The sequence below is a fragment of the Bombina bombina genome, chromosome 1, assembly GCF_027579735.1.
Source record: "Bombina bombina isolate aBomBom1 chromosome 1, aBomBom1.pri, whole genome shotgun sequence".
In the NCBI taxonomy this organism is placed as follows: Eukaryota; Metazoa; Chordata; class Amphibia; order Anura; family Bombinatoridae; genus Bombina; species Bombina bombina.
In genome coordinates, this window is record NC_069499.1 from 590,234,556 (window position 1) to 590,378,734 (window position 144,179).

The 144,179-nt window shown below is 39.2% G+C and overlaps 1 protein-coding gene across 4 annotated transcripts; it reads left to right on the forward strand.

Moving 5' to 3' along the window:
- The first annotated feature begins 40,100 nt into the window (after positions 1 to 40,100).
- SH3BP4 (SH3 domain binding protein 4) lies at positions 40,101 to 115,331 on the forward strand. Of its 4 annotated transcripts, none has more exons than XM_053698871.1 (5): positions 40,101 to 40,191; positions 73,907 to 74,083; positions 93,372 to 95,722; positions 105,842 to 106,030; positions 113,999 to 115,331. In XM_053698871.1, the coding sequence occupies exons 2-5, from the start codon at positions 73,966 to 73,968 to the stop codon at positions 114,221 to 114,223; spliced, it is 2,883 nt and encodes a 960-aa protein (XP_053554846.1). In that variant the 5' UTR covers positions 40,101 to 40,191; positions 73,907 to 73,965; the 3' UTR covers positions 114,224 to 115,331. The 4 variants fall into 4 exon arrangements, with proteins under 4 accessions (XP_053554846.1, XP_053554849.1, XP_053554845.1 ...); XM_053698870.1 differs by lacking the exon at positions 40,101 to 40,191 and adding an exon at positions 40,275 to 40,359; XM_053698872.1 differs by lacking the exon at positions 40,101 to 40,191 and adding an exon at positions 48,002 to 48,036.
- Positions 115,332 to 144,179: the final 28,848 nt, after the last annotated feature.

Here is a 144,179-nt window from a genome sequence, read left to right on the forward strand (position 1 = left end):
CAACGTGCTAATAATTTTATTTGTGATGCCATCTTTGATATCATTAGGGTTGATGTCAGGTATATGTCTCTAGCTATTTTAGCTAGAAGAGCTTTATGCTGATATGTCTTCTAAGTCAACTTTGCTTTCCCTTTCTTTCCAGGGTAATAAATTATTTGGTTCACAGTTGGATTCTATTATTTCAACTGTTACTGGGGGGAAAGGAACTTTTTTACCACAGGATAAAAAATCTAAAGGTAAATTTAGGTCTAATAATCGTTTTCGTTCCTTTCGTCACAATAAGGAACAAAAGCCTGATCCTTCCCCTACAGGAGCTGTATCAGTTTGGAAACCATCTCCAGTCTGGAATAAATCCAAGCCTTTTAGAAAGCCAAAGCCAGCTCCCAAGTCAACATGAAGGTGCGGCCCTCATTCCAGCCCAGCTGGTAGGGGGCAGATTAAGGTTTTTCAAAGAAATTTGGATCAATTCGATTCACAATCTTTGGATTCAGAACATTGTTTCAGAAGGGTACAGAATAGGCTTCAAGATAAGGCCTCCTGCAAGAAGATTTTTTCTTTCCCGTGTCCCAGTAAATCCAGTGAAGGCTCAAGCATTTCTGAAATGTGTTTCAGATCTAGAGTTGGCTGGAGTAATTATGCCAGTTCCAGTTCTGGAACAAGGGCTGGGGTTTTACTCAAATCTCTTTATTGTACCAAAGAAGGAGAATTCCTTCAGACCAGTTCTGGATTTAAAAATATTGAATCATTATGTAAGGATACCAACATTCAAAATGGTAACTATAAGGACTATTCTGCCTTTTGTTCAGCAAGGGCATTATATGTCCACAATAGATTTACAGGATGCATATCTGCATATTCCGATTCATCCAGATCACTATCAGTTTCTGAGATTCTCTTTCCTAGGCAAGCATTACCAGTTTGTGGCTCTGCCATTTGGCCTAGCAACAGCTCCAAGGATTTTTACAAAGGTTCTAGGAGCCCTTCTGTCTGTAATCAGAGAACAGGGTATTGTGGTATTTCCTTATTTGGATGATATCTTGGTACTTGCTCAGTCTTCACATTTAGCAGAATCTCATACGAATCGACTTGTATCGTTTCTTCAAGAACATGGTTGGAGGATCAATTTACCAAAGAGTTCATTGATTCCTCAGACAAGGGTAACCCCTTTTTAGGTTTCCAGATAGATTCAGTGTCCATGACTCTGTCTCTGACAGACAAGAGACGTCTAAAATTGGTTTCAGCTTGTCGAAACCTTCAGTCTCAATCATTCCCTTCGGTAGCCTTATGCATGGAAATTCTAGGTATTATGACTGCTGCATCGGACGCGATCCCCTTTGCTCGTTTTCACATGCGACCTCTTCAGCTTTGTATGCTGAACCAGTGGTGCAGGGATTATACAAAGATATCTCAATTAATATATTTAAAACCGATTGTACGACACTCTCTGACGTGGTGGACAAACCACCATCGTTTAGTTCAGGGGGCTTCTTTTGTTCTTCCAACCTGGACTGTGATTTCAACAGATGCAAGTCTGACAGGTTGGGGAGCTGTTTGGGGGTCTCTGACAGCACAAGGGGTTTGGGAATCTCAGGAGGTGAGACTACCGATCAATATTTTGGAACTCCGTGCAATTTTCAGAGCTCTTCAGTCATGGCCTCTTCTAAAGAGAGAGTCGTTCATTTGTTTTCAGACAGAAAATGTCACGACTGTGGCATATGTCAATCATCAAGGAGGGACTCACAGTCCTCTGGCTATGAAAGAAGTATCTCGAATATTGGTATGGGCGGAATCCAGCTCATGTCTAATTTCTGCGGTCCATATCCCAGGTATAGACAATTGGGAAGCGGATTATCTCAGTCGCCAAACGTTACATCCGGGCGAATGGTCTCTTCACCCAGAGGTATTTCTTCAGATTGTTCAAATGTGGGGACTTCCAGAAATAGATCTGATGGCTTCTCATCTAAACAAGAAACTTCCCAGGTATCTGTCCAGATCCAGGGATCCTCAGGCGGAGGCAGTGGATGCATTGTCACTTCCTTGGAAGTATCATCCTGCCTATATCTTTCCGCCTCTAGTTCTTCTTCCAAGAGTAATTTCCAAGATTCTAAAGGAGTGCTCGTTTGTTCTGCTGGTGGCTCCAGCATGGCCTCACAGGTTTTGGTATGCGGATCTTGTCCGGATGGCCACTTGCCAACCGTGGACTCTTCCGTTAAGACCAGACCTTCTATCGCAAGGTCCTTTTTTCCATCAGGATCTCAAATCCTTAAATTTGAAGGTATGGAGATTGAACGCTTGTTTCTCAGTCATAGAGGTTTCTCTGACTCTGTGATTAATACTATGTTACAGGCTCGTAAATCTGTATCTAGGAAGATATATTATCGAGTCTGGAAGATTTACATTTCTTGGTGTCTTTCTCATCATTTTTCTTGGCATTCTTTTAGAATTCCTAGAATTTTACAGTTTCTTCAGGATGGTTTGGATAAAGGTTTGTCTGCAAGTTCCTTGAAAGGACAAATTTCTGCTCTTTCTGTTCTTTTTCACAGAAAGATTGCTAGTCTTCCTGATATTCATTGTTTTGTACAAGCTTTGGTTCGTATAAAACCTGTTATTAAGTCAATTTCTCCTCCTTGGAGTTTGAATTTGGTTCTGGGGGCTCTTCAAGCTCCTCTGTTTGAACCTATGCATTCGCTGGACATTAAATTACTTTCTTGGAAAGTTTTGTTTCTTTTGGCCATCTCTTCTGCTAGAAGAGTTTCTGAATTATCTGCTCTTTCTTGTGAGTCTCCTTTTCTGATTTTTCATCAGGATAAGGCGGTGTTGCGAACTTCTTTTAAATTTTTACCTAAGGTTGTGAATTCTAACAACATTAGTAGAGAAATTGTGGTTCCTTCATTGTGTCCTAATCCTAAGAATTCTAAGGAAAGATTGTTGCATTCTTTGGATGTAGTTAGAGCTTTGAAATATTATGTTGAAGCTACTAAAAATTTCCGAAAGACTTCTAGTCTATTTGTTATCTTTTCCGGTTCTAGGAAAGGTCAGAAGGCCTCTGCCATTTCTTTGGCGTCTTGGTTAAAGTCTTTGATTCATCATGCTTATGTCGAGTCGGGTAAAACTCCGCCTCAAAGGATTACAGCTCATTCTACTAGGTCAGTTTCTACTTCCTGGGCGTTTAGGAATGAAGCTTCGGTTGATCAGATTTGCAAAGCAGCAACGTGGTCTTCTTTGCATACTTTCACTAAATTCTACCATTTTTATGTGTTTTCTTCTTCTGAAGCAGTTTTTGGTAGAAAAGTACTTCAGGCAGCTGTTTCAGTTTGATTCTTCTGCTTATAATTTCAGTTTTTTTCATTATAAGATTTAAACTTTATTTTGGGTGTGGATTATTTTCAGCGGAATTGGCTGTCTTTATTTTATCCCTCCCTCTCTAGTGACTCTTGCGTGGAAGATCCACATCTTGGGTATTCATTATCCCATACGTTACTAGCTCATGGACTCTTGCTAATTACATGAAAGAAAACATAATTTATGTAAGAACTTACCTGATAAATTCATTTCTTTCATATTAGCAAGAGTCCATGAGGCCCACCCTTTTTTGTGGTGGTTATGATTTTTTTGTATAAAGCACAATTATTCCAATTCCTTATTTTTTATGCTTTCGCACTTTTGTCTTATCACCCCACTTCTTGGCTATGCGTTAAACTGATTTGTGGGTGTGGTGAGGGGTGTATTTATAGGCATTTTGAGGTTTGGGAAACTTTGCCCCTCCTGGTAGGAATGTATATCCCATACGTCACTAGCTCATGGACTCTTGCTAATATGAAAGAAAGGAATTTATCAGGTAAGTTCTTATATAAATTATGTTATTTTGATTTATATTAGTAATTTGAAGGTAACGTCATGTGACCTTCAACCTTAAATATTTCATAATAAACATTGAAATGTTATGTGATGATTTGTCATCGAATGGCCACCAAAAAAGTCCTTTCTATTTCACAGCTATTTTACTTCCCAAGGGTGTGATGGTTGATTTTAATACAATTTCCACTTTGTAATGACTTTCTTTATAATTTTTGTTATTATTTTTTTTTATATCTTGATTTAGCCTAAACAAGCTTGCTCAAGCATTTGTATTAGTGTATACAATTTTTTTTTCAATCGTTTATAATTAAAAAGTGCACCTTAATCATAATTTTACAATTGCAAACACATATTTACACGTTACACAAAAAGTTTCTGTTGTAAGCATTGTCGCACATTAGTTATAGTTCGAGTTAAGCCACAAATATTTTTATTAGTTAGTGGGAGTTTTGGAGACTGTTATCCAAAATTATTGTCTTAATTTTTAATAAAAAAAAAACTTTGAATTACAACTATGAATAATATTTTTGGGCACTAAGATCAAATATTAGTGCTACAAACAAATATAGATTTAACAATCAGCCAGCTGCTACCATACACAAAAAAATACAGTTAATCTCTAGGACAGTGTTGTCATTCTGGAAGTCCGCTCCTCATAAGAAAAAAATACAATAATATTAATGCTTTGCACAGAGGCACAAACAAGTGAGTGACTTTTAAATTTACCACTTAATCCATATTCCATCATTTATTTCCATTTATTAATAAAATATTCTCTGTTTCTTTCTTCTTTTTTTTTTTGAATTTCTATTTTATTGTTGTTAAACCATTTGGGATACAGAAAGGAAGAAAAGGGTATTTACATATCAATAACATATTTGGGGTATCGATACACAATATACACCATCATATGTGGTTTAAGAAATAAGCCAGCAAGACAAACAGAAAAATAAGAAGAAAAAAATACATATCCTAAACAATCCTTTTTAGCTTCTTATTTCAATTAACAAAACTTTCTGGGGTTTTTTATTTCTTTTCTTTTTCCCTTTTTTGTTTTGTTTTTCCCCAAATGGTTAACTTTCCTATCTAAGTTAGAACACAAGAAGAGAAAGAGAGAGAACCCCCCCCCCCAAAAAAAACCTATATAATTAAAGGTAATTCATTCCTCACAATAGCATTTAGGACATATTCCGTAGATCTAAACGGATATATTATTTTCTTCTGCACTTCTATTGGTTGAAAAAGAATAAAAATCTCCCATTTTTTAAAGAAACTTACAACTTCCTTATCTTTATCGTGATCTATCAGACTTTGCTCCATCATCATTTGTTGAAATATCTGCTTATTAAGTTCAATTATTGATAGTAGTAGTAGATGGCGCTGGTCTATTGAGTGATTTTCTCTAGTAAAAAAGGCTTGATGCATATATTGAAGCCAATTAATATGGGTGCAGTATACTCACTCCATAAGATGAATCTTTACAGCTGAAAGGGAACGTAGCGTCAGATGGCAAGAGTCCACAGGTTCCTGGAGTCAAATACTGAATTTTCAGGTTTATCCAAAAGTGGACTATAAATGAATAGAGACCCAAATGACAAAAGTATCCAGTGTATAATTGAAAAAAATGTAGTAACTTACTCCATAAATAAGGAGATTCCAGCTCAGCACAGCAAAACAAGATCTTGACAATCTTTCAACAAAGGATAAAAGGTTTTATTTGCTCAACGCGTTTCAACGTATTACACGTCTTTATCAAGAGCATACATTAAAACAAGTAAAACAGGTAAGTAAAACCAAGTATATGGATCCACATTGGTTAATACAGCAAAAATCTTATCAAGATAAGTGTAATGTGAAATAAACTCACAACATTTAGTATCAATACAAGTACAACAAAAATAGGATATTTTATGTACAAATAAAGTGATACTACAAAATTACAAGTATTATTCTTCCTTTGTGTGACTATTATTATACCCTATCCCAATTACAATATAAAATTGGGATAAAGATCTCCTCTTGACAACTTATGACTATTTTCAGCCTACTAATCACAAGGTCTCAGAATATTATAAAACTAGGTTTTAACATAGCGGAGTATCCATACATTATAACTCTATGATCAAATATACGTTCAACTTTTGAACAATAGCACTTCAATACAATAAACAGAAGATCTTTATTATGATGTTGCATAAGCATTATACACTTCCACTACAATAAATTGACACAATATAGGGGTTGATATTGCATATTAGTCTGGGATACCTCTCTAATATTATAACCCGGCACTCAGACATACCTATATTTTGTGCCTGATATTGTGACATAGATCTTCTCTACCTGTTATTGAACTCTCACAGAGGAATTTACATAGCGGTCTTAGACGTAGCATCCCGCCTTTACACTTTCTTATCATTATTTCTGATATATCAAAGGCTCATTGATTATTTAGGAATAGGCCTCCAAATTCTTTGGTTGTTTTTAATTGAGTGTTTATTTTAAATATTTGGAATAAAAGTTATATTTTAACATTCCCAATTTCTCCACCATTAGTCCAGGCTTAGAGTGCTATACGTGCAGTCTTCAGTGAGGACTCGTCCTCTCTTTTTTGTTTCATATATATACTTATCTTCTACTTTTATTAAATGAATAATATTTGATTTTTTCTCTGACTTTGCGATTTTAGCTCTCTGTTTCTTTCTAATATTTTTAAGAGAATACTAAAGAAAAACTGTGGACTTAACTTTGAGGGAGAAGGAGACAGACCTTAAAAAAGAGGATGCTACAAGGAGTTCATGGGTAAGTATCAATACATGTGTACTTCAAAATAATTTTTATAAAACAGGCATGGAGTGCTGCTCCTATATGTCTAAAGAAGGTTTTAATTTAACTTTCAATTGAAACCTCTGTAAAATAATAAGTATCAGAGCTAGTAATTGTGAGACATAAAATTAAGTATTATATTAAACTTCAATCTATGTTTCATGTGATGGAACATTGTGTTGATGTTGTAGATAAATTGCATCCAAAATGGATTCATGCATGTGATCTATTACCTGGCGCTGTTCTTTGTTGACACAGGCTAATGCCCTGTCTATGTGTCGATGTAAATCCTTTCTCAAAAACCTATACAGGCCAGGTAGTGAAATATATATATAAAATCTTGTCAACAGCCCATAATAGGCATTTAAATGTGATGGTCGATTTTTTATATTTTAAAAAATTGAAGTGACATTACAGAAAAAAGGATGCAAAGGCCACAGCGTCTAAAATTCAGGTATTGGTGAGGTAGGGAAAGACAAAAAAGGGGCCTTGGGAGGGAAAGAGAAGAAAGGTGACATGAGGAAAAAGGTTATAGGGGAACAACAAATGTAGGGGCATAGGGGAGTGAGGGGAACACAAAAGAAGGGCCATGGTGAGGTAGAAGGATGATATATATATAATAACTAGTATTTATATAGCGCCTTTCTCACAGTGGGACTCAAACTCTTGAAGCGCTCTCAAAATTAACCAAATCAGCAGGTGAATAGTTATAGTTGTTATTATTAATAAATGTAATGGTACTCATTTGAGCGACATCAGAAGGATTAAGGGCTGAGTTGGCCCTGCTGGGATTTGAACCTTTGTATCTTTGAACAGGCTTTTGTAGTCAGGGCATTTTGCCAATTGAGCTACCTCACCGGCCTTATATAAAATGTGATTTTGATTCTGTCATATACAACTATGCCAGATGCATTCATATTCCATCTTTCACATACACAATTCACATACACAAGAAATGTATGTGGATGATGGAAGATGAGTTATGACATATGTGTATGTAACTATGTATGCTGCCTAGAATGCAACTCCTGTCATACATGATTTTTGCCTTACAGATATGGGTCTTTCTTTATTTGTTTTAAAAAAAAAAAAAAATAGTAAATTGTAATACCTAAAGGATAAATCGATTGTCTTGTCTTCCACTTTATTCCCTTGTATTTATTTTTTTATTTCCACACCCATGCAAAGTAATCAAAGTAATCGTATATTTAATTTTACTCACCAGCTCTCTTTTGCCTGACAGATTTGTCTCTCCTACTTGAGCTACGGACACCAGTGACAACAGACTCTTGAAGAAGTTGAAACGCACACTCTTTGATGTGGAGTGCATCATTGACAATTTCCTTTACCATCGCCCTGCAATCATAATACCTATAAATCAAATAAAAACATATTTTTGGTTAGAAAATAATAATAAAAAAACATTGAAAAACTATAATGACGTTATTTGAAAATAAGGATTTCTTACATTCTGCATCTGATACATCAAAAGAATACCAGCGGAGCTATTGGAAATGACTGACAGTGCCTGACCTTTACCCCGGATCATTAGAGTTGTCAAAAAGTTATAGAGATGGATAGATTAATAGAAATATATATATATATATATATATATATATATATATATATATATATATATATATATATATATATATATATATATATATATATATATATATATATATATATATATATATATGGAAAAAGAGAGCAAATCTTGGGAGTTCAGTGCAACTGAATACAAATAAATAACAATTTAGGAAAAAATATATATGTATATATATATGAAAAATTAGGTACGGTAGAGGTTCAGATTCTGAATATGAATATAGATATTAAAGAAAATTCATGGAAAAAAGTTCAAGACAACAATCTTTGATATATTCCAAGTAGATGCTAAAGTCAGTTACGACATATAGTAAGTAGAAGGATGTCTCCTTACTGGAATCTACCTCAATCTTGTGACACAACCTCTGATGAAGAAATCCAACTGAGAAACTGAGGACCAGAGAATAACGCCTGAAGTACCATACTCCGGAGAGACACTTAGTCTCAAGCTTCAATCACTCTGAAAGTTTCCACAAGATAAAGACCATACACAAGTTTGCAGAGAAGGACTCTAGGACAACTCATTTCCAGGACTACAACTCTAATACACTCCTACCAGTTCACCTAAGAAAGGACAGCCAACACTCCTTACATGACCATCACTTACCTCATAAGACTGAGGTAGATTCCAGTAAGGAGACATCCTTCTACTTACTATATGTCGTAACTGACTTTAGCATCTACTTGGAATATATCAAAGATTGTTGTCTTGAACTTTTTTCCATGAATTTTCTTTAATATCTATATTCATATTTTGAACATTTATCAGAATCTGAACCTCTACCGTACCTAATTTTTCACATATATATATATATATATATATACATATATATTTTTTCCTAAATTGTTATTTATTTGTATTCAGTTGCGCTGAACTCCCAAGATTTGCTCTCTTTTTCCATATTTCACCTACTGTGCTAGGGGTACACATAATCATTGGTTCATGCTGCACAATACCAGTTACTAGATATCTTCACCAACAGATCTCTATACATACAAACATAACCTAGATATCTATATTAAATTACATAAAAATATAGATAAGATCCTATAGAGCGCTGGTCACTCCTTTTATTTTTCATATATATATATATATATATATATATATATATATATATATATATATATATATATATAAATTCACAGGTTATAATTGTTGTTTTATATGCATGTAAAATTTAGGTATGTAACAAATAAATATGGGGTTTTTTTTAAAGTTAGTACAGTGTTTGCTTATCTGGTATACATTGAAATGGACTATAAAGTCAAAATAAAGTTTTATGATTCTGAATCAGATAGATCAGATAATTGGAAATGTAAAGGGGACATGAAAAGAAAACCAAATATTTTTCATGATTCAGATAGAGGATATCATTTTCAAAAAAATTTGAATTTACTTCGATTTTCTAATTTATTTCATTCTCTTGGTATCATTTATTGAAGGAGCAACAATGCACGAATGGTTTCTAACAAAACACCTGGGTGAGCCAATCAAAATTGAAATATATGTATATGCAGCCACAATCAACAGTGAGAAAATAGCTTCTCTGCTGCTCCAAAGCTTGCCTAGAAAAACATTTCAACAATGATAACAAGAGAAGGAAGATAATGAAATAATATAAGTTATTTTGAAAGTTATTTAATTAAAATTGAATTATCTATATGAATCGTGGAAGAAACATATTGGTTCATGTCCTTTTAAGTATATACATTTAATAATTTACTTCATTTATATAAATGTACAGTCTTTTTATGTAATAACTTCCTGAGGATGTGCAGAAGCTCACAGGGTATACATATAGGGCATATTTATCAAGGTCTGGTGGACCTGATCCGACACTGCGGATCACGTCCGATAGACCTCGCTGAATACGGCCAGCAATACGCTCGCCGTATTCAGTATTGCACCAGCAGCTCACAAGAGCTGCTGGTGCAACGCCGCACCCTGCAGACTCACGGCCAATAGGCCGCCAGCAGGGGGTGTCAATCAACCCGATTGTACTAGATCAGGTTGTATTGTTGGATGTGTGTCCGCCTGCTCAGAGCAGGCGGACAGGTTATGGAGCAGCGGTCTTCGTGACCGCTGCTTCATAACTGTTGTTTCTGGCGAGCCTGCAGGCTCACCAGAAACACGGGGCATCAAGCTCCATTCGGAGCTTGATACAACATATGCCCCATAGTCTGTGATTGGATGATATCTGTCACATATACAGGGGACCATAAACAAAAAATTGGTATAAAAATAATTATATACATTTTAATGAAGTGTTAGAATTGCATTGTATTTTTTATTAGCTATAGCTACTTCTTAATTATGTTATTTATTAAACTGCATGAGCGGTCCTTTAACAATAAGATATTTATATTATAAGGACAGGTATGTTTGGCTGATGCAGTCATGCGCATACTAGAGAGTGAGACTGACTGCAGCATGAGAAAAACATACCTGGATTTAAAAAATATTACAACCAACGCTGAATGTGCAGTGGAGAGTAGAGGAAACTGCGCGATTAAAGCATGAGGACGGCGCTGCTCAAAGTGAATGTGATAATATACATAAATTGAAAAGTATAAAAAAAATTATAAATGAATATTTAAAGGCACACTGAAACCAATTTTTTTCTTTCACGATTCAGGTAGAGCATGCAATTTTAATAAAATTTAAAATTTATTACTATTATTTTTTTTTCTTCAGTCTCCTTGGAGCTTGATTTGAAAAAGAAGTAATGTAAAGCTTACGAAATGGAACAATTTTTGGTTCAGCATCTTGGATAGCGATTGCTGATTGGTGGCAACATTTAGCCAAAAATCATCAAGCACTACCCAGGTACTGACCCAAGGATGGGCTGGCTCATAGGCTTACATTCATTCTTTTTCAAATAAAGATAGTTGCCAAGGGGTTAATTTATCAAGCTCCATACGGGGCTTCATGTCCCTGAGGCTCGCCGGAAAAGTTATGAAGCAGCTGTCGGCATTTATCGATGTGCGGCGGACATGATACGCTACATCGTATCATGTCCCCTCGCACATTAATACATTGACCCCCAAGAGAACACAGAAAATTTGATAATAGGAGTAAATTAGAAAGTTAATAAAAAAACATTGATGCTCTATCGGAATCATGAAAGAAATAATTTGTGTTCAGTGACCCTTTACGTTTGAATCTGACTTTGTGCCCCATAAAGTTGATTAAAGTTTATCCCTTTATTTATAAATCATGAGAAGACAAATATATATAATCCAAAAAATGAATATATTTGGTCTTGCTTGGGCAAAGTTTCCATCTTTAATTCTGTAAATATTATAAAAAAGGCCTTAAATGGATAATAAACAGTAAACACAAACATTTTATTACAAGATAGAGATGAAAATTTAAACAATTATATTATTTAATATTAAGTCATTATTTCTTCATTCACATGGAATCTTTATTTGAAAGCAAGAATGAGCATTTGTTAGGTTCAGAACCTGGGTTGCACTGCTTATTGGTTTGTTAAATGCTGCCACCAGCTTGCCAGGGTACTAAAACAAAAATGGGCAGGCTCTGTCCTGTCCTTACCTTATCAACCTACAATTTCAAATAAAGATAACAAGTGAAAAAAGAAAAATTAATAATAATAAGAGTAATTTAGAAAGTTGATTAAAAAATAAATGCTCTAGCAGAATCATGAAATACATTTTCAGAGTTTACTATCCCTTTAAGCTTGACTTACATTCCTACTTTTTCAAATAAAGATGACAATGAATAATAATATTAATTGAATTTATTTCTTTAGTTTACACATTTTGGGCTGTGTAGTATGTACACACAGGCTAACACACACTAGAGTTAGTTTTTTACTATAGAAGAAAATTGTTTTTGAAACTTACCGGTGCTTGACACAGGCAGCTGTCCGGTCCACTGCTCCAACTGCAAAGACAGCATCACTAAGGACGAAGCACTGGAGGAAAACAAGATGTGCCGGACTTTCAGCACAGCAGACACAAGGGACAAATTTTCCTCTGGCGTAAACATTGGCCCTCTATGCCTTGGTGAAGTGGCACGCTGCAGTCCAGCAGCACTAGAGTCCGACTCCTCAGAGGTTGTAAGTGGCCTCCTCCTCTTAAATAGTTTTTTGGCACTGGTGTGCTTTTTTACTCCACCATGCCTCTCCTTGTCCCTACCTACCCTCTCCCTAGTACCAAGGTCCCTCTCCCTATGTACAGGGTGCCTATGACGAATCCTATGCCTATCCCTACCTCTATCACTATCCCTATTATTATTACTACTCTCCCTAGCTCCACGGTCCCTATCCCTACGTCCACTCTCTCTAATATCACTACCTCTACTCTCCCTAGTACTAACTACACTGTCCCTATCTCTACTGTCCCTATCACCTCCATGAACACTCCCAATTTCTCTAACAGACATTCTCTCTCCAATATCAAACTGCTCTCTTCAACTCACAAAAATGATAAAGAATCAGATATTAGTTACATGGGTGTGGCTATAGTGTGCAGGAGTGATGCAAGCATAATTGTCAACCAGGCTGCCTGAATGGTTGCACAGTGCACACTGCACAGTCTAAATAATTATAAATATAATGATAAGTGTTTAAATGACATATTAAATTTATTTATTATTAATATATTACAGTCATTTAAAAGTGGAATACAATACATTTCATTTATGAATAATATTGAAATGATTAAATAATATCTAATTGATTTGAAAAAAGAAATCGAATGTATCCGAAATAATCGAACCGAATCGTTTACGAAATAATAATTGAACGGGAAAAAAACGGTCATAAATTACTATTCAGCCCGAAATTAAATTCGGTCCGAAATTACGAATCGGTCAGAAATTACGAATTGGTTCAAAATTACGAATCGGTCCGAAATTTGAATCGCGGTTTCGAATGAATCGGAACGAACAAATTAACTAAATTATGAACGGAACCGAAACGAATAAAGTACGCATATCTAATTAATTCGACCGTATTGAACTGAAAAAAAAAAACTAAACAAAACGAATTTTTCGAGCGCGCACATGTCTACTATTTTCCAGAGTCACTGGGTCCTAGTGCCAGTACCATTTTTATATTATTGTTGTAACTACATATCTGATCATCACTTATTTCCTGATACTATGCACAAATGCCAAAACGAGGTAAGCCTACTAATATCCCGGCAAATTTTAAACCTATTTCATTGTTATACGCAGACCTTAAATTGTAAATTATTACCCTCACTAATAGAGTATGACCAGGTGGGATTTGTACCAAAAAGGGAAGCTAAGGATAACATAAGTAAACATAAGTAAAGTCATTACTTTATTAGACTATATTAAACATATCAAAATTCCTGCAGTTTTTTTATCTACTGATGCCAAAAAGGCTTTTGATAGACTAGACTGGACATTTTTAAAATCCATATTAATTAAATTTGGCTTTCCATCTAAATTTATCTCTCAAATTTGTCCCTATACTCCAACCCATCAGCAAAAATACCGATCAACAGCACCTTGTCAAACGCCTTAGAAATTCGTAACTGTACGAGACAGGGTTGCCCTTTATCCCCCCTTCTATTTGTTCTATCACTTGAACCATTAGCAGTTAAGATATGCAACAATCCTAAAATATTAGGAATCAATATTCAAGACCAATTGCACAAACTCGCAATGTTTGCATATGATGTTCTGTTCTCTCCCCTGGAATCCTTGATGGCGGTGCAGACAGAGTTTCAGGAGTATAGTACAGTATCTAATTTTTTAATAAACCCTACAAAATCAGAACAATATCCCCTCAATTTCACACCAGAAAATCTCAATATAATTCAACTAAATTGTCTCTTTAAAATAAACTCAAAAGCCCTGAAATATTTAGGAATTGATCTGACTTCCAACCTAGAAGAACTCCATAGATTAAACTATGGAAAACTCTTAACTGAGTTCCAATATCTAACTTCTAGGTGGTTACCTAAAATAATATTTCCTGGCTAGGAAGAATAGCAGTTACTAAAATTACATTATTGCCTAAGGCTCTATACATTATGCAAGTTCTTCCTAACTAGGATCTCTACAGATATACAAAAACTACAATCGGTAATAAATGCATACATATGGCAAAGGAAATATCCTAGACTATTGAAAAACACAATTTATGCTCCTAAGGAAAAAGACGGTTTGGGGGTTCCCAATTTGAGTTGGTATAAACATGCAATTTCATTGAGTAAGGTGGTGGACTGGTGTAGGCAGGGTAAGCACTCATATAAGAAAGTAGTACTACTGGATTTCCAGCTTTTAAACATCCCACATTTGGGGGGAATCTGTTGGGCACCTTCAACACTCACACTGAATAGAAGTACACCTTACCCCATTTTGGATATATATTAGAAACAAACTCCCAAAAATCTCCTCTCCTTACTACCCATTAATTACTTTGCTCATGAACAGAGACTGGAAACTCATGGAATCCCCATGCACTATCCACTTCATGTACATTTCACAACCTAATCCCTATATATTATTTAGTTGACAAACGCAAACTCCTCACAAGGGAAAACACCCAGGAAATAGGTTATACACATTTTACCTCTTGGTTTAATTATCAACAGGCGCGTCACTATATTTTAACTCACAAGAACCTTTATCAAGTTTTGAGACATTGTGTGCTAACTATAACTTTGAAAAAGGAACAGTGTCTCTTCTTTACAAACACCTTATACAGTCATTTCTTCCACCAAGGCCTACACATGTTCACAAATGGAAATTAGAGCTTAATTGACAGATAACACCCAAGCAATGTTATTATTTTAAAACAGGGAAATTAAACATATATCACAACATAATTTTCCTATGGGAACAATACAAATACGCAAAAGTAACTTAAAATGAAAATCCGATATTTAGCCCTCTTAATCAAGTTACTATTTATCATACTTCAATAGCTCTAGGGAATCTCCTGTCTTAACCTACATTTCTAGATAAATGGCAGACATGACCTTAGATCACAAAGATATCGTGTTTTTTAAATATAATCATATCCTTAGGCTACATTTTTTGTTTATGTTTGTCAAGGTATTTGAAATATTATTAAATAATATATAGAGGTATATTTGTCTTTTTTGATAGATCTGTGGATATAAACATGGTCTGTAGGACAAAGGATTAGATCTTCCCCACTCCAATTGCACAGGAGACATTCTTGGCTGAAAGGAGAACAGAGGATTATCTCTGGGAGATCTCACACACTCAATATGTTAAATTATGCAATTGTATAATTTAGCAAGGAACTAAAATATAACATAGTTTCAGGATACAGGCAAATATATGGAGACGAAATGTCTGAATTACCCTTTTGGAACTGATCAAAATCATGGAGAGACAGCTTTTATACACATAGGTGTTAATCATCCTTAAACATCAAATACACATCTGCACTACTAGCTAAACAGGAAATATGCTGCATTAAGACTTTTACAACTACTCGTGGATTGACCCCATGTGGTGAGTATGAGACAAAAAGTCTGGCAACTGAAGTTACTGAAAAGTTAGAATGTTAGGATAATACAGTGAAGGCCCATGACTTACATTATGATTTCAAAACAACTGTATATATATTTAATGGATATGAGATGTATATATATATATATATATATATATATATATGTGTATATATATATGTGTATGTTTTGAAAGCATGAATATCTTAGCCTCTGTGTGTTTAAGAACATGAATAGATGTTTATGGACCTGAAGAGAAGTGATTATTAACATTTATTTTTATTTCAGATCTACATAGACAGGATTCACTTGGAATACAGTACAATACTGAATTAAAAATAAGCTATTATTCACATATAAATGCCAGGATACCGATAACATTGTAATGCATTTTAAACTAATAATTAGCAGTATTAAATTACCTAAATAAAATAAAATGTTAATAATATAACATATTTGGTATCAGAATAATCAGAAAAAAATAACCTAATATTAACCATCTGTAATTGGGGTTATATATGATTAATGCAGAGAGTGTGATCTGATTAAATAACCATTTTATGAAAGAATTTTTTTTTTTAACTTGCTTAAAAATGTTAGAGATGGTCTTGTTGTATTTGTTTGTTTGTACGTCTGCTGCCACCTGGTGTTATGTTGCGAGAACTACAGCCAGAAGGTTCTCTCTGGCTGTTAAAAATGAAATTTCCAAGGGCCAATCCGATTTAGACTTCCCAGATAACCAATGGGAAGGTCAGCTCCCGCAGGGCCACCCACAATTTACCAGTGATGGGAAAACCAAATAAAAAGTGAATGCAATGGAGAGAAAGGGACAGATTTTCTGCTGAAGCTAAAACTTGTAACTGGTTCCTGCTGGACGCGAGATACCACTTTACTTGAGCAAAGCTAATCTACCTTCTTCTCATTGATTGCGATATACACTTATTGGTGATCTGAGGTAAAATAATTCCTACCAAGAAATATTGGATATCGACTGCTTTTTACTTTGGTAACGTATTCAAGGTTTTGTAAGATAAGTTATATGCATAGTCAATTTGTATTTAATAGATTTAAAGAAACAGTGTGTTTTAGTTAGCATTTCACAGCCTATATATATATTGTTTAAATCTGCGTCTGATTGGCTAAGTAACTCATCTATACAAGTTCTGGTATTGTCAGTTAATTTTGTATTAGGATAAATTGCAATTAAATAGCAGAATATATATTATCCTATTGTTTTATAAACACTGTTTAGAATTGTATTGCTTGGATGTTAAAGGTTTTTAGTCCCATTGTGTTAAATAAATAAAAGGCTAAATTGTGAAGGTATATTTTTCTGGGTTTTGTAAGAAGGATAGCATATCTTAAGAGTTGGTTTAAACGCATATACATTTTGTTTCATTTCCTTTTATTGCAAATATACTTCAATATGTTTATGGATATTAACTAAATAAAAGAATTCAGATATTTATATTAATTGTATGGTCTAGTAGGTGCATGGTTGATAAGGGTTTCTACTTCTTTGTATTGTGTTTATAACCCTGCCATAAACTTATATATATTATTTGGATAGCACTACTAAGATTTTCATAAATATACTGACATAATAATTGGAGGCATTGCATGAGATTTAATAATATCCATCATAATTGATATAATATATTTGTAAGTAAATAGAAATTATTATAAAAGAGAAAAAAAAAAAAAATTCATATTTCGATATTTATATTTTGAAGATATAATTTTTTTTGAAAAGTTGAAATATTAATTTTCATATTTCGAGATTGATATTAATATCTTGAAATATTATTAAAGATTAATTTTTGAAAGATTAATAAAAATATAAATTTTTCATATTTAAAAATTAATCAAAAATATTAATTTTTCATATTTTCAAAGTTAATCAAAAATATAAATTTTTCATATTTCGAAATATTAATTTTTCATATTTCAAAATTAATAATATTTTTTTTTTTTTTTTAAATATAAATTTTTTTTCTTCTCTCTTTTTATTGGCAAAAATTGTATTAGCGTTTTAGTTAAATAAATACTAAACCAATACAATAATGTCTGTAGCCAGAAGTGACTCATTTAATTCTATACATAGCAATGAAATTGGTCCCATAACCATACCTATTACTAAAGGTCAGGTCCTTAAGAAAGATATCTTAAGTTACCTTAAAGGGAAGTTTAATATTGCGGGTGAATTAAATGATTTTATGGATATGCTTGAAACTAGGGCTAAAAATATTACCGTTAATAATAATATGTGGAATGAAGAGAATGAATTCTTCCAGGAATTATTAATGATTAATCAATGCAAAGATCCCAAAAAGAGAGAAGAACTAATACTAAAATCTTGGCCCCTTTTAATATGCATAATTGACGAAATGTCGTTTTGTGTCACAGACAAACGATTGCAAATACAGGAGCTAGAAAATAGTATTCGTTCCTCGCGCAGACGCGAAGAGGGTTTAAAAATAGCCAAAAATAAAATGGATGAATTTGCCCAAAACCTAGCCACCTTAGATAAGCACAATATGGACTTAATCGCGCAGATACAAGATTTAAATAAACAGCTTGCGCAAAGCCAGAGAGAATTAAGCGATTTAAAAAGGTCATATCGCCATAATGAAAACCCCTATATTAGCAATGAGAATAATACAGATAATGCTAACTCCTTTAGCGAACGCGTCAGGGACGAGGTACGAAAATATATAGAACAACATAGACAAATGACCCCTAACGGGTCAGAAGTAGATTTCCCAAATAGACAATCCCCTCAGGATGTAAATCCAGAGGACAGCTGTAGCGCAGCTGATGCGGGGGAGGGAAACTCTAACAGAGAGTCCCAAAATAAGTCTGATAAAGTCTATGATTCCCATAAAATAATCACCTTCGTACAACGCGCAGTACCTATATTCTCCAATAAGGGAACAACATCTGTAATTGATCATTTACAGGCTTTTGAAAATGCGTTAGCTATAATGAATGTTACAAGTGAGAAATTGAAAATTGAATTTCTGCCTTGGGTATTTGACAGTAAGCATCACAAATTCTTTGTTTCACTAAAGGATATGAATATTCATTCCTGGAATGGGGTAAAACAACAATGCAGAAAAGAATTCGGGCAATATCGCACTAAAACTGCCGCGAAAATAGCGGTATATGGTTTAAAGTGTCGTGCAAATCAGAGTCCAATCGAATTCCTTTCTGTATTGAAAAATGCGTACAGTATGGCTGAAGATAATCCCAGATTTGATGGCTCAGAATTTGTAAATTTATTTTTTGAAGCATTGCCTACACCCATCAAAATCAACTTAGCTAGAGATTTTGATGAGGACTGCTCATTGGAATGGCTGATCAAAGAGAGTATGAAGTTATACTCTATTCAGCAGTCCAGTGAGCAGGGGGTTAAAAAGGAGTCAAACCCCAAAATTGTGGCAGAAACTAAGGTGTCACCTAGCCCCCTCAATTTGGAGTCTAACAAGAGGACTTATGCAGAGGTGGCCAGTCAAAACAGGCCATCTCCACAGAGGTTTAATTCTGCCCCTCCCCCTACACAGGTTGAGGCGCAGGGAGACTATAACCAAAGTGGGGGACATAATCAGGTGAATAATTACTCACAAAGAGAATACTCACCAAATAATTGGTATCCGCGCAAGGGTAAATACAATAGACGGCGAAGATATTCTCAGGGTAACCAGACACCCCAGGTATATAATGCTCCCCAAAGTACTAACGCTGAACCCCAGGGGCAACCACGCCAGAATAGAAATAGTGGCCCTGATTCTGAGGGAACCCAATGGTCCAGGAATCAGTACAATGGGGCACCAAGAGATAGGCCCAGGGGTAGAGGTAACTTGTACAATCAGGTAGATATGCTGTTTACCCAATTAAATCGGTTGAGCGAACAAATCGCTAATATGAGTCAAAAATCTACGGCTCAGCAACCGAACAATACTTTTTTAGGGGTACAGCCAGTGGTCAGCAGTGGACCACAGGCACAGTCATAAATACTGCAGTATCACCTGAAGGGGAGGGGAGAGATATACAAAATGTAGTAATAAATATCAATGATACTAATCATGTTATCTCCCCACAGACCGGAAACGGACAAATTAGCTGTGACAATGAGCGACATCAGCCGGGAAAAATTAACCAAACTTTTCCCTTGCAGCTCTCTCTTAACCTTATCTCCACAGATGCAGTACACAAGAACCCAGCTGACCTTGTCATAGGGGAAACAGGTAGGTATGACATTTCCTCTGCATCGAATGACACAGCGGATCCAGGTAAAACGTGGCGAAGCCCACAGATGTACAAGAATGCAAATTTTATGTGTGAAATGATAGAAACTGCAGGAAGATATTATGTACTAGTTGAGCTGCAAGATTCAGTCTCCAACCCTATCAGGGGATTAATTGACACTGGGTCACAGGCAACTATCTTATCCCACAGATACTACACACAGCTAAATGAGCTAACACCCCACAAACCTAAAATAAAAGAATTTGACGGTTCTCTGATAGGTGTTGGGGGTGATTCCCTAAAAGTCTACGGTATTGCCTGGTTAAAATTTAAATTGGGGAACAGGGTCATAAGACACCCTGTCATTATAGTGGATCTGCCAACTGATCGTTTAATTATTGGTAGTGATCTCCTGAAGCGATTAAGCACCATAATTGATTGCATAAATAATGTAATTTGGTCGCAAGTTAAACGGCCTATCAATTATGAAAAATCTGGTACATCTCGCACCCGACACAGCTGTCACGTGCGTGGTGGAAGAGAAACCAGATGCTGTGGAGATTCATTTCAGGAATAACTCTACACCTGAAATCACTATTCTACAAATAGATGATCAGACTCCTTTTAGTGGCTCTGATGGTAATACTTTTAAAATATCGCCTGGAAAGATAGCGAATATCTCCCTAGATGGCGATATATTAACCATATCACTCCACAAGGGGGATCCTAAAATCCCTAAAGGGGGAGACCATGCTCAATACCTCACAGGGATTGAGAGAGTTAAAGAGGATCTATTTATCCCTATACAAGTGCATGACCTTGGTAAAACCAAGTATGCTAAAATAAATTTAAAACAGGAAGCTAGCTATATAAGCGAAGGTTTATTAGCGCAAATAGCTGAACCTAAAGTGATTAAATATCTTTCTCCCCAAGACCACTGTGTCAACGGCCTGGATGACAGGTCTGAAAGCTATAACATCACAGCTAAGTGCTTATTATCTATCTCTATTGGTAATAAGTCAGTGAAGCACCTGTTTTTAGTTTTAAATACTCCCCATAATCAAATATACATTGGCAATGATATCTTACATAGATATGCCATACAAATAGATTTGATTAATTCTTGCCTCTGGAGCAGGTTAAAGGGGGACCCTGAAGTATTTCAGGATGAAAATGCAGCCCTGAAATCAAACCAGCAATTGCCATATGCTGTGAATATGCAGGTATCTAGCGATGTTATAATTCCTGCTGGGGCTGATAAATTTCTGTTACCCTTACAGGTAAAGAGAGGTCAGAAATTAAAAACTTCTGAAACACTGATTTGCCTCTCCCATAGAATACAAAATCTGGGTGTCACAGTAACCTACACTCCTATGGTGAATATTGGAACTGTTCCAATAAATATTATTGTGCATAACATGACCCCACAGGATATAACATTATCCAAGGGAACTACCATAGGATATGCACTGGAATCAAGTTATTACACTTTTGGATTCCAGAATAATGTAATTGGGCTAATACCTGAAGGATACCTAACTGAAGAACAATTAATAGAACAATCCTTTGCATCTATGCCAGAGGGTCTATTTAATATTCAGTCTATTTATCCCTTCAGCTCAGAGGAAGGCATCTGTAAAATTGAAGAAGCCTCTCTAGTGTTTGATCAGCCAATCAAACAGCAAGATTACCCCAATACCCAGAGTCATGGGAGCAATGTAAATTATAATCAAGGGGATCTCACCTCTAGACTGGAAGAAGCCTATGAAATAGGACAGCCTGAAATCTTTCCAGGATTTCAGCAAATAGTCGAAGAGCAAATATCCTTAGCTAATGGCTGTTCCAGCGATGATGAACGCCAACAGCTGCGAGAACTCCTGATGGAGTACAAGGATATTTTTGCTAAGGATTCTTATGACTGTGGTACTACAGACTTGCACATTGCAAGAATACAAACAGATCCCGATGCACCACCTGTATTTGTCAAACAATACAGACTTCCCTTAGCCTCATATGATTCTCTTGCAGAGATCATAAGGAATTTGGAAGAAAGAGGTATTATCAGACAGGTGCACAGCTCTTATAATAATCCTATTCTAGGTGTCCTTAAGCCCAATGGACAATGGCGTTTGTGTGCTGACTTAAGACAGCTAAACAAACGAGTATACATGTCTGGCTGGCCTGTACCATACATTGACCAGTGTCTAGCACAAATGCAGGGATCCAAAATATTCACTGCCATTGATTGTGCACAGGGATATTGGACCATAAAGGTACATGAAGAGGACCAATATAAGCTAGCATTCTCCTTCCAAAAGGTTCAGTATGCATTCCAGAGACTTCCATTTGGATACATAAATTCTGGACATGAATTTGCTGTATTCATGCATAAGGCTATGCCTGACGCACTGGAAAGGGGGACCTTATCTTATGTTGATGATGTTTTAATCAAAAGCACAGACTTTGAAAAACACATTGCAGAGCTTAAACACGTCCTCAGCCAACTTAAAAGGGCAGGTGTCAAATTATCCCTGCAAAAAGCTCAATGGTGCCGCACTCGTGTAAACTTCTTGGGACATGAAGTTACCTCTGATGGATTAAATCCCCAGAAGAAAAAGGTGGAAGCTATAGTGAATTCTAAAAACCCAACTAACTTAAAGGAATTGAGATCATTCCTGGATATGACGAATTATTCTCGCAAATTCATTGATAATTATGCGGAATTAGCTAAACCACTACTACTTCTTCTAAAGAAGGATGTGAAATGGCACTGGAGTGAGTCTCAAGAGACAGCCATCAGAGAGCTGAAGAGAAAACTCACTCAAGCACCTTGCTTAGCGTACCCTGAAGGTGGTAAACCTTTCTACTTAGAAACAGGGTACACAGATATAAGCATGAGTGCTGTGTTATACCAAAAGCATGATAATTTGAACAAAGCCATTGCTTATGCGAGCAAAAATCTATCCCCAGTAGAAATAAAGTTTAACGATTGCGAAAAAGCCCTCTTATCTACTGTATGGGCTCTACAAAATTTCCGCAGCTATATACAGGGCGAGAAAATTATTGTAGAAACGGCCCACCAGCCTTTGCTATATTTGCAAAGTGAGAGAATAAGAGATGGGAATTTGTCTAATAGCCGCATAACAGCGTGGACTCTTTCCTTGCAAGGCTGGCCATTAGAAATTCGCTACAAGCAGAATAAAAAGAATCCAGTCGCACAAGGGCTCGCTGAGCTCCACGACTGTACTGCTAGAGATCCTGGGGAAGAATTATCAGAAGATGATTTTCTGGAGGAACAATTGCTTTCCCCATATAAAATGTACAATGAGGACCATTGTCAAACATTACCTTGGGTGTATGTTGATGGTTGTTCTTACCACGCCACTATTGATAGTGAGCGCAGATTAGTCGCTGGCATTGGTATAACTGGGGCAAATGGATTCCCAAATATATCTATAGGTTTCAATATTGGACCAAGATCCAGTCAGGTTGCAGAACTAACTGCTGTTTTCAAAACCGTTGAAATGGCTATTGAACATGGTATTCATGAATTTGTGATCATAACTGACTCAAATTATGTGCGTGACAGTTTTGTTGAATACCTGCCAACTTGGAAAAGAAATGGCATGCAGAAAAGCAATAACAAACCAGTCAAGCATGGCAAGTTGTTCTGCGAGATTGATAATCTGGTAGTATCCAATGATTTAACCATACACTGGAAAAAGACCAAGGGTCATTCCAGAGTTTTAGGTCCTGATAAGGAAGGCAATGACCTTGCGGATTCATTAGCCAAACAAGGAGCCATAACTGGAGAACTCCTTAATATTGACCACTTAATGGGTGCAATTCAGGTAGAAGCCATTACCAGAAACCAGGCAAAACAACAGAGTGAGCCTAACTTGGTACAATGGAGTCAGGATTCTCCTAGTGAGGACCTGATCACTAGTCAAAAAGAAGACCCCATTGTAGGCATCTTCTATAAACACATAGAAGATCCTGAAAGCAACCCCATCTCAAAAGATGATTGTATTGGCAAAGAAGATCTGAGAATCTTAATAAAATCTAAATCACAATTCAAATTACAGGATGGTTTGTTAATTAGAACCTCCAAAACTGGCATCCAGCAGTGGGTAGTACCCACCAAGTTCAGAGGTCTAATGCTTCAACATGCCCATGATGCTCCCACATCTGGTCATCGTGGTGCCAAACTCACGTATGAAATATTACGTGATTATGCTTTTTGGCCACACATGTTGAAAGATGTTCAAACCTACTGTCAAGGGTGTTTAATCTGCCCACAGTTCCAACCCACTGCACCAACACATAGAGCGCCATTGCAGAAAAGGGGGATGGTAATGCCATGGTCAGATATACAAATTGATTTTATTGGTCCGGTAACAAGGTCATCAAGAGGTAACAAATACATGTTAACCGTGACATGCCTGTTCACTAAATGGGTAGAGTGCATTAGTGCACCTAACAATAGTGCTGAAACATGTGCAGCATTGCTCATCAACCATATATTTTCCAGATTTGGTCTGCCCCAAAGAATCGAGTCAGATCGGGGGACCCACTTCACTAGCGAAGTGATGACAAAAATGTGGAAAATACTAGGGGTTAAAAGAAAGCTCCATATTGCTTATAGAGCTGCCTCAAGTGGTGGTGTAGAGCGTTACAACCAGTCTATTGTTAAAATCCTCAAAAAGTTTGTGAGTGAAACAGGTAAAGACTGGGATGTAAAACTACCTCTAATCTTAATGGCATTAAGAGCAACTCCAAGTAGTGCTACCAAAATGTCACCTTTTGAACTGATGACTGGTAGAAGAATGGTTCTACCTCAGCATCTGCTGTACCGTACATCAGACCAAAACTTGATAAATGCTGCCAATACACATCAATATGTGGAAAACCTAAGAAAGCACCTGCAATATGCCTTTGCATTTGCTCAAAGGAATTTAGAAAGAGCCGCAACTGCCACTAAAACCTATTATGATCTCAAAACGTCCAAAAAGGAATATGAAATAAACGATAAAGTTTATCTTTATAACTTTGGAAGAGATCAGGTTAGGGAGAAGAAATTTCTTCCCTCATGGAAAGGTCCTTTCGTCCTTACTGACAAAATATCTCCAGTGGCCTATAAAATACGGATCCCCAAAAATGAAAGTTTCATAGATAAATGGGTCCATATCAATCAATTGCGAGCGTGTCATCCCAGGTCCCAACTACAAGTCATAGAGGGAGAATGAAGTGTCATATCCCCAAATGAACTAAAGACATACTGTAGTTTAAAGATGCCTAACTGATAAACATGAAGGCTCGAAATTGACAGACTATCTACATAGAAGACTGTCCATGATGTGTACGGTCAACATCCTCACCAAATACCACTAACTTTGATCCAATTCAAATACATGTGTCCTACATGTTTTTGAATTGGAAAGGGGGATTTATGTCAAGGTATTTGAAATATTATTAAATAATATATAGAGGTATATTTGTCTTTTTTGATAGATCTGTGGATATAAACATGGTCTGTAGGACAAAGGATTAGATCTTCCCCACTCCAATTGCACAGGAGACATTCTTGGCTGAAAGGAGAACAGAGGATTATCTCTGGGAGATCTCACACACTCAATATGTTAAATTATGCAATTGTATAATTTAGCAAGGAACTAAAATATAACATAGTTTCAGGATACAGGCAAATATATGGAGACGAAATGTCTGAATTACCCTTTTGGAACTGATCAAAATCATGGAGAGACAGCTTTTATACACATAGGTGTTAATCATCCTTAAACATCAAATACACATCTGCACTACTAGCTAAACAGGAAATATGCTGCATTAAGACTTTTACAACTACTCGTGGATTGACCCCATGTGGTGAGTATGAGACAAAAAGTCTGGCAACTGAAGTTACTGAAAAGTTAGAATGTTAGGATAATACAGTGAAGGCCCATGACTTACATTATGATTTCAAAACAACTGTATATATATTTAATGGATATGAGATGTATATATATATATATATAAATATATATATATATATATATATATATATATATATATATATGTGTATATATATGTGTATGTTTTGAAAGCATGAATATCTTAGCCTCTGTGTGTTTAAGAACATGAATAGATGTTTATGGACCTGAAGAGAAGTGATTATTAACATTTATTTTTATTTCAGATCTACATAGACAGGATTCACTTGGAATACAGTACAATACTGAATTAAAAATAAGCTATTATTCACATATAAATGCCAGGATACCGATAACATTGTAATGCATTTTAAACTAATAATTAGCAGTATTAAATTACCTAAATAAAATAAAATGTTAATAATATAACATATTTGGTATCAGAATAATCAGAAAAAAATAACCTAATATTAACCATCTGTAATTGGGGTTATATATGATTAATGCAGAGAGTGTGATCTGATTAAATAACCATTTTATGAAAGAAATTTTTTTTTTAACTTGCTTAAAAATGTTAGAGATGGTCTTGTTGTATTTGTTTGTTTGTACGTCTGCTGCCACCTGGTGTTATGTTGCGAGAACTACAGCCAGAAGGTTCTCTCTGGCTGTTAAAAATGAAATTTCCAAGGGCCAATCCGATTTAGACTTCCCAGATAACCAATGGGAAGGTCAGCTCCCGCAGGGCCACCCACAATTTACCAGTGATGGGAAAACCAAATAAAAAGTGAATGCAATGGAGAGAAAGGGACAGATTTTCTGCTGAAGCTAAAACTTGTAACTGGTTCCTGCTGGACGCGAGATACCACTTTACTTGAGCAAAGCTAATCTACCTTCTTCTCATTGATTGCGATATACACTTATTGGTGATCTGAGGTAAAATAATTCCTACCAAGAAATATTGGATATCGACTGCTTTTTACTTTGGTAACGTATTCAAGGTTTTGTAAGATAAGTTATATGCATAGTCAATTTGTATTTAATAGATTTAAAGAAACAGTGTGTTTTAGTTAGCATTTCACAGCCTATATATATATTGTTTAAATCTGCGTCTGATTGGCTAAGTAACTCATCTATACAAGTTCTGGTATTGTCAGTTAATTTTGTATTAGGATAAATTGCAATTAAATAGCAGAATATATATTATCCTATTGTTTTATAAACACTGTTTAGAATTGTATTGCTTGGATGTTAAAGGTTTTTAGTCCCATTGTGTTAAATAAATAAAAGGCTAAATTGTGAAGGTATATTTTTCTGGGTTTTGTAAGAAGGATAGCATATCTTAAGAGTTGGTTTAAACGCATATACATTTTGTTTCATTTCCTTTTATTGCAAATATACTTCAATATGTTTATGGATATTAACTAAATAAAAGAATTCAGATATTTATATTAATTGTATGGTCTAGTAGGTGCATGGTTGATAAGGGTTTCTACTTCTTTGTATTGTGTTTATAACCCTGCCATAAACTTATATATATTATTTGGATAGCACTACTAAGATTTTCATAAATATACTGACATGTTCAAATTACCTCTACTACCCTAGTTAACTCCTTACCCCTTCCCACACCTACATATATCATCCACTTTTGAATGTTGATGATTAATGATGTAAGCAACACTGGAAATTATTTATACAGTGTTACAAACGTATGTGACTAATATAAATATCATAAATACTATGGTTAACATTGTACTCATGCGTGGAGAAGAGACTGTTACACGGACTAAGGACACTCTGAAAACAAAAAAGAAGTTTGAGAGACTTATTGAGGAAAATGTGTTCTAAGATTGCACAATGTGGGCCCTACACACTTCTCTTGGAATACACTATTGTATGTTTTAAAATTTGTTCAAGAAAGAAATAATAAATAATAATAAAAGCAGATAATTCAAATCTTTTTTAAAAAAAATAAAAAATTCCAGCGTCTAATATCAAATGTTCATAGTTCTCTTGACATCCTCAGTTGAAAATGTAACGTAGCTTCTTTCTAGGAGAACATACTGAGGTAAGCTCAGGAGCAAATGTAATATTAGTTCATGATTTGCAATTAAGAATTTAACATAACATAGTATTGAGGTTATTCTTGCCTCCCACTAGCCAAGGGTGCTGTTGTAATCTATCTTTAACTACATTCCAGTGCTGCTGTGTTTGCACATGTGCAGCAACTATGCTTCAGATACCTGCAGTGTAACTTTGGTTCCTAAATGGCGTCACCTATTATTAGAGGAAGGGGCATGAAATGTATAGAGGAAGGGGCATGAAATGTATTTAGTGTTTAGTGTCCCTTTAATGGGACATTAAACACTTTGAGATGGTAATATAAAATTATAAATTGTATATATAAAAAAAAAAACAATACAATATACTTTCACTGTTATATTCCACACAGCCTTTGGCTGCACACTGTAGTGACCTATTTATAACTGTCCCTAATTGGCCACAGCAGCGAAAGTAACCTACCAACTAATGAAACTTTAAAAAATGCATCTATATGTTATTCTAAGACTAATCTTTTCTTTGAATGCATTCTATCTAGCATTTTATTTTGTTCGTTTGCGCTCGTTAGGCTTACAACTGGTATTACGGGTTGAAAGGAAACGCAATTGCTTGAGAACAATCGCAATTTACACTAGAATGATTACCGCAATCTCAGAACTGTTTTTCTAAATTAAAAAGTCTATGGGGCCGATTTATTAAGCAGCGGATGCTGCTTATTCCGCGTGAGCCAGAAACAGAAATTAAGAAGCAGCGGTCTTAAGACCGCTACTCCTTAACTTGTCCGCCACCTCTTAGGTGGCGGACTGCAATCATCCCGATCAGATACGATCAGGATGATTGACACCCCCTGCTTGTGGCCGATTGGCTGCAAATGTGCAGGGGGCAGCATTGCACAACCATTTCACCAGAAATGCTTGTGCAATGTTAAATGCCGACAGCGTATGCTATAAATCATGTCCGCCTGGGGTATGATAAATCTTCCCCTATATATGTGTACAGATGTATTTATTTATTTATATGTGTATTGGTTCCCTTTGCAGTTAAGTAGATGCAAACATGTAAAAGCATATTTATGCAAAATTCATATTTCCATATCGGGTATGCACATATTAGAATATGCATTCGGGTATGCACATATTAGAATATGTGATCGGGTATGCACATATTAGAATATGCAATCGTGTTTTGCTCGTGAGTCGGGTGTTTTTTTAGAACTTTTTTTTCCCCATTGACTTGTATGGTGGAATAGGTTATCATTTGCTCAACAGTCTAATTGCGCTACTACAAGTAAGCTGTTTGCGCTCCACTTGTAATCTGGCCCAAAATGCTTAAAGTAAACTAAGTAAAAAATATACATATAAATTCAGAACTAGTAGAGAATCTAAATTAGGTTACAAAGTAACAATAGTGACTGGGTCCTGGGACAATACAGATTCCTCTAGTTTTTTTTTAGTGAATTTGATGGGAGTGCATCTTCTGAAATCCTACTCACCTTTAAAAGCTATAACTATACACCTCTAGTACAATGTATAAATTATATTTTTTATATAATATATCACTGTTACATTTTGCTGTAAACAATGGCAGTATGGAATATGATTATGGTAAAGTAACTACAGTATCCAGTGAAGAAAAAACAGGCAGTCACTCCAAAGTATTTTGAAATCCAAACGTCTTTACTTCATAGGCAGCAGTACAAAACAGAGCAAAATTTCGGGGCTTACACCTCAGGCTCAATACAAATGAACAAATGTTATGACCTTAAATAACTATTGACCACGCCCCCTCCCCTCCTTCTCTAACATCATAGACAACCACCTGCTAGCAGGTATGTTATACTAACAGGAAAAAATACATCAAAATCACTACACCCAGTGTATCTATGAAACAGACTAAAAGACAATCACTTATCAGATAATCTTTTAACTGAAAAAATGTCAAACCTAGCTGTAAACCTTTAGATTCCTTATTTTTTTGTTATAATTTTTTTATATTTTTTGTTTTTATATGTTTCTCTATTTTTAATATATACATTCACCTAGATTACGAGTTTTGCGGTAAGCTTAAAAAGCAGCGTTAGCCAGTCCTAACGCTGCTTTTTAACGCCCGCTGGTATTACGAGTCTTGCAGGTACAGGTTTACCGCTCACTTTTTTGGCCAGACTTGGCAATACCGCAAATCCACTTACGTAAATTGCGTATCCTCTTTTTTCAATGGGACTTGCATAGCGCCGGTATTATGAGTCTGCCAAAAAGTGAGTGGTAGACCCTCTCCTGTCAAGACTTGTACCGCATTTTAAAGTCAGTAGTTAAGAGTTTTACACTACAAAGCCATAGCATGAAACTCTTAACTAAAGTGCTAAAAAGTACACAAACACCCATAAACTATATATTAACCCCTAAACTGAGGCACTCCCACATCGCAAACACTAAAAGAAAATTTTTAACCCCTAATCTGCCGAACTAATTACACCTAATCTAATAGTCCTATTAAAATAAAAAGCCCCCCCCCCCAAATAAAAAAAAAACCCTAGCCTAAACTAAACTACCAATAGCCCTTAAAAGGGCCTTTTGCGGGGCATTTCCCCAAAGTAATCAGCTCTTTTACCTGTAAAAAAAATACAAACAACCCCCCAACAGTAAAACCCACCACCCACACAACCAACCCCCCAAATAAAACCCTAACTAAAAAACCTAAGCTCCCCATTGCCATGAAAAGGGCATTTGGATGGGCATTGCCCTTAAAAGGGCAGTTAGCTCTTTTGCCGCCCAAACCCTAATCTAAAAAATAAAACACACCCAATACACCCTTAAAAAAACCTAATACTAACCCCCTGAAGATCGACTTACCGGGAAACGTCTTCATTCAAGCCGGACGAAGTGGTCCTCCAGACGGGCAGAAGTCTTCATCCAAGCCGGGCAGAAGTGGTCCTCCAGACGGGCAGAAGTCTTCATCCAGACAGCATCTTCTATCTTCATCCATCCGGCGCGGAGCGGGTCCATCTTCAAGACATCCGACGCGGAGCATCCTCTTCATCCGATGACTAAAACAGAATGAAGGCACCTTTAAGTGACGTCATCCAAGATGGCGTCCCTTAGATTCCGATTGGCTGATAGAATTCTATCAGCCAATCAGAATGAAGGTAGAAAAAAATACTATTGGCTGATGCAATCAGCCAATAGGATTGAAGTTCAATCCTATTGGCTGATCCAATCAGCCAATAGAATGCGAGCTCAATCCTAGGTGTAGACATAAAATGTGTTTCCCCATAGAAATCAATGGGGCTGCATTAAGGAGTTTTACGCTGCTTTTTTTTTTCAGGTGTTAGACTTTTTTTCAGCCGGCTCTCCCCGTTGATTCCTATGGGGAAATCGTGCACGAGCACGTTACACCAGCTCACCGCTGACTTAAGCAGCGCTGGTATTGGAGTGCGCTTATGAACAAAATTTTGCTCAACGCTCACTTCTTGTCTTTTAATGTTGGGTTTCTGAAAACTTGTAATACCAGCGCTGTAGGTAAGTGAGCGGTGAGAGAAAACTGCTCGTTAGCACTGCACAGCCTGTAATGCAAAACTGGTAATCTGGGCCAATGTTAATTAATCTTTACTATGTATTTATATCTCAGTTTTGCTAACCCTTATACTCTTTTTAAAGAATTTAAATACCCCCAAATGTCCTAATTATTCACCAATAACTGCTATCATTTCTATATATTCATGGTATTATCGTTTAAAAAAACCCAACAATATTATTATAATAATATAGCTAAATTATATTCCCTATTCAGGCCCTTAGGATGCATAGTATTCAACCTATGCATCCACATGGCCTCCTTTCTAAGTAGCATCCTACCCCTGTCAAAGCCAATATTACCCCTAGGAACATGATCCAAAATCATGAATGGTAATTGATTAACCTGATGTCCCTTCTCATCAAAATGAGAGGGAACCGGTAAATGTCTCATCTTAGGGTTTCTAATAGTCGACTTATGTTGAGTCATGCGATCTTTTATTGTCTGGGAAGTCTCCCCTATATATAATAAGCCACACAGGCATTTGAGTGCATAAATTACATGTCGACTGACATGTGTAGTGTCCCCTAATATGATATTTCTTTCCAGAAAAGGGGTGACTAATAAAATTACCCTTAATGATGCTGTTACAGTGGGAGCAATTCAAACATGGGAATGTCCCATTTTCCACAGGTCTAAAGACTCTTTGTTTAGATTTAGAGGGCATCATCTTAGCCCTTAATAACTGCCTACCAAGTGAATTACCCTTTCTAAATGCTGAAAATGGAGGTTGTTGAAATTCCTCAATTTCTGGCTTAGAATGACCTAACATAAGCCAGTGTTTACAAATAATCTTATGTAATTTCACACTAGTACAGTTAAAATTAGAGAGTTTTCTCTTGTGGATCAAGATGAATAGACTCTAATTCCTCTGAGGAATAATCTCTTTCTTGAAACCTATTGCACATCTCATTTAAGCGCCTATGACAGGTAAATGGATTGGAGACTATTCTCTTTACCCTCAAGAGCTGTGACTTGGGCACACTCTTAAATACTCTAGGGGGATGATTACCCTGATGGAACAGAAGGGTATTTTTGTCAGTAGGTTTTCTATAGATATCTGTATCAAAGTGATCATCAACACGCATAACCACCGTGTCAAGAAACTCAATATGGCTCTGATGGTACTTAGTTGTGAACTGGACAGCTGATACCTTATCCTGTATCCTCTTATGGAATGCCACAATGGATTCCATGTTGCCCCGCCACACAATAAATAGATCATCAATATAATGCCACCACGCCAAACAGTTATGCAATTCAGGATCAGTATAAACCACTTGATTCCTCTAATCTGTTCTTATAAAGGCAAGCATAGGCGGGAGCAACATTAGAACCCATTGAGGTACCCGTAGCTGCAGAAAAAAACTTGTTATCAAAAGGCAAAATAATTATGAGTTAAAACTAATTCTAGTAACCCCATGAAGAAATGTATCTGTTCTTCAGAATATTTGTCTGATTTGGTTAAGGCCATCTATGCCCTATTCAAGTCATCCATATGAGGAATGATGGTGTATAAACTACAAACATCCCATGTAGCAAGAATGATATTCTCAGGCAAATCAGACACATTTTTTAATGTATACAAAAAGTCACTAGTGTCCTTACGATAAGACCTGCCCTGACAAATAGTGTTAGATTTTTTTTCCAGGAATTTGGAAATGGGACTAAACAGAGAGTCTATGGAAGCCACTATGGGCCTACCAGGAGGATTAAAAAAATCCTTATGGACTTTAGGTAAAACATAAAAATTGGGAGTTTTTGGTCTCTGTAAATATAAATAATCAAACATTTTCTCTGATATTATACCCAATACTAATGCTTTACCTCCCTAACCCTAGACATAAATCTGGGAAGAGGATCAACATCAAATTCCTGATAAACCTCTGTGTCAGTGAGTTGCCTATAAATCTCAATTTTATATTTCGAGATATTGACTGCTTTAATAATGATATCAGAATTCTGTTTCAATTTATTAAGGGCTAGGTTTTCAGCAGATGTTGAGTTATACTTTAAACACTGACTATCATGTTTATTCACTAACATATCAAACTCCCTATTAACAACATTGATAAATGTATTAACAGCATGGGAGTGAAAGAACTCTTGTTATATAAACCAAAGTCAGCTGGATTAAGACCATCAGTCCCAGCCATTACCAGTCCCGTTATCAAATTTATCAGAAGCACCAAAGTAGGCTTTTAACGTGATAGATCTATATAAACGGTGCAAATCTAATTCCAATTGGAATGTGTCTGTCTGTTCAACAAGGCAGAACGAAAAGCCCTTAGATAGCAAGGAAAGTTCAGCAGCTGTAAGCTTATAACTTGAGATGTTAATGACATTTTCATTACCTATTTCGCCATGCGGTGTGTGCACCTTTGCAGGGCCGGACCTTGGTCCCCTTCCGCGCTTGCGGCTTCATCGCCTCCTTTGTTTGGTGTGGGGCTGTTGTCCCCCGATAATGCGGATAAGGAACTAGCCTCTGTGGAGGCCACATCGACAGAAGGTTTCTTACCCTGGTAAGACTTCCATGGTTTAGCCCTGGTCTGGCTTTGGTAGTGTCAGGGTTTTTTCCCTGTTTTGTTTGCCATGTGCTGCTGGCAGCCATTTTACTCACCTCTCTTGCTGTCTGGTGCATACTGTGTGATGCTGCTCATTTCCTGCACTTCCTTAAATGGCCAGACTGGTGTACATCATCCGTGTGAGACAGGAATTGTGATGTCATCACTTATTTAATGGGCCTCTGTTCAGTATGCTTTGCCCTTGCGTTGCCTCAGACCTGTTTGTGAGAGCTCCTGTGTATTACCTGGCTGTCAGATGTCTTTCCTGGTTCCTGATCCTTGGCTTGTTCCTGACTCGGCTCGTCTGACTACCAGCTCTGGTTTTGATTCCTGGCTTGTTATTTGACTTGTGGACTTTTTATTATTTTTTGCTATTAATAAAGGTGTGATTATTTTTGCACTTCTCGTCTCAGTCTGATTCCTGGCACCCTGACATTACGCAAGGGCCATGAATCCTGATGGTGCTAATAATCCACCTTTACCTGCCATCATTTCCAGGATGGATGAACAGGATCACCGCTTGGATCAATTTGCACTAGCCCTGCAAACCCTGCTGACTCGCACTGCACATTTGGACCAAAGTGTCCCGCAAGTTATGGCTGCTCCTGTTTCCGCTGCTGCATCTAGTCCTACCAGGAGCATGTCCGGTTCTGCACCTCTACCTCAGCATTATGGAGGCGATCCTAATCAGTGCAGAGGGTTTTTGAACCAGGTGGGCATTTACTTTGAGATGTTACCTCAGGCATATCCCTCTGACAGAGCTAAGGTGGAATTTCTCATCTCGTTACTCTCTGACACAGCTCTTGCCTGGGCTAATCACTTGTGGGAGACTAATAGACCTGTGATTTCAAATTACCCTGAATTTGTGGCCTCCATTCGAAGGGTATTTGATGTTCCGGCTCGCTCCTCCTCTGCTGCTAAACGACTCATATCCATTCAGCAAGGTACAAGATCTGTTGCTCAGTATGCCATTGAGTTCCGTACGCTTGCCGCAGAGGTAAGTTGGAACAATGAAGCCCTTGTTGCTGCCTTCTTTCATGGCCTCTCTGATGTGATTAAAGACGAAGTTGCTGCCAGAGATTTACCAGAAGGCAATTGGTGGCAATCTCGAGGCATTGGTGTCTTTTTTTATTCTAATTGACATCAGACTAAGCGAGAGGCCCTCTTTCAAGGAGCGCTTGCGGAAGCCTCCTGTTCCGTTGTCTCCTACGTGTTCGTTCCCACCCATGCCTCCCTCTCCTCCCATGCCTCCTGGTCCCGAGTCACCAGGTACTGCTGAGCCGATGCAGTTGGGATTCACGTGTCTCTCCATGGCGGAGAGGGCCTTTAGGAGGAGGGAGGGGCTCTGCCTCTATTGTGGGTTACAGGGCCACCTTTTGAAGTCTTGTCCTATACGCCTGGGAAACGCTCACACCTAAGGTCCCCGGAACTGCTAAAGAAGAAACCTTTGGTCACGGTTGTCCTTTCCTGGGTGGACTCCTCCATAGTCACCCAGGCTCTTGTTGACTCCAGTTCTGTGGGCTATTTCATTGACAGTGCTTTTGTATCAAAGCACTCCATTCCTGTTTTGCATCGGTCTGTTCCACTTGCTATTGAGGCCATTGATGGCAGGCCCCTTCAGCCCGCACTCGTTACTCATGAAACTGCTCAGTTATCCATGGCTGTTGGGGCTCTCCATTTTGAAACCCTCCAGTTCCAGGTGATAAACTCTCTGCATTTTCCGGTTGTTCTGGGTATCCCTGGTTCCAAAACCACAATCCCAGTCTCGACTGGCGCAGGTCTGAAATTTTGTCGTGGTCTCCGCAATGTATTTCCACTTGTCTTCAGAAACCAGTTAAAGTCTTGTGCACTTCTTCGGTATCTCAATTGCCAGAAGAGTACAGAGAGGTCATAGACATTTTTGACAAGGTGCGTGCCGGTACATTGCCTCTTCACCGGTCTTACGATTGTGCCATAGACCTGCAACCCGGAGCCATTCCTCCTCGGGCCGGGTTTACCCTCTGTCTGTTGCGGAGAATTGTGCAATGGAGGAGTATGTTGCCGATGCTCTGTCACGGGGGATCATCCGCAAATCCTGCTCTCCTGCAGGGGCTGGCTTCTTCTTTGTGAAGAAAAAGGGTGGCGAGTTAAGACCATGCATCGATTATAGGGGTCTTAATCATCTTACCATTAAGAATGCTTACCCTATTCCGCTCATTACGGAACTCTTTGACCGCCTCAAGGGAGCTACGGTCTTTACTAAACTTGATTTGAGAGGAGTGTACAATCTCATTAGGATCAAGGAGGGACACAAATGGGAAACAGCATTTAACACCAGGAGCGGGCATTATGAGTATCTTGTAATGCCCTTTGGCCTATGTAATGCTCCTGCTGTTTTCCAGGAATTTATTAATGATGTCCTATGAGATATGTTGCAACAGTGTGTTGTGGTGTACTTAGATGATATCCTCATACACTCACCCACACTTGAGGTTCATCGTTCGATGTTACACGGGTTCTTCAGAGACTACGTAAGAACGGCCTGTTTTGTAAACTCGAGAAATGTGAGTTCCATTAGACTCAAGTAACCTTTCTAGGTTACGTTATCTCCGTTGCAGGGTTCTCCATGGATCCTGACAAGTTATCTGCAGTTCTGCAGTGGCCTCGCCCAGTTGGTCTTCGGTCTATTCAACATTTTTTGGGGTTCGCCAATTACTATAGAAAGTTTATTAAAAACTTTTCTTCCTTGGTCAAACCTATCACAGACATGACCTGTAAAGAGAATGATCCACTCCATTGGTCACCTACTGCCATTAAGGCCTTTTGATAGTCTTAAGACTGCCTTTGCTGCTGCTCCAGTTTTGGCTCATCCTAACCCTGTCCTGACTTTCATTCTTGAGGTTGATGCGTCTGAGACTGGTGTAGGTGCCCTCTTGTATCAACGTCCTACGCCTGACGGTTCCTTGCATCCGTGTGGTTTCTTCTCTAAGAAATTGTCTCCAGCGAAGTGCAATTATGAAATTGGCGACAGGGAATTACTGGCCATAATTTTGGCACTCAAGGAATGGAAGCATCTTCTCGAGGGTACTAGCGTGCCAGTGTTCATTCTTACTGACCACAAGAATTTAACTTATCTATCTGAAGCAAAACGTTTGTCGCCCGACAGGCCAGATGGGTGCTTTTTTTTTCTCTGTTTAATTATGTGTTCTCCTACCTGCCTGGTAGTAAGAATGTTAGGGCTGATGCCCTCTCTCGACAATTTTCCCCTCTGTCCAAGGAGGAGTCTGTACCTACTCCATTTAAACCTCCTGACCATATTTTGGCTACCATACGTACTAATTTGACTTCTCCCTTGGGGGAGGAGATCCTGGCTGCACAAACAAATACATACATACATAGGCTTGCTAACATATACATACATACACACACATGCGTTTGCTCACATATACATACACATACATGTGCTTGCTCACATATACATACATACGCATGCGCTTGCTCACATATACATACATATACACACACATGCGCTTGCTCGCATATACATACATATACACACACATGCGCTTGCTCACATATACATACATACACACATGCACTTGCTCACATATACATACATGCGCTAGCTCACATATACATACATGTGCTTATACATACACACGTGCTTGCTCACATATACATACATGCACTTGAACACATATACATACATACACACGCATGCACTTTCTCACATCTACATACACACACATGTGCTTGCGCACATATACATACCACACACACATGCGCTTGCTCACATATACATACATATACACACATGTGCTTGCTCACATATACATACACACGCATGCGCTTGCTCACATATACATACATATACATACACATGTACTTGCTCAGGTGCTTGATCACATATACATACACACATGAGTTTGCTCACATATACATATACACGCATGCGCTTGCTCACATATACATACCTTGAAACGTGTAGCAGAAAAGGTTTTTGTATTGCTTTTAATACATTATTTTTTAATAAATCGTATCTCAAATCTTGGGATATTTTAATTCAACATTATTTGGTACGTGAGCCTTTTTTGAGGGAATCGTTTACTCTGGTGGATTGTGGATCCTGCTGGTGTACTCTGGTGAACTCTGATATACCAGCCTGCACAAGTTGCACTGCATTATAGTGTGCGGCCTATGTGAGTATTAATCTATAGTGGGTTTCTATCTTTGGGTTCCAGAATACTTTAGTGACCATCTGCACTATTGGAGTCTTTCTGCTCCCTTTCCCTGTATTCTTTCCCTGCACTCCAGATTTGAGGTCTTTCGAATCCTGTGGGAGCTAGCTGGTGGGCTCTGATCAATCCAGCCTGCGTGAATATCACTGCAGTATAGTGTGGTCCTTTTGTGAGTACCCACTTACAGTTCAGGATTCCAGGCCTGTACAGGACCAGCTCAAACACCTACATAAAAAAAGTTATTTCTTGATAATCTTATTCTATTATAGAGAACTAGAATTCCTTTTATTCCCAAAATAACGAGTAAAAATGTCAAACGTATACTATAACAGTTACCCCTACAAGCAACGCAGTACCCTTTTGGTTTTTAACACACACGCGTTACTCAAAGTCAAAGATACGCATCTCTTATATGCACTATAGTAATAATGCCTCACGATAGGCCACTAGTAAAATAAATCATCAGAAGATACCCCTACTCTGTAGTTTTTGACCAATCAAATTCTTAGAAAGATTATGTACTGCTAAGCATTCCAATTTAACATACTAGACCTACCCAACAAGGGCTCAGCATCTCGATTCCATTGTGCCTGCACATATCATGCTTTCACTACTAACTAAACACTAACAACCAATGGGAACCTTGCACCTTTGAGCCCTTGCAAAGCGGGCTGGCAACCCTGTACAGCACCTCACAATCTATATAGAGTGTGCTCCAAAGCTTTTAGCTTCAGTTGTGTGTGCTGTGAGCACCAGCAGTGAAGTATTCAGGGGAAGTGGAACTGCTGTTGTAGCTCTACGCAACTAATCAGTGTCTAAAACAGATAAATCTATCAACTTCCCACGAGCACCGCTAACATGCACGGGGCTCCGACGGTTTTCCCAGCGACATTTCCGGGGACAGTCTCCTCAATCCGGGGACTGTCCCCTAAAATCGGGGCCGTCTGGTCACCCTATAGTACACCATATTGTAAATTCATAGGAGTATATTCCATTTAAGTTAATATAAATAAAGTGTTTATTTCAAATAAATCTTTTGATAAGCTTTTCAACTGGAATAGAATACACCTATGGACGGACATCCATAGGCATTTTTACATGGGGGCAAAATAAATATAAACTGACAATAACTTTGTTTAAATAGAAAAATACTAAAAGAGAGACATTTCAGGGGGCAAGTGCTTCTACTCCAGACATCATGAATATACTCCCAAAGTCTGGGTGAGCTAAGAAGTGAATAGCTATAGTGAATATTTTCTAGGATTTATGAAGCTCATCTATAAGACGTCCATAAGCAATTTCTGCAGACACTTTTATAGTGTGGTGTTCAACGTTGGTACAAAGCTACAGTGCAGAGCACCAGTTGCACACACGGCGGTCATGTTTATTTAACCCTCTCTAGTAGCTCACAGCTGTTCAGCCATCTCTTGCTTTTACCTGTTTTTCCTTTAGACGAAAACATATTTGTCAGTCTCTCAACTGTTGCACCACTTAACTATGCAACATTTCCCACAGCTGCTGTAAATAAGTGGTTCTTTCAAAGACTATCTTGAGAGTCAGCCGTATTTAGCGTTAGACCCTCCATAACACGGTGGGTTAATTCCGCTTCCCAGCCAGGCTAGGTTTATGCCTAGCAATCCTGTGGTTAATTCTATAAAACTCCACCCCCGACAGGCTCACTCAGGGTTAATCACTTAAGGCCCCGCCCCTCCCCCTAGCTTTGTGTTTCAGACCAACAAGTGAGAAGAGCTCGAGAGGGACTGGAGGTAACGGGAAGGGACAGCGGAATTACGTGGAGAAGCGAGTGGCTCAGGGGGATGTAGGGTAAGCACCAACCTGAGGGGAGGCTGCACACTTTAATTAAAGGAAATAGATGATTGGAACGGAAATGTTTATAAAGGAGGGAGCGACGATCCCACTGTGTGTGGTGAGCTGACCCCAGTTCAGTTTTTCGAAGGGGAAAGGGTGTGTTACGGGACTCCAATGCTTATGGTGGGTAATGCCTGGGAGCGGAGTTTCCCCTGTACTCACTGTAACGGGCTGGTAGAAGATATAGGGTTCGTTATTACAAATATAAGTCAATATTACAGAGATAACTTGACCTTGTTCTTTAGAATTAGATTGTTGTAACCTTGGAATAATATTATTACGTGGCATAAACCAGTAACAATTGGAGTTACTTTTGGAGTTCAGTGTTATTGGGCTGTATTGAGTCTTTCTATTTTATTTAGGGTTAAAACAGGGAATTATTTTTGTGGCTCTGTATGATAGGAGTGACTTTTTTGAGATCTATATAGAAATTTGCTAATCTTGGAGCCCGTGTTGCAAACAGCCAAAGATGAGTTCACATTATGGCTGGTGGTGTCTTCTCAGCATCAGTATGGAAGTGACCATGGCCTTTAAAAGGGTTTTTATTCTCATGTTAAAATGTGTTATACATTATTTTTGTTAACCCTATTCTGCTTTACTGAATACACCTACTGTTTTCAGTCAGTGTTCTGCAGTTTTGTTCCCCTCCACTAGAACTGTTGTGGTCCTTATCAGTCAACTAACATAAATATTAAAGTATGCGATTGTTTGACTTCGTTTTAAATGGATATGAAACCCAAATGTTTTCTTTCATGATTCAGATAGAGCATGCCATTTTAAGCAACTTTCTAATTTTCTCCTATTATCATCATTTTTTTCCCTTTGATCTCTTGGTATCTTTATTTGAAAAAGCAGGAATGTAATTTTAGGATCCAGCCCTCTTTTGGTTCAGCACCCTGAGTACTGCTTGCTGATTGGTGGCACCATTTTTAAAAAAACTTGGGTTTCATATCTCTTTAAATTAAACAGCTTTAATAAATCTTTACCTTCACAATTTTACCTGCTCTTATTAACTAATCTTACACAATATCCAACCCCTTTGTCTATAGCTTTTATTTTTTATAAAATAATATGAAATGGTGGTTTTGACAGTAGTGTCTTGTATTGTAGGTAAAAAGCATGTGTTTGTGTAGGGAATATGTTTTAATATTTTAATATAGATTGTGGCTGAATTATCAGGAACTGTGCACATATACAAACATGTCTATGAATGTTATTGCATGTATATTACATCTTCTAATATGTGTATATAAAAATAACGTACACTTAATTGTATAGTCCATTCAAACAGTACTTCCTTTACAATTTTCAGAATACAAACACAAAGGGCAGAACCACATTTTAACATAACCATACAGAACAATGTAAACAAATGGAGTGCCCATCACAAAGTAATTTATTAAAAAAAATAAAAAAGTAGAGAAGGCTACAACACGATAATGGATTAGGTGCTTCTGATTGATACAAGTGCCATATAATATGGTTTGACTAAATCTATAAATAATAGAATAAAAAATGACGTGCAAGACCCGCAACGTTGCTCGTCTGGATGTAGTCTGTAATGAAATGGTATTCCAGTAACAAGCAACCAAAATTACTCAAAAGAACAGAAAACCATACTTGCTGTTCCACTGACAAAGTGTTTAAATCCATTCTGTGGAATAGATTGGGGAATGGAAGTGGACAGACAATACAGGTATTTATGTGTAAAGATGCCAAAAAACAGCTGAATTTGCCATGTACTAATGCTGAAGGTGTATAACATTTAGGGGTCGATTTATCAAAGGCTTTGCAAGCCTTTCGCCCCCCCCCCCCCCCCTGACTGTAGGTCGTATTTAACAAGCAGCGGTCATCAGGCTGCTTTCCTAACCTTTCACCACCTCTGAGGTGGCAAACTTCTGTCTCCCCGGTCTTGTCCGACGGAGGAGATTGACAGCTCCTGCCCGCGCATGATTGGCAGGGGGCGGGTTTTGCACAACCAACATAGTTATATTAATATACTGTACTTTTAACCTCTATTATTACCTTGTATCTAAGTCTCTGTAGACTGCCCCCTTATTTCATGGCTATTTACAGGCTTACATTTTAGCCAGTTAGTGCCGGTTTCTGCACAACTCCTCAGGAGTGAGCACAATGTTATCTGTATGGCACACATGAATTAAGTGTCTTGCTGTGAAAAGCTAATAAAAAATGCATGAGATAAGAGGCAGTCTTTAGTGTCTTAGAAACAGGCAGAAATTTAGAGGTCTAAACATTATAAAGTATATAAATATAACAATGTTGGTTGTGCAATCTGGGGAATGGAAAGTAAGTTATCTATCCATTTTAGAAAATAAATATTTTGGAGAAGACTGTCCCTTTTAACTATAACATAACAGTAACTCTTTACAGTATTCTTCCATTATTTATTTACCCCCTTTTCCTGTAATCTATCTCTGAATCCCCCCACCAATCCTTAAATTTGAAGTGCAGGGCTAGGCTGTAGTGTGCAAGACATCTGTCCCTAAAGGGACAGTCTACTCCAGAATTATTGTTTAAAAAGATAGTTAATTCCCTTTATTACCCATTCCCCAGTTTAACATAACCAACACTGTTAAATTAATACACTTTTTACCTCTGTGATTACCTTGTATCTAAACCTCTGCAGACTGCCTCTTTATTTTAGTTTTTAGCCATTCAACAATTCAGAGGAAGACAGCACCTCACTCCAAGTTATGGGGCATGGAAAAGGGCTAGCCAGACCCCAGCATCATAGTCTATTTTCAAGAAGATTTCCAGCCTCCAAATGGTAAATAAAAAAACCTTTATTTATACAGGGTCCATAATGCAGCAACAACGTTTCAAACCAGCATTTTGTTCTTACTATGTCTAAGAACCAATTGCTGGTTTGAAACGTTGTTGCTGCATTATGGACCCTGTATAAATAAGTTCATATTATCCATTCAGTGCTGACTCCTAGGTAACTCCACGTGTGAGCACAATGTTATCTATATGGCACACATGAACTAACACCCTCTATCTATGAAAAACTATCAAAATGACCTGAGATAACAGGCGGACTTCAAGGGCTTAGAAATTGGCATATGAGCCTACTTAGGGTTTAGCTTTCAGCAAAGAATACCAAGAGAACAAAGCAAATTTGATTATACAAGTAAATTGGAAAGTTGTTTAAAATTGCATGCCCTGTCTGAATCATGAAAGTTTAATTTTGACTAGACTGTCCTTTTTTAACAGTCGTTAGCAGTGGTAAGATAGGGACAATGAAAACAATTGCAGAAATTAATTTATTTAGAACATTTTCATACTGTGCCTTAAAGTTCATGTATTTTATATCTGAAGAGATGTAACTGTACTTTGTTTTTTTTAAACAAGATCTTTATGTCAAAGATATTAAGGGCATTGCTATTATTAAAATCCTGAATGCTTTGACCACTTAACTGTAGTGGCAATAGGAAAAGCTTATGGAATATATTATGGGTCTCTGCTGTCTCCAGGTGGATTTATTTATTAGGTATTTGTAGAGCGCTAACAGGTTCTGCAGCGCTATGAACATAGATGGTATATAAAAACAATTACAGGGATCAAATGGGTAGAGGGTCCTGCCGACAGTTGCACTGTTGTAGTCGGCTCTTATGAAGGTGGACTACAAACAGCTGGGCTCATAGGCTTACATGCTATGGGGTTTTAAGGGGATAGCAGTGGAGATAGGAAAGTTAGTGTAGGTTGTATGCATCCCTGAATAGTAGTCTTCAGGGATCCTTCAGACCCTCCATGAGTGTCCAGGGATCACAAATACCTAATCTATTAAGGGAGTGTTTCTCAACTGCAGTCCTCAAGTACCCCCTAACGGGCCTGGGGCGCGATCCGATATACGGCGTAGGTTTCGGCGCAAGCGAGGGAACCCGCGCCGCCCGTAATTTCACCTTGCACATCGGGGTATTACATATACCCTGCCGGCAGTTCCTAAAGTGCCGTAAGTCGGATAAACTAGCGATGTCCGGAAATAAGCGTAAGTACAAAGTTCTGGAGTCGCCAGTGACTTACGGCACTTTAGAAACTGCCTGCGCCTAAGAAAACTAACTAAAATATGAAATCTCCCGTAACTGTCTAACACGCCTCCCAAAAATAAGCCGATGCGTATACCCCTATATCCGCAATCCCCCCTCTCCTAATAATAAATGTTTTAACCCCTAGACTGACAACCCCCCACAACAAGCCTAATTATTAACCCCTAAACCGCCATAGCCCACACCGCAATAAACCTATCCTAGTAGTATTAACCCCTAAACCACCGTAGCACATATAGCCTATTAAATCTATTAACCCCTAATCTGTCGCCGCCACTATAATAGTTATTAACCCCTAAACCTAAGTCTAACCATAAAACCCCCCTAACTTAATTATTATTTAAATAATATTACTATTATTAACTAAAGTATTCCTTTTTAAAACTAAATACTGTACTTACCTATAAAATAAACCCTAAGATAGCTACAATATAATTAATAATTACATTGTAGCTATTTTAGGATTTATTTTTATTTTACAGACAACTTTGTATTTATTTTAACTAGGTACAATAGCTATTAAATAGTTAATAACTATTTAATAGCTACCTAGTTAAAATAATTACAAAATTACCTGTAAAATAAATCCTAACCTAAGTTACAAATACACCTAACACTACACTATCATTCAATTAAGTAAATTAACTACAATTAGCTCAAATTAAATACAATGAACTAAAATAAACTTAAGTACAAAAAATAAAAAAAATTACAAGAAGTTTAAACTAATTACACCTAATCTAAGCCCCCTAATAAAATAAAAAAGCCCCCCAAAATAATAAAATGCCCTACCCTATACTATATTACAAATAGCCCTTAAAAGGGCCTTTTGCGGGGCATTGCCCCAAAGTAATCAGCTCTTTTACCTATAAAAAAAAATAAATAGACAATACCCCCCCCAACATTACCACCCACACACCCCTACTCTAAAACCCACCCAATTCCCCCCTTAATAAAACCTAACACTACCCCCTTGAAGATCACCCTACCTTGAGCCGTCTTCACCCAGCAGGGCAGAAGTCTTCATCCGATGGGGCAGAAGAGGACATCCAGATCGGCAGAAGTCTTCATCCTGTCCGGTCAGAAGAGGACATCCGGACCGGCAGAAGGCTTCATCCAAGTGGCATCTTCTATCTTCTTCCATCTGACGAGGAGTGACTCCATCTTGAAGACATCCGGCGCGGAGCATCCTTCCAGCACGGCGGACTAACGACAAATGACGGTTCCTTTAAATGACGTAATCCAAGATGGCGTCCCTTGAATTCCGATTGGCTGATAGGATTCTATCAGCCAATCGGAATTAAGGTAGGAAAAATCTGATTGGCTGATTGGATCAGCCAATAGAATGCGAGGTCAATTCTATTGGCTGATCCAATCAGCCAATCGGATTGAACTTCAATCCGATTGGCTGATTAAATCAACCAATCAGATTTTTTCCTACCTTAATTCCGATTGGCTGATAGAATCCTATCAACCAATCGGAATTCGAGGGACGCCATCTTGGATGACGTCATTTAAAGGAACCATCGTTAGTCCGTCGTGCTGGAAGAATGCTCCGCGCCGGATGTCTTCAAGATGGAGTCGCTCCATGTCGGATGGAAGAAGATAGAAGATGCCGCTTGGATGAAGCCTTCTGCCGGTCTGGATGTTTTTTCTGCCCCATCGGATGAAGCCTTCTGCCCGGATTGGATGACCAATTGTGCCCGGCTGGGTGAAGACGGCTCAAGGTAGGGTGATCTTCAAGGGGGTAGTGTTACGTTTTATTAAGGGGGGATTGTGTGGGTTTTAGAGTAGGGGTGTGTGGGTGGTGGGTTGTAATGTTGGGGGGGTATTGTCGTTTTTTTTTTTTTACAGGTAAAAGAGCTGATTACTTTGGGGCAATGCCCTGCAAAAGGCCCTTTTAAGGGCTATTTGTAATTTAGTATAGGGTAGGGCATTTTATTATTTTGAGGGGCTTTTTTGTTTTCTTAGGGGGCTTAGATTAGGTGTAATTAGTTTAAACTTCTTGTAATTTTTTTTTTTTTTTATACTTTAGTTTAATTTAGTTAATTGTATTTAATTTTAGCTAATTGTAGTTAATTAATTTAATTAATTGAATTATAGTGTAGTGTTAGGTGTATTTGTAACTTAGGTTAGGATTTATTTTACAGGTAATTTTGTAATTATTTTAACTAGGTAGCTATTAAATAGTTATTAACTATTTAATGGCTATTGTACCTAGTTAAAACAAATACAAAGTTGCCTGTAAAATAAAAATAAATCCTAAAATAGCTACGATGTAAATATTAATTATATTGTAGCTATCTTAGGGTTTATTTTATAGGTAAGTATTTAATTTTAAATAGGAATACTTTAGTTAATAGTAATATTATTTAGATTTATTTAAATAATTAAGTTAGGGGGTGTTAGGGTTAGACTTAGGTTTAGGGGTTAAAAACTTTATTATAGTGGCGGCGACGTTGGCGGCAGATTAGGGGTTAATAGATTTAATAGGCTATGTGGTCTATGGTGGTTTAGGGGTTAATAGAATAGGTTTATTGCGGTTTGGGCTACGGCGGTTTAGGGGTTAATAATAGAATAGGTCTTTTGCGGTGTGGGCTACGGCAGTTTAGGGGTTAATAATAGAATAGGTTTATTGCGGTGTGGGCTATGGCGGTTTAGGGGTTAATACACTATTAGTTATTGCGGTGGGGGTTTGCGGTTGACAGGTAGATAGACATTGCGCATGTGTTAGGTGTTTTTTTTGCAGGCATTTTAGGGAGTTACGGTACTCCCATACTCGGCGCAAGGCCTGCTACGGCGGCATTTTATGGCGAGGTGAAAATGGAGTAAGATTTCTCCATTTTCGCCACGTAAGGCCTTGTGCTGGATATTGGATACCGACTTACGACGCGGTCCCATGTTAGCTTATGGGAGAAAAAATTGCGAGCAACGGGTGAAATATACGTGCCGCATTTAGATGCAGCGCTGTATATAGGATACCAAAAATGCGCAAAAACCGGCGTCGCCGGTTTTTGCGGGTGATGCTGCATATCGGATCGGGCCCCACGTTTTTATTATAGCTGAACCAGTGCACAGGTGAAGTAATCAGCTGATCGGTAACCATGGTTACTAACTTGCTCTCACACAGTTGATTATTTCACCTGTGCACTTTTTCAGCTATAAGAACCTAGCCTGTTGGGGGTACTTGAGGACTGTGGCTGAGAAACAATGTATTAAGGTAGCAATTGCACACTTACTTAGCCTCTGTGGCTGTATTTTAAATCTTAAAGGGACAGTTCACTGTAAAATTAATTTTCCCTGAATGTGTTCCCCATGACTTGTTATACCAGCTGCAGCGTATACATTTATGAGAAATTGCTCATTTATGTTTTTTTGCAAAATAAATAGCTGTATTTGCTCTTTGAAACCACAGCCCATCAAAATGAGCTTGCTGCCAGATAACATCTATAGTTCTCTTATCATTTTAAATGCTTGTTTTTTTTTTTTTTTTTTATCTCTGTCTGTACAATACTTAGGGCTTGATAGTCAAAACCTCACCGGCATGGAGAAAAATTGCACAAAATCTTTGGGATTTTTTTAAACCTTCTATTGTAATGTAGTAGTCTATGTTTCACATAAAGAACACTACAAAGCAACACAAACATTTACCAAAATTAAAATTTGTGTTTCTAATTTTTTTTTTAAGGACCTCGCCATACCGAAGAGACTTATTCAAAACCTCGCCGCTCAGGTGAGATGTTTTAAGATCGGGCCCTTAGAAAGAACAATTGAAAATTAACATTTTAGAGCTCTACCCCTTCCACCTCCCACTGTGAGTGTAATTTCTTCTGCTGGCTGTGTTTACATAATTTCTCAATAGCCTATACAGGCTAAATCGGCTATTTCAAATGCCAATATAAAGGCTAAGGAGCTATTTGTAAACAATTTAATACACTCCAGCAGGTAACTTGCATAATTGGGAACATATTAAAGGGACAATCAACACCAGAATTTTTGTTTAAAAAGATAGTTAATCCCTTTATTACCCATTCCCCAGTTTTGCATAACCAACACTGTTATATTAATACACTTTTTACCTCTGTGATTAACTTGTATCTAATCTATCTTCTGACAGCCCCCTAATCACATGACATATTTTTTTTTTTTTGAATAATTGTTTTTATTAAAGACAAATGCACAGTACAATGTCAGCATATAAGCATAACAGCATGGCATAAGCAGGACCAGATATAAATCACAGATTACAGTTCAATATTCACAAAAATTCGCTAACTGTTGGTCTATAAAACATTTTAAGCAAAGAAAATATAACAAACACTTATTCAAGAAAGACAGTAGACCCCAAGTCATTAATATCTTATGGGAATAAGACCCTAAGTCTGAGAGAAGGAATCTGAAATCCAGGGTTCCCAAGGATTATATACATTAAGCCTCTATAGCTTGGAGTCAAGTGACAGGGGGCTTACTAGTCAGAGAAATAAGGTAGGGGTGTAGGGCTATCTTTAGCCCCAATCAAGGGAATCTAGTATAAAGTGGGCAGACATGAAAAAAAATCTCTGCCCATAGGTTGGTTTTCAGAGAATCTACAGATTCTATTATATGCATTTCAGCATCTCCCTCAGAGAGAAAATACGGAGGGAAGCATGATTGGATAAAGACTGAATGGAAGACACAATTTAAAGAGGAGAGAGGGAGTAGGGAAGGTAGGGATTTAGGGGGGAGAGAAAAGAAGAGAAAAAAAAAAGGGGGGGGGGGCGCGAAAAACCACATCTCACAGAAATAAGAAATCATGATTCACTAGAATAAGGTCCCAGCAATCAGGCATTGAGGTTGAAATGTTATCTCCAGCTACGTATCTTTCCATGGTCGCAAAGTGATTCACCAAATCACAGACCTCATCTAGACTTGGAGGCTCAACCTGTTTCCAGGCTCGGGCTATACACAGCTTGGTAGCCGCCAGGACATAGACTAGAAGTCTCTTGGAACATAAAGAGATAGATCTCGGGAAGATATGCAGCAAAGCCAACTGGGGAGTCAAGTGTATGTTTGAATTGATAGACCCAAGCAGCATTTCAACTTCCCTCCACAATGGACTCACCTTTGGGCATGACCACCAAATATGAAGGTCTGAGCCCACCAGATCAGTTTCTCCAGCACTTCGTGGTATTGGTATTGTACATCTTTGCTAATCTTACTGGGACTCTGTGCCATTTCAATAAATCACATGACATTTTATTTATTATCTATTGACTTTCATTTTATCGAATTAGTGCAGTGTCTGCCACAAGCCACGGGGCGTGATCAAAATGTTATTATTATTATTATTCTTTATTTATAAAAGTGACGATTCCGCAGTGCTGCCCATGGGTACAAGGATAACAGTACAATGGAGAAATAATACGATAAGACAAAATTTTACAGACAAAAACAGGGGGAATTGAGGGCCCTATTCCCGTGTGAACTTTCAATCTATATGGCTGACATGAACTAGCTCTCCCCTGCTGTTAAAAGCATGTGACAAGAGGTGGCCTTCAAGGGCTTAGAAATTCATATGAGCCTTCCTAGGTTTAGCTTTCAACTAAGAAAACCAAAGAACTAAGCAAAATTGGTGATAAAAGTAAATTTAGAAAGTTGTTTAAAATTACATGCCCTATTTGAAACAAGAGTTGTTGGTTTTTTGGGGTTTTTTTTTGGACTAGACTGTCCCTTTTTAAAAGAAGAGTTTTTGGTAAACTGTCCCTTTTTAAGCTTGCGTGACATGTCACTGGCCACCAATAGATTTCTGTGAGTTTTCTTCATTAAAGGGACATTATACACCAATTTTCATTTAACTGCATGTAATAGACACTACTTTAAAGAATAGTATACCCAGATACTGATCTAAAAATCCAGTATAAAACGGTTTAAAAACTTAATTAGAAGCTCCCAGTTTAGCTCTGTTAAAAAGGTTAGCTGGAACACCCACTGGAAGTGGTTCTTTAGCAAAAAAGCAGACACTCCACTCCCTTCCTCTGCATATGAAAAGACTACACAAACAGGAGCAAGCTGGAGTAGGTATAAATTAGTATTTTCTTAAAACTTTGGGGCGTGGTTAGGAGTCTGAAAATCAGTGCAATGTTATTTAAAAATAAGCAAAACTATATAAAAAAAAAAGCTGTATAGGCTATATAAATGGATCATCTACAAAACATTTATGCAAAGAAAAATCTAGTGTATAATGTCCCTTTTAACTATTGACTTTATATTCTATGGACAGTTTGTGTACTTCCCGCTAGCTTTAAAGTGAATGTAAATTTAGATGATAAAGAGCCCGGTTTTTAAAAATCAGATTTAAAAATAGGAGCGCGTGCAATTTCTGTCCGAGGACTGGATTCTGATTTGCTTATCAGTTGAAGAAGAAGGCAGCTACGTAATAGTGGGGGGAGTTCGGCATCCATATTTACCTGGTATTAGAGTAGTTAGCGCCGCTGATTAGGACAGAAGCAAGGCGGCAAGGGAGGAGGGGTATAGTGTAGGCAGACCTCCGTTTTTTTTATTTACAATATCAAAACATGTTACAGTAAGTGTTGAATGTCCCTTTAACAAATAACAACAACAACATTTGTTTTCATAACGGGAAGAAAAAAAAAGGATTTATATATTTAAAATGTTCTCTCATATAGACTTTAACCTCTTAAGGACATATGACAGAATTTTTCCGTCATAAAACAATTGAGCAAACTGAAAGCTGTGTCCTTAAAGGGTTAAAAAGGTATAGGTGACTAGTATGTCCCTTTAATCCCCAGATAATTATTTTATATTGGAAGCAATAGTACACAAAAAAGTGAGGGGAAAAATAGTATGGCCATTTTAAGACGCTAAAGCATTCAAAGCTTTTTATTGGTCTAGTAACGACAACAGTTGATTCTCACAGGATAAGATCTTATTTTTATCTCAAGAAATCCATACAATAAAAAGAGACAATTTTTAAATGGCTTGATGTGCAGATTAAAAAGTTTATTGAACGAAAAAAAGTTATTAAAAGGACAGTAAAGTCAAAATTTAAAACTTTCTTGATTCAGATAGAGCATGCAATTTTAAACAAAATGTCTAGTTTACTTCTGTTATCAAATGTGCTTTTTTCTCTTGGTATCTTTTATTGAAGAGTAAAACTAAGTAGGCTCATAAGATTAGTTTTATTTAGTGCTCTATGGCAGCATTGTTTTGCAACATTATTTGTAGCTTTGTTATACAATGTTGCAAAACTCTGCTGCCATAGATTACTAAAGACAAGTGCACACTCCTGAGCTCTTATGAGCCTTCCTAGTTTTACTCTTCAATGAAAGATACCAAGAGAACAAGCCAAAATGTGATAAAATTTGCATGCTCTATGGATTATTAAAGTGAATGTAAATTTTGATGCTAAATTGCCCGTTTTTTAAAAATCGGATTAAAAACAGGGGCACTTTAATTCATCAAAATTTACATTTCACTTGTGTTGTGAACAAATACTTACCTTTTAATCTTGACAGCCGCTGCATCACTTCCCTTGCCGGATTAAAATGTAAGTATTTGAAGAAAACAAGTGAAATGTCAATTTTGATGAATTAAAGTGCCCTTGTTTTAATAGGATTATTAAAAAAAACTGGGCACTGATTCATCAGAATTGACCTTCACTTTAAATACATATCATGGGTGGTGCCATTATATTATGGAACTTCGCTTACACTGCAGCACTGGTTTTAAAACCTGTCTTCAAGCCTCCCCAACTGGCCAGATTTTCAGTATAACTCTGGGTGAGAGCAGGTAAAATAACCATGTTTACTAATTGGCTGATTATTTCACCTGAGGACAGGTTTGAAAACAATGTACTACAGCTATCTGAAGGAGAGTTGCTGCACACGTGCAAACATGTCAGCACTGGAATGTAGTGAAATATTCCAACATGGCGTCACCCATAACTAGAGGGAGGTAGAGAATTACCTCATTACTATGCTTATAAAATCTATTTAGTGTTAAATGTCCCTGCACTATCAGGGGAAATAACACACACATCAACGGGCACCATCACATGGAACTGCTTCTATTTTGTCTTCCTTCCCCTTGGTGAGCCATGCCAGAAGATATATGTACTGGCACAGCCTTCCTGTACAAATATGGTAGCAGTTTTCCAGTACAACAATGTAGCAGCTTTCTTGGAAACCATGCTACCACTAGGGGTGGGCGAATGTGCTAAAAGTGCTATTTGCTTGGTATAACCGACTAGTCCTGTCTCCTGTGAACATTCGTTTTAAACAATCGAATTTTGAAAAGAATGAAAATCCATTATAATTCGGTAATCAAATGTTATTTATGGTTTTGTATGTTACTTTCATTTTCGAATGTTCATAATTGGATTGAATATCCACATTTGAAATTTCTAATGTAACATTTTGATTTAAAAAATACTATTCAGATGTTCAATAGTTCATGTGGTAGAGAATTTAGTAAATTGATACATAATAGATAGAAACATTCACATTGATATATTTATATTTTGAATGTTGCATAATTCAAATATTACATTTAAAGAAAAACTACAAATATATCCATTTTTTTTTTAATTGGAATATTACATAGTTGGAATCAAATTATTAGAACAAACTATTACATTTAAATAGAACATTAGAAATACTATTACATTAAACAAATGTTAGAATGTTGTATAAACATTCGAAATTCGAAGCAAATGAACTAATGTGTTAAAATGTGTTTCATTTTTTCAAATGCTGCAAAGCATTTGCCCATCCCTAGCCATCACTATAAAGGCAACTTCATATACTTTCCATATATTGTGATCCCTCTTTTGCCCTGTATGCCCTATGGTCAGTGCAGGCCTGGGGGGGGGGGAGGTAGGAATCCTAACACCAACTATAATCCAGTAAGTATTGTAAATTGTTATCTAGTGAGTTCTCCACTGTTTGTCACCTTAAAATTTCTGTCTTTGGGGACATAAAAAAAAAATGCAGATCCATTTTGGAGTTAAGGAAGAGGCACATCATACATTTTCAATATAAATAAATATATTGAAGCTAGTAGTGAAATTATTTCAGCCTAAACACCTTAGCTCAAGGGATTTTTCCAGCTCTCTGTGTTATGTGGCAATTTGTATTCCTGAAATGCTCTTGACCTGTGTACATACATGCAATGTGAGCAGGTGTTTTTTTAACCATGCAGCTGCTGAAAGTCTGCTATCCGCTGCTCCCATCAATGTGTAAAGAACATGTTACAGCATAAACTAAAATGCAAGGTTGTCTCCTAATAACTATAGACAGCCCTTTAGAATGATCTTCAGGATATATCTGAATGTGCTAAACTGTATCACTAATTCACAAATATTGTCCTGTTCCCTTTTTTTATACAAGATGCATATTTGCTTTACCCCTTCTTGTTTGTCAAGATCTAGATGTCACTCTCCTTGATCCACTGAAGCCTCTGCCCCGTTATTCACAGTGCAACGTGCCCTCTCCCATTTTTATGTGCTGAGGCCTCTCTGCTTGCATTTCCCCTTTATTATTTATATAGCAAAGCTTTGGTATCCTTATCTTTTGGTGTGACATCTCTGCACTCTCAACTCTTGTGCATCTGCTCTTTCTTCCCTCTCTCTCTCCCCCTCTCTCTCTCTTTCTCTCTCTTTCTTCCCAATCATCAGCTGCAACTTCATGCACTCTTCCCTTTAGATCAAAGCGCCTTGCTGATTTATCGTGGCATTTCTAGCTTTCCCCACTTTTTCCAATAAGGCACCTATTCAATTTTCCCAAACACTCATTGGCCGGGGTGTCTCTGATCCGATCACATCTGTGTCACTGCAACTTCTAGGCTTCCTGATGAGATTTCTTTGCTTTCGTTCCTATCTTAGTATTAAATCCCCCCTCCATGTATAATACATCTTGAAACTAGACAGTGTTCTTAGTCCTTTAGCTTGCTCATTGCTATGGCATTTCCTCCCTGTTTCCCTCCCCCCTCAGGAACTTTCCTCAGACTTGATAAAGTATGCGTATCTTTTCTGTATGTATTTGCATAGGTATATATGTAGCTGATTTTAATAAAAAAGAATATAGGATATGCTTAAGGGATTCAGTGCAGAGAAAGTGGCCTTTTAAACTTCCTTTTTAAAAATAAATAAATCATGGAAGGATATTTTTGTTTTTCATTTTTTTATCTCTTCACATTTATCTTCACCAAATTGATGCACCTGGTCTATGGTTTTATGTCTTGGACCAGAGAATGAACATAATATCGCTTGGTTGGCATTTCATGAATAACTTACCTTTTCTGGCACCACCATGCAGGCACCACATTTTTAATGTGTGTGTATTTAATAGGCATATCCTGTATACATATCCTTTGTCACATATAAATATATGTATAATGAATAGCAAAAAAGGATGAAAGTATTTTGTAATAACCAAAATACAAAGTCTATTAAAGAAATATCCATCTATATGCTTACAAAAACAAAAGATGGATCATTCTGTTAACCTCATCGATTTTTAAGTATTTAATCAAAACGGTTATACAGTCTTTACGGCTTATTTTTTGACTAGTTAGTGTGGAAAGGAAAGCAGGAAAAACCATATTAATGGTAAAACCTTTGGCATCATGGTTTACACTAAAGTCACAATTAAACGTTCTCCATTCAGGTAGAACATGAAATTTAAAAAAACTAAAACTTTCTAATTTAATTCCATTATCAAAATGTGCACAATCTTTTTATATGCACACTTTAAGGCATCAACTTCTACTCTGCATGTGTAAGGGTTTACAATATATGTGTATGCGTTTTCTGAGTGGCTGATGCCTGTCACATGATACAGGGGGAAATGGAAGTAACTTTGAAATTTGTCAGAAAAAAAAGTCTACTGCTCATTTGAAATTCAGAATAATTATGTGTCTTCATTATATTATGCACTTGTTGATTATGCCATTCTACTCTATTTAATTGTCCTTTTTAACTCTTGTCTGTAAGATTGTCTCTGTTTTTTACTGAATTTCGGATATAGCAACTCTTGTGTGTTTGTGTTGTAGTCCTAGTGGTTTAGAAAAGGCTACTTTCCCTTTTGGTGAAAGGATTAAGGCCATTGGCTGGTATCCCAGTTCCTCCAGCACTCTCAGCTTCTGAAATAATTAACTCTTCCGTTTCCTAGCATGGGTTTACTGTTTGCTTAATGGTCATGTGTTTTAGAGGCTGTTGCACAACTCCTTAAAGGGACAGTCAACACCAGAATTTTTGTTGTTTAAAAAGATAGGTAATCCCTTTATTATCCATTTCCCAGTTTTGCATAACAAACACTGTTTATATTAATATACTTTTTACCTCTGTGATTAACTTGTATCTAAGCATCTTCTGACAGCCCCCTGATCACATGACTTTTTATTTATTATCTATTGATTTTCATTTTAGCCAATTAGTGCAGTGTCTGCCACAAGCCACAGGCGTAATCACAATGTTATCTATATGGCTCACATGAACTAGGTCTCCCGTTGTGAAAAGCAAATAAAAAAAGCATGTGATAAAAGGCGGCCTTCAAGGGCTTAGAAATTAACATATTAGCCTTCCTAGGTTTATCTTTCAACTAAGAATACCAAGAAAAGCAAGCAAGATTTTATTTTTTTGGACTTGACTGTCCCTTTAAATCATGAAACGTAAATGCAGGTTTTGGAGTACCTATGTGTGTTTTAATACAGTGTGTGTGGGAATTAAATAGAAAAAAGATAGGGAATAAAGGGGTTAAAGTTCACAATTGTTAGCAAGGCTTGTGTGCAATACCTATATACAAGTTCAACAGTACAGGTAGCCCTCAGTTTATGCCGGGGTTAAGTTCCAGAAGGAATGGTTGTAAATCGAAACCGTTGTAAATTGAAACCCAGTTTATAATGTAAGTCAATGGGAAGTGAGGGAGATAGGTTCCAGGCCCCTCTCAAAATTGTCACAAGTAACATCTAATACATTTATTTTTAAAGCTTTGAAATGAAGACTTTAAATGCTAAACAGCATTATAAACCTAATAAAATAATCACACAACACAGAATATATAATTAAAAGGACACTGAGCCCCAAAATTTTCTTTTGTGATTCAGATTGAGTATGCAATTTTAAGCAACTTTCTAAATTACTCCTATTATCAATTTTTCTTCGTTCTCTTGCTATCTTTATATGAAAAAGAAGGCATCTAAGCTTTTTTTTTTCTTGGTTCAGCACTCTGGAGAGCAGTTTTTGATTGGTGGATGAATTTATCCACCAATCAGCAAGGACAACCTTGGTTGTTCACCAAAAATGGGCCGGCATCTAAACTTACATTCTTGCATTTCAAATAAAGATACCAAGAGAATAAATAACATTTGATAATAGGAGTAAATTAGAAAGTTGCTTAAAATTTCATGCTCTATCTGAATCGCAAAAGAAAAAATTTGGGTTCAGTGTCCCTTTTAAACTGTTAAATGAACAAAAACATTTGCTAAACAGCATTATAAACCTAATAAAATAATCACACAACACAGACTTCACTTGCATTTTTCTGCAAACAGTTCTTTCTATGCATTCCAATCTGGACCGATTTATAGACAGGAAGATCTTGTTCCTTTGAAATCTGCTCGATAGCTCATATCTGGTTAAACTGATTAATTTTAGCTTGCTTGGCTTTGCTGAAAAACAAGCGGCCAGCTCCACCTACTGGCTATTTTAATAAATGCACTGCTTCTCAATGCTTTTCAATAGCAGTCACATGACTGGAAAAAAAAGATTGTTATTCTGAAACAGTGTAAATTGAACCGTTGTAAAACGAGGGCCACCTGTATTGTGGTTTTCTGTGTAATACACTAGCCAGGCACATATTCATCTCCTCACCATGAAAGCAGGAGCTACACATGTGGAGGGCCTTATACCATATATACCACTTTATATAGATATAGATAGCAGGATACATTTACCTGTATGGTAAAGGGAAAGCTCCATTTGTAATGTTAGGTTTGAGGCTTCTTGTGTGTAGTTGGTTGTTTTTTATCACTCGTGCACTTTGTGAGATACCATGGGAAGTGTTATCACAAATCTATTGAAAAAAAATCTCCTTACTTTCTTCTATAGAATTCTATATTAAACATGGGCAGCTATGTACCATTTTGCTGTAGAAGTCCACCCCCCCAAATAATAATGTAACATGGTACCCATGTTCTCAGTCTTATCAGACATTACAAATGAAATGGGCACAGGGTTTTTACCCTGATAGTTTGGGGCTGGACTGACCATACTCGTCGGGATCAGACTGATATTTCAGGAAAGTTTTTTTTTTTTTTTTTTTTTTTTTTTTTTTTTTTTTTTCTTCCCCCTGTGAAAAGCACAACTGGGCTAATAGAGGCTGTTCCTGGGTGGTAACTCGTCGTAGAACAAGCTACTGAGCTGTTCATTCCTGGTAGAGCACTTCTCTCTTTGTATGTATGTTCTATCTCATAAACAAAATCTGTTCTGCCACTAACAAAGTAGAACATCTTTTTTTCTATTTCCCTTTTTTTAAAAAAAAAGTTATTTGCATAAGTTTCTGTATGAATGTTGTTTTAGAAGATGTGCATCTATCTTACTTAAATATGACTCCATGGATAACCCCTGTTAAAATGATTCAAGTAGTAGCTGGGTTCAAACTGTGAAACCAAATGGTTTGCGGATAGTAGCTTTGTACAGTAGTGTGCCAGCATATGCTGTAATTGCTACACCCAAAGGCAACGTTGGAAAAATAATAGTTCTTTAAAATAAACACTGGCTACTGTCCTGTTGCTGCACTGTCATTTAAGATTTTGGAATCGATTAAACGGCCATACTAGTTGAAAATGACATGTTCTAATTAGATTGTGTCATTTTATGACTATCAACCCTGCACTACTGTATGTTTAACTCTCACAAAAGGGGTTAAACACACAAGTGTCGCTTGAGACCTGCAGAGCTCTGCCGGTCCCTAGCAGAAACAGCCGATGATCCAGTCAACGGAGCTAATTGCGCATCTGAGTCGTGCGACTAGCACTGCAGATTGAATTGGTGTCTGTTTCAACTTGGCACCCTCAGTGCTCCGCGGGTCCTGAGCAGCACTTCTTTGTGTTTAAACCTGTTTAAGTTAAAACGCACATTAGTGTTAGGTCGATAGTCTTAAAATACATGATTTTATTTTATGGCCCTTTAAATATACATTATGTCATGAAAGGAGCCTGATATAAAATGACAATATGAGTGTGTGCATGCATGTGCCCCTCCCCCTACCAAGGGATTAAGTAGGTATGTGTATGGTCGCAGGTAACATGCTTCAAAGATAGATATTGATATATATCTATATAATATCTAAAAAATAAAAAAAAAATCTCACTACAGGAAACAAAAATGTGTAATGCATTTTAAGATGTCCCCTTAAAGGTACAGTCAACACCAAAATTGTTGTTGTTTAAGATAGATAATTGATTTACTACCCATTCCCCAGCTTTGCACAACCAACATTGTTATATTTATATACTTTATAACGTTTAAACCTCTAAATTTCTGCCTTTTTCTAAGCCACTACAGACAGCCTCTTATCGCATGTTTATTTGGTTTTCACAACAGGAGACTGCTAGTTCATGTGGGCCATACAGATAACATTGTGCTCACGGCTGTAAAGTTGTGCACAACACTGCACTAATTGGCTAAAATGCAAGTCAATAGCTAATAGTCATGTAATCAGGGGGCTGTCAGAAGAATGGGCTTAGATACAAGGTAATTACAGAGGTAAAAAGTATATTTATATAACTGTGTTGGTTGTGCAAAACTGGGGAATGGGTAATAAAGGGATTATCTATCTTTTTAAACAATAACACTTTTGGAGTTGACTGTCCTTTTTAAGATACTACATTTTTCTTTTAAAACCTGTATCTTAACAGGACATCTTAAAATGCCATAGACTTTATTTTTTTTTGTTTTCTGGAGTGAGAAAAATAAATGTTATCTTTTGATGCATGTTACCAGCCACCCATAGCTGTAGGACATCTGCTTACCAGCCTCTCTATAATACTATAATAAATGGTAATATGCTTATTAATGATGGATAACAAAAATAAATAATATAGAGAGAGAGATACACACGCACGTGTATATATATGTATGTGTGTATATATATATATATATATATATATATATATATATGTATAAAATCACACATACACCTTTCTAATATCCATCTAATAGCAATATAATAAAAAAAATACTTGTGTAACCTGTTAGCATCTGTCACTTTTTTTTTTAATCCACAAATCCTGTATTGAGATGTGCGGACTGAAGTGGGTAATGCTTCACATTTAACTCACTGAGTGCTGAAGCCTTCAGGTCACACTGACACTGTATAAAAAGCTTACAATAGAGCAGACTTGGATCTCACCAAGCACAGTTTCCCAGGAGACCCCTGGGGGGAGGGTAGAGGGACATGTTACACCTATCCCAGTCTGCTTGAACTAATGAGTATTTATAGCTCTGAGCTATTGTGTGAGTATAAACAGGAAAGGAACTGATCCTACAGTACTGAGAAGAGGCCAAGATACTGAAATGAGCGGAGGAGAACTGGGGCAGGCACAGAGAAACTGGTGAATAGCCATGGTTAGTTTGGTAGACAAACTCTGGGAAGCAGTCCTGGAGTTAAACAGGCAACTATGGAAAAATATGAAGCCTTAAAGAGTTTGCTTGAGAAAAACACATGTTTTCAGACCAAAGTGGTCTTTTTTTTTTTTTTAAACTTATGCATTTGTCAGATAGGACACTCATGGCCTGGAATAGTTTACCAACCTATGGCTGGCACCAGACCGCTTGTCCTTAGTTGTACAACATGCAACCCCCGAACACTGATTCCTGTAAATCTCCTCCTCCCCAGTGTTAGTGTGCTGTGTAAAATAAGAGGTTGTGTAAGTTGCCCCAGGTCTGTAACCTTATAGCTGTACTCTAAGCCTGTTCTAGCTAGGTGCCCTTTCATTTGCCACCTCTGTTGTGACTGACATGTAACCCAATCCAGCCTTGATCATTTGTAATGAGGGTTACCCTAATGTTTTCTGTGGAATGTCATCAAAACTCTAAAGGGTTGTTCTACTCAAAAATGGCTGTCTGTTCTACCCAAGAGATTAAAAGGCTATGATGGTTGAAAAATTAAATGCTCTAGTTCATTAGAAAAGGACCACTAAATACAGTAGATTTTGCATAATAAAAAGACAATGCAATAGCACTTAGTATGAACTGACAAATTTCAGTTATGTCAGTTTCCACTCCGCTGTATCATGTGACTGCCATCAGCCAATCACAAATGCATATACGTATATTCTGCAAATTCTTACACATGCTCAGTAGGAGCTGGTGACTCAAAGTGTAAATCTAAAACGACTGCACATTTTGTTAATGGAAGTAAATTGGAAAGTTGTTTCAAATTGTTGCTCTATCTGAATCATGAAGTTTTAATTTTGAGTTCAGTGTGCTTTTTAAGACTATATTGTCAGAACACTACTTTGTGCTAAACCCTTGCAAATGGGTTAACCACACAGTAGAAGTACTGCCTGAGGCCCCCCACTGCTGGTCCTGAGCAGAACATGCTGCTGATCGGTTCAGCAGCGCTGTTTGCACAACTCGGGTGACTGTTTCTGTTCAAGACAGTGCTCTGCGGGTCCCAAGTGTCAGTTCTGTGTGTAACTCCTTTGCGGGGATTAAACACACAGTAGGGTAGTTTTTTTTTGTTTTTTTACTGTTTATTGCCCTTAATTTGAAAATGTTACTTTTTTTTTTTATCGTTGTCCTTGTGCAGAATTTTTTTTATTTTTTTTATTTTCTTTAAGCGTCATTCATATCAGCAACTGATCGAGATGGTATTTCCTGTTAGATTGACTAAGTTTTAACTGCTGCTCTTTATATATAAAGTTTTTTGTTTTTCTTCCTATGTCTTTAGTATTGTGCCATTTTAGATCTGTCATTGTGCAGCAGTTTGTCACAACAATCTTAGAATTAAAGGTACTGCCTCATTCTTGGATTTTGGAGAATGATTTTGTACTTTATATAAAGTTTGGATTGTAAACCATTTTTTTTTTCTTTCATGATTCAGACAGAGCATACAATGCTAATTTCTCCAACATTGGTGTGTCCGGTCCACGGCGTCATCCTTACTTGTGGGAATATCTCTTCCCCAACAGGAAATGGCAAAGAGTCCCAGCAAAAGCTGGCCATATAGTCCCTCCTAGGCTCCGCCCACCCCAGTCATTCTCTTTGCCGTCGCACAGGCAACATCTCCACGGAGATGGTTAAGAGTATGTGGTGTTTTAGTTGTAGTTTTTTTTTTATTCTACTATCAAGAGTTTGTTATTTTAAAATAGTGCTGGTATGTACTATTTACTCTGAAACAGAAAAAGATCAAGAATCTGTTTGTGAGAGGAAGATGATTTTAGCAGATAGTAACTAAAATCGGGTGCTGTTTCCACATAGGACTGTTGAGATGAAGTAACTTCAGTTGGGGGAAACAGTTAGCAGACTTTCTGCTTAAGGTATGACTAGCCATATTTCTAACAAGACTGTGTAATGCTGGAAGGCTGTCATTTCCCCTCATGGGGACCGGTAAGCCATTTTCTTAGTCTCAAACAGAATAAAGGGCTTAATATGGGCTATAAAACTGGTAGACACTTTTATGGGCAATATCGATTGCTTTATTTTTTGTGCATTTTATACATGTTTATGCTTGTAATTCACACTTATAAGCTTGGGGAACGTTTTTTAACGTCAGGCACTGTGTTAGACACCTTTCCAGTCAGGAAGGGCCTTCCCAGTTGTAGGCTGAGCCTCATTTTCGAGCCATTACTGCGCAGTTACTTTTGAGAGCAGACATGCAGATGCATGTGTGAGGATCCCAAAGTAGTTGGAAAACTTCCTAAAAGGCTTCATTTGGTATCGTATTCCCCTCTGGGTTTGGTAAAGTCGCAGCAAAGGCTGTAGCTGGGACTGTAGAGGGGTTAAAACTGTAACCAGCTCCGGTTTCTTTAATTTAAGGGTTAAAGCTTTGAAAATTGGTGTGCAATACCTTGAATGCTTTAAGACACTGTGGTGAAAATTTGGTAATTTTTTAACAATTCCTTCATACTTTTTCACATATTCAGTAATAAAGTGTGCACTGTTTAAAATTTAAAGTGACAGTAACGTTTTGTTTAAAACGTTTTTTTTTTGTACTTTATTGACAAGTTTAAGCCTGTTTAACATGTCTGCACCTTCAGATAAGCTATGTTCTATATGTATGAAAGCCAATGTGTCTCCCCCTTCAAAATTGTGTGATAATTGTGCCATAGCGTCCAAACAAAGTAAGGACAGTACTGCCACAGATAATGAAATTGCCCAAGATGATTCCTCAGATGAAGGGAGTAGACATGGTTCTACATCATCTCCTTCTGTGTCTACACCAGTTTTGCCCACGCAGGAGGCCCCTAGTACTTCTAGCGCGCCAATGCTTATTACTATGCAACAATTGACGGCAGTAATGGATAACTCCATAGCAAATATTTTATCCAAAATGCCTGCATATCAGAGAAAGCGCGATTGCTCTGTTTTAAACACTGAAGAGCAGGAGGGCGCTGATGATAATTGCTCTGTCATACCCTCACACCAATCTGAAGGGGCCATGAGGGAGGTTTTGTCAGATGGGGAAATTTCAGATTCAGGAAAAATTTCTCAACAGGCTGAACCTGATGTTGTGACATTTAAATTTAAATTAGAGCATCTCCGCGCACTGCTTAAGGAGGTGTTATCTACTCTGGATGATTGTGACAACCTGGTCATCCCAGAAAAATTATGCAAGATGGACAAGTTCCTAGAGGTTCCGGTGCACCCCGACGCTTTTCCTATACCCAAGCGTGTGGCGGACATAGTGAATAAGGAGTGGGAGAAGCCCGGCATACCTTTTGTCCCCCCTCCTATATTTAAGAAATTATTTCCTATGGTCGACCCCAGAAAGGACTTATGGCAGACAGTCCCTAAGGTCGAGGGGGCAGTTTCTACTCTAAACAAGCGCACTACTATTCCTATCGAGGATAATTGTGCTTTCAAAGATCCTATGGATAAAAAATTGGAGGGTTTGCTTAAAAAGATTTTTGTACAGCAAGGTTACCTTCTGCAACCCATTTCGTGCATTGTTCCTGTCACTACAGCAGCGTGGTTCTGGTTCGAGGAACTAGAAAAGTCGCTCAGTAGAGAGACTCCATATGAGGAGGTTATGGACAGAGTTCACGCACTTAAGTTGGCTAATTCTTTTATTTTAGAAGCCGCTTTGCAATTAGCTACATTAGCGGCGAAAAATTCAGGGTTTGCAATTGTGGCGTGCAGAGCGCTTTGGCTAAAGTCTTGGTCAGCGGATGTATCATCCAAGACAAAATTGCTTAATATCCCCTTCAAGGGTAAAACTCTCTTTGGGCCAGAATTGAAAGAGATTATCTCAGACATCACTGGGGGAAAGGGCCACGCCCTCCCACAAGATAGGCTTTTCAAAGCCAAGAATAAGTCTAATTTTCGTTCCTTTCGTAATTTCAGGAACGGACCGGCCTCTAATTCTGCATCCTCTAAGCAAGAGGGTAATGCTTCACAGACCAAACCAGCCTGGAAACCGATGCAAGGCTGGAACAAGGGTAAGCAGGCCAAGAAGCCTGCTGCTAACAAAACAGCATGAAGGAGTAGCCCCCGATCCGGGACCGGATCTAGTGGGGGGCAGACTCTCTCTCTCTCTCACTCTCACTCTCACTCTCACTCTCACTCTCACTCTCACTCTCACTCTCACTCTCACTCTCACTCTCACTCTCAATCTCACTCTCACTCTCACTCTCACTCTCACTCTCACTCTCACTCTCACTCTCACTCTCACTCTCACTCTCACTCTCACTCTCACTCTCACTCTCACTCTCACTCTCACTCTCACTCTCACTCTCTCTCTCACACTCACTCACTCACTCACTCACTCTCTCTCACTCTCACTCACTCTCTCTCACTCTCTCTCTCTCTCTCCTCAGGCTTGGGCAAGAGATGTTCAGGATCCCTGGACGCTAGAAATAGTTTCTCAGGGTTATCTTCTGGAATTCAAGGAACTACCCCCAAGGGGAAGGTTTCACATCTCTCACTTATCCTCAAACCAAATAAAGAGACAGGCATTCTTACATTGTGTAGAAGACCTGTTAAAGATGGGAGTGATACACCCAGTTCCAATGGCGGAACAAGGAATGGGATTTTACTCAAATCTGTTCGTAGTTCCCAAAAAAGAGGGAACCTTCAGACCAATTCTGGATTTAAAAATGCTAAACAAATTTCTCAGAGTACCATCGTTCAAAATGGAAACCATTCGAACGATTCTACCTACAATCCAGGAAGGTCAATTTATGACTACCGTGGATCTAAAGGATGCGTACCTACATATTCCTATCCACAAAGAACATCATCAGTTCCTAAGGTTCGCATTTCTGGACAAACATTACCAGTTTGTGGCCCTCCCATTCGGGTTAGCCACTGCTCCAAGGATTTTCACAAAGGTACTCGGGTCCCTTCTAGCGGTTCTAAGACCGAGGGGCATTGCAGTAGTACCATACTTGGACAACATTCTAATACAAGCGTCGTCCCTTTCAAAGGCAAAGGCTCATACAGACATCGTTCTGGCCTTTCTCAGATCTCATGGATGGAAGGTGAACATAGAAAAAAGTTCTCTGTCTCCGTCGACAAGAGTTCCCTTCTTGGGAACAATAATAGATTCTTTAGAAATTTAGGATTTTTCTGACAGATGTCAGAAAGTCAAAACTTCTAAGCGCTTGTCAAGTTCTTCATTCTGTTCCACGTCCTTCCATAGCTCAGTGCATGGAAGTAGTAGGGTTGATGGTTGCAGCAATGGACATAGTTCCTTTTGCGCAAATTCATCTAAGACCATTACAACTGTGCATACTGAAACAGTGGAATGGGGACTATACAGACTTGTCTCCAGTGATTCAAGTAGATCAGAAGACCAGAGATTCACTCCGTTGGTGGCTAACCCTGGACCACCTATCCCAGGGAATGGGCTTCCGCAGACCAGAGTGGGTCATCGTCACGACCGACGCCAGTCTAGTGGGCTGGGGCGCGGTCTGGGAATCCCTGAAAGCTCAGGGACTATGGTCTCGGGAAGAGTCTCTTCTCCCGATAAACATTCTGGAACTAAGAGCGATATTCAATGCTCTCGGGGCTTGGCCTCAGCTAGCAAAGGCCAGATTCATAAGATTCCAATCAGACAACATGACGACTGTTGCTTATATCAATCATCAGGGGGGAACAAGGAGTTCCCTGGCGATGAAAGAAGTGACCAAAATAATACAATGGGCGGAGGATGTGGAAAACTGGGAAGTGGATTACTTGAGTCGTCAGACATTCAATCCGGGGGAGTGGGAACTCCACCCGGAGATCTTTGCCCAGTTGACGCAATTATGGGGCATTCCAGATATGGATCTGATGGCGTCTCGTCAGAACTTCAAGGTTCCTTGCTACAGGTCCAGATCCAGGGATCCCAAGGCGACTCTAGTGGATGCACTAGTAGCGCCTTGGACCTTCAACCTAGCTTATGTGTTTCCACCGTTTCCTCTCATTCCCAGGCTGGTAGCCAGGATCAAGCAGGAGAGGGCCTCGGTGATCTTGATAGCTCCTGCGTGGCCACGCAGGACTTGGTATGCTGACCTGGTGAATATGTCATCGGCTCCACCATGGAAGCTACCTTTTGAGACAGGACCTTCTTGTACAGGGTCCATTCGAACATCCAAATCTGGTCTCCCTCCAGCTGACGGCTTGGAGATTGAACGCTTGATTCTATCAAAGCGTGGGTTTTCAGATTCTGTGATAGATACTCTGGTTCAAGCCAGAAAACCGGTAACTAGAAAAATTTACCATAAAATATGGAAAAGATATATCTGCTGGTGTGAATCCAAGGGATTCCCATGGAATAAGATAAAAATTCCTAAGATCCTTTCCTTTCTACAAGAAGGTTTGGATAAAGGATTATCTGCAAGTTCTCTAAAGGGACAGATTTCTGCTTTATCTGTCTTACTACACAAGATGTTCAAGCATTTGTTCAGGCTCTGGTTAGGATCAAGCCTGTTTACAGACCTTTGACTCCTCCCTGGAGTTTAAATCTAGTTCTTTCAGTTCTTCAAGGGGTTCCGTTTGAACCTTTACATTCCATAGATATTAAGTTGTTATCTTGGAAAGTTTTGTTTTTGGTTGCTATTTCTTCTGCTAGAAGAGTTTCTGAGTTATCTGCTTTGCAGTGTTCTCCACCCTATCTGGTGTTCCATGCAGATAAGGTGGTTTTGCGTACTAAGCCTGGTTTTCTTCCAAAGATTGTTTCTAACAAAAATATTAACCAGGAGATAGTTGTACCTTCTTTGTGTCCGAATCCAGTTTCAAAGAAGGAACGTTTGTTGCACAATTTGGACGTAGTCCGTGCTCTAAAATTCTATTTAGAAGCTACAAAGGATTTCAGACAAACATCTTCTCTGTTTGTCGTCTATTCTGGTAAGAGGAGAGGTCAAAAAGCGACTTCTACCTCTCTTTCCTTTTGGCTTAAAAGAATCATCCGATTGGCTTACAAGACTGCCGGACGGCAGCCCCCTGAAAGAATCACAGCTCACTCTACTAGGGCTGTGGCTTCCACATGGGCCTTCAAGAATGAGGCTTCTGTTGATCAGATATGTAAGGCAGCGACTTGGTCTTCACTGCACACTTTTGCCAAATTTTACAAATTTGATACTTTTGCTTCTTCGGAGGCTATTTTTGGGAGAAAGGTTTTGCAAGCCGTGGTGCCTTCTGTTTAGGTAACATGATTTGCTCCCTCCCTTCATCCGTGTCCTAAAGCTTTGGTATTGGTTCCCACAAGTAAGGATGACGCCGTGGACCGGACACACCAATGTTGGAGAAAACAGAATTTATGCTTACCTGATAAATTACTTTCTCCAACGGTGTGTCCGGTCCACGGCCCGCCCTGGTTTTTTAATCAGGTTTGATGAATTATTTTCTCTAACTACAGTCACCACGGCACCCTATAGTTTCTCCTGTTTTTTTCCTCCTGTCCGTCGGTCGAATGACTGGGGTGGGCGGAGCCTAGGAGGGACTATATGGCCAGCTTTTGCTGGGACTCTGCCATTTCCTGTTGGGGAAGAGAGATTCCCACAAGTAAGGATGACGCCGTGGACCGGACACACCGTTGGAGAAAGTAATTTATCAGGTAAGCATAAATTCTGTTTTTCTTTGTATCCTTTGTTATGGGAGCAGCAATGCACTTCTGGGAGCTAGCTGCTCCCGAGCCTACCTAGGTATGCTTTTCAGGAAACCACAAAGCAAATTAGAAAATAAGTGAATTGAAAAGTTGTTTAAAATGAAATGCTCTATCTGAATCATAAGAGAGAAATGTTGGTTTTCGTATCTCTTTAGTAGTATAAAATTGATTTACGTTACAGTGGCATTTCTTTAAATTGTATTTATTGCAGCATTTTATTATATTTAGTGTTTTAAAGGACCATTCAACTCAACATTTCACATCACATAACATGTTTAGTTACTGAAGTGAAACATTTATTGCAATATACATTCATTATTTATTTTCTGCTTCTTTTTGCTGTAAAATACATGTGAAATCTCTACTTGTTCAACTTTTCTCCCTACTTTTTGATACATTGCCTGTCAGTTTATCCTCCATCTTATCTGTATTAATTTGCTCTCTTAAAGGGACAGTATACACTAATTTCCATATAACTGCATGTAATAGACAATTCTATAAAGAAGAATTTGCACAGTTAGTGATCTTAAAATCCAATATAAAACCTTTAAAAAAAAAAAAAAAAAAAAAAAACTTAGAACAACCCAGTTTAACACTATTGATGAGTTTAGTCTGGGACACCCACTGAACCATACATTGTCATAAAAACAGTCCCATATGGGCTATATAAATGGATCTACAAAGCATTTATGTAAAGAAAAAAATTAGTGTACAATGTCCCTTTATCAGTTTTGCATCAACAAGTTAAGAAAAGCATTCTTTGCAATAGCAGTGGGCATACTAGGTAGTTTAGGTTTAAATAACGTGTATGTGCTTTTTGTTTTTTATTATTATTATTATTATTATTATTATTATTATTATTATTATTATTATATTGCTATTAGATAGAAAATAGACAGGGGTGTGTGTGTGTAGTACCCTTACTAAGCTGAACAGTGCTAAACCACCTTAAAAGGACAGTGTACACCAATTTTTATATAACTGCATGTAATAGACACTGCTATAAAGAAGAATATGCACAGATACTGATCTAAAAATTCAGTATAAAACCATTTAAAAACTTACTTAGAAAGTCAGTTTTGCACAGTTGATGTGGTTAGGCTGGGACACACACTGAAAAGGGCTAGGAAAGCAGGAAGAGCTGACACTCCCCCACATATGGAAAGACAGATTACACAGATGAGCAAACAGGATTCTGTAGACTTGGGTCTACATCTGATTCTTTGGGGCTTGGTTAGGAGTCTGAAATTCAGCACAATATTATATAAAGAATAAAGCAAAACTCTACTGAACATTTTATGCAAAGAAAAATCTAGTGTACAATGTCCCATTAAGGGAAGTAAAGAGGACAGGCTACCCCAAGTCTTTCTTTAACTGAACACGTCTAAACAATTCATGTTGTATATTAGTTTGTGATTGGTTAAAGGGACAGTATACAGCAATTTTTCATTTAACTGCATGTAGTAGACACTACTATAAAGAATAATCTGCACAGATGCTGATCTAAAAATTATAGTATAAAATTGTTTAAAAACTTACTTAGAAGCTCCCAGTTTAGCACTATTGAAAAGGATATCTGGAACACCCACTGCAAGTGGTTCTGTAGCAAACAAAGCAGACGCTCCACCCCCTTCCTCGGCATATGAAAATACTCTTTACACAAACAGGAGCAAGCTGGAGTAGGTATAAATCAGTATTCTCCTAAAACTTTGGGGCTTGGTTAGGAGTCTGAAAATCAGCGCAATTAACTATACATAAAAAAAAAAAAGCTATATAAATCTTTCATGTACAAAACGTTTATGCAAAGAAAAATCAAGTGTATAATGTCCCTTTAAACAATGGTTCTTTTGTTCTGAGGGACAGGGAGATTAGTGAAAAGAAAAAATACAAAGCAATATAGGCATTTGATAAAATGTCCCTTTAAGTCAACTGGAAATCCTACTGATTTTGTCGGTTTAGTAGATGGCATGGTAAATAAATTCATATGAATCATTTTAAAAATGTAGTAAAAGAAAATACAGGAGAGAATAGGGTAGCATTGAAAATAGGAGCCTGTGATTGATGAAAATGTAGCTGCAAGGATGAAAGGTTTAAGAGTTTGAGGACTTATGATAAACTTCTTTTGGAGGAAGTCCACATAAGATTGTGCTCTTTATTTATACTCTGCAATATGGAAGATTTTTTTTTTTTTTTTTTTTTTTTTTTTTTTTTGCTGGTAGTGTCTGGTGTGCCACAGTTGCCTAGGAGAATGCTATTTGACTTACTAGGATAGTATGTCCCCACCCTGGATATTCCTCCTCAACTGGAGTAAATCTGCAGAAAAAAAGGAAAATTGAATGTCCGTTTCTATGCTTTTTAATCCTCTTATGAAGTTCAGCTTTAGAGGAAGAAGCTCAGTATTCTGGGGGTTACAAAGCATTCTGGAATTTATAGTTTACTATATCCTCCTCAGTATTGTCATTGCAGTTTTAAACTAATTTCCAGCATGCATTGCACAGTTATTTCTTGTTTGAACTCTGAAGAGACGGGACGCTACATAGCAAATGGATGATATATATGTAAAACTGTTATTATAGTGTAAAATATCACTGACCATGTTTCTTTTTACTTATAAATACATTTTTTAGATATTGCTGTGACTAAGCATACATCGGACAAGCTATATATACTGGTCTGTATATGTAAGGAACATGCTTTACTGATTAGTGTTAGTGTCTTGCAGTTTGCTTTTTAATATTTTTGTGCTGCACTTGGCTTGTTATAGGGACATTCCGATCAAAATTTAAAAACCTAGATGAATTACATCTTTGAAAATAAATATATTAAAAAATGCTTCTAGTAAAAGTTATCACTGTTTTAGTGTTAACATTTTTCTCTGCACGTGCATGTGAAGCATAGCTAGATATTCTCAGTGCTCCAGCATTTTAAATATTGCAGCTGCTCAGAGTGCCCGTGGTACTTATATCATGTGATCAATTAACAAGTTGTGTCATTACCAGATGATACGAGCGCCTTTGGCTCTCTGTGCACCAGCATTTTTAAAACGGCACTTGCTCAGTGTATACTTATAGCTTTTATTACAATCATTTTTGCGAATAGATGTATATTACAAAAATGCTTCTATTCAAAACTGAAATACATCCATGTGGATTTTAATTTTGGCTTGAGTGTTCCTTTAACTGCTTCACACATGTACACACGAGTGAGTGTTTGTTTATTTAAGAAAAAAAACAAGCCCCTCATAAGCAGCCAGCACTGGGGAAAGTCAGATCATTTCACAGTTACAGCTACACATTTAGTAGTAGTTTTTTTTTTGTTTTTTTTTCTCGCTGTATCTGTATATTTGTACTGGTTACACAATCGGAAGCAGCAGTATTTATATTATATTTAAGATTTAGCACAATACTAAATGCAACTCAATAGATTTTATATAGTCGGTCATGTAATCAGGGGGCTGTCAGAAGGTTCTTAGATACAAGGTAATCACAGAGGTAAAAAGTATATTGGTATAACTGTTGGTTTTGCAAAACTGGGGAATGGGTAATAAAGGGATTATCTATCTTTTTAAAACAATAACAATTCTATTGTAGACTGTCCCTTTAAATAAAACCAGGCTGTTGGCAACAAGTGCCTGGCAGTATGGTGGTTGTGATGGTACTAGGGTGCAAACTCATTCTCCAGGATGTTTTTTAAAGCATCACTTGCACCCTGGTGCATATGCTGCTGAGTATAAAGTAAAAGGTAAATGTGTCTCTAAGTGGCTCATTTTGGCAGATTACATGGTTTTTAAGACCTATGAGGTCTATACTATACTTTAATTTATGTAATACATAAACAATTGTAAGTATGGATATTGAGATAGAGAGAGAGATATATATATATATACACAGACATCCCAACTCTCCCTGATTGTAATAGCGACTCCCTGATGCCAGCAAATGAAATGCAATCTCCCTGAAACTGGGAGGGGATTGTGGCGGCGCAGTAGTGGGAGAAGCCACCTCCCTGAAATGAGTTTTGCAGATATGTATGTATTTATGTATGTATGTGTGTATGTATATATGTGTGTATATATCTATCTATCTATCTATCTAATTATCTATCTATTCTATCTAATTATCTATCTATTCTATCTAATTATCTATCTAATTATCTATCTAATCTATCTAATCTATCTTATCTATCTAATCTATCTAATTATCTATCTAATTATCTATCTAATCTATCTAATTATCTATCTAATTATCTATCTAATCTATCTAATTATCTATCTAATTATCTATCTAATCTATCTAATTATCTATCTAATCTAATTATCTATCTAATTATCTATCTAATCTAATTATCTATCCTATCTATCTATCTAATCTATCTAATCTATCTAATCTATCTAATCTATCTATCTAATCTATCTCAAACTCCAGATTATTTCTTGCTGCACCAGAACTCAGCTTGTGTGTGTTGACTGTGCCAATGTAGTACATATAAGAAATGTATGATAGCCTAGGACAGGAAAATCCAAAACTTTCTTTCATGATACAGAACATAGAATTTTAAACAATTTTCTAATTTATTTCTATTAAAGGGACATGAAACCCTATTTTTTTCTTTCGTGATTTAGAAAGAGCATGTCATTTTAAGCAACTTTGCAATTTACTTGTATTGTCTAATTTGCTTCATTTTTTAGATATCCTTTGTTGAAGAAATAGCAATGCACATGGGTGAGCCAATCACACAAGGCATCTATGTGCAGCAACCAATCAGCATCTACTGAGCGTATCTAGATATGCTTTTCAACAAAGGATATCAAGAGAATGAAGCAAATGAGACAATGGGAGTAAATTTGAAAGTTGCTTAAAATGACATGCTCTTTCTAAATCATGAAATAAAAAATTAGGGTTTCATGTCCCTTTAAATTTGCTACATTCTATTGTAATTCGCTAAAGAAACGGCATTGCATGACTGGCAGTTAGCTAATCACAAGTATGTGCAGGCACCAATCAGCAGCTAGCTTCCACTTGTTAAGGATATTTATTTAATATTTTTGTCTGGGCATATTTAACTTTTTTGCCGCCCCCTGAAAAAAAATTCTGCAAACTCCCATGATAGGTACTGTAACTTTAATTGCTGTATTTTGAAAATGCTATATCTGGGCAGGAGAGAGTTGAGATTTACATTAGAATTAACGTGATTGTGGTGAAGTAGTATAAGGTATGATAATGAGTATTGAAATGCAGGGGTCTTGCATAAGAAAAAGTGAAGGAGTAAAGCTTTAAAAGGGGTAGGAATTTTTAAGTCGTTCCTCTGTCATAAAAGCTACAGAGAGAGTGATGAAGAAAGATGATAGTGTGCACTTCTAATGTTGAGAAGGCAGTTTGAGCGGACAATAGACTGCATATACCCATTGTCTGTCTCCAGGACTAAAAACAGACTAAAGGATGGTGTATGTTTCTAGATTGTCAATGGTACATGGTTATGGTACACACCAAAACACAGTAAAATAGCTGAGGACTTTCACACTTGTAGTTACTGCTGTTATCTGATGGATACAAAAATCAAGCTAACCGTATTTCCTTTTCATTATGAAAGTGTTTGCTGTAACCCTTAGAACTGTGTTCAAGGTGAATCAGGGTATGCTGGGATTTACAAGAGAGCTTGGACTGCATACTCCTGAGGGATGTTTCACTCTAAGATACTTGGTTCTATTTATTCAGATAGTTGTGCATGTGGGGCATGTGTGTATTGTGGTGTTGTGTGTTTATTTTATATATATATATATATATATATATATATATATATATATATATATATATATATATATATATATATATTGAATAGTCTTCCTTTAGAACTACTAAAGAGAAGTGTTCAGAAATAAGAATTCAAGAGATTCAGATATTCATGTTATGTAGAGCAGTGATGCAAATATTCAGCATATGAATGGGGTAAATATTCAAAGTTTTTACAAGGAGATAGAAATAGCTAGATAATGTTGAATGATGAGTTAGTTGTTGAGCATAAACTGCCTACAAGCATGCAGTGCTGGTTTGCTATTATTCAGAGGTTGTTGGGTAATGTATGGCACCCAGTTTGACTAAATTACCAAACAATGATTATCTTTGATGTGGGGTGACCTTAGATGTATAATATGTGCTATATAAACACAATGGGGTCTTCACCCCGTTAGTTGTCAAAGGAACCCATTCCATTTTGTGTCTTATGGTTTGCTTGAATTTTAGGTAGACTCATACCCATGTCTCTATTTACAGCACTAACTCTAGTTCTCTACAGGTGCCTAGTATTATCTTGAAGATTTTGTCATGACTCCATAACTTGAACAAACGGTCAGCATGGCTGCGCAGAAGATTCGTTCAGCAAATGCCAACGCCCTCCCACGCTGCAAGTCTGAGGGAACCCTGATTGACTTCAGCAGCGGGCTTCCTGATCCCAACCTCAGTGAGGTCAAAGGTTAGCAAAGTTTGTACTGTTAAAGGTATTTTAAAGTCAAATTTTTATAGCAAATTACCAGTTATGCACTACTGAATAAATCTACATGCAGAATATGCATTTTGTTTATTCTGCCACCTTGTTAGCAGGATTTACAAGGTTTTGCAAATCAAGAGCAGGCCAGGGATAGAGGCCATAGAAAGACCATGTTGGAATTCATGTTTCTGGTGCCTTTTTCTCTGCCCAATTAAAGGGACACTCAAGTCAAAATTTAAACTTTCATTATTCAGATAGAGCATGTAATTTTGAACAACTTTCCAATTTACTTCCATTAACAAAATGTGCAGTCTTTATATTTAAACTTTGAATCACCAGCTCCTACTGAGCATGTGCAAGAATTTGCAGCATATACCTATTTGCATTTGTGATTGGCTGATGGCTGTCACAGGGTACGTGTATGCATTTGTGATTAGCTGTTTGTCACATCGTACAGGGGGAGTGGAAATAGACATAACTTTTAAAATTGGCAGAAAAAAATGTACTACTCATTTGAAGTTCAGACTAAGTTCTATTGCATTGTCTTGTTATCTTGCATTTGTTGATTATGCAAATCTACTGTGTTGACTGGTCCTTTAAGGAAAGATGTAAATGTGCTTTGTAATCTAATAAGTGTGTATAATGTTGCAGTGCATGCGTTGCAATGAAATGTGGCCACATTTAAATGATATTGTACTTAACAATTTTCTGTCATCCATAAAGAGCAGCATTTAAACATGCAGGTTTCCCCCCCCCCCCCTGACAAAATCACAGGGCATTTTCAGGAAGTGTATGTTAGGTGTTTATTACTAGTGTTCATAGTCTATCAGCTAATGCATTAGCAGGACATACCTGACTGGTACTGCTGCATTGTTTTCAGTCTAAACGGCTTTTACTGCATATTTTTTCCAGCGAAAAAGAGCTGTTCTTGTATATGGGTGATTTTTTTAAAATGTTAAAGTAAAATATCCCTCTAAATACAATGAAGGCAACCCAACCTCTCTGGAGGAAGGTCATCAAGCACAGTTTTGAGAGGTATTTTACAGCAAAAGCAGGCAAAATAATGAATGCATATTTGTAAAGTTGTTCTATTTTCTATAATTGAACTTATGGGAGATTACATTCTATATTAAGTTCCAATGAATTGGGAATGTTAGAATTTGCTGACATTTGTGCCCCAGTCTTCTGTTTTCTCTTGTGGAGCTGATTATACTCAGTGTAGTGTAGCAATGACCTCAGGCTGTGGGTTGTAGTTCAGTTGTTTTAACAATGACCTGACTTTCATAAACACACTTCTGATGCTACAACAACAACCTGACGCACAGTAGTTGTCTCCTCTCCAGCAGCAAACGGGGTAATCTCTATGTAAATACCTTTTTTGTTTGACATTGCCTTTAGTGCTGTGTAAAACAGAAACCTGACCATTGTGACATTTTGTAGTTGCTCATCATATGTATTTGAGAATCCTACATATCTGAGGCTGGGTTTTTTGCTAGACACAATGCCAGCAATACCAAGATTTTCCCCATACGCTACCACACATGTACACTATACTGCCAGTTGTACACATTTCTGGTCACTTCAATATGCAGAATATCAGTCTGCAGGTTCAAACATCAGCCAATAACGTCTTATTCTCCCTATATGTTCCAGTATATATTGCTCATCCCAGTGATCTTACAGTCTTACCCTGTGCTCCGCTGCCTCACTGAGTCAGTCTTTCTGCTGCGTGTTCGTCCCACATGTCTGTTATATACACCACTCTCTATCATACGCAACCATGTACACTTGCACCACCAAATACTCTCCTACATACTTAAATCCTTAAGGAGTTCTATATTTATAATGTTCCCTCTTCACCCTCATATACAATAGACCTGTTTATGTATATAAAATATATTGGCCCTACCTAGCTAATGCTTACCAGATGAGATCCCCTCCCAAAAGGGGGTATGGACAGAAATAACAGCCATATTTACCTATATAAAGCTGACCTCACTTTCTCATGCCTTAATCCTACTTCTGCCCATCATAGGATAGACAGAGCTGGGTTCCCTCTCCAGACATATTTGAAGTAAGTGGAGGCTGTTTAAGCTATATGTTCCCACCAGGCTGCTTACACTATCCCTGCCTATTCAACAGGTGATGAAGCAGGGGGCTTCCTTCTCAGGCTGACAGTTGATTTGAATCTTCCATAGGGCGCCATTTTGTTTACCTCATATGATATGATCTGGCATTGGGTCATGCTGTATGGGCAGAAAAACTTATGTAAAGGGACAGTCTACACTAAAATTGTTATTGTTTAAAAAAAAACGCCTTTTACTACCCATTCCCCATCTTTGCACAACCAACATTGTTATATGCTTTATAACATTTAAGCCTCTAAATTTCTTCCTGTTTCAAATGCTCTATTGACAGCCTCTTAATCACGTGCTTTTTTATTTGCTTGTCGCAACAGGAGACTGCTAGTCTAGAAAATAAGTAAAAAGGGTTGTGGTTATTTCTGTCCATGTCCCCTTTTGGGAGGGGATCTCATTTGGTAAGCATGATCTAGGTATTAGGCCAAGATATAGAATTTTCTGCTGTATTTTTAAATTCTAATATATATATATTGGTAAGCTAGTAGCTTTTACTCCCTGATTAGTAAACCTATAGTGATAATTTTCCACCTACTATTGTGCAAACGTTTGGCAGGTGTGAAAAAATGCTGTAAGGAAAAGTTGTTTATTTTTATCAATTAAATGCAAAATGAGTAAACAGAAGAAAAATCAAATATTTGGTGTTGCCACCATTTTGCCTGCAAAATAGCATCAATACTTCTAGGTACACTTGGACAAAGCTAGGGATTTTGTAGGAATATATAAACAATGATACCAAACAAGTGCAAATGATCATCAACTTAATATGTAGGTTGAAAAAACAATTAACTGAAACAGAAACCATTGTGTAGGAGGAATAAAACTGAGAGAGGAACAGCCAAACTCTAACAAGGTAAGGTTGCTGAAGGCGGTTTGATGTTAAGTCATACACCATGGCAATACTGAGCACAGCAACAAGGTATTTATACTGCATCAGTAAAGTCTTTCCTAGGCAGACATTTCACAGCATAGAGGGGTTTTCTGGATGTTCTGTCCAAGCTCTTTGAAAGAAGCACAAAAGAAATGGGCAACGTTGAGGACCATAGATGCAGTGGTTGGTCAAGGATGCTTAGTGCCCCAGATAAAAGACAACACGTTCTTACTTCACTTCTCAATCAGAAGATGCCCAGCAGTGCCATCAGCGCATAATTAGCAGAAACAAGCAGGACCTGGCTACTCCAATCAACTGTCCATAGAAGTCTGGTCAGGAGTGGTCTTCATGAAAGACTTGTGGCCATAAAGCCATGACTCAACAAAAACACAGGAATTGGGTTGCAGAAAAATGGCAACAGGTGCAAAGGACTGATGAGTCAAAACTATTTGGCTGTAGCAGAAGGCAGTTTGTTTGCTAAAGGGCTGGAGAGTGGTATAAGAATCGGTGTCTGCAGACAATAGTGAAGCATAGTGTGGGTTCTTTGCAAGTTTGGGGCTTTATTTCTGTAAATTGAGTTGGGGCCAGTGGTATTCTCAATGCTGTGAAGTGCAGGCAGATACTTATCCATCAGGGAGGCATCTGATGGGCCCCAAATTTATTCTGCAGCATGACAAAGACCCCAAACACATATCCAAAGTAATTAAGAACCATATTCACAGTAAATAAGAACAAGTCCTGAAAATTATGGTATGCACCCCCCCCCCCCCCCCCCCCCCCCGAGCCCTGATCTCAACATCGAGCCTGTCTGGGATTACATGAAAAAACAAGCAACTGAGCCTGCCTAAATACACAGAAGAACAGTGGTTAGTTCTCAAAGATGTCTGGAACAACCTACCTTCCAAGTTGCTTAAACAGTGTACAAGGGTGCCTAGAATAATTGATGCTGTTTTGAAGGCAAAGTATGGTCACACCAAATATTGATTTGATTTAGATTTTCTTCTGTTAACTTATTTTACATTTTGTTAATTGATAAAAAATAAAGTAGCTTTTCTATTTTTGAAAGCTTTTTTTTTTTCTCACTCCTGCCTAAAACTTTTTCACAGTAGTGTATATATGAAACAACTTAAAGTGATGGTAAATCCTAGCATTTAGGAAACGCTAGGATTTACAATCGTAACAAATAAAGGGACTTTCATTCATGAAGTATAAAATACTTCATTCTGAAAGCCCCTTTATTTGTTAGCAGCGTTTGCTGCGCTGAGCTGCTAAAGGCAGCCCACGGCAGAACGCAATTTGGCTGAGAGGTGACGTTTCCACCTCTTAGCCAATAGCAGTGCAGAAAATACAGCTTGGCGCCACAAAACCTGATGCCAAGCTGTATTTCCCGCACAGCTATTGGCTAAGAGGTGGAAACGTCACCTCTCATCCAAATAGCGTTCTGCCCGTGGGCTGCCTTAGTGCCTTTAGCAGCTCAGCGCAGCAAACGCTGCTAACAAATAAAGGGGCTTTCAGAATGAAGTATCTTATACTTCATGAATGAAAGTCCCCTTTTATTTGTTACGATTGTAAATCCTAGCGTTTCCAAAACGCTAGGATTTACAATCACTTTAAAGGGACACTGAACCCAAAAAAAAATATTTTGTGATTCTGATAGAGCATGCAATTTTAAGCAACTTTCTAATTTACTCCTATTACCAAATTTTCTTCATTCTCTTGGTATGTTTATTTGAAAAGCAAGAATGTAAGTTTAGATGCCGGCCCATTTTTGGTGAACAAACTGGGTTGTCCTTGCTGATTGGACAGCACCAATAAACAAGTGCTGTCCATGGTCCTGGACCAAACATTTGCTGGCTCCTTAGCTTAGATGCCTTCTTTTTCAAATAAAGATAGCAAGAGAACGAAGAAAAATTAATAGAAGTAAATTAGAAAGTTGCTTAAAATTGCATGCTCTATCTGAATCATGAATGAAAAAAATTGGGTTCAGTATCCCTTTAAAGGTACAGTAAACACCAGAATTGTTGCTTTTAAAGATGGATAATCCCTTTTTCTTCTGTTATGTGTGATCAGTCCACGGGTCATCATTACTTCTGGGATATAACTCCTCCCCAACAGGAAATGCAAGAGGATTCACCCAGCAGAGCCGATATAGCTCCTCCCCTCTACGTCAGTCCCAGTCATTCTCTTGCACCCAACGACTAGATAGGATGTGTGAGAGGACTATGGTGATTATACTTAGTTTTTATGACTTCAATCAAAAGTTTGTTATTTTATAATAGCACCGGAGCGTGTTATTACTTCTCTGGCAGACTTTGAGGAAGAATCTACCAGAGTTTTTACTATGATTTTAACCGGAGTAGTTAAGATCATATTGCTGTTCTCGGCCATCTGAGGGAGGTAAAAGCTTCAGATCAGGGGACAGGGGCAGATGAATCTGCATTGAGGTATGTAGCAGTTTTTATTTTCTGAATGGAATTGATGAGAAAATCCTGCTATACCGTTATAATGACATGTATGTATACACTTCAGTATTCTGGGAATGGTACTTCACCGGAACTACTTTGTTAAAGGTCACTAATCTTTTTAATAAGTATTATATCATGTTAAACGTTTTTGCTGGAATGTAGAATCGTTTACACTGCTGAGGTACTGAGTAAATAAATGTTTGGGCTTTATTTTCCACTTGGCAGTAGTTTATTTTGAATTGTGACAGTTTCGTTTCTCTTCACTGCTGTGTGTGAGAGGGAGGGGCCGTTTTTGGCGCTCTTTGCTACGCATCAACAATTTCCAGTCAGCTATTATTTTTCCTGCATGATCCGGTTCATCTCTGACAGATCTCAGGGGTCTTCAAACTTCTTGAAGGGAGGTACATTCTCTCAGCAGAGCTGTGAGAATTTTTTATTTTGACTGTGGATAAAGACGTTACTCAATAATTTTTATGTCAAATTTAGTTATGTTATCTTACTAATGGGAACAAAACCTTGCTAAAAGTTGTGTTGTTTTAAAGTTGATGCTATAACTGTTCTCAGTTTATTATCTCAACTGTCATTTAATCATTTAATCGTTTAAGTACCTCTTTGAGGCACAGTACGTTTTTGCTAAAAAAGATTATAACCAGGTTGCAAGTTATTGCTAGTGTGTTAAACATGTCTGACTCAGAGGATATCTGTGTCATTTGTTCCAATGCCAAGGTGGAGCCCAATAGAAATTTATGTACTAACTGTATTGATGCTACTTTAAATAAAAGTCAATCTGTACAATGTGAACAAATTTCACCAATCTGCGAGGGGAGAGTTATGCCGACTAACTCGCCTCACGCGGCAGTACCTGCATCTCCCGCCCGGGAGGTGCGTGATATTATGGCGCCTAGTACATCTGGGCGGCCATTACAGATAACATTACAAGATATGGCTACTGTTATGACTGAAGTTTTGTCTAAATTACCTGAGCTAAGAGGCAAGCGTGATCACTCTGGGGTGAGAACAGAGTGCGCTGACAATACTAGGGCCATGTCTGATACTGCGTCACAGCTTGCAGAGCATGAGGACGGAGAGCTTCATTCTGTGGGTGACGGTTCTGATCCAAACAGATTGGATTCAGATATTTCAAATTTTAAATTTAAATTGGAGAACCTCCGTGTATTACTAGGGGAGGTCTTAGCAGCTCTCAATGATTGTAACACCGTTGCAATACCAGAGAAACTATGTAGGTTGGATAAATACTTTGCGGTACCGGCGAGTACTGACGTTTTTCCTATACCTAAGAGATTAACTGAAATTGTTACTAAGGAGTGGGATAGACCCGGTGTGCCGTTCTCACCCCCTCCAATATTTAGAAAGATGTTTCCAATAGACGCCACCACTCGGGACTTATGGCAAACGGTCCCTAAGGTGGAGGGAGCAGTTTCTACTCTAGCTAAGCGTACCACTATCCCGGTGGAGGATAGCTGTGCCTTTTCAGATCCAATGGATAAAAAATTGGAGGGTTACCTTAAGAAAATGTTTGTTCAACAAGGTTTTATTTTGCAACCCCTTGCATGTATCGCGCCGATTACGGCTGCGGCAGCATTTTGGATTGAGTCTCTGGAAGAGAACCTTAGTTCATATACGCTAGACGACATTATGGACAGGCTTAGAGTCCTTAAACTAGCTAATTCATTCATTTCGGAGGCCGTAGTTCATTTAACCAAACTTACGGCTAAGAACTCAGGATTCGCCATACAGGCACGTAGGGCACTGTGGCTAAAATCCTGGTCAGCTGATGTTACTTCTAAGTCCAAATTACTTAATATACCTTCCAAGGGGCAGTCCTTATTTGGGCCCGGTTTGAAAGAAATTATCGCTGACATTACAGGAGGTAAGGGCCACGCCCTACCTCAAGACAAAGCCAAAGCTAAGGCTAGACAGTCTAATTTTCGTCCCTTTCGGAATTTCAAAACAGGAGCAGCATCAACCTCCACTGCACCAAAACAGGAAGGAGCTGTTGCTCGTTACAGGCAAGGCTGGAAGCCCAACCAGTCCTGGAACAAGGGCAAACAGGCCAGGAAACCTGCTGCTGCCCCAAAGACAGCATGAACCGAGAGCCCCCGATCCGGGACCGGATCTAGTGGGGGGCAGACTTTCTCTCTTCGCCCAGGCCTGGGCAAGAGATGTTCAGGATCCCTGGGCGCTAGAGATCATATCTCAGGGATACCTTCTAGACTTCAAATTATCTCCCCCAAGAGGGAGATTTCATCTGTCAAGATTGTCAACAAATCAGATAAAGAAAGAAGCGTTTCTACGCTGTGTACAAAATCTGTTATTAATGGGAGTGATCCATCCGGTTCCGCGGTCGGAACAAGGACAAGGGTTCTACTCAAACCTGTTTGTGGTTCCCAAAAAAGAGGGAACCTTCAGACCAATCTTAGATTTAAAGATTCTAAACAAATTCCTAAGAGTTCCATCGTTCAAAATGGAAACTATTCGAACAATCTTGCCCATGATCCAAAAGGGTCAGTACATGACCACAGTGGATTTAAAAGATGCTTACCTTCACATACCGATCCACAAAGATCATCACCGGTATCTACGGTTTGCCTTCCTAGACAGGCACTACCAGTTTGTAGCTCTTCCATTCGGATTGGCTACGGCCCCAAGAATCTTCACAAAGATTCTAGGTGCCCTCCTGGCGGTACTAAGACCGCGAGGGATTTCGGTAGCTCCGTATCTAGACGACATTCTAATACAGGCTTCAAGCTTTCAAACTGCCAAGTCTCATACAGAGTTAGTTCTGGCATTTCTAAGGTCGCATGGATGGAAAGTGAACGAAAAGAAGAGTTCTCTTTTTCCTCTCACAAGAGTTCCATTCTTGGGGACTCTTATAGATTCTGTAGAAATGAAGATTTACCTGACAGAGGACAGGTTAACAAAACTTCAAGATGCATGCCGTGTCCTTCATTCCATTCAACACCCGTCAGTAGCTCAATGCATGGAGGTGATCGGCTTAATGGTAGCGGCAATGGACATAGTACCTTTTGCACGCCTACACCTCAGACCGCTGCAATTATGCATGCTAAGTCAGTGGAATGGGGATTACTCAGATTTGTCCCCTACTCTGAATCTGAATCAAGAGACCAGAAATTCTCTTCTATGGTGGCTTCATCGGCCACACCTGTCCAGGGGGATGCCATTCAGCAGGCCAGACTGGACAATTGTAACAACAGACGCCAGCCTGCTAGGTTGGGGCGCTGTCTGGAATTCTCTGAAGGCTCAGGGATTATGGAATCAGGAGGAGAGTCTCCTTCCAATAAACATTCTGGAATTGAGAGCAGTTCTCAATGCCCTTCTGGCTTGGCCCCAATTAACAACTCGGGGGTTCATCAGGTTTCAGTCGGACAATATCACGACTGTAGCTTACATCAACCATCAGGGAGGGACAAAAAGCTCCCTAGCAATGATGGAAGTATCAAAGATAATTCGATGGGCAGAGTCTCACTCTTGCCACCTGTCAGCAATCCACATCCCGGGAGTGGAGAACTGGGAGGCGGATTTCTTGAGTCGCCAGACTTTTCATCCGGGGGAGTGGGAACTTCATCCGGAGGTCTTTGCCCAAATACTTCGACGTTGGGGCAAACCAGAGATAGATCTCATGGCGTCTCGCCAGAACGCCAAACTTCCTCACTACGGGTCCAGATCCAGGGATCCGGGAGCGGTTCTGATAGATGCTTTGACAGCACCTTGGAACTTCGGGATGGCTTATGTGTTTCCACCCTTCCCGCTGCTTCCTCGATTGATTGCCAAAATCAAACAGGAGAGAGCATCAGTGATTCTAATAGCACCTGCATGGCCACGCAGGACTGGGTATGCAGATCTAGTGGACATGTCATCCTGTCCACCTTGGTCTCTACCTCTAAGACAGGACCTTCTGATACAGGGTCCGTTCAAACATCAAAATCTAACTTCTCTGAAACTGACTGCTTGGAAATTGAACGCTTGATTTTATCAAAACGTGGTTTTTCTGAGTCGGTTATTGATACCCTGATACAGGCTAGGAAGCCTGTTACCAGAAAGATTTACCATAAAATATGGCGTAAATACCTATACTGGTGTGAATCCAAACGTTACTCCTGGAGTAAAGTTAGGATCTCTAGGATCTTGTCCTTTCTACAAGAGGGCTTAGAAAAGGGTTTATCGGCTAGTTCATTAAAGGGACAGATTTCAGCTCTGTCCATCTTGTTACACAGGCGTCTGTCAGAAAATCCAGACGTCCAGGCCTTTTGTCAGGCTTTAGCTAGGATCAAGCCTGTGTTTAAAGCTGTTGCTCCACCATGGAGTTTAAACTTAGTTCTTAACGTTTTACAGGGTGTTCCGTTTGAACCCCTTCATTCCATTGATATAAAATTGTTATCTTGGAAAGTTCTGTTTTTAATGGCTATTTCCTCGGCTCGAAGAGTCTCTGAGTTATCAGCATTACATTGTGATTCTCCTTATCTGATTTTTCACTCAGACAAGGTAGTTCTGCGTACTAAACCTGGGTTCTTACCTAAGGTAGTTACTAACAGGAATATCAATCAAGAGATTGTTGTTCCATCCTTGTGTCCAAATCCTTCTTCAAAGAAGGAACGTCTTCTACACAATCTGGATGTAGTTCGTGCCCTCAAGTTCTACTTGCAGGCAACTAAAGAGTTTCGTCAAACTTCTTCCCTGTTTGTCGTTTATTCTGGACAGAGGAGAGGTCAAAAAGCTTCTGCTACCTCTCTCTCTTTTTGGCTTCGTAACATAATACGTTTAGCCTATGAGACTGCTGGACAGCAGCCTCCTGAAAGAATTACAGCTCATTCCACTAGAGCTGTGGCTTCCACTTGGGCCTTTAAGAATGAGGCCTCTGTTGAACAGATTTGCAAGGCTGCAACTTGGTCTTCGCTTCATACTTTTTCCAAATTTTACAAATTTGACACTTTTGCTTCTTCGGAGGCTATTTTTGGGAGAAAGGTTCTTCAGGCAGTGGTTCCTTCTGTATAATGAGCCTGCCTATCCCTCCCGTCATCCGTGTACTTTTGCTTTGGTATTGGTATCCCAGAAGTAATGATGACCCGTGGACTGATCACACATAACAGAAGAAAACATAATTTATGCTTACCTGATAAATTCCTTTCTTCTGTTGTGTGATCAGTCCACGGCCCGCCCTGTTTTTAAGGCAGGTAAATATCTTTTAAATTATACTCCAGTCACCACTTCACCCTTGGTTACTCCTTTCTCGTTGATTCTTGGTCGAATGACTGGGACTGACGTAGAGGGGAGGAGCTATATCGGCTCTGCTGGGTGAATCCTCTTGCATTTCCTGTTGGGGAGGAGTTATATCCCAGAAGTAATGATGACCCGTGGACTGATCACACAACAGAAGAAAGGAATTTATCAGGTAAGCATAAATTATGTTATTACCCATTCCCCAGTTTTGCATAACCAACACTGTTATATTTATATACTGTACTTTTTACCTCTGCGATTAACTTGTATCTAAGCATCTTCTGACAGCCCCCTGGATCATATGACATTTTATTTATCTATTGACTTTCATTTTAGCCAATTAGTGCAGTGTCTGCCAAAATCCACGGGCATGATCACAATGTTATATATATGGTTTACATGAACTAGCTCTCCCCTGTTGTGAAAAGCAAATAAAAAAAGCATGTGATGAGAGCCAGCCTTCAAGGGCTTAGAAATTATCATATGAGCCTTCCTAGGTTTAGCTTTCAACTAAGAATACCAAGAGAACAAAGCAAAATTGGTGATAAAAGTAAATTGGAAAGTTGTTTAAAATTACATGTCCTTTTTGAAACATGGAAGTATGCTATATTTGTTTGATTGCTCTACAAGAAGTGAGCAGTTTATTCCTCTTTTGCTCTGGAAGTCTTAATCACAAATAATACAGCAATTGTGGGTTTGACTTGGTTCTGCCCTGATTACCTTAAAGGGACATTAAACACTTTGAGATGGTAATATAAATTGATAAATTGTATATAAAACAACTCTGCAATATACTTTCATTATTTATTTTGTCCTCTTTGCCTGTAATTCCATTCTGAAATTGTGAGCATTTCAGTTCTTGTTAGAAATGGAAGTGCAGAACACTGTTAAATCCAGCACAACCATTGGCTGCACACTCTAGTGACCTATTTATAACTGTCTCTAATTGGCCACAGCAGAGAAGGTACAACATGGCAGCTCCCAGTGTTTTATAGACACTAAAACTTTACACTTATTTCTCCAACATAGGTGTGTCCGGTCCACGGCGTCATCCTTACTTGTGGGATATTCTCCTCCCCAACAGGAAATGGCAAAGAGCCCAGCAAAGCTGGCCATATAGTCCCTCCTAGGCTCCGCCCACCCCAGTCATTCTCTTTGCCGTTGCACAGGCAACATCTCCACGGAGATGGCTTAGAGTTTTTTGGTGTTTAAATGTAGTTTTTGTTCTTCAATCAAGAGTTTGTTATTTTAAAATAGTGCTGGTATGTACTATTTACTCTGAAACAGAAAAGAGATGAAGATTTCTGTTTGTAAGAGGAAGATGATTTTAGCAACCGTTACTAAAATCGATGGCTGTTTCCACACAGGGCTGTTGAGATGGAGTAACTTCAGTTGGGGGAAACAGTGGGCAGACTTTGCTGCTTGAGGTATGACACATTTCTAACAAGACTTGGTAATGCTGGAAGCTGTCATTTTCCCTATGGGAACCGGTAAGCCATTTTCTTAGTTTAAGTAAAAGAATAAAGGGCTTCATTAGGGCTTAAAAAACTGGTAGACATTTTTCTGGGCTAAAACGATTACTTTACTAAGTATATTTGGCAGATTATTACTATTAATAGTTGTTAAATCTTGGGGATTGTTTTAATAAAAACGCCAGGCACTGTATGGGACACCTTTTTCACTGGGGGCCTTTTCTAGTCATAGACAGAGCCTCATTTTCGCGCCACTAATGCGCAGTTGTTTTTGGAAAGCATGGCATGCAGATGCATGTGTGAGGAGCTAAGAACCACTGAAAAAGCTTATAGAAGGCATCATTTGGTATCGTATTCCCCTCTGGGCTTGGTTGGGTCTCAGCAAAGCAGATACCTGGGACTGTATAGGGGTTAAATGTAAAAACGGCTCCGGTTCCGTTATTTTAAGGGTTAAAGCTTTCAAATTTGGTGTGCAATACTTTTAAGGCTTTAAGTTACTGTGGTGAAATTTTGGTGAATTTTGAACAATTCCTTCATACTTTTTCACATATTCAGTAATAAAGTGTGTTCAGTTTAAAATTTAAAGGGACAGTAACGGTTTTATTGTAAAACGTTTTTTGTGCTTTGTTGACAAGTTTAAGCCTGTTTAACATGTCTGAACCATCAGATAACGATGTTCTATATGTATGAAAGCCAATGTGTCTCCCCATTTAAATATATGTGATATAATTGTGTCATAATGTCCAAACAAAGTAGGGATAATAATGCCATAGATATGATATTGCCCAAGATGATTCCTCAAATGAGGGGAGTAAGCATGGTACTGCATCATCCCCCTTCTGTGTCTACACCAGTTTTGCCCACACAAGAGGCCCCTAGTACATCTAGTGCGCCAATACTTATTACCATACAACAATTAATGGCTGTAATGGATAATTCTATTGCATGCATTTTTTCCAAAATGCCTACTTATCAGAGAAAGCGTGATTGCTCTGTTTTAAACACTGAAGAGCAAGAGGACGCTGATGATATCTGTTCTGACATACCCTCACACCAATCTGAAGGGGCCAGGAGGGAGGTTTTGTCTGAGGGAGAAATTTCAGATTCAGGGAAAATTTCTCAACAAGCAGAACCTGATATTGTAACTTTTAAATTTAAATTAGAACATCTCCACGCACTACTTAAGGAGGTATTATCTACTCTGGATGATTGTGACAATTTGGTCATTCCAGAGAAATTAGGTAAGATGGACAAGTTCCTAGAGGTTCCGGTGCCCCCCGATGTTTTTCCTATACCCAAGCGGGTGGCGGACATAGTGAATAAGGAGTGGGAAAGGCCCGGCATACCTTTTGTTCCTCCCCCTATATTTAAGAAATTATTTCCTATAGTCGACCCCAGAAAGGACTTATGGCATACAGTCCCCAAGGTCGAGGGGGCGGTTTCTACTCTAAACAAACGCACTTCTATTCCTATAGAAGATAGTTGTGCCTTCAAGATCCTATGGATTAATGGTTAGAGGGTTTGCTTAAAAAGATGTTTGTTCAGCAAGGTTACCTTCTACAACCAATTTCATGCATTGTTCCTGTCACTACAGCTGCGTGTTTCTGGTTCGAAGAACTAGAAAAGTCGCTCAATAAAGAATCTTCGTACGAGGAGGTTTTGGACAGAGTTCAAGCACTCAAATTGGCTAACTCTTTTATTTTAGATGCCGCTTTACAATTAGCTAGATTAGCGGCGAATAATTCAGGGTTTGCTATCGTGGCGCGCAGAGCGTTTTTGCTAAAGTCTTGGTCAGCGGATGTGTTCTCCAGACCAAATTGCTTAACATCCCTTTCAAGGGTAAAACACTGTTTGGCCCTGACTTGAAAGAGATTATTTCAGACATCACTGGGGGAAAGGGCCACGCCCTTCCTCTGGATAGGTCTTTTAAGGCTAAAAATAAGCCAAATTTTCGTCCCTTTCGCAGAAACGGACCAGCCTCAAATTCTACACCCTCTAAGCAAGAGGGTAATACTTCTCAAACCAAGCCAGCCTGGAGACCGATGCAAGGCTGGAACAAGGGTAAGCAGGCCAAGAAACCTGCCACTGCTATCAAAACAGCATGAAGTGTTGGCCCCCGATCTGGGACCGGATCTGGTGGGGGGCAGACTTTCTCTCTTTGCTCAGGCTTGGGTAAGAGATGTTCAGGATCCTTGGGCGCTAGAAATAGTTTCTCAAGGTTATCTCCTGGCATTCAGGGAACTACCCCCAAGGGGAAGGTTCCACAGGTCTCAATTATCTTCGAACCAAATAAAAGACAGGCATTCTTACACTGTGTAGAAGACCTGTTAAGCATGGGAGTGATTCATCCTGTTCCATTAGGAGAACAAGGGATGGGTTTTTACTCCAACCTGTTCATAATTCCCAAAAAAGAGGGAACATTCAGACCAATTCTCAAGATTCTAAACAAGTTTCTAAGGGTTTCATCGTTCAAAATGGAAACCATTCGAACGATCCTTCCTACCATCCAGGAAGGTCAATTCCTGACCACGGTGGAGTTAAAGGATGCGTATCTACATATTCCTATCCACAAGGAACATTTTCGGTTCCTATGGTTCGTCTTTCTGGACAAGCATTACCAGTTTGTGGCACTTCCATTCGGATTAGCCACTGCTCCAAGATTTTCACAAAGGTACTAGGGTCCCTTCTAGCGGTGCTAAGACCAAGGGGCATTGCAGTAGTACTTTACTTGGACGACATCCTGATTCAAGTGTCGTCTCTGTCAAAAGCAAGGGCTCATACGGACATTGTCCTAGCCTTTCTCAGATCTCGCAGGTGGAAAGTGAACATAGAAAAAAGTTCTGTCCCCGTCAACAAGAGTTCCCTTCTTGGGAACAATAATAGTTTCCTTAGAAATGAAGATTTTTCTGACAGAGGCCAGAAAATCAAAACTTCTAAGCTCTTGTCAGGTACTTCATTCTGTTCTTCTTCCTTCCATAGCGCAGTGCATGGAAGTAATAGGTTTGATGGTTGCGGCAAGGGACATAGTTCCTTTTGCACGAATTCATCTAAGACCATTACACCTGTGCATGCTCAGACAGTGGAATGGGGATTATACAGACTTGTCTCCGACGATACAAGTAGATCAAATAACCAGAGATTCACTCCGTTGGTGGCTGACCCTGGACAACCTGTCACAGGGAATGAGCTTCCGCAGACCAGAGTAGGTCATTGTCACGACCGACGCCAGTCTGGTGGGCTGGGGCGCGGTCTGGGAACCCCTGAAAGCTCAGGGTCTATGGTCTCGGGAAGACTCTCTTCTCCCGATAAACATAATGGAACTGAGAGCGATATTCAATGCTCTCAAGGCTTGGCCTCGACTAGCAAAGGCCAAATTCATATGGTTTCAATCAGACAACATGACGACTGTTACATATATCAACCATCAGGGAGAAACAAGGAGTTCCCTGGCGATGGAGGAGCATCCGGGGGAGTGGGAACTCCATCCGGAAATCTTTGTCCAAATAACTCAATTATGGGGCATTCCAGACATGGTTCTGATGGCCTCTCGTCAGAACTTCAAGGTCCCTTGTTACGGGTCCAAATCCAGGGATCCCAAGGCGACTCTATTGGATACAATAGTAGCACCTTGGATCTTCAACCTAGCTTATGTATTCCCACCGTTTCCTCTCATTCCCAGGCTGGTAGCCAGGATCAATCTGGAGAGGGCTTCGGTGATCTTGATAGTTCCTGTGTGGCCACGCAGGACTTGGTATGCAGACCTGGTGAATATGTCATCGGCTCCACCATGGAAGCTACCTTTGAGACAAGACCTTCTTATTCAGGGTCCATTCGAACATCCGAATCTGGTTTTCCTCCAACTGACTGCTTGGAGTTTGAACGCTTGATTTTATCAAAGCGTGGGTTTTCAGATTCTGTAATAGATACTCTTATTCAGGCTAGAAAGCCTGTAACTAGAAAAATTTACCATATTATATGGAAAAAATATATCTGTTGGTGTGAATCTAAAGGATTCCCATGGAACAAGATAAAAATTCCTAAGATTCTTTCTTTTCTACAAGAAGGTTTGGAGAAAGGATTATCTGCAAGTTCTCTGAAGGGACAGATCTCTGCTTTATCTGTTTTACTTCACAAAAGGCTGGCAGCGGTGCCCGACGTTTAAGCGTTTGTTCAGGCTCTGGTTAGAATCAAGCTTGTTTGCAGACCTTTGACTCCTCCCTGGAGTCTTAATCTAGTTCTTTCAGTTCTTCAAGGGGTTCCGTTTGAACCCTTACATTCCGTAGATATTAAGTTATTATCTTGGAAAGTTTTGTTTTAGGTTGCAATTTCTTCTGCCAGAAGAGTTTCTGAGTTATCTGCAGTGTTCTCCGCCCTATCTGGTCCATGCAGATAAGGTGGTTTTGCGTACTGAGCCTGGTTTTCTTCCGAAGGTTGTTTCCAACAAAAATATTAACCAGGAGATAGTTGTACCTTCTTTGTGTCCGAATCCAGTTTCAAAGAAGGAATGTTTGTTACACAATTTGGACGTAGTCCGTGCTCTAAAATTCTATTTAGAGGCTACTGAAGATTTTAGACAAACATCTTCTTTGTTTGTTGTTTATTCTGGTAAAAGGAGAGGTAAAAAAGCAACTTCTACCTCTCTTTCCTTTTGGCTTAAAAGCATTATCAGATTGGCTTTTGAGACTGCCGGACAGCAGCCTCCTGAAAGTATCACAGCTCACTCCACTAGGGCTGTGGCTTCCACATGGGACGTCAAGAATGAGGTTCCTGTTGACCAGATATGTAAGGCAGCGACTTGGTCTTCACTGCACTCTTTTGCCAAATTTTACAAATTTTATACTTTTGCTTCTTCGGAGGCTATTTTTGGGAGAAAGGTTTTGCAAGCCGTGGTGCCTTCCATTTAGGTGACCTGATTTGCTCCCTCCCTTCATCCGTGTCCTAAAGCTTTGGTATTGGTTCCCACAAGTAAGGATGACGCCGTGGACCGGACACACCTATGTTGGAGAAAACAGAATTTATGCTTACCTGATAAATTACTTTCTCCAACGGTGTGTCCGGTCCACGGCCCGCCCTGGTTTTTTAATCAGGTCTGATGAATTATTTTCTCTAACTACAGTCACCACGTTACCATATGGTTTCTCCTATATATATTTCCTCCTGTCCGTCGGTCGAATGACTGGGGTGGGCGGAGCCTAGGAGGGACTATATGGCCAGCTTTGCTGGGCTCTTTGCCATTTCCTGTTGGGGAGGAGAATATCCCACAAGTAAGGATGACGCCGTGGACCGGACACACCGTTGGAGAAAGTAATTTATCAGGTAAGCATAAATTCTGTTTTTGTCACTTTTTAAACAACTAATGAAACTTTAAAAAATACATCTACATGTTAGTCATGGACTAATCCTTTTTTTTTTTTAATGCATCATTCTGTCTAGCATGTATTTAGTGTTTAATGTCCCTTTAACATAAGAAAAAGAGGCTCCAAGTAGACTAAGGGAATCCAGAAATAGATAACCTTATCACATGATTAGAGGGATGAGGTCCATATTAAAGGGATAGAAAATACCAAAAATGTTGTTGTTGTTTTTAAAAAGAAAGATATTCCCTTGTTTTGCATAACAAACACTTTGTTACCTCTGTAATTACCTTGTATCATTTCAGGCATATAGTGCTGACTCTTAAATAACTCCACGTGCATGAGCACAATGTTATTTATATGAAACACATGAACTAACAACCTCAAGCTGTGAAAAACCTGTCAAATGCATTCAGATAATATGTGGCCTTCAAGAAATTAGCATATGATCCTAGGTTTAACTTTCATCTAGGAAGAACAAGAGAACAAAGCAAATTTGATCATAAAAGTACATTTCAAAGTTGTTTATAATTACATGCGCTACGGGAATCATGAAAGTTTTTAATTTGGACTTTACTATCCCTTTAACTTTGTTTAGAGAACCGTTTGGTATTACAAGTTATGGTTAGGCTGAGAATTTTTTTTTTTTTTCTGTAAAAAGCATAGTGAGCTAAGACACTGCACATTTAGTGGGTAAAATTCCATTGAATAAAATAAGATTTTCACAGCTTTGTTTTCAGTTGAGTTTTTCTCTTCTTTATGCAAATTACTTGGTTACTCAGTCTTAAGTTACCCTAAAAGTAATGAACCAAGGCCCATATTGCTAGTCCCTTTAAGTACATAGAGCTATTTAATTAAGTCTCTGATCAGGCTTATAAATGAAGCCAAGTGTAGACGTTACACCTACAGCCATCACTGAGCAGGCATAGATTTTTTTTATTTATTTATTTTCTCCAGCTTTGGTGTTTATCACACAAGTGCTTCTCCTCTTATGTTTAGTCTAAGGCTCAGGGTATTGTCAGGTGTACACTGTCTCTCTTTTTTTATTTTTTACACCCTACTTTGTCCTCTTCCAGCTGAATACTACTTGTATTCCCTCTTATTCTCATGAACCTATGCACCCTTTTATTCTCTGCTATATGTACACAAACTCCTTTTTGTTCCATGTGTAATGTTAACCTTATACTTTGCAAGGTGTGCATACTGTTTCACTCCCACCCTGGAAATACACACTTTCTCTTCTACATCATCATACCATACATAATACACAAGATAACAAAATATTCATATAAAGTAGACACAGCTGGCATATTACTCATTTCTGTTTACTCTTTCTAGTTTGCTCCTCCTGATTTTTCTATTTAATAAGATTTCAGTCTTTTCTAGTCTGACCTATTTATGTATACACTCTCTGCAGGGATTACTGTAAACATATTAAAAACCACGTGAAATGCTGAGTACAGAGTACAATCCAGTCTGCGGCTCTAGTGAAGGAAGGTTATAGATCAGCACCATATGGTTACTTGTTGAGCAGTGTTTTCAGGGACAAAGTAAGCCATGAGCTGCCTTAGCATTGCTATAATTTTTTTTATAAAGGTGTCCTCATATAGTACTAAATGGAGTTCTTGGTGGTGTCGCCATTTATCCTGGCTGGTGGTCATGTCTCTGGTTTTTAATTATATTTTTTTTTCTCTTCTCTACCCCCACTTTTTAGTACTTTCACCAAGTTCCCTACGTATTAACAGCCCAGAGTCTTTGGAGAATGTGAAGGAAGTGGTGGCCATCAAGGATTACTGTCCCAACAATTTCACCACTTTGAAATTTTCTAAGGGTGAGCACCTCTTTGTGTTGGACACCTCTGGGGGTGACTGGTGGTATGCACACAACACCACTGAGATGGGCTACATACCTTCTACCTACGTACAGCCTCTCAATTACCGTGACTCCTCTCTTAGTGACAGTGGCATGATTGATGGATTGCTAGAGAAAGTGGATGAGGGAGTGAAAGAACTGGATCTTATGGGAAAGTGGACAGATGTCCTTAGTCAGAATTCTGTCAAGCCTCATTTCAACAATCCATTTTTGCGTCCATCTGTCTCCAACCCTTTCCTGAATGGGTCATTGGTGGTGCCGCCAATCTTCACTCCAGAACCTAGCAACTCTGTGGATTTGCTTCTTTTTGATCCGTTTGCTCCTTCTGCTGGTTCCACAGAAGCTAGTACAGATGTTTTAGATTTGTCCTTAAATGCCAGTAATTCTGAGTTAGCAGAAAAGACACCTGTGCGGAGGGATAATCCATTTTTCAGGAGCAAGCGTTCATACAGCCTCTCCGAGCTGTCTGTCCTCCAGGCCAAGTCTGAGAGTCCGGCCACGGGTAACTACTTTGCTGGTTTAAAGTCCCCAGCACCCGAGCAGTTCCAGAGCAGGGAGGATTTCAGAACAGCATGGCTCAATCACCGCAAGCTAGCTCGTTCCTGCCATGATCTGGACCTGCTAGGCCAGAACCCAGGTTGGGGTCAAACGCAGCCTGTGGAGACTAGTATCGTCTGCAGGCTGGACAGCTCGGGGGGTGCCGTGCAACTGCCAGACACAAACATAAGCATCCATGTTCCAGAGGAACATGTTGCCCCAGGCGACACACAGCAAATTTCACTGAAAGCCTTGCTAGACCCACCACTGGAACTGAATAGTGACAAGTGCAGCACAATCAGTCCTGTGTTGGAAATCAAACTCAGCAATATGGAGGTGCAGAGCTTCCTCACTTTGGAGCTGAAAGTATCTGCAGAGCTACGCAGTGATATTGCACAACAAAGCTTAGTTGGGATAAAGTGCCTGCGGGCAGAAGCCAAGGAGGGGCCGTATATTCTGGTGCCACAGACTTACATGTATGGGGATGTTGTACAGGTAAAGCTGGATAACCTTGAGCCAGTTATGTACATTGCAATGGTTGCGCAAGGTCACAACATTCTTTCTCCTGCTACAGTGTGGGACTATATATATAAGAAAGTCACTGTAGGACTGTATGGCCCAAAACACATTCACCCATCATTTAAAGCGGTTGCTGCTATATTTGGTCATGATTGTGCTCCCAAAACTCTTCTGGTCACAGAGGTAGGTCAACTGGTTCACAATTCAGCTCCAGTGACTTTACAACTGTGGGGGAAACAACAGTTTATTCTTACAAGACCTCAGGACTTAAAGATTTGCCTGTTCTCTAATATGACAAACTACAGAGTGCAAGATGAGGATCAGGGCAAGGTAGTGAGAGGATTTCAGCTGAAACTAGGTAAAGTTAGTAGACTAATTTTCCCAATAAGCTGCCAAGACTCTGCACAACTTTCAGACTTCACACTTAGGTTGCAAGTGAGGGATGAAGGAGGGGCTATCTTGTCCCAGTATTGTGTGCAAACCCCTCAACCTGCTCCCAAAACTGGAATCAAAACCACAGGACCAAGAAGGTACCTGAAGAAGAAGGAGGTGCCAAAGATAGTCTTGTCACCTCTGGCAATCACTTGCAAGTATCGCACTTTCCAGGACAGACCAGTGAGTAGCCTAAAGTATGGGAAGCTTCTCAAAACTGTTGTGAGACAGAGCAAAAACCCATATCTGCTAGAATATAAGAAAGGGGATGTGATGGGTCTTTTGAGTGAAGAAAAGATCCGGCTCAAGGGACAACTATGGACCAAGGAGTGGTACATTGGATACTATCAAGGCAAAGTTGGACTTGTGCATGCAAAGAACGTGCTAGTTGTTGGAAAGGTGAAGCCAAGTTTTTTCTCTGGTCCTGAACTGACCACAACCTCCCTTCTGGAACAGATATTAAGACCAAGCAAATTCTTGACTTACATCTATGCCTCTGTCCGCACCTTGCTGATGGAGAACATTGGCAGTTGGCGCTCTTTTGCTGATGCCTTGGGTTATGTGAACTTACCCCTCTCCTACTTCTGTCGAGTGGAGCCAGAGAGCGAGTCTGAGAGGGTGGCATCCGTTTTAGAGAAATTGAAAGAGGAGTGTAACAGCAATGAGGGCAAGGAGAGGAAATCCTTCCAAAAGGAGTTGATGGCGGTAAGATTTGTTTATTCATTCCTCCTCCTAAGTTCTTTTCTCAGCATTTCAGTATTCTTTTGAACATACTTAATTCTAAATTATCCCTTAAAATAATTTCCAGCATCTTAAAACCTGCCAAAAAATTAGAGAAAGGCTAGGTATCAGCTTCCATTCCAGGGAACCAGCTCAAAACAAAACCAGTCCTTAATCAGGATTCACCCTGTCTCTCTCTTTTTGGTTCCCCCTCACCCAGACACTGCCACTAAGGTAAAGGATTTGCATGCATGATTCAGACAGAACATGCAATTTTAAACAACTGTACTTCTATTATAAAATTTGCTTTGATCTTTTGGTATCCTTTGTTGAAAAGCATGCTTTTGTAGGCTTGGGAGCAGCACTGCACTACTGGAAGCTAGCCGCTGGTTGGTGACTGCACAGATATGCCTCTTGTCATTGGCTTACCGATTGTTGAAGGAGCAGCAATGCACTACTTGGGAGCTAGCTGAACACAAAGGATACCAAAAGAATGAAGCAAATTTGATAATAGAAGTAAATCTGAAAGTTGTTTTTAAAATTGTATGCTCTGAATCCTAAAAGGAAAAATGTTAGGTTTATGTCCCTTTTTAAGGTCTATTTCTCAACTTTGTATGTTTGTTATACCCTTGTTGCAGTGAAGAAGATGCATAATATTTATACAGGCACAAATTCAGTTTTGAGGGCTACAAAACCAAGAATGTGATATTTTCTAGATAGAAAAATTGCCCAATATATTCTTATAGAAAACTGTAGGCAGAGCATGACATTGTGAATGGGTTAATAGAATTAATTTGACCAATAAAAATATAATTAACATTACAGCCATGAATATTCAGCCTCATGCTACATATTTAAAAACTAATCCTTATTTCAGGATGAATAACTTGAAATCTTTTTCCTCAAAGCATTTTATAAAAAAAATCCTATTTAAATAAAAAAAAAAAATGATTCTTTTTTTAATCTGATTTTTATCCACTGATTTTTTTTTTTATTTATTTAAATCTGATTTTTATCCACCCTGAATTTTCTTTTTTTATTTATTTAAATCTGATTTTTATCCACCCTGAATTTTCTTTTTTTATTTATTTAAATCTGATTTTTATCCACCCTGAATTTTCTTTTTTTATTTATTTAAATCTGATTTTTATCCACCCTGAATTTTCTTTTTTTATTTATTTAAATCTGATTTTTATCCACCCTGAATTTTCTTTTTTATTTATTTAAATCTGATTTTTATTCACCCTGACTTTTTTTTTTTTTCTCATATCATTGTGACCACTTTCTAGGCAATTGGATACGCCATCCACATACAGTTTAGCAGAAACTTTTAATAAACTGTTCAACGGGAAGCCCCTCCTGTTCCCCCATTTTTATTTTAAGCTTCTGCCATAGTTTTTGTGGCCCCAGGAAAAAGTGGAGCTAAAATGTGGACATTGTTAGGAAATATATTTGTGGTTTTTGTAGCCCTTAAAGGGACATGCAACCTAAAATTTTTCTTTCATGATTCAGATAGAAGATAAAACTTTAAACAACTTTCCAATTTACTTCTATTTTCAAATTTTCTTTGTTTTCTTGTTATCCTTGATTTAAAAGCAGGAATGTAAGCTTAGGAGTATGCAAGTGTCTGCAGCACTAGATGGCAGCACTATTTCCTGTTGGGGTGCTTCAGGCATGTGCACGCTACCTACCTAGATATCTCTTCAACAAAGAATAACATGCGGATGAAGCACATTTTATAATATTAAAAAGTAAATTGGAAACTTTTTTTTTTTAAATGTATTCTCTATCTGAATAATAAAATAAAATGTTGGGTTTCATGTCCCTTTAAGGTGTATAGAATATTGATCTTTGGCCCCATGAATCTACATGACAATCTATTCTAACTAGTTTTGTGCTGCTGTTCTTTCATGCTGGCTGTTTCTCTTCCTTGCCTTCATCTGACCAGAGAGTGAAACTAGAAGAGGGGGTTGTGAAACTGGCTGGAGGAGGATGGATTTTCTGTTTTAGTTGGCTGGAAGTTTCTGTTTATCTCCAAGTGGAAAGTTGTTTCCTAGAATCCTTGTCTGTATCATGTTCTGACTCTCATAAATATGCGCAAAAACAATGCTTTCAACAGAGGTGTTTTTATTTAACTTTTTTTTATTTATTTATTGGTTTATTTATTTTGTAGAGGCTTTTAAGTCTAGCATTGCTCACAACTAAATTGCCTGCATGCTAAAATGTAAACCGCTTCAATGTGCATTCTGTAACTTGTTTTACCTACCATGTCCCTTTAATGTTATAGGGTAACTGGTTCTGTTAGTCTACCTGGGTAGCCATATCATAGTTTCAGGAGCTATAGCCCAATACATAAGGTGTGGTGTTTTTTTTTTGTGTTTTTTTTTTTTTTTTTTTTTTTTTAATGATGTTGGCTGCACTTATTACAGTTGTTGAAACCTCTTGGGCTCTTAAAACGTTTAATTCTGGTTTTGTATCATTTAGTAACATGTAAATATGGCCCCGTTGATCTTTGGGAATCAACAGAAACTTTTAAGAGCCAATGAAGGGAGGACCCAAAAAATATTATGTAAGATGGACATGAACAAATATAGAAAAAAAACGAATTCAAAGTATCATTCCCTCTCAATGTAGTGTGTATTTTTCTTCATAAACGGAAAGAGTCCACAGCTGCATTCGTTACTTTTGGGAATTCAAAACCTGGCCACCAGGAGGAGGCAAAGACACCTCAGCCAAAGGCTTAAATACCTCTACCAGTTCCCCCATCCCCCAGTCATTCTTTGCCTTTCGTCCAAGGAGGTTGGCAGAAAAGTGCCCAGAAGTTTTCGATAGTCTCTTATGGAGGGTAGTACTTTTTGGAATGGGACTGGAGTTTTAAGTAGTCCTGTCAGCCTCTCAGTGAGAGCATGGATGAAAGTTAGTCCGGAGATGCAGGGAGAGTCTTCCTGCGAAACCATCCCGAATCAGATTAACAACTCCTTAGGCAATCAGAGAGGCTGCAACTATGCGGGAATAACTTAAAGTGACAGTCTACACCAGAGTTTTTATTGTTTTAAAAGATAGATAATCCCTTTATTACCCATTCCCCAGTTTTGCATAACCAACACAGTTATAATATACTTTTAACCTCTGATTATCTTGTATGGAAGCCTCTGTAAACTGCCCCTTTATTTCAGTTCTTTTGACAGACTTGCAGTCTAGCCAATCAGTGCCTGCTCCCAGATAACTTCACGTGCACGAGCACAGTGTTATCTATATGAAATACGTGAACTAACAACCTCTAGTGGTAAAAAACTGTTAAAATGCATTCTGAAAAGAGGTGGCCTTCAAGGTCTAAGAAATTAGCATATGAACCTCCTAGGTTAAGCATTCAACTAAGAATACCAAGAGAACAAAGCAAAATTGGTGATAAAAGTAAATTGGAAAATTGTTTAAAATTACACGCCCTATCTGAATCATGAAAGTTTATTTTGGCCTAGACTGTCCCTTTAAGCACAGGGTCTCAGTGAGGCTCCTTTTGTATCTTGGAATTAAGGGTTAATATCTCCTGAAGGGGGTTATTGAACAGTTTTTTTTTATCATGTTTGTTACATGATTCTGCCTGCTAATGTATAGTGATACTTAGGCTCATGGCTATTTCCGAACATAACAGCCTTTTGCAAGTGATGCAGCCTTTTTGGTCAGTCTTGCTTTTTTATGGACTACACGGTACACCTTGTCACGTTCTGGCTCTCCATTTCTGCATTCCTGACCGTGTGGTGACAGAGAAATTCTGGTTCGCTGGTGTCTGGTTCATAGGAGGTGGTGAGTGCCCCAGCCATAGGGGGTGTAAGGTGCGGTTAAGTTTATATTAGTCCATTTTTTATCAATATCTCAGTTATGGAGGATTCTGATTTTTTTTGGAGACTAATGTCTCTGATTCTACTTCTTGCAAAGAGTATGAATTGGCCCGGGTGATAGATGCCCATCAGTTATGTTCCGAATGCCGTTTTAGAGTGCTCCGTTCCTTGGGATCGGGAAACCAGGGGCCCGCTGAACCATCCGCCTCTGGGGATTCTGTTTCCCGTAAGGCAAGTTCCCTACAACCAACTCTTACTATGCATGCAAGTAACCCAAATGTGGCTTATCCTTCTCTGGAGGGTGGCTTGTTTCCTCCAGAGGTTACGACATGGTTCCGCATGGCCATATCCTTGGCGCTGGAGCATTTACATCTCCCAGGAGTGTGTTTACGATATTGTCTGTGTTCAGTTAACCAGGGCTCGTTAGGCATGGGATCGTCTGGTCCAGTTCAGCCCTCTTGGGGAGCGACTGTCCCTGAGGCTTCAGGGGGTCAACCTTCGGGGCCAGGGTCATCTTTTGCCCCGGCGGAGGCAAGTTTTGCTTTTCATTATAGACTGGCGCGCCTTAGTGTTCTACTGAGGTGCGTTTTGGCGCTGCTGGAGGATCCCACTCTTAATGGGGTGGTGGATCCTCAGTCTTCCACTGCGAATGGCATGCATGATTAGACATAAGGGGATGAAGTAATCTTCTTATAGTCTGAATATCTTTCCAGTTCTGAGCTTGGAAGATTTGGATTCCTGTTGGGCTGGTCCTGCGGGTGTCTCCGTTCTTCCTGGGCGATGACCTACAGTTTGCCTTATCTTTTATTTTATATCCGGTTAGGATGAATTTTATTTGGTCTAAAGCTCATGTTAGGATTTTTCCTTTTGGGAATTTTTCTTCTCTGGAATCGATACTCGCGTTTTTTTGGTCGCACTGTTTACTTCTACGGAAGTTTGTTCATGGGGACGTGTTGGTCCTCTGTCTGTTTATCTCTCCCTCTTAGGGGGTGACTTGTGTGGCCTTGTCAGTGCTGGGGGCCCTTGGTTTCAGGCTGGTCCTTACTGGGTACAATCTCTTCTGTCTTTAAGGCCTATTCAGACACGTGGCGCCTACTCTGCCTGGCTGGTCCGGTTATGGCCCACTATTTGTTTTTCTTTTGCAAATTTCAGCTAGCATTCCGAGAGGACTTGGGGGTCCGTGGTTTGCCTAGGGGCATGGGGGATTGTGCCTCATTAACTTTTCAATCTAGTCGGCCGGGACTCCGCTGCAACATACTCTGTTGGTTCAGATTCTGTGGAATCAAGTTTGTTTCCCTCCCATAGTGGGTTGGAAGTTGAAGGATTTAGGTCCTTCATGCAGCCAGCTCCTGGCGGTCTTGCCTTTCAAGGTTCCTTGGGATTGTCCTCTTTAGGACTTGTTTCCTTCTAGAGGTCTCTTCCTCTGGGTAGAGACTGCCTGGACTCTGTCCGTTTTTTCTTAGCTGTTTTTTTGCCGTTTAAGTTAGGAAGTTGAGGGCATTGCGGCTCTTTTCTGCTTCCGGGAGCTTGTTTCCATATTAGGAACGATAGACGGTTGTCTCCTTCCCAAGCTTTGCTTAGGGGATTTTTCCACAAGGGTTCGTGATGTTCTGCATTCTTCTTTCTTGGGTGTGGTCCTCCAGAAGGATACTCTGAGAGGGTTATGGGCCTAGTCTCTTTTGCTCTCTCTTCGGGTGATCTCTGCCATTGTCATTATTCCCTTAGTCTTGGACTTTGTGTAGGGTCCTTGGTGCCTTTGGGCTCTAGAGTAGTTGTGTGACTACAGCCTAGCACCTTGTTGGTGGGGAGTTGGCCTTCTGTTAGGTATTCTCTTCCCTTTTGGGCTGGGAATTTATGAGCAAGTCCTGTACCCATTTCTCCGGGATAGTCCGGATCTCATCCCCAAGAGATCTGATTTTTCAGACGGGGTATCTGTGCTCCCTAGGGGCATCATTGTTTTTTTAAGACGACTTTGGGTCCAGGGTTCTTGGATTGGATCCTTATTGGATGTCTGTGGACTGGTTCGGGACAACCCAGTTTTTTAGTGGGGGCTATTTTGTCCTTGGACGGAGTGTGCCTCCTTTTTTATGAGGAGTTTTTTCTCTGTTATATTCTCAGTTGTGTCTGGATGATTCTTAATTTGGTCTTCAACTTGATTAGTCTAAGGCCTCTTACGTCTCTGTGGGCATGTGTGCTGTTCCTTATCAGTGCCCTTCCCTTTGGGGGGTAGTTTGACTTCTTCGGAAGTGGGGGTCTCTCTCTCTGGAGGGTTGTTGTCCTGCCCTGTGTGCAGGAGGAGCTGGACCTTGTTAGCGCTCGAGTTAGTGGCAGTCTCATAATCTGAGGGTTGTGAGTTTAGGCCTCTCTCAAGGCACTTGTTCCCAGAGCAAGTGTCTGTCTTTATGTAGCAGCTGCAGTCTGCTGCTCTGTGGCTTGTTCGACCAACAGTTTGGAGAGTAAATTCTCTGTGTAGATACTGTCAAAGTAAGTTGTGCCAGGTCTGCCTAAGGATCTATATTTGCACTTTTCTTTGTACCACGTCCTAGGGGGTTTCCTTGGAGGTGCATTATTTTTGGAGGAGCGTATGGGTTGGCACCTGAGCTCTGTTGGGGTGGGGGTTCCTCCCCATTCTTCCACTCCCTAGGGGACTTGTGGTTGGGGTCATTTTGGGTCCCCTGTCTATCAGACATGTTTGTCACATGGGCTGGTCCGGCGTTTGGAGCAGGATTTGTGATCTTTTGCTCTGCTACTTTTGTCCTCGAGTCGTTCGAGGTTTGGTGAGCCTTCCTTTGGGGGCTCTGTTTCCTTCCATGTGCTGGCAGTTAAGGCCTAGTGATTTACAAGCCCGGTTTCAGAGCTCATGGTTTAGAGTTTGAACCCAGTGGGCCTTTGTGCGCTTCTCTCTACCTTATCAAAAAATTAAGCAAATCTTTTAAGATCGTGTGGGAAGGATTGGCAGCATCCTTTGGTGGCTGGATGCCTAGAAAGCTGCAGGTTTGGGTAGCATCTAAACAAACGTTAGCGAGCGCTCAGACACGGCAGCCGTTCATGTCGTAGATTTCTGTAGTGGCCTTCACGTAGAATGTCCCTCCTCCAATGACATTGTGATGACGTAGTAGCGTAACAGACTCTCACAGCTGGTGCGAGGACAAGAGTGATCCACCTCCGCTCCAACGAAATCCAGCAAACACAGTAGTCAGCGCACCCAGCAAAAGAAGAGACTGTAGGCACACGGAACTTGCTTCAGTGAGTTTAATGTAATGCATATCATATTACATTACAGGGCATGAAGTGTGTAATGGCTGGCAACACCAGTCATAAGTTAACAGGTCAGACGCATTTCCTAATGTGTATAACACCTACTCCTCAGTGACCGTACTGAGCACCCACTGTAGAGAGCCTTATATTCATGCAGGAAATCCTCCCATTTAATTACCGGTCCAATAAAGAAGGACCTTGTCATGGCCAATAAAGTGGGTGTGTAGTAGGGGAAAGTGTTTAAAGCCAATTACTTTGCAAAACTACAGGTTCTGAAATATTAAAATATTGTTCAAAATGAAATAATAACATAACAAATATACTGAAAAAATACTAAATCACAAAAAGAACCCTGAATTTTGAATTGTTAAAGTAAAAGAAAATAATATAAACAAATGACTAATCTATCTATATGTGTAGAAAAACAGAATGCCAACGAAATTTAAAGTGACAGCAGGGTCCTAAAACCACAATGTTGCAAACAAATCAAAGTGACAATTTGATATTGTATTAAAGTTTGACATCCCACTCTGAGTTTAAACCAATAGGCAAGCGGGTATCCAAATGAAAAATCCAAAACACCTCTCTTTTTTGCTGAGAATTATTCCTCTGTTACCTCCTCTCGGGTGTCTAGGAATCATTTGGATAGCCTGGAATGTCAACAATGAACTGTAAGAGTTATGATATCTTTTGAAGTGCAGGGATACTGGAGTAGTAGACTCCGGGTCCTCTATGGAACGCAAATGTTCCAGAAAACGGTCCTTCAAGGCACGGGTCGTTTGACCTACATATTGCCTCAGACATCCCTTGCACGTCAAAAGATAAATAACATAGCAAGAATTACAAGTCATGTGTTCTCGAATCTGTAAAAATGTATTAGTAGCAGTGGACACAAAACTAGTTCCAAAAGAAGCATAGGAACAAGACTTGCATCTCCTGCTGCCACATTTGAAAAATCCTGGTTTAATAGAAAGCCAGTTTTTTCTCTGTGGGGTCTTGGCATCATAGATGGGGATAGTAAATTCCCCAATGTTTGTGCCTTGTGTGATACAAAACATGTACCTTCTTTTAATATACTCTTGAGACTCTCATCAGTATTTAAAATGGGAAGTGCCTTACGTACAATATCACATATTTTGCCATACTCAACACTATATGCAGTAATGAATTTGGGTTTATTTAATCTACTGTCTTTTAGAGGTATCAGGCTGAAAGATCTTTTCTTTCCACCTGGTCAACTTCTTTCTTGACCTGTTCAAGAGCTTTCTCAGAATAACCTCTCTCAATTAATCTAACAGTTAGGTCATGTGAATGTTTCAAATAGCTCTTGGAATTGCTACAATTATGTTTGACCCTTACATATTGGCTTTTGGGAATGGAATTGATAGTGTGTTTCGGATGGCATGACCGGGCATCTAGAATGGTATTCCCTGCACTGGGTTTTCGAAACAATTCAGTGTCAATGCTTGAAGTTTCCAAATTGGAACATAATTCGATATCTAAAAAAGAAATCGAAGATTTATTAACCTCCATAGTAAATTGGAGATTCAAAGAATTGTCTTGAAGATAAAGCAGAAACTGTTCAAGAAGAAGTTCTGGACCCTTCCAAATGAGTAGAACGTCGTCAATATAGCGACCGTAGTAATGAATGTATTGAGTGAAGGGGTTTCCGTCTCAATAGACGTGGGACAGCTCCCACCAACCCATATACAGGTTGACATAGGAGGGGGCAAACTTAGCCCCCATCGCCATCCCACGTCTCTGGGTAGCATCTATCCTCAACTGCTTCCACTTGCTTTGCGAGTATCTAATTTCTGGTGTCATCTTGGATTACAGCAGCGTGCAATGTTTTTGACTCTTCAGATGTTGCTGTCAGGTGTTTACCTTTCTGAGCTTGTTGCGCGAGGTTTATAGTTTCGGAATATTTAGATATTCTGAGCTGTCTTGTGGTTTCTGGGGTCCTTCATCTTCAGTTACCTTCTAGGGTGCGGATGCACTTTAAGAGAGGATTCTCTTCTCTGTTTGTCTCTGGGTCTTGATCCCAGGGATTCTGTGCAAACTGTTCGCCTTGTCCTTGGGGCTTGTTTGGGCCCTGTTTACGGTCTTAATTTGTACCCTAATTATGGTTCTCTGGAATCCTTTATCGGATGTCTGCTCCGTGTCCGTTCCACTTTTTGGGGAATACGGGTTATTGATCCCTTTCTTTAGTAAGGGGTCTGTTAGTCGGTCTCCTAATATCAGTTGACAGTGTCTGTAGGAGGCTTGTTGGCTCAGTCAAGGCTAGTTCCTGCGGTCTCTAGCAAGGCTTCTGGACTATGTGTGGGTCAGTGTCCTTGGGCCTTTTTCCTTTTTCAAAGTTTTTTTTTCTCTGCTTTGGGCGAAGCTGGGTTTTGTGGTGATGGGGTTTTTAGGCCTGCTGCCCTCAGAATGAGCCGCATTTTCTACCTTCCCGTTTTAGCATTCAGTATCTTCTGTAGCTTGGGTATTGTTTCCCAAAAGTAATGAATGCAGCTGTGGACTCTTTCCGTTTATGAAGAAAAACTTAAATTCTGCTTACCTGATGATTTTCTTTTATTCAGACAGAAAGAGTCAACTGTTCTCCGCCTGTAATTTTTCTTGGGGGGCGTCTGTTATTTTTGTTCTTCAGGCACCTTTTCACCCTATGTTTCTTATACTGTTCCTTGTCCCTTGGCAGGATGACTGGGAGATGGGGGAAGTGGGAGAGGTATTTAAGCCTTTGGCTGGGGTGTGTCTGCCTCCTCCTGGTGGCCAGGTTCTGAATTCCCAAAAGTAATGAATGCAGCTGTGGACTCTTTCCGTCTAAAAACTTAAATTATGCTTACCTGATTTTCTTTTCTTCAAATATATTGAACAATAATTTCACTAATTCTTGCAGTCTTTAGGACTTACAGATTTTTGGCGCATGTCCATTTTTAATTCTGCAGTTCGGTTGGCTCTGGTTTACACTTTTTTTTTTTTTTTTTTTGTTGGTTCTCTATTCTTTTAGGCCTTGCTGAAGATGGACTGCCAAGGTTTGCTGGTTCGTCTTATTCAGGACTTTGTTCTGCTTACAACAGCAGTAGAGGTTGCTCAACGCTGGAGGGAATTGGCTGAGAAACTGGCTAAAGTGTCCAAACACCAAATGGATGGCTATGAAGCCCCTCACCGGGACCGAAACGGGATGCTGGACAATGAGGCAAGTATAAATGGATGGACATAAAATATTAACACTCTGTTTCTGAGCAGTTTTGATGTAGTAGGTAGTACACATTCACACTATAATATCAACATACAACAGATAAACATATACAAACAAAGTTCAAAGACATGTAGAAACGTGCACACCGATCTACACCCACAATACATACACACACACACACACAATACATAAATGCACACGATACAGAGATAGACGTACAGCCATACACAGTAAACACATACCCATACAAAAGCATGCAATAGACCTGTTAAGAAGTAACACACACACTTCACAAATACAAACACCATATTGGAGCCGTAGATAATTGGCTGGACTTTTTAGGAATAAATATGATCAAGCATGTTAATGCCTTTATTTATGGGGTTTAACCCCTTCAGGACCAAGAATTAGAGAGAAAACCTGGCCCAAATTACCAGAGAACATTTTTGCTATCACTCCATTTAAACAGAAATAGAGCCTTGGCTTTTTTGATTTACCTATAAAAACACAACCCAATGTGTTGATCTAGGCCACTGGTTTTCAAACCTGTCCTCAGGCCATATTTTGTAGATATCTGAATTAGAGCACAGGTGAAACAATCAGCTGCTTAGTAAACATGGTTATTTCACCTGCCCTTATCCAAGGTAATCCAGAAAACCTGGACTGTTGGGGAGGCCTGAGGACATGTTTGAAAACCAGTGATCTAGGCCCATTTTGGTATGTTTTGTGCCACCATTTTGCCATCAAATTTAATCATATAAAATGTTTTACTTTTTCACTGAAATTAGTTACATACCACTTGTACAGTCATAAAACAAATGGTTGTAAAAGCTTCTCAGAGATCCCCCTTTGTTCAGAAATAGCAGACGCGTAAGGCTTTGTTATTGCTTTTTGGTAATTAGAAGGCTGCGCACTACACTTCTGAAATTCCCGGCAGTAAAGGGGTTAATACTAGCAGACTGTCTGCCAGTATTCCATTTTTTTTAGGGCTTTTAATAAAAAAATAAAAAAATCTGCAGTGTAGGATTCCTCCCAAATGGCTATTGTGTATAGGTTCCCTTTACCTTCTTTTTTTGTAGCATAGGAAACCCCCCACTTCCTTCCCCTCCAGTGATTGGCCACTACACCATCCAGGGCTCCACCACAGCAGATACAGTGACACTTCCGGTATCACTATCTGTATTGGCAGTCTGGCTTCTTATGGTAAAGGGACCACAATTCCTTTGTGTTTTGCTGCATTCTCGGTTGTCTCGGCTCTCAGCCTGGAACTCAGCATGCGCTACAGGTACTACGTCAACAGGGTTTTCTGGGCATAGTACTGTGCGATGTTGTAACTATGTCAACATGGTGCCTATGATCCAAATACAGCATACAAATTTTACATTTTTTACCTGTTTACTTTTATTATCATACTTGCTTCATTTTATTGTTATCCCATGAATGAACAGCAATGCACTACTGGGAGTCAGCCAACAATCAGCAGCTAGGTATGATTTTTTTTTTTTTAACAAAGGGTACCAAGAGAACAAAGCAAATGATATAAAATAAGTAAATTGGACAGATGTTTAAAATCACATTCTCTACCTAAACTATTAAAGTTTAATTTTGGCTTTAATTTCCCTTTAACCCCTTAAAGACCAACGACGTACAGGTTACGTCCTACAAAAAAGGTTAACGACCAAGGATTACCCTGTAACGTCAGGGTTTCCAAACGGTGGAAGCAATCCTGATCGCTTCCAGCCACTTTCATGTTATTGCAGTGATGCCTCAATATTGAGGCATCCTGCAATAACATTTGTTAGCCATCCAGTGCAGAGAGAGCCACTCTGATCATTGATGGGTGGGAGCCGAGGTGGGTTGGCGGCCATAGATGGAAATAGTCAGAGGGGGGTGGGATTGTGTGTGGGGCCACCGGGGGTGCACGGGGGCGGGTGGGAAGACTACACTATGGCACTATTAACTTATTAGATTTTTAGCCAAGGGATCTGGGAGAGGGTGGGGGGTTGGATATTGAGGGGGGGCAGCAACACTACAGAAAATATTTAATCCATCTAAAGGGGAGGAGAGTCCACTGCTTCATCACTTGTGGGAATTCAGAACCTGGCCACCAGGAGGAGGCAAAGACACCCCAGCCAAAGACTTAATTACCTCCCCCCACTTACCTCATCCCCAAGTCATTCTTTGCCTTTCGTCACAGGAGGTTGGCAGAGTGTCGGAAGATTCAGAGTAGTCTCTTATGGAGGGTAGTACTCTTTGCAATGGGACTGGAGTTTTAAGTAGTCCTGTCAGCCTCTCAGTGAGAGCATGGGTGAATGTTAGTCTGGAGATGCAGCGGAAGTTCTCTTGCGAAACCATCCTGACTCATATTAACGGCTCCTTAAGCAATCGGTGTTGGCGAGTTTCGCTGCCTGCTTTTATTCTCTCAAGTCCATGTCAGAGCAATGCTACTAACCTTTAACACTTGAAGGGCCATGTTCCTGTTCCACAGCGTTGATTCTGGTAAGATTGTTTAATTTTATATATATGTGATAACGCAGTGTGACTCCTTTATCTGTATAGAATCTAGGGTAATACCCTCAGAAGGGGGTTATGGAACAGGGGGGATTTTAATATACATAAGGTTTGTACTACATAAGGTAGTAAATTACTGGTAGTAATTTACTACTTTTTAATTTCTTATTTAATAAATGTTAAGTTTTATTTTTCCTCTGTGTATTACCTCACTGTAAATACACTAATTATCTGACACGCTAAAAAGAGTGCTCTGGGTTATCCACTTCTCTTGTCCTTATTTAATCCATCCTACAGTCTGGTGGAGGATCATTCGAGAGCTCTCCTCCTTTGATCCCATGGGTGGAAGATAAACGAAGGGAAGAGTTAATTGGTCCCCAGTAACCGGGTGGAGTTCCTGGGTACAATAATAGATTCTTCTGCGAAGAAGATATTTCTGACTGACCAGAGACGTTGCAAACTGGCGTCCAACTGTCTAGCCCTGCAGACATCTTCCAGGACATCTGTTGCCAGATGTATGGAGGTAATCGGGCTCATGGTATCCAGCATAGATGTCATTCCATTAGCCAGGTTTCATCTCAGAACTCTGCAGCTGTGCATGTTGAGACAATGGAACAGCGATCATTCAGACTTGTCCCAACAGATATCTCTGGTCTGACCGGTGAGAGACTCCCTGTCTTGGTGGACCTGACTGGGCCAGTTGTCCCAGGGAACTTCTTTCCTGAGACCATCCTGGCAGATTGTAACCACAGATGCGAGTCTATTAGGATGGGGAGCCGTTTGGGGTACTAGAAAAGCACAAGGCAGATGGACTTGAGAGGAATCGAGCCTACCTATAAACATTCTGGAACTTCGATCGATTAATCAATGATCTGAAGGCTTGGCCCCCTCTGGGGTCGTCCCAATTCATCAGATTCCAATCGGACAATATCACCTCAATGGCTTACATAAACCACCAGGGGGGGGACAAGAAGCTCCCTAGCACTGAAGGAAGTATCTCAGATTCTGGAATGGGCAGAGACTCACAATTGTTCTCTCAGAGATCCACATTCCGGGTGTGGACAACTGGGAAGCGGATTTTCTGAGCAGACAGACGTTTCATCCAGGGGAATGGTCTCTCCACCCTGAGATGTTTGCGGAGATCTGCAGCAGATGGGGGACACCGGAAATGGATCTCATGGCGTCAAGACTCATTTGCAAGCTACCCAGATACAGGTCGCGATCCAGGGATCTCCAGGCAGAACTGATAGATGCCTTGGCGGTACCCTGGGACTTCAACCTAATCTACATATTTCCACCGTTGCCTTTTCTACCTCGAGTAGTGGCCCGCATCAAGCAGGAGCAAGCTTCGGCTATTCTGATTGCTCCGTGGAGGACGTGGTTTGCGGATCTAGTGGTGATGTCGTCTTATCTGCCGTGTAAGTTACCTTGTAGCAAGGATCTGCTAGTTCAAGGTCCTTTTCTACATCAAAATCTCGATTCTGAGGCTGACTACGTGGAGATTTAACGCCTAGTCTTAGCCAAGAGAGGTTTTTTGGAGAGAGTGGTCGACACACTCATCCAGGCCAGAAAGCCGGTTACTAGACGCATCTACCACAAGGTGTGGCGGACCTACTTGTCCTGGTGTGAGGAACGTGGATATCCTTGGCATAGGGTCAAGGTATCAAGGATTTTGGCTTTTCTCCAGGATGGTCTGGATAAGGATCTTGCCGCCAGTTCCCTAAGGGGACAGATCTTGGCTTTATCGGTACTGTTGCACAAGAAGGTTGTGGAGATTCCTGATATTCAGTTCATTGTTCACGCTCTGGTTAGGATTAGACCGGTTTTCAGGAATCCGGCTCCTCTCAGGAGCTTAAACTTGGTGCTTTAGGTCTCTGCAACTTCTCTATCTTTTTGGTTGGGGAGTATAATCCATCTGGCTTATGAGACAGCGGGACACAAGCCTCCTCAGAGGATTACGGATCACTCAACTAGAGCTGTGGCCTCTTCTTGGGCCTTTAAGAATTAGGCTTCTATGGAGCAGATTTGTAAGGCGGCAACTTGGTCATCCTTACATACTTTTGCAAAAATTTTACATTTTTTCTTCGGCAGAAGCAGCTTTTGGGAGAAAGGTTCTGCAGGCTGTGGTGCCCTCAGTATATAGGGTCCGCCTCCTTTACTCTCCCGTTTTCTTCATTCAGTGTCCTTTAGAGCTTGGGTATTTGTTCCCACAAGTGATGAATGAAGCAGTGGACTCTCCTCCCCACGATGGAAATGAAATTATCAGGTAAGCATAATTTATGTTATTATAAAAATACCATATTTTATGGCGTACTGGCAGACAATGCCAGTACCCAAGATGGCGCACAATAAGGTAGAGGGGGAGGGTTAGAGAGCTGTTTAGGGGGGGGGGGGAATCGGGGAGGTTGGGGGCTAAGGGTGATCCTACACCGCAAAATATTTTTTAAGAAAAACTTTTATTTTAGTATTGGCAGACTTTCTGCCAGTACTTAAAGGGACACTCAGGTTAAATTAAATGTTCATGATTCAGATACAGCATGTAATTTTAAACAACTTTCCAATTTACTTCCATTAAAAAAAAATGTGCAGTATTTTTTATATTTACACTTTTTGAGTCACCAGATCCTACTGAGCATGTGCAAGAATTCAGACTATACGTATATGCATTTGTGATTGGCTGATTGCTATCACATGGTACAAGGGGAGTGGAAATATACATAACTTTGAAATTTGTTATAAAAAAATCTATTACTTATTTGAAGTTCAGACTAAGTGCTATTGCATTGTCTTGTTATCTTGCATTTGTTGATTATGCAAATCGAATGTGTTGACTGGTCCTTTAAGATGGCGGGGACAATTATGGGGGAGGGGAGGGATCAGGGGGTGGGATGTGTCAGGTGGGAGGCTGATCTCTACATTTAAAGCTAAAATTTACCCTGCAAGCCCCTAAAAGCTACCTAGTTAACCCCTTCACTGCTGGGCATAATACACATGTGGTGCGCAGCGGCATTTAGCGGCCTTCTAATTACTAAAAAGCAACGGCAAATCCATGTCTGCTATTTCTGAACTAAGGGGATCCCAGAGGAGCATTTATAACCATTTGTGCCATAATTGCACAAGCTGTTTGTAAATAATTTGTGAGAAACCTAAAGTTTGTGAAAAAGTGAACGATTTTTTTTATTTAATCGCATTTGGCAGTGAAATGGTGGCATGAAATATACCAAAATGGGCCTAGATCAATACTTTGGGTTGTCTACTAAAAAAAAATATATATACATGTCAAGGGATTTTCAGGGATTCCTGTCAGATATCAGTGTTTCAATGTAACTATCGCTAATTTTGAAAAAAAAAAATGGTTTGGAAATAGCAAAGTGCTACTTATTGCCCTATAACTTGCAAAGTAAACATCTGGTATTTCTAAACTCAGGACAACATTTTGAAACTATTGAGCATGGTTGTTTTTTTGTTTTTATTTTCGTGGTTGTAGATGTGTAACAGATTTTGGGGGTCACATTTAGAAAAAGTGTGTGTGTTACATTTTTTTAATAATAAATTATGATATAATGAAAATAATGGTATCTTTTAGAAAGTCAATTTAATGGCGAGAAAAACGGTATATAATGTGTGAGTACAGTAAATGAGTAAGAGGAAAATTACTGCTAAACACAAAAACCGCAGAAATGTAAAAATAGCCCTGGTCCCAAACGGTCAGAAAATGGAAAAGTGCTGTAGTCCATAAGGGGTTAATTGCCTCTGATGGTGGCTTAAATAGTTTGAGTCACTTAAAGGGACACTGAACCCAAATGTTTTCTTTCGTGATTCAGATAGAGCATGCAATTTTAAACAACTTTCTAGTTTACTCCTATTAATTTTTCTTCGTTCTCTTGCTATCTTTATTTGAAAACGAAGGCATCTAAGCTTTTTTTTATTAGTTGAGGACTCTGGACAGCACTTTTTTATTGGTGGATGAATTTATCCACCAAACAGCAAGAACAACCCAGGTTGTTCACCAAAAATGGGCCGGCATCTAAACTTACATTCTTGCATTTCAAATAAAGATACCAAAATGAAGAAAATTTGATAATAGGAGTAAATTAAAAAGTTGCTTAAAATTTCATGCTCTATCTGAATCACGAAAGAAAAAAATTGGGTTCAGTGTCCCTTTAAATGTATAGCAGTTGTTATACATAGTCTGATGCTTCCAGCATACTATATCTGGATGGAGGATTGTCTGTTGAATTCTATGTTCTGTTCTTTAATGGGTATTTATTTTTTTATTTTTATTATGCCCATTATTCAAGCTTAGCTTTTATTTTTTGTGATTAGTTTAGAAATTTGTGTGTGTGTGTGTGTGTGGGGGGGGGGGGTTAAGACACACACACACACACACACACACATATATACATATATACATACATACACACATACATACATACATACACATATACACACACACACACACACACACACCCTGTTAAAATGTGCATAGTAAACAACTTAAGTTTATACCCACTTTTCCTGCACTATAAGTCTGACATTTGTAGGATTTTCTCTTCTGAGAACTAGACAAGCATATTGCAGGCTTTAACAAGCCAAATCCTATTGCATTTCTGTCCCTAATTGGCCTCACCTGAGAAGGTAATGAACTGCAAAACAAAATCACAGTGGCTATCTGTCTACTGCGGTGGGTGTAGCTTCAGTTTTAAATACAAGGTTGATGCTGTTTACAAAATCTTCAACCACCAAGAAAGTGATTTAAAAATTTAAAAAAATCTAATGTGCACAATGCACATGACTTTTGTGGAGCAGTGTATATACAAAACTGGAAGAGGCATCAAAAAACTTGATTGTATATACTTTCATTATTTATTATAGCCCTTTTAATGCAATTTAACATTTTTTCCAGTTGTGATTATTGAAAGTGCACACTGTAGATCTTGCGTATATCGAACACGGACATGTCTGCTGAAGAGAGTTAGACAGAGACTATCAGATAAAGAATTGCATAACTAATTGTATTAACAAAATGTGTGTAAAAAGCCTTTTCTTTAGTAGTAAGTCTAGATTCTCTCCTCCAGATAGACTGGTGATGGCCAATGAAAAACCACTGCAGGAAACTGTTGATTGGTTCTGAAAACATTCACCTTCTGCTGTTATGTTGATCTGTTGTAAATACAAGATGGATGATGCAGTTTACCATCAGCAATAGTTTTGTGTGCGCTTGTTTTCCAGTAATTTTATTAACTTATTGGCTGGGTTAATTTTTAATTCTGCATGGTCAAACTGATGCAGGGTATAACTATTGTGAAAAATCTAAATTTCAGGATATCTCTTACCTCCTTATACTGTATGTCTAGAAAATCTGGGAGTTTGTCCCTTTTTTTTTTTAATTGCTGAATTAATGAGACTATAATATTGCAAAAATAAGTGGTGTTTTTTTGTTTTTGCTTTCAGGCCATGTGGAAGCCAGCATATGACTTCCTCCTAACGTGGAGCTCTCAAATTGGGGATAGCTATCGAGATGTGATCCAAGAGCTTCACACAGGCCTTGACAGAATGCGCAATCCAATCACCAAGCGGTGGAAACATCTGACTGGAACACTTATCCTGGTGAATTCCCTGGAGACCCTGAGAGCAGCTGCTTTTTGTACACAAGAGCCAGAAGACTGTGCCATCTGAGCACCAGGCACGTGACTAGTAAACTCAACAGGGATTATGTTACAGCAGCACGTGGATTTGGCCTGTCCCGGCTCCTCTAGCTGCCCCACTAAATCTCACCATGACAAAGATGTGTTTATTTTTCTCTGCAGCAATAAAATAGCACATACATGGTAGTAAGGTCCATCAATGTCCTGAATGGCCAAGTTTTTTTGTTTGTTTTTAACTCTACCTGGCAGTTTGTGGTTTAAAACCTTTGCACTAACCTGCCCTAGACTTTAGACTCCAGCTTACTTATTGAGACACCAGTGTTTTTAATAGTGTTTAATTATTGTGACTGAGCCAAAATCCCAGGATTGTGGAGTGAAGAGGGACATTTACTTCTCCTTGGACATTTGTCTGTGTTTATTACTTTTCCTACTTTTTTATTTTTGATTCCTGTACTTGCGTGTACGATCTGAGGGGAAAAGCACAGAATTTATGGCTCGTGCATTTTTTTTTTAATGTATTTCTTCTGTGCATTTCACTTTTAAATTATCACTTCATGCCTTGTAAATATGTATTTATGTAAATCTGAGAAGCTTGTCCAGTGATGCTACATGTCAAGTCTTGGAATTATTTTTCATAGTAATCATGTTGCCAATTACAACAGTAAAGCTGAACAAGAGATGGGTTATTATCTTACGTGTGCTTAAAGCATTGGACTATAACCCAACTCCTGGAAAGCATTCTGCCCAGGGAATTCTTTGATATCTAATATGCCTGGAAAGTAATCATGGAATCGAAAGGTCCTTTTGGGTCTTTTGATATCAAAATAATTTCCTTCATAATGCAGCCCCTGTATATTACTGTGTCCTAGTACACTCCATCACCTCCAGATGTTATCTCCCATATGGCTGTTCTCCAATTCTTGTAATTTGTTGTATTGCTTGTGCCTTATACTGATTGTATTCATGTAATCCCTGATCCCCAGTTGTCAGACATCATCACATAGACTACTGTGACAATAAGGGACACATGGAATTTAGGTGGGAGCTTTTTCTTGTTTTAGATCATGTTTTTATTACTGACTTTCTAACTACCTCTTATTGTTTCACCGTAACAATCTAATAAAATCTTAGGTCAAAGAGTTTTGGACTGTGAATGAAGCAGACGGGTCACAGATGTGTTAGCTCTATAGTCAGTGACCATGCACATTGTCTTAACTTCCCAAATAATGTGTAATAGGGTTGAAAAAACTTTTCTGACGACAGTTCCTGCTTCAGTCTTACTTTACATTGTTCTCCCGTGTTTTGATTAGGTCAAGCAGAGCTACTGAGCATTTTGTGTTTTCACTTTATTTGAAATCCATCACTTATTTTCTATAGATCTGTTAAAGGGACAGTCAAATCAAAATTAAACTTTCATGATTATGTTAAAGCATGCCATTTTACACTACTATAAATTCACTTCCTTTATCTAAATGTGCACAATCCTTTATATAGGGTTATATTATCTATAGATATTTTTGTTTATCGTTTTATTTCAGTAGTTAAAGGGATATTAAATACTTTGAGATGGTAATATAAAATAACGCTTATATATAAAAACTCTGCAATATACATGTATTATTTATTTTGTCTCCTTTTCTTGTAATTCAATGCTGAAATCATGAGCTTTTCAGTTACTTTTAGAAATGGAAGTGCAGAATAGTTATATTTACACACAGCCATTGGCTGCATGCTCTATTGACCTATTTATAACTGACCCTAATTGGCCAAAGCAGAGAACGTAACCTAAGTTACAACATGGCAACTCTCATTGTTTTATAGACCCTAAACCTTTACGCTCATTTTGTCAATATTTAAACAGCTAATGAAACTTTAAAATATACATTTGCATGTTCTTCTCAGACTAATCTTTTCTTTGGATGCATTTTATCTAGCCTTTTTTTTTTTTTTTTAGTGTTTAATGTCCCTTTAAGCGTCCATGTGTGTGTTTTAGATTTGTTTGTAACTGACATTTGACAGAAAAAATCTACTACTCATCTCAAATTCAAACTAAGTGTTTTTGCATTATCTTTTTATTTTGCATTTTTTGACTGTTATTCTACGGTGTTAATAGGTCCTTTAACCCTCCTGGCTTTGTATCATGAAAGACTTTCAAACCGATTAACCCTTGATTATAATCCCATTTTAATGGCCAGTGTTTATCAACTGTTGTCCTCAAGTACCCCCAAAAGGCCAGGTTTTCATTATAGCTGAACCAGTGCACAGGTGAAGTAATCGGCTCATCAGTAACACCATGGTTACTAACCTGCTCTTACCCATAAGCTGGTCTGTTAGGGCATGGACTGCGGTTGAGAAAAAATGCCCTAGGCAGCACAGGCTTGGAAAGTTTGATTTGACTGTCCTCAAGAATATGTAACAATATAGAAAGAAAGGGGGGTGTTGAGAACCTGGAAAATTCAGACAGTATGTTAGTCAAGTTTTATAAATATAAAACCGACACAGGCTTGGATATGGAGAGTTTGTCTGCTTTTCGGAAAACATTATAGTAAAAAAAAAACCTGCATTTTAACCGCTTTATGGGAAGGGCTGTGTGGTTTTTCCTTAGTCGGGAGTTTATTATTTTCCTATCAGGGACGTTGGGCTATGTTGTCTCCTTCTCCGAGCTTTGCTTGGGGGTTTTGTTCTCCCGGGGTTTGGGATGCTCTGCATTCTTCCTTGGGTGTGGTCCTCCGGTTGCATACTCTGAGGAGATATGGAGACTTGCCTTTCTTCTACTCGCTCTTCGAGTGACTTTGCTCCTCGAGGTTCTCCCTTGGTCTTTAGAAGTCTTGGCATGCGTCTGTCGTGCTCTAGCTCCTTTTTGTAGTGTTTGGACTCTTGTAGGGGGTGTTCTCTTCCTTTTGGGTTGAGATTGGTGAGTGAATCTTGTTCCCGTTCTCCGGGCTAGTCCGGTTATTCCCCGGTGAGGTCTGATTTTTCAGATGGGGTATTGGGTTCCCTGGGATGGCATGTGTTTTTAAACAATTCTGGGGCTGCGGGCCTATAGTTTTGTTTGGGATCTTCTGGAGGTTCAGAAGCTTATGATCCTGTGGCTAGTCAGTTTTTCCTAGGGAACATAGTGTGTGGCCTAAGGAATGGCTAGTTAAGCCTGCTAGCAGCTTGGCCAGGTTCTGGGCGCTCTCGGATGCAGTACTTATGGCTTGCCTTGTCCATTGAACAATATATATTCCCCTTTTCTGGGGAGTTCTCTCTGTTCTTTGGGACATCTGGATGTTTTTCATTCAGCTTTTTTCCATCTGACTTGGCTCATGCCTTGTGAGCATGTGCACTGTTCTTATATGTGCCCTTCCCTTTGGTGGGGTTATTTGGGCCTTCCTATGAAGGTTTTTTTTTCCCCTCTCTGGAGGGTCATTGTACTGTCTTGTGTGCAGGAGATTGGAACAGGTTTTTTTTATCCTGTAAGGGTGATCAGTTTGCGTTTCAGGCTTGTGCTGTTCTTTCTGTGGAGATTGGAATCTTCATGTTGAGACTGTCAGTTATAATGGGTTCTCATAGGAATCTTCTGCATTTGCGAAGTTCATCTCCTATGGGTTATCTTTGGCAGTACCTATTTGAGGGAGTTCTTGGGTTAGCACCCGAGTTCTGTGGGGGTTGATGAGTTCTCCCCATTCTGTCCTTCCTTGGGGTTAGCGTTGGGGGTCCTTTCTGTTCCCCTGTTTTTTAGACCTGCCTGTCGCTTGGGCTGGTCTGGTGTGAAGCAGAATCTGAGATATATGGTCGTCCTCAGGCCTTTTAAAGTTTGGTGAGCCTTCTTGAGGTTTTGTGCCTTCTCTATGTCAATATATTTTAGAAGGACTGATGGCTTTTGGATAGCCTGTGATGTGCCCACTGTTTAGTGGATGTTTAGCAGTCTGGCAATTAGGATTTTATATCTCTTTTCAGCTGCCCTTACTTGCTGGCAAGTATTCTTTTCAGAGTCATCCTGGTATGACTGTAGCATGTTTGTTGACCCAGGTGTTCACTTATCTGGGCTTGTTGCATGTGTTCGATCTGTGAATATTTCGATATTCTGAGTTATCTGTGACTTGAGGATTTTGTCTTAATTTGTCTTTTAAGATATGATGCATTGTATTTAGGAGAAGTCTTCTTCTCGGTTTCTGTTACCAGTCTTAACCTTGTGGTTTGTGTATTCCAGGGTCTGACCTGCTGCTGTTTTGGTCTAGTGGTGAGCTTAGCTGCTTCACTACCTGAAGGCTGAAAGCTTGCATACCAACTGTGGGTGCTGTGGTTTCTCGTTGCCTGCCTGTTTCTCAAGATTGGTTCGGATCTCTGTGAGCTTGGCTTGGTTCTTGGAATTCCTTTTTTCATTTGGAACCGGTTGCACTTTATTTGGGGTCCCTTCGGGATCCTTGATTTTTTTTTCCCAAGTTTTCTCCTTTTTTGGGGGAGTTTTTGGTGCTTGATTCCTTTCTCTAGTAAGGGGTGCGGCGGTGTCTCCTGGAGGCGGGTTGTCGAGTCCTTTTTGTGGTCTCTAGCAAGGTCTTATGGACTATCTGCGGGTCAGTGTCCTTGGGGCCTTTTCCTTTTTCTAAGTTTTATCGACTTCGTACGAAGCAGGTTTTTTGGGTAGGGTTTGTAGGCCCGGTGCCCTCAGAATGGGCCGCCTTTTGTACCCTCCCGTTTTGCATTCAGTGTCCTCCTATAGCTTGGGTATTGTTTTCCCAAAAGTAATGAATGCAGCTGTGGACTCTTTCCATTTATGAAGTAAAACATAAATTATGCTTACCTAATAATTTTCTTCGGAGGGAAATAGTCCACAGCTACCCTCCTGTGTTTTTCTATGTGGTGTCTGTTATTTTAATTCTTCTGGCACATTTTCACCCTGATTTCTTCTACTGTTCCTTGTTTCTCGGCAGAATGACTGGGACATGAGGGAAGTGGGAGAGGTATTTAAGCCTCCTCCTGGTTGCCAGGTTCTGAATTCCCAAAAGTAATGAATGCAGCTGTGGACTCTTTCCAACGGAAGAAAAGAAAATTATCAGGTAAGCATCATTTATATGTGTGTGTATATGTATGTATTAAAATCCTCCTCCATTTCATAAAAATAAAACATAATTATTGCACAGGCAATTAGCACATCTATCTAGGATATAGGAAGTATCCTATAAGCATAAGATTAAAATGGAGGATTTTAATCATGTTTTTTATGTCCTCCGTAGTTTAAATGAATATTGCTTTTGCGCTGGAATGAGCTTTACCTAGCAGCAACTCAAAACGATGTTGCATATCTAATTTGCATACCTTATCCAGAATACTCTGGTGCATTGGTAGCAGGGTATTTCGGTGTAAAGTCAAGCGGGGATACTTGCCCAGATGTGCTAATTGCCTGTGCAATAAATTATATATATATATATATATATATATATATATATATTATACTAATTTCCCTCTGTTAGGTGATGTTTTTGCTGCCCATGTATGAACAGATCAAAAAAATATTATCTTGGAAATATACTTTTTATTTTTTATTAAACATTTGCCGTTTTTGCAAGTCCAGTGGCAACATTTTTAATGATCTGGTGTGGGACAGTGAAACCGAAAGAGGATAATTTATCTGTAGAACAGGACTGCAGAAGGGAAGGTACTTGCATAGGAAAACAGCACCATCTAGTGGTACCATGTGTCTTAATTGGTTGTCAGATGGAAGCACTATAAATCCATATGTATTTGAGATGCTTTATTATATTAGTCAGCACTTTGAAATTGTATTACCATTCTTACAAGAAATCATTCAGAGTGCTCCTTACCAAAGAAATCTGAAGCCTCTTAAAGTAATTAAAGGACCATTAAGAACATAAAAATTGCATAATCAATGAATTCATAATAAAAATGCAATGCAAAAACAGTAGGTGTTTTTTTATTTTAATGACAAATTTGTAACTTACCTTCTATTTCACTGTCCATGGTATCATGTAATAGCCCTCAGCCAATAAGACTCGTATGCACTGAGAACTCTTGCGCATGGTAAGTAGTAGCTGGTGCTTCAGAAAGTGCTTATAAAACATGCCCACAATTTGATTATGGCAGGAAATTTGAATTTTTATTTTATGCTCACGCTGAATCATGAAAGTTTAATTTTGACTTTAGTCTCACTTTCAAATACAAAAAAACAAACAGCCAAGAAGCTTACTGGAATTTGTAACACTTTCTTAAAGGGATAGTAAACACCAAAAATGTTAAGTGAAACAAACTGTTTTTTTCCTTGTGCAGTAAACCTTTCAGAGCCGCTTTATACACCCCTTCTCATCTGAAACACATTCCCTTTCATGGGTTGGGAGGACTTTTATGACACCGTAATAAATTCATTTTTTTAGGGTAACACAGTTTGCAGTATAGTTTGCGCTCGGTCCTGGGGGAATACCTTTCATTTTCCCTTAACATATAAGGCAGCTTTTTCATAACCCCTCTTCAAGTCGCTAAACTCCTCGAACTCCGTGTAAGCGTGACGTCTACGAATACACCTCCCCTCCTATTTGGCGATTGAAAGCACTTGCTCCGTACACGTAAATCCGGATCCCTCTGACTGGCTCCAGACACAGGATATCATCAAAGATATAGGTTGAGTAAATCACGGAAACTTGCTTCATTAAAATGTTAATTCTTCTTTATTAAATCAATTTAAAAACAAATTCATCCATCTGTACATCACAGCATCATCTCAGGGTTGGTTGTCACTAGAGCTGACTCGTTTCAGCTTACTTGCTGTAGTCATAGCTTAGTTTGACTGCCAAACCTGATGATTAAAAATGTGTGATCTTCACACCATTGGTTAAAACACTGACAATAAACCAATCCTGTTACATCTTGGTCCTAACAGATCAATATTCCTTTACCAATTTTGCGAAATCCTGACTTAGCATAAATTCATAGCTAAAGTTATCATGATTAATCTATCAATTTCTTATAAATTTTGTTTCCAATCATTCTTATTTAAACAGGACAAAGGATTTTATTTCATCTATATTACATCCGACTAACACTATTAATTCTACCCAGTTTGTCCCATAATGTGTTTTCATTTATATATTTTATTGAATGTTTAGCTTAGTGTTACTCCTAGCATTGCTTTTTGGTGACAACTTTAATACTTAATTCTATTGATTTGTGAATCTGCAAACTATACATTTACATGGTCTCACAAGTGTCAGCAGTGGGAGAAAGATCTAAAAGCATAGCTAGATATTAAACCTGTTAGTGTGGTTCAATTCCAAAAGTTAATCAAATCATATTCACTATTTAGACCATTTAGTCTTCTGGTTTTTAGTTTTAAGATCCAGTAAACTTCTTGTCTAGCCCGTAGTTGATCCCTATCTCCTCCTTGCTGTGGGAGAGGACATGCTCAACAATAGTCCATTTCAAACTGGGTTTTTATTGTGATAATGATTGAAATACATGATCAAAGGGGTTGTCAGTACACCTGCTTTGATGCTATACACATGCTCACAAATTCGTGACCTGACCTCTCGTGAGGTCATACCCATGTATTGTAGGTTACACAGAGAACATGTCAATAGATATATTACATTAAGTGACTCTGCAATTAAAGCATTTATTATATTTAAAAATCTCTTTAGTGACCTCACTCCAACATCCATTGCCCATCTGTACATGATGACAAGCTAAACAATTGGTATTGTAACATTTGTAAACTCCTTTTGTAGTTAACCAAGAACTCTGTACTTCTTTATTTCTTTTACAAGATATGACGAGTCCACGGATTTCATCCTTGTGGGATTTATCCTCCTGCTAACAGGAAGTGGCAAAGAGCACCACAGCAGAGCTGTATATATAGCTCCTCCCTTCCCTCCACCTCCAGTCATTCTCTTTTACTGTGTTAGTAATAGGATGACCAAGTAAAGTAAGATCCATGCAATATGTTTTCAACCAGTAAAGTCTTTCTTAAGCAAGATAAGCGAAGGCTGGAGACAGGTCTTCATGCCCGTCTAAGAGTGGTCTGAATCCAATTTTCCCAATTTTTCAATACAAACAACAACAAACGTAAAATTAAAACAAAAGAAAATAAATAATACACTAATAAAGTAACTTACCCAAGGTACCTACAGACCAGAACCCAAGAGCAGGAACAAGGAGTGTATGTTACAGGGAGAGTCTTACTATCCAGTGACTCAAGCCCAGTCAAAAAGCCGCTAGTCAATACTACTGGAGAGACACCAGTTGCCCCTAAGGTTTTCATTTAAGATATAGAGACTGTTTCTGAAAGGGTAGACAATTCTATCTCTAACAGAGACTGGTAGATATAACAAATTGGGGTCCCACTTATGCATAAATCTTTTAATCCTTCTTTCGGGGTCACCTTTAACGTCTGTTTGTTCTATCAACATTTGGGAATAAACCTTTGTTATAAAATATTGGAAAGGGGGAGTTTTGTTGTTTGCCAATCCAGACAAGATCAGCTGCCTCGCCAAGACAATGGCTATGGAGACAAAAGTATCAAAACTATGCTTCCTTTCTGTTGGTATTAGAAAGATAACATGCTTAGGTGTGAGGCGTATCTGAGTTTTAATCAGTTTAGATAGCCAGTAGGAAATTTTATTCCAAAAACTAGACAATTTGGGACAGTCCCAAAACAGATGGATCCAGTCTGATGAGGGAAAGCTACACTTTGTACAAATATTCCTAGCTCCAGGTACCCATTTGGAATGGAGACTGGGAGTTATATAAGCCTGCTGTAGGATTTTCAGATGTGATTCCCTCAGGTTTGCAAAAATAGTTATTGACTGTATCTTACTCAAGCTAGCCTCAATAAGGTCTTTGTCTACCGTTAAGCTAGCAAAACCAGACCACTTAGATATTATCTTTTGCCTAGTGGGGCCTTCACAGTGTTGGAGTAGTAGATTATATGTGTTGGCAATTGCATATGACCCCGACTTAGCCAAGGCGTACAACTTGTTGACATTGGTGGTACTAACCGAGAGTGTACCATCAGATTTCAACTTATGTATATAATGACTGCATTGGAAGTAAGCAAATCTGTGACTTCTAGGAAGACCAAACGTACATTGCAGCTCTTGAAAGGATACAACGTCTAGCGTTAGTGGATTAACTAGTTGTCTAAGTGTGGTAAGCCCTTTCTGCTGCCACATTCTAAAAGTTTCTGTAGTGTAACCTGGGAGGAACCAAAAGCCCTCTTATCTACTGTATGGGCTCTACAAAATTTCCGCAGCTATAAACATAAAATTATTGTAGAAACGGCCCACAAGCCTTTGCTATATCTGCAAAGTGAGAGGATAAGAGATGGGAACCTGTCTAATAGCTGCATAACAGCTTGGACTCTTTCCTTACAAGGCTGGCCTTTAGAAATCCACTATAAGAAAAACAGAATCCAGTCGCACAGGGGCTTGCTGAGCTCCATGACTGTACTGCTAAAGATCATGGGAAAGAGTAATTAGAAGATGATTTCCTGGAGGAACAATTGCTGTCCCCATATAAAGTATACAATGAGGACCACTGTCAAACATTACCTTGGGTATATGTTGATGGTTGTTCTTACAATGCTACTATTGATAATCGGTGCAGATTAGTCGCTGGCATTGGTATAGCTTGGGCAAACGGTTCCTCAAATATTTCTGTAGGTTTCAACATTGGACCAAGATCCAGTCAAGTTGCAGAACTAACTGCTGTTCTAAAAACCATTGAAATGGCTATTGAACAAGGTATTCATGAATTTGTGATCATTACTGACTCAAATTTTGTGCGTTTTGTTGAATACCTGCCAACTTGGAAAAAAAAAATCAGCATGCAGAAAACTAGTCAAACATGGCAAGTTGTTCTGCGAAATTGATAAGTTAGTGGTGTCCAATGGTTTAACCATATACTGGAAAAAGACCAAGGGTTATTCCAGAATTCTAGGTCTTGCAGATTCATTAGCCAAACAAGGAGCCATAACTGGAGAGTTACTCAATATTGACTACCTAATGAGTGCAATTCATGTAGAGGCCATTACCAGAAATCAGGCTGAACAACAAAATTAACCTTATCTGGTACAATGGAGTCAGGCTTCTCCTAGTGAGGATCTGATCACTAGTCAAAAGGAAGACCCCATTATAGGTATCTTCTATAAACACATAGAAGATCCTGAAAACAACCCCATCTCAAAAGATGACAGTATTGGCAAGGAAGAATCTTAATGACATCCAAATCACAATTCAAATTACAGCATGGTTTGTTACTTAGAACCTCCAAAACAGGTATCCACCAATGGGTGGTACCTACCCAGTTCAGGGGTCTCATGCTTCAACATGCCCATGATGCTCCCACATCTGGTCACCGTGGCACCAAATTAACATATGAAATATTGACTGCTTACGCCATTTTGGCCACATATGTTAAAGGATGTTCAAACCTACTGTCAAGGTTGTTTAATCTGTCCACAGTTCCAACCCACTGCGTCAATGCATAGAGCGCCATTGCAAAAAAGGGGGATGGTAATGCCATGGTCCCATATACTAGGTCATCTAGAGGTAACAGATACATATTAACAGTAACATGCCTATTCACCAAATGGGTAAAGTGCATGAGTGCACTAAATAATAGTGCTGAAACATGTGCAGCATTGCTCATCAACCACGTATTTTCCAGATTTGGTTTGCCCCAGCGAATCGAATCCGATACGGGAACCACTTCACTTGCGAAGTGATGACAAAAGGTGGAAAATACTGGGGGTTAAAAGAAAGCTCCATATAGCATATAGAGCTGCCTCTAGTGGTGGTGTAGAGCATTACAACCAGTCCATTGTGAAATTACTCAAAACGTTTGTGAGTGAAACAGGTAAGGACTGGGATGTAAAACTACCTCTGATCCTAATGGCATTAAGAGCAACTCCAAGTAGTGCTACTACGATGTCACCATACATCAGACCATAACTTAATAAATGCTGCTACCACACATCAATATGTGGAAAACTTAAGGAAGCATCTGCAATATGCTTTTGCATTTGCTCAAAGGAACATAGAGCAGTCCACAACTGCCACTAAAACCTATTATGATCTCAAAACTTCCAAAAAGAAATATAAAAATTAATGATAAAGTTTATCTTTATAACTTTGGAAGAGATCAGGTTAAGGAGAAGAAGTGTCTTCCATTATGGAAAGGTCCTTTTGTCATTACTGACAAAATATCTCCAGTTGCCTATAAAATTAGGATCCCCAAAAATGATACTTTTATGGATAAATAGGTCCATATTAATTGGCTGCGAGCGTGCCTTCCTAGGTCCCAACTGCAAGTCATAGAGTGAGAATAAAAGGTAATTTCCCCAAGCACACTAAGGAAGTGTAGTTTAAAGATGTCTAGCTAAAGAGCATAAAAATGAGGATAAAATAATATAACGGACTCTCTTCATAGTAAGACAGTCTATGATGCATACTGTCAGTACACTCACAAATTACCTGGGTTTTAAGTCAATTCCAATACATGTGTGCTACATACATTAAAATTGAAAGGTGGATTTATGTTGAGGTATTGCTGAGTGGCATTGGATAAACTACATATGTATCACATAATTTAATAATTCAATTGAGCTAATATCTACTTGATATGAATTGATTTGCCTATAGCCACAGCAGAAATTGTGAAAGACCTGAAATCAAACCTTTCAGCCTAGACCCCTCTCCCCACTCACTATGCAAATTACACAGTGATGTATATTTATATAACTCAATTAAAATAATTGCCCTGACATGGTACCTAGATCAGGATGCTAACTGGGATGAGAGGGACGCTGAGTCTGTGCTTTAGTGTAGATATGCTCAGAATCCCAGGATATTGTAAGTTAACAGATACATGTGATAATCAACATGATGATTCAAAGGTCTTCTTTTGAAGGTCCAATTCACATATACATCTGGAAACATTTGCTAGCTCAAGATATGACATGGGAAGCTAAATCTCAAATAAATGATTTGTGTCTAATCTTCATAATAATTTAAAATACTCAGATCATATTGAAAAAAAAAAATATATATATATATATATATATATATATATATATATTTATTTCATGTAATTAGCAAGAGTCCATGAGCTAGTGACGTATGGGATATACATTCCTACCAGGAGGGGCAAAGTTTCCCAAACCTCAAAATGCCTATAAATACACCCCTCACCACACCCACAATTCAGTTTTACAAACTTTGCCTCCCATGGAGGTGGTGAAGTAAGTTTGTGCTAGATTCTACATTGATATGCGCTTCGCAGCAGGCTGAAGCCCGGTTTTCCTCTCAGAGTGCAGTGAATGTGAGAGGGATGTGAAGAGAGTATTGCCTATTTGAATACAATGGCCTTCCTCTAGGGGATCTATTTCACAGGTTCTCTGTTATCGATCGTAGAGATTTCTTCTCCTACCTCCCTTTTCAGATCGATGATATACTCTTATATACCATTACCTCTACTGATTCTCGTTTCAGTACTGGTTTGGCTATCTACTATATGTAGATGAGTGTCTTAGGGTAAGTAAGTCTTATTTTATTTATGACACTCTAAGCTATGGTTGGGCACTTTATATGTAAAGTTCTAAATATGTGTTTAAACTTATATTTCCCATGATACAGGATAATCAGTATTCCTTCATTCAGACTGTCAGTTTCATTATTTGGGATAATGCATATGAATAAATATTTTTTTCTTACCTTAAAAATTTTCAATTGACTTTTTTCCCTGCGGGCTGTGAGGCTCGCGGGGGCAGAAAATGCTTCAATTTATTGCGTCATTCTTGGCGCAAACTTTTTTGGCGCAAAATTTTGTCATTTCCGCCGCCATAGTTTGACGCCGGAAGTTTGTTCGTGGTTGCGTCATTTTTTGTCGTATGTGTGTTACAGACGTTTTTTTGCGCCAAAAAATGTGGGCGTCGTTTTCGGCGCCAGAGGATGTGGCGTCATACTTGGCGCCAAAAAATATGGGCGTTGTACTTGGCGCCAATAATGTGGGCGTCATTCTTGGCGCCAAAAAATGTGGGCGTCATACTTGTCTCCATTTTTTTTCACATTATTTAAGTCTGACTTTTTCATTGCTTCTGGTTGCTAGAGGCTTGTTGATTTTGCATTTTTTCCCATTCCTGAAACTGTCATTTAAGGAATTTTGATAATTTTGCTTTATATGTTGTTTTTTCTATTACATATTGCAAGATGTCACAACCTGACCCTGGATCAGAATCTACTTCTGGAAAGACGCTGCCTGATGCTGGTTCTACCAAAGTTAAGTGCATTTGTTGTAAACTTTTGGTAACTGTTCCTCCGGCTGTAGTTTGTGTTAGTTGTCATGATAAACTTTCTAACGCAGATAATGTCTCCATTAGTAATAATCCTTTACCTGTTGTTTTTCCTTCAACATCTAATGTTCAGGATGTCCCTGTTAATGTAAAAGAATTTGTTTCTAATTCTATTAGGAAGGCTCTGTCTGTTATTCCTCCTTCCAGTAAACGTAAAAGGTCTTTTAAAACTTCTCATATTTTAGATGAATTTTTAAGTGACCGCCATCATTCTGACTTATCTGTTTCTTTTTTTTTTTTTTTTTTTTTTCAAAAATAGTTTTATTTTACAGATAAGAAAGTTATACATCGTAAATGCACTTTTGTTAGGGTTACAATTCAATATGGCTTTACAGCTGTGTGGGTTGTACACGTACAATGCTGTATACAAATATGCATGTAGTGATAAAGGTAATAAACAATAAATCATATAGTAACATATTAAACGAATAAACATAAACAACACATTGTGCTTCCTGTTGTCCCTCATGTTTTCCCCCTCCAGTATCTCAAGGTCAGTTTCCACCTCTTCTGTCAGTATCTAGTGTCATATGTTTTGGTGTTTTATATCCTATTGGTATCAAACTTATTCCTCAAGTATTCTTCCCATAAAATCTTAATCTGTATGTACTTGTCTAACCTTCGTTGTTTAAGGTAGTGGTATTCCTCTAGCTGTATAGTGCGATTGCACTCCTGAACCCATAGCGCAGTGGTCGGGATTATAGAACTTTTCCAGTTCTTGGCTATTAGTTTCTTGATGCTGTTACTTGCTATGTTAAATAATTTAGTTTGTTCTGAAGTGAATTTTTTGGGGACTATGTGAAACAGCCACAAGAGTGGGTCTACTGGTAAGGCTTTATCTAGTAACTTTGATGTTTCCTTTGTGATTTCATCCCATATTGGGGTTATTTTAGGGCAAAGCCACCAGATATGTGCCATATGGCCGATTTGATCATGGCACCTCCAGCAGAGGTTGGAGGCTTCTCTGAATATTTTCTGGCATCTTGATGGAGTAAGATACCATCTATGGAGAATTTTCAGGTTTAACTCAATGAGGTTACTAGATGTGGCAGATCTCTTAATGGCTATAAATATCTTAGAGGCGTCAATGTGTGATATCTGAATTCCCAATTCCTCCCCCCATCTGTTGATGAAGTGAGGGGTGTGACCTGGTGAATTTTGTTTCAGTAGTGCATAAATCATTGATAAGGTGTGTTTTGTAGGAGATTCTTTATGGCATAGGGACTCGAATGTCGTTAGTGGCCTCAACATATTCCTTTTATGCGGATGTCCTGACAGGTAATTGTAACACTGCATATAAAAATACCAATCTCTGAAACAATTAAAGCCTTGTTCGGTTAGGGCCGTTCTAGGGAACAACTGAGTTTCAGTACCCAGGTGGCACATCATCAATTCCCTGTCCGGTTGTGTGTCATTTTTTATCTTTGCTACTAGGCCAGGGGCGAATTCTTTATTAGAGATGAAAGAGGTAAGGGGAGAGTAAGTGGACGAGATGTTGGGGTGCTCTACTAGTATCTTTTCCCATATCAGCATGGTCTCCTGTACTGTGTGTGCGACGTATATCTGGGGTGATCTATTAATTGATGGTGTCCAGCATCTTGTGCCTAAGTGCAATGTACCAGCTATGTCATGTTCGAGGCGAACCCAGATTTTAAAGTTAAAGTTAGTATACCAGTCCACTATTCTCTGTAAGTGTGTGGCCTTCCAGTATGCAACGAGGTCAGGTACCCCCATTCCCCCGTTATCTAGTGTCTGATACATGTCTTTCCTATTGATCCGTGCGTGTCGTTTGTTCCATATAAATTCAAATATTTTAGTTTGCAGGGACGTAAGAAAAGTGCGTGGAAGGGCTATGGGTAGTGTCTGTATGATATATAATATTTTTGGCAGAATACTCATCTTAATGGCACTGATCCTGCCTATCCAGGATAGAGGTCTTCTACGCCAGGAAGACAGGGTGGATACTATTGATGATTGAAGTGGTAGGAAATTTGTCTCGAATATTTGGGTAATCTTTGGGGTTAAAAATATCCCTAGATATTTCAATTTGCTTTTTTGCCACTTAAATGTACATATACGTGAGATAGGTATTAAATCCCCTTCTGGTATGTTTATGTTTAGGATTTCTGATTTATTCTGGTTGATAAGAAAGTTTGAAATCTTTCCAAATGCATCTAGCTGTTTCAATAATCCTGGTATAGATTGTCTGGGGTTCGTCAAGAAAAAGAGCACGTCATCTGCATATAGAAGCATCTTATGTTGATGTCCCCTAACCTCAACTCCCTCAATGTCTACCGTGTGTCTAACCTTAAGTGCAAGCATTTCTATTACGCAGGCAAACAGGAGCGGGGACAGCGGACATCCCTGCCTGGTTCCGTTAGATATCACAAATGGGGCTGATAGAGATCCGTTTACCCGGATTCTAGCTGTCGGACAATGGTACATTGCAAATACCCTATCTACAAATGTCTCGCCATGGCCCATTCTCATAAGGACCACCCGGAGGAACTGCCAGTTGACCCGGTCGAACGCCTTTTCAGCATCCGTGGATATTACCACAGTCGGAACACCGCGGTTATTAACATAATCTATCAAATTAAGGGCTCGTACAGTGTTGTCTTTGGCTTCCCTTGTGGGAACGAAGCCCACCTGGTCAGCGTGGATTAAATTTGGGAGTAAGGCGTTCAACCGGGTCGCCAGCAGCTTGGCATATATTTTCACGTCGGTGTTCAATAGTGATATCGGTCTATAGTTCTCGACTCTCGAGTGGTCCTTACCTTCCTTTGGGATTAGTGTTATGTGTGCAGCGAGGGAATTGCTAAGGAATGGTTCTTTACCGGAAATGGAGTTAAAGAGGGTCAGCATGTGTGGGGCTAGAATCTTACTGTATTTTTTATAGTAGTAGTTAGTGAAGCCGTCTGGGCCAGGGGTTTTTCCGGTCGGTAGGTCTTTTATGGCCAATAGGAGTTCTCTCATATTGAAGGGGGAATTAAGGGATTCTTTTTGTTCCTGGGTGATCTGTGGTATGTCAAAGTCCTTGAGGAAAGATTCTATGAGGTTAATATTAGTTGCGTCAGTAGGGGGAACAGTTGGTAAGTTGTAGAGGGACTCATAGTATGTGCGAAATGTCTCTGATATGCTAGAAGTAGAGTATACCATGCCTTTCCCTGGTCCACTGATAGACATAATATATGAGCGGTGAGTCCGTCATTTCAATTTGCGTGCTAACAATCTACTACATCTGTTATCACTGTCATAATAAGTTTGTTGTAGTTTGAGTGCAAGTAGTTTGCAGTCTCTGTCTAAAAGGGTGCCAACTATTTCCCTCTGTGTCTGTAAATCCTTTTTCAATGTTGTGTCTGTCGGTGTTTTTTTAAGTTTCTCCTCAGTCATAGTAATGTTATTCAGTGCGGTCTGTAGTGCGGTGCACTGTTGTTTATGGTTATGGGACTGTATGCTGATGAGATCCCCTCTAAGTGTGCTTTTATGTGCCTCCCATATAAGTCTAAAATCATCTATGGATGCTACATTTAGTTGAAAGTATTCCTGCAGACGATTCTCTATTTTTTCTTGGTACAGTGGGTGGTCTAATAAATTATTGTCTAATTTCCAAAGAAATGTGGAGTGTGGGGCTGAAGGCCATTCAATAGAACAGGTCACCATAGAGTGATCCGTCCAGCCTGTGGGGATTATCGCTGACCTTATTGCCATGGACAAGCAGGACACGTCTAAAAGGATGTAGTCTATGCGGGAAAATCGGGAGTGTGGAAAGGAGAAGAAGGTATATTGGCGGTCTACCGGGTGATGTATCCTCCAGGTGTCGTGTACTGCTAGGTCTCTAATATGTTGTTTGATTCTATAAAGAACCCGGTTTGGTGTTGAGGAGAGCCCAGTTGATGTGTCTAATGCTGTGTTGAGGGAGACATTAAGATCCCCTCCTAGTATCAGTAGACCCCTTTTAATCTCAAGTATGGCATCCGAAAGGCGTTTGAAAAAGATGTCCTGCTGGGTGTTAGGGGCATATACACAGGCCATTGTGACTATTGTGTTATAGAGTTTGCCAGTCAAGATTAAATATCTGCCCTCTCGATCTCGTGTTAAGCTAAATAGAGTAAAGGGTATACCCCGTTTAATTAAGATTCCCACCCCATTAGTTTTACTATGGTTCGATGCGAAGTATGCCTCTCCAAACTTGTATCTAAATGTTTTGGGTTCTTTCTTGTGAAGGAAGTGGGTTTCCTGCAGCATTATGATATCCCCCTTGTTATCTTTAAAATCCTTAATAGCTATACTTCTTTTGTTTGGGGAATTAAGGCCCTTAGCATTAACTGTTATGATGTGCAACTGCGCGTTATTGGGAGCCATTATATGTCAGTATGATCACGATCTGTCGCTTGGTAGTGGGGCTAGTGTCCAACTGTTGAGAATGGGGAGTAGTTGTCAGAGTGAGAAGCAATACCATATAAGTCAGTATGCAGGTATTAGAAGGAGTATGTGTGATTATGTAAGCACAATGTGTAAAACAAAAACAAACATCAAGGGTAACAACAACAAAAACAAAAGTTAACGAGTAAACATTAGAACATGTAAACACATCGCCGGAGCGGCTGAGGGATAGTCCCTCCGGCAAAACAGTTATCCTAATAGGATGTGGGGTCAGCCGGGTACTTAGGCCCAGGCAGATGTGGAATTATTTAACATCCATTGAAAGGATGATATAAATGGGTAATAGTAACATGGTTCATATATTTTTGCACAATGGGAATGGCCTGGTTATGACAGGTTAAAACTATACATATATAACATAACTACTTCGTATAGTCACTAGAATTGTCCTTGTGGGCGGTTCAAGCAAATGAATGCCTATAGTTAAAATAAACAACAACAGATAATAAAGGCATGACAAGTAATTTTTACACCAATCTCACCCAACCATGGACCTTGGGAGACAATTAAGTCCTTCAATAATACATCATGAGTTCAGTCTGTCTTTCCTCTTCTTATAAGCAACTTTGTGCCATTGTGTCCCTGCCAAGAGATGTGGTGGTGAAGCTGTTTTGTCAGGAGGCTTCTCAGATAGTTGAGGCGGCTGGATTGACAGGCCCAAGCCCTTAGAGAAGGACTCCAGGTCTTGAGGCCCTCTGTAGGTGTGAATCTGGCCTTCCTTAGATACCATCAAACTAAAGGGAAACCCCCAGCGATACTTGATATCATTCTCTTGTAGTGCAGTGGTGATAAATCGGACGTCTCTTCTACGTTGTAGAGTGCTTGGGCATAGGTCTGGGTAAATTTGTAGGGTATGATCCAGATACATTATTTTCCTCAGTTGTCTCGATTTGGACCAGATTTCCTCCCTGTCAGTGAATCTCAGAAATTTAAGGATAACATCCCTAGGGGGTGCACCAGTTGGTGGAGGTGGGCGCAGAGCCCGATGTACTCTTTCCAGTTCCATATCAGGTATATCTGGGTCCCCCATCAGATGGTGAAAGAGGTTCTGCATATATTCTCTAAGTTCAGAGCTTTTTATTGACTCTGGTATACCCCTTACTCTTAAGTTAGACCGCCGACTGCGGTTTTCGAGATCCTCAATTCTTTCTTGCATTGTCTCTATTTGTGAGGATTGAACGTTGGCATGTGTTTCTAGGCTCCCCACCATTTCAGAGATGGTAGTTTGCATGTCTTCTACTTCCTCTACTCTGCACCCTAAGGCGTTTGTCAGTTCTCATGGAGGTAAGCTCTTTGGTTATTAATGCCTTTAGTGAGGCAAAGTCCTCTTTTGATGGCAGGTTAGCAATGTCTTGTTTTAGTTGTGTAATATAAGAGGTAGCTATCTGTAATTCTGCAGCGCTTGATAAATCATGAGGGATCTCAGTAGTATTTGCAGTCTGATGTGCAGGGTTGGCTGCTGTGTCTGGCAGTTGAAAGAATGTGCTCACAGAAACTGGCACGTTGGTCTGGCTTTTCGTGAGCTTCTCCCCTTTATTCAAGCGTTTAGTTGTCATGTTTTACTTAAGTAATAGAGAGTGTTCAGCTGACCTGTATGCCCTTTCCCAGGGTTATTGTTTGGAGGAGGAGATATTAATAATTCAAGTTGTTAGTGATGCCCCATTAAAGGTTTACGGTCAGATGTGGTGTGCATTTGTGATGATTTACTGAGAGCAGGTTGTACACTCCACACCATGTTACGTTAATGCTATTCAGGGTCTTATGTCTTCGGATCGGTGCTTTATGCCCTCCTCTCCTATCATAGTGAGGCCCATTTAATCATGCATGCGTTCGAGGTAACTTTTAAGTTTGTGGGCGTTATACTTCTTTTTCTGACGGTGCTAATATATAACATAAATGGCCCTTTATCCCACTGTGTGGTCGTTATGTGTTGTGGTTCATTTGTTTCAGCTTACCTCCATATATGAGCTGAGTCTGAGATGGGCTCCGGTATCTGCGTCCGCATGGCTCGCACACGGCCCTTTCCAATATGGCGGCGGTCGTTTTTCCTTTGCGGCTAAGTAACGGTCCGTTTTTAGCTAAGTCGCATGTCAAATTGCCTTCATGCCATAGCGGTTAGTGTCCCCACATATTTAGGCGCCTGTGTACCACTTTGCAAAAGTTAATGTGAAAGATACTAACACTCTCAGGCTCTGTAGCTGACCCAGAACATTAGCGAATCTCCAAAACGCTAATGTGAGAAAACATGGAAAAAAGGTGCAGGGTAGCGCTAATGAAAGCACAGAGCTCAATTTGTATATGGTATATCTATACTAATATGGTGATGTATAAAAAATATGTCTAAAAAAGATAATGACTATGTGAATCTTTAAAAATTTATTATACAATAATCGTATAATCATATAACAATAGTGCCGGCACTGATTAAAACAGTATAGTAAAAGGACATAAACATAAAATACATAAACAATGGGTGTTGATTTCAAGTAATATTGGCAAAGGATAAAAATGGCAAGAGAAAAAGTTAGCTTGCTAAGTATTTGGCAGCCTAAACTTCAAATGTGTCCGTATTGGATAATTCACAACTGTTCTCATATAGGGCACATTAAATTACCGTCTCTGCTATGTGTGGAGTTGTCCGTTGTTTTTATTAAGTCCCGTGACTTTGTGCAGAGTGATTCTCCTGGTGTAAGTAGAGCAAGTATTAGTGTAGAGAGCACGCTGGTAATTGTAATCCTTCAGTGCTTGCTGTGAGTGATCCTGTAGCGTCCTAGGGTAATGGCCACAGTGGCAGGTGTAAGGGTAGGTCCTGGGACCGAAGGTATTAGCTGGTTTCTGATGCTTTGTTTGACAGCTGTACCAAACGAGTCCTATTACCCTTGCAGTATCAGAGTCGGGAGTGTGCTTCAAACCCCAGATGTATTGCGGTAATCATAAGGTGGACACAAGCGGTAGGCAGATCATGGGCCGGTTAATTAAGCATATATCAGCCTCTGTGTATTGTGAGAGGGATATTGCACCGTACCTACTGTAACCACTTGAATCAGAGTAGAAGTTATATGCAGACGAGCAAATCTACGCGTTTCAGCCCGATAGGCCTTTATCAAGAAAGCTTTCTTGATAAAGGCCTATCGGGCTGAAACGCGTAGATTTGCTCGTCTGCATATAACTTCTACTCTGATTCAAGTGGTTACAGTAGGTACGGTGCAATATCCCTCTCACAATACACAGAGGCTGATATATGCTTAATTAACCGGCCCATGATCTGCCTACCGCTTGTGTCCACCTTATGATTACCGCAATACATCTGGGGTTTGAAGCACACTCCCGACTCTGATACTGCAAGGGTAATAGGACTCGTTTGGTACAGCTGTCAAACAAAGCATCAGAAACCAGCTAATACCTTCGGTCCCAGGACCTACCCTTACACCTGCCACTGTGGCCATTACCCTAGGACGCTACAGGATCACTCACAGCAAGCACTGAAGGATTACAATTACCAGCGTGCTCTCTACACTAATACTTGCTCTACTTACACCAGGAGAATCACTCTGCACAAAGTCACGGGACTTAATAAAAACAACGGACAACTCCACACATAGCAGAGACGGTAATTTAATGTGCCCTATATGAGAACAGTTGTGAATTATCCAATACGGACACATTTGAAGTTTAGGCTGCCAAATACTTAGCAAGCTAACTTTTTCTCTTGCCATTTTTATCCTTTGCCAATATTACTTGAAATCAACACCCATTGTTTATGTATTTTATGTTTATGTCCTTTTACTATACTGTTTTAATCAGTGCCGGCACTATTGTTATATGATTATACGATTATTGTATAATAAATTTTTAAAGATTCACATAGTCATTATCTTTTTTAGACATATTTTTTATACATCACCATATTAGTATAGATATACCATATACAAATTGAGCTCTGTGCTTTCATTAGCGCTACCCTGCACCTTTTTGCCTGTGTACCACTTTGTAAGGCGATTCTTGCAGGTATATAGTCCTGGGTCTTTTTCCCCAGCACGGAGCTGATTCACGCTGCGGCCATTTGCCTGCACGGCCGAACTCCGCCCCCCTGACTTATCTGTTTCTGATGAGGATCTATCTGGTTCAGAAGATTCTGCCTCAGATATTGACGCTGATAAATCTTCATATTTATTTAAGAGTTTATTCGTTCTTTACTTAAAGAAGTGTTAATTGCATTAGATATGGAGGAGTCTAGTCCTCTTGCTACTAAATCTACTAAGCGTTTAAATTCATTTTTTAAACCTCATGTAGTTATTCCAGAAGTTTTTCCAGTTCCTGATGCTATTTCAGAAGTAATTTCTAGGGAATGGAATAGTCTGGGTACTTCATTTACTCCTTCTCCAAGGTTTAAGAAATTGTACCCTTTGCCATCTGATAGATTAGAGTTTTGGGAAAAAATCCCCAAAGTTGATGGGGCTATCTCTACTCTTGCTAAACGTACTACTATTCCTACGGCGGATAGTACTTCCTTTAAGGATCCTTTAGATAGGAAGCTTGAATCCTTTCTAAGGAGAGCTTATTTATGTTCAGGTAATCTTCTTAGACCTGCTATTTCTTTGGCTTATGTTGCTGCAGCTTCCACTTTCTGGTTGGAGGCTTTAGCACAACAAGTGTCAGACCATAATGCTTATAGCATTGTTAAACTTCTTCAACATGCTAATAACTTTGTTTGTGATGCCATTTTTGATATCATTAGAATTGATGTCAGGTATATGTCTTTAGCTATTTTAGCTAGAAGAGCTTTATGGCTTAAATCTTGGAATGCAGATATGACTTCTAAGTCAACATTGCTTTCTCCAACATTGGTGTGTCCGGTCCACGGCGTCATCCTTACTTGTGGGATATTCTCTTCCCCAACAGGAAATGGCAAAGAGTCCCAGCAAAGCTGGTCACATGATCCCTCCTAGGCTCCGCCCACCCCAGTCATTCTCTTTGCCGTTGCACAGGCAACATCTCCACGGAGATGGTTAAGAGTTTTTTGGTGTTTAAATGTAGTTTTTATTCTTCTATCAAGTGTTTGTTATTTTAAAATAGTGCTGGTATGTACTATTTACTCTGAAACAGAAAAGGATGAAGATTTCTGTTTGTAAGAGGAAGATGATTTTAGCAGACAGTAACTAAAATCGATTGCTGTTTCCACACAGGACTGTTGAGATGAAGTAACTTCAGTTGGGGGAAACGGTTAGCAGACTTTTCTGCTTAAGGTATGACTAGCCATATTTCTAACAAGACCATGTAATGCTGGAAGGCTGTCATTTCCCCTCATGGGGACCGGTAAGCTATTTTCTTAGTCACACATAAAAGAATAAAGGGCTTAAAAAAGGGCTTAAAAACTGGTAGACATTTTTATGGGCTAAAACGATTGCTTTATTGGGGCATATTATGCAGATTCTAGCTAATAATTGGCATTATAATCTTGGGGAACGTTTAAAAAATGGCAGGCACTGTGTTGGACACCTTTTTTAGTCTGGGGGCCTTTCTAGTTATAGACTGAGCCTCATTTTCGCGCCATTACTGCGCAGTTGTTTTTGGAGAGCAAGGCATGCAGATGCATGTGTGAGGATCTAAGAATCACTAAAAAAGCTTCTAGAAGGCGTCATTTGGTATCGTATTCCCCTCTGGGCTTGGTTGGGTCTCAGCAAAGCATATAGCTGGGACTGTATAGGGGTTAAATTTAAAAACGGCTCCGGTTCCGTTATTTTAAGGGTTAAAGCTCTGAAATTTGGTGTGCAATACTTTTAATGCCTTAAGACACTGTGGTGAAATTTTGGTAATTTTTGAACAATTCCTTCATACTTTTTCACATATTCAGTAATAAAGTGTTTTCAGTTTGAAATTTAAAGAGACAGTAACGGTTTTATTTTAAAACGTTTTTTGTGCTTTGTTGACAAGTTTAAGCCTGTTTAACATGTCTGTACCATCAGATAAGCTATGTTCTATATGTATGAAAGCCAATGTGTCTCCCCATTTAAATTTATGTGATAATTGTGCCATAGTGTCCAAACAAAGTAAGGACAGTAATGCCACAGATAATGATATTGCCCAAGATGATTCCTCAAATGAGGGGAGTAAACATGATACTACATCATCCCCTACTGTGTCTACACCAGTTTTGCCCACGCAGGAGGCCCCTAGTACATCTAGAGCGCCAATACTTATTACCATGCAACAATTAACGGCTGTAATGGATAACTCCATAGCAAATCTTTTATCCAAAATGCCTACTTATCAGAGAAAGCGCGATTGCTCTGTTTTAAACACTGAAGAGCAAGAGGGCGCTGATGATAACTGTTCTGACATACCCTCACACCAATCTCAAGGGGCCATGAGGGAGGTTTTGTCTGATGGAGAAATCTCAGATTCAGGAAAAATTTCTCATCAAGCTGAACCTGATGTTGTGACATTTAAATTTAAATTAGAACATCTCCGTGCACTGCTTAAGGAGGTGTTATCTACTCTGGATGATTGTGACAATTTGGTCATTCCAGAGAAATTATGTAAGATGGACAAGTTCCTAGAGGTTCCGGTGCCCCCCCCGACGCTTTTCCTATACCCAAGCGGGTGGCGGACATAGTAAATAAAGAGTGGGAAAAGCCCGGCATACCTTTTTGTTCCCCCCCCTATATTTAAGAAATTATTTCCTATAGTCGACCCCAGGAAGGACTTATGGCAGACAGTCCCCAAGGTCGAGGGGGCGGTTTCTACTCTAAACAAACGCACTACTATTCCTATCGAAGATAGTTGTGCTTTCAAAGATCCTATGGATAAAAAATTAGAGGGTTTGCTTAAAAAGATTTTTGTACAGCAAGGTTACCTTCTACAAACAATTTCATGCATTGTTCCTGTCACTACGGCAGCGTGTTTCTGGTTCGAGGAACTAGAAAAGTCGCTCAGTAAAGAATCTTCGTATGAGGAGGTTATGGACAGAGTCCAAGCACTTAATTGGCTAACTCTTTTTTGTTTTAGATGCCGCTTTGCAATTAGCTAGATTAGCGGCGAAAAATTCAGGGTTTGCTATCGTGGCGCGCAGAGCGCTTTGGCTAAAGTCTTGGTCAGCGGATGTGTCTTCCAAGACAAAATTGCTTAACATTCCTTTCAAAGGTAAAACATTATTTGGACCAGATTTGAAAGAGATTATTTCAGACATCACTGGGGGAAAGGGCCACGCCCTCCCACAGGATAGGTCTTTTAAGGCTAAAAATAAGCCTAATTTTCGTCCCTTTCGCAGAAACGGACCAGCCTCTAGTTCTGCATCCTCTAAGCAAGAGGGTAATACTTCACAACCCAAACCAGCCTGGAAACCAATGCAAGGCTGGAACAAGGGTAAGCAGGCCAAGAAGCCTACCACTGCTACCAAAACAGCATGAAGGGATAGCCCCCGATCCGGGACCGGATCTAGTGGGGGGCAGACTCTCTTTGCTCAGGCTTGGGCAAGAGATGTTCAGGATCCTTGGGCGCTAGAAATAGTTTCTCAAGGTTATCTCCTGGAATTCAAGGAACTACCCCCAAGGGGAAGGTTCCACAGGTCTCACTTATCTTCAAACCAAATAAAGAGACAGGCATTCTTACATTGTGTAGAAGACCTGTTAAAGATGGGAGTGATACATCCAGTTCCAATAAGAGAACAAGGAATGGGATTTTATTCCAATCTGTTCATAGTTCCCAAAAAAGAGGGAACATTCAGACCAATTTTGGATCTGAAGATCCTAAACAAATTTCTCAGGGTACCATCGTTCAAAATGGAAACTATTCGAACGATCCTACCCACCATCCAGGAAAGTCAATTTATGACTACCATGGATTTAAAGGATGCGTACCTACATATTCCTATCCACAAGGAACATCATCAGTTCCTAAGGTTCGCTTTTCTGGACAAGCATTACCAGTTTGTGGCACTTCCATTCGGATTAGCCACTGCTCCAAGGATTTTCACAAAGGTACTAGGGTCCCTTCTAGCGGTTCTAAGACCAAGGGGCATTGCAGTAGTACCTTACTTGGACGACATCCTGATTCAAGCGTCGTCCCTGTCAAAAGCAAAGGCTCATACGGACATCGTCCTAGCCTTTCTCAGATCTCACGGATGGAAGGTGAACAAAGAAAAAAGTTCTCTGTCCCCGTCAACAAGAGTTCCCTTCTTGGGAACAATAATAGATTCCTTAGAAATGAGGATTTTTCTGACAGAGGTCAGAAAATCAAAACTTCTAAGCTCTTGTCAAGTACTTCATTCTGTTCCTCGTCCTTCCATAGCGCAGTGCATGGAAGTAATAGGATTGATGGTTGCAACAATGGACATAGTTCCTTTTGCACGAATTCATCTAAGACCATTACAACTGTGCATGCTCAGACAGTGGAATGGGGATTATACAGACTTGTCTCCGATGATTCAAGTAGATCAAAAGACCAGAGATTCACTCCGTTGGTGGCTGACCCTGGACAATCTGTCACAGGGAATGAGCTTCCGCAGACCAGAGTGGGTCATTGTCACGACCGACGCCAGTCTAGTGGGCTGGGGCGCGGTCTGGGAATCCCTGAAAGCTCTGGGTCTATGGTCTCGGGAAGAGTCTCTTCTCCCGATAAACATTCTGGAACTGAGAGCGATATTCAATGCTCTCAGAGCTTGGCCTCAACTAGCAAAGGCCAAATTCATAAGGTTTCAATCAGACAACATGACGACCGTTGCATATATCAATCATCAGGGGGGAACAAGGAGTTCCCTGGCGATGAAAGAAGTGACCAAGATAATTCAATGGGCGGAGGATCACTCCTGCCACTTGTCTGCGATCCACATCCCAGGAGTGGAAAATTGGGAAGCGGATTTTCTGAGTCGTCAGACATTCCATCCGGGGGAGTGGGAACTCCATCCGGAAATCTTTGCCCAAATAACTCAATTATGGGGCATTCCAGACATGGATCTGATGGCGTCTCGTCAGAACTTCAAGGTTCCTTGCTACGGGTCCAGATCCAGGGATCCCAAGGCGACTCTAGTAGATGCACTAGTAGCACCTTGGACCTTCAACCTAGCTTATGTATTCCCACCGTTTCCTCTCATTCCCAGGCTGGTAGCCAGGATCAATCAGGAGAGGGCCTCGGTGATCTTGATAGCTCCTGCGTGGCCACGCAGGACTTGGTATGCAGACCTGGTGAATATGTCATCGGCTCCACCATGGAGGCTACCTTTGAGACAGGACCTTCTTGTTCAGGGTCCATTCAAACATCCGAATCTGGTTTCCCTCCAACTGACGGCTTGGAGATTGAACGCTTGATTTCATCAAAGCGTGGATTTTCAGATTCTGTAATAGATACTCTGATTCAGGCTAGAAAGCCTGTAACTAGAAAAATTTACCATAAAATATGGAAAAAATATATCTGTTGGTGTGAATCCAAAGGATTCCCATGGAACAAGATAAAAATTCCTAAGATTCTATCCTTTCTACAAGAAGGTTTGGAGAAAGGATTATCTGCAAGTTCTCTAAAGGGACAGATCTCTGCTTTATCTGTTTTACTTCACAAAAGACTGGCAGCCGTGCCAGATGTTCAAGCATTTGTTCAGGCTCTGGTTAGGATCAAGCCTGTTTACAGACCATTGACTCCTCCCTGGAGTCTAAATCTAGTTCTTTCAGTTCTTCAAGGGGTTCCGTTTGAACCTTTACATTCCATAGATATTAAGTTACTATCTTGGAAAGTTTTGTTTTTAGTTGCAATTTCTTCTGCTAGAAGAGTTTCAGAGTTATCTGCTCTGCAGTGTTCTCCGCCCTATCTGGTGTTCCATGCAGATAAGATGGTTTTGCGTACTAAGCCTGGTTTTCTTCTGAAAGTTGTTTCTAACAAAAATATTAACCAGGAGATAGTTGTACCTTCTTTGTGTCCGAATCCAGTTTCAAAGAAGGAACGTTTGTTACACAATTTGGACGTAGTCCGTGCTCTAAAATTCTATTTAGAGGCTACTAAAGATTTCAGACAAACATCTTCCTTGTTTGTTGTTTATTCTGGTAAAAGGAGAGGTCAAAAAGCGACTTCTACCTCTCTTTCCTTTTGGCTTAAAAGAATTATCCGATTGGCTTATGAGACTGCCGGACGGCAGCCTCCCGAAAGAATCACAGCTCACTCCACTAGGGCTGTGGCTTCCACATGGGTCTTCAAGAACGAGGCTTCTGTTGACCAGATATGTAAGGCAGCGACTTGGTCTTCACTGCACACTTTTGCCAAATTTTACAAATTTGATACTTTTGCTTCTTCGGAGGCTATTTTTGGGAGAAAGGTTTTGCAAGCTGTGGTGCCTTCCGTTTAGGTGACCTGATTTGCTCCCTCCCTTCATCCGTGTCCTAAAGCTTTGGTATTGGTTCCCACAAGTAAGGATGACGCCGTGGACCGGACACACCAATGTTGGAGAAAACAGAATTTATGCTTACCTGATAAATTACTTTCTCCAACGGTGTGTCCGGTCCACGGCCCACCCTGGTTTTTTAATCAGGTCTGATGAATTATTTTCTCTAACTACAGTCACCACGGTATCATATGGTTTCTCCTATATATATTTCCTCCTGTCCGTCGGTCGAATGACTGGGGTGGGCGGAGCCTAGGAGGGATCATGTGACCAGCTTTGCTGGGACTCTTTGCCATTTCCTGTTGGGGAAGAGAATATCCCACAAGTAAGGATGACGCCGTGGACCGGACACACCGTTGGAGAAAGTAATTTATCAGGTAAGCATAAATTCTGTTTTCTCTTTCTTTCCAAGGTAATAAATTATTTGGTTCACAATTGGATTCTATAATTTCAACTGTTACTGGGGGGAAAGGAACCTTTTTGCCTCAGGACTAAAAATCTAAAGGTAAATATAGGGCTGCTAATCGTTTTCGTTCCTTTCGTCAGAATAAGGAACAGAAGCCTGACCCTTCCCCTAAAGGAACGGTTTCCGTTTGGAAACCTTCTCCAGTCTGGAATAAATCCAAGCCTTTTAGAAAGTCAAAACCAGCTCCCAAATCCGCATGAAGGTGCGGCCCTCATTCCAGCACAGCTGGTAGGGGACAGGTTACGATTTTTCAAAGATATTTGGATCAATTCGATTCACAGTCTTTGGATTCAGAACATTGTTTCACAAGGGTACAGAATAAGTTTCAAGGTAAGGCCGCCTGTGAGAAGATTTTTTCTCTCACGCATTCCAGTAAACCCAGTGAAGGCTCAGGCGTTTCTGAAATGTGTTTAAGACCTAGAGTTGGCTGGGGTAATTGTTCCAGTTCTGGAACGTGGTCTGGGGTTTTACTCAAATCTATTCATTGTACCAAAGAAGGAGAATTCCTTCAGACCAGTTCTGGATCTAAAAATATTGAATGGTTATGTAAGGATACCAACATTCAAAATGGTGACTATAAGGACTATTCTGCCTTTTGTTCAGCAAGGGCATTATATGTCTAGAATAGACTTACAGGATGCATATCTTCATATTCCAATTCATCCAGATCACTTTCAGTTCCTGAGATTCTCTTTTCTAGACAAGCATTACCAGTTTGTTGCCCTTCCATTTGGCCTAGCAACAGCTCCAAGGATCTTTTCAAAGGTTCTCGGTGCCCTTCTCTCTGTAATCAGAGAACAGGGTATTGCGGTATTTCCTTATTTGGATGATATCTTGGTACTTGCTCAGTCTTTACATTCTGCAGAATCTCATATGAATCAACTTGTGTTGTTTCTTCAAAGACATGGTTGGAGGATCAATTTACCAAAGAGTTCCTTGATTCCTCAGACAAAGGTAACCTTTTTGGGTTTTCAAATAGATTCAGTGTCCATGACTTTGTCTCTAACAGAAAAGAGACGTCTGAAGTTGGTTTCAGCTTGTTGAAACCTTCAGTCTCAATCATTCCCTTCGGTAGCTTTGTGCATGGAAATTCTAGGTCTCATGACTGCTGCATCGGACGCGATCCCTTTTGCTCGTTTTCACATGAGACCTCTCCAGCTTTGTATGCTGAACCAGTGGTGCAGGGATTATACAAAGATATCACAATTAATATCCTTAAATCCCAATGTTCGATCTTCTCTGACTTGGTGGTTGAATCACCATCGTCTAATTCAAGGGGCCTCTTTTGTTCGTCCAACCTGGGCTGTGATCTCAACAGATGCGAGTCTTTCAGGTTGGGGAGCTGTATGGGGATCTCTGACAGCGCA

Coding starts and splice junctions, on each gene's coding strand:
- SH3BP4 (XM_053698871.1), top strand. CDS start 73,966: ATGGCTGCGCAGAAGATTCGTTCAGCAAATGCCAACGCCCTCCCACGC. Junction 74,084..93,371: donor CAACCTCAGTGAGGTCAAAG/GTTAGCAAAGTT, acceptor CCCACTTTTTAG/TACTTTCACCAAGTTCCCTA. Junction 106,031..113,998: donor ACGGGATGCTGGACAATGAG/GCAAGTATAAAT, acceptor TTTTGCTTTCAG/GCCATGTGGAAGCCAGCATA.